Source organism: Talpa europaea (genome assembly GCF_964194135.1).
Source record: "Talpa europaea genome assembly, chromosome: 3".
NCBI classification, from domain to species: Eukaryota; Metazoa; Chordata; class Mammalia; order Eulipotyphla; family Talpidae; genus Talpa; species Talpa europaea.
Window position 1 is genome coordinate 11592633 of NC_140069.1, and position 144179 is coordinate 11736811.

The 144179-nt window shown below is 44.3% G+C and overlaps 1 protein-coding gene across 1 annotated transcript; it reads right to left on the reverse strand.

Annotated features, from left to right (window-relative positions):
• Positions 1–17089: 17089 nt before the first annotated feature.
• On the reverse strand, positions 17090–111981 carry FER1L6 (fer-1 like family member 6; the record flags this gene model as incomplete). The annotated part of the gene is made up of 41 exons (XM_084229753.1): positions 17090–17273; positions 18982–19082; positions 23253–23416; positions 24626–24867; positions 25345–25443; positions 25882–25970; positions 28056–28198; positions 30026–30186; positions 30919–31089; positions 34790–34917; positions 36401–36526; positions 37411–37542; positions 38489–38604; positions 40179–40218; positions 42572–42694; positions 43239–43465; positions 45645–45825; positions 47068–47229; positions 47458–47568; positions 55125–55274; positions 57951–58085; positions 61489–61613; positions 64314–64491; positions 68080–68232; positions 69676–69795; positions 73543–73633; positions 75589–75689; positions 77785–77905; positions 82706–82889; positions 84219–84327; positions 87805–88142; positions 91828–92020; positions 92949–93135; positions 93709–93865; positions 95088–95169; positions 98562–98624; positions 103573–103704; positions 103795–103849; positions 106469–106589; positions 109890–109975; positions 111827–111981. 41 exons carry the CDS (start codon positions 111979–111981, stop codon positions 17090–17092), a joined length of 5736 nt encoding a protein of 1911 aa, XP_084085879.1.
• Positions 111982–144179: the final 32198 nt, after the last annotated feature.

Consider the following 144179-nt stretch of genomic DNA (forward strand, 5'->3'; position numbering starts at 1 on the left):
GTTAAAAAATATTTACAAATCACATATATGATAAAATAAATATAGCCAGAATATATAGAGAACTCCTAAAATTCAACAACCAACCTGATTTAAAAATGGACAAAGGACTGAAGAGACATTTCTCCAAAGAAGATATGACCAATAGGCAGTGAAAAATGCTTAATATCATTAATCATTAGGGAAACGCAAATAAAAATGACAATGTACTACCTTACATTCACTAGGATGGCTATTATTTAAAAAAAGCCGGTATTGATGAGGACATGGAAGAATTGGAACCTTTGCACACAACAGCTGGTGGAATACAAAATGGGACAGTTGCTATGGAAAACAGCATGGCCATTCCTCAAAATATTAAAAATAGCATTGCCATATGATCCCACAGTTCTACTTCTGGGTTATATGCAGAAGAATTGAAAGTAGGGTCTCAAAGGTATTTGTACACTCATGTTTATAGCAGCGTGATTCACAGTCCTCAAGTTGGGAGACATCCAAGTGCTTATCTCATTTTTTTATCCCAGAATGGGCAAATAAAATGTGTACACATGCAATGGAATATTATTCAGTCTTTAAAAGGAGGGGAATTCTGACACATACTGCGACTTGGCTGACCCTTGAAGACATTATGCTAAGTTAAATAAATCTGTCATGAAAGGACTAGTCCTGTATGATTCTGTCCTGATGAGGCACTTAAAGTCAGAATAGACAGAAAGTAGGATTCGGTGCCCAGGGGCTGGAGGCGGGGGAATGGAGAGTCACGGTGTAATGGGTACAGAGCTTTAGCTTTGCAAAATGACAGCAACCCTGAAGCTGGAGGGTGGTGATGGCAATGCTAATGAACTTGATGCCATGGGCCCTCATACTTAAAAATGGCTTAAAATGATTTTTAAAAAATTCTATGTATATTTTTTTATTCTATGTATATATTTTACATAGTAAAATAAAAAAAATTTTTTTTGCTTGAAAAATGCGGTTCAAGAGAAGCTCAGGAAAGAAAAGAGAGCTTCTGCCTAAAGAGAGTAACTGCTAGATTTGGTCTTCCAAGGCAGAGGTGCTTTATGACATGACCTTCTCTGAGTCTGAGCTCCACCTTAAAGGAAGATAAGATGGCTTTAGAACGGGGCTAGTGGTACCTGGTTCTTTTTTATTTGTTTATTTTTTTAAAGATTTATTTATTTTATACAAGAACTGGGGTACAGGCCAGATGCGCAGGAGGGTGAGAGGATTCACCTGAGACAGAGTGGGGAGCAGAACAGGCAGACTGAAATACACTGCTGAGAGGAGCAGCGGGCGAGACAGGAGAGGTCTGCCGCGCCATGTGGGACCCTCGCTGGCAGGTTGGGATCGAACTGGTGCTGTAGAAGCTGTAGACAGCTTCACAGCGCAGTGCTCAACCACCTGCGCCACCAGGAGAGGCCCTGGTTCTTTTTAAAAATTATTTATTTTTTGTAGAATAATTGAGATATAGGCCAGAGGAGCATGGTATGGTGAGAGGCTTCACCAGAGACGAGTGGGGAGCAGAACAGGCAAATCTACTGAAATACACTGCTGAGGGGAGCAGTGGGCGAGACCGGAGAGATCTGCTGAGCCATGTGGGTAGCTCCCTGGCCCAATCAGACTCAGGCCATAGTGGTGATAGTGCTGGGACTTAACCCCTTGGCCACCAGGGAGACCCAGTTCTTTACTGGTCTGAGGTAAAGTGACTCAGGTACTAGAAGAGACGACTTCATTTCTGTAAGGTCAAGGAAAGCTTGTATATATGGTTTAGCCTCACAGAACTGTGAAAACCACTTTCCCCATCCCACATAACTGTGTTTTTGGAAAGACAGAGGTTCATTTTTTTTTTTCATGTGGAAAAGTCCAGCGATAATCCATGTAGGAATGTTTTGTGACTCCATTCTATTTCTGCCCCACTATTTTTGTGGCGCCTTCCATAGTTATGGTTGACTCAAGACCCAAGGTAATGGATGGAGAACAATGCACAGTCCAGGTGGGATGAAGGTGAAAGAGGAAAAGGCCTGAAGTGTCTTTCAGGGGAGTGAGCCCCTTGGGGGAGATTCTTGTAAGCCCAACCCACTGAGCTCTGCTCAGACAGCCTCACACAGCAGGAGACAGGCTGCCCCACTATGGCTGCGCTTCTGTTGCCGAGAAGGCAGGAGCAAATGGGAATTTGGTCCAGAGCTAGCAGTTTCCAGGACCATCAAGTGCCCTCTGCCTTGCCTGTTCCTTCATATACTTAATTTCCAACTCCAAGGCCTATGCCTGATTTATGCAAACTCAGTCAAATGGCTGTACTTAAGGGGGAGTTTCTGCACTTGGAAGGAGGTGGCTCTCCTACTCAGTGGCAAGATGAGAAATAATGTGACAAGACATGGGGTAGCAGGGAAGAGAGATGCCCATTATGTTGTCTGACATCCCCCCCAAACACGGTGGTTTGGAACTGAAGCTAAGTGGTTAGATTGCTTTCAGACCCACAAAAGAAAAAAAAAATAATCTAAGTTTTTCTCTGAGACTTGCTTTTGCAGCCACAGCAGAGTCTGGAGGCTCATTGACTCACCTTGAGCTCAGCTCCAACGCAGGCTGAAGATGGGAGACACAGCACAGAGGAGGGGCCGCCCAGGCGAGGGGCCTGTCAAGGGAAATTCAAAACTCCAGTTATCTTAAGAAAACAGTCTCTACACACTTCATGTATGAACTACCTGCAATGAGCCAATGGACTTTTAAGTCAAATCCACCTTTTTTGGCCCTTCGTCTATTCCTTAGCCGACAAAATTTAACTCCTTTATTCTCAATCTCAATGTGCAAATACATAAATAACCTCATTCTCTTTCTTAATCAGGGAGCTGAACTATCTCCAGTCTGTCTCCTTGCCAATCAGCTTGCAATAAGCTTTCTTCCTTTTCCCACAATCCTGGCGCCATGGTCAGTCCACCTCTACGTACTTTGGGTAGAAAGACCCTTGCCTCGTAACAGGTTCAAGAGGAAAAAGAGATTCAAACATGCCTCCAGAGTGTCGTGTAAAACACACTGGAAATGTTTCTGGGGGGCGGCAGTGGCATGTGAACCTTGAGGGCATGGATTACTTTTTTTAAAAATTGAGAAATTTTCCGGCTGGAAATTAATCATTAGGCAGCTTCTTGCTAAGGCAAAAGTGAGAGAGGCAAGAAGAAGGGGTCCTGGCCTAGATCTTAGATCTATTACAAATTAATTGGGTGATCATGGACTTCCAGGAAGCTGTTTTCTTGTCTGTAATATGAGACAATTGGGGGGATTAATGAGAAAATATATGTATCACTGTAATCTGTAGCAGCACTCAGCATACAGTTTGTTTGTTACTTAGTGATCATTAATTTGGATACTATGACATAGAAAAGACTAGACATTTTATAAAGCTTCCTCTACCTCTATCCCCGGTAGAGAACCACGAGCCTAAACACCCACAAGACTAAACACAGACAATCCTATGAGTATTATCTTCATTTTACATTATCAGAAAGTTAAGATTCAGAATTGCTGAGTAACTGGCTGGAGGTCACACAGTTAATAGGTGTCTAAGCCCCAGGTTTTTTTTTTAATGAATTATTTTATTTTATGTAATTCTTACATCATTTTTCATTTTTGCACAATGTATGCATTTTCATTTTGGTTATATTCCCCGTACAATTCCCACCCCCTTTTTCTGACCCTAATCCCTCTTCTCCTCCCCCTACCCCCCACTGTAGTGTGTCTCTGGTCTATAGTTGCTTGTTGATTTTGATTTTTACTTTATTGGAATTAGTCTTTTTCCTGGCCCCTTATTTAGGTTTTCTAGATTCCTGCTATGAGTGAGACCATCCGGTATTTTTCTATTTCTTTCTGGCTTATTTCGCTGAGCATGATCCCTTCCAGCGCCATCCATGTTGCTGCAAATTGCATGAGTTTATCTTTTTGATGGCCAAGTAATATTCCATGGTGTCTATGTACCACATCTTCTTGATCCAGTCATCTATTTTTGTAAGCCCCAGTTTTAATGCCTTTTTCTCTAAAGTCCACTTTGGAGTGAATCACTAGTACAGTGATTCAGAGAAAAATAGAGCAATCTTTTCTTAAATTGTCCTTTAAAAAGCAGGAAGAAGAGAGACACATGTTTTTCCTTGATGAGGAAGGAGCTCTTGTGTCAAGAGCTCCATTTGGAAACTCGGAGGCAGAGATGTGTCCTTTCCCCACCAGCTCAGAACTCACCTCAGCCACTGAGCTTGAGAGGATTTTAACGAGTCTGGGTGGCGTGGATCCTTCATTTATTCCTGAAACAATTGTCACTTGAGAAACTGAAGAACAGAAACATCTTGTTCCAGAGAGAAAAATATCTGTGAGTCTCCTTCTTTCATACACCACAATCATCTGAGCAGCGTTCAAAAAACTGCTGAAATGACTTCTAAATTGGACGGAATCACAATGCCAGGGCGGTCTGTTCAGGGGGGTAGATAGAATGTTTTCCTGTGCCAAAATAAATCAGTAAACTAAGTCCATGTCCTAATCCCTAGAACGTGTGACTATATTATTTCACATGGCACTAGGGTGTTTGCAGATGTGATTAAGTTAAGGACCTTGGAGAGATGGTGCTGGGTCATCTGGGTGAGTCCAGAGTAATCACACTAGTCCTTTAAAGCAGGAAATATTCCAGCTATAGATTATAGAAGAAGGGCTCACAGAAATGTAACAGTTAGCTTGAAGACAGAGGAAGGGGCCACAGAACAAGGAATTCGGGCACCTCTATGAGCTGTAAGAGGTCAGGAAGCAGATTCTCCCCTAGAACCTTTAGAAGGGAAGGCAGCTCCACTGACATCTTAATTTTAGCTCAATGAGATTGTGTTGAATTTCTGATATGGAAATGCAAGATGTACTGTTTTTTTTTTTTTAAGATTTATTTATTTATGCATACAAGAATGGGGGTACAGGCCAGAGGTGCAGGGGGTGAGAGGATTCACCAGAGACAGAGTGGGGAACAGAATAGGCAGATTGACTGAAATACACTGCTGAGGGGAGCAGCGGGCAAGACTGGAGCAGTCTGCTGTGCCATGTGGGTTGCTCCCTGGCTGGCTGGGGATCGAACTCATGCTGCAGTGGCTGTGGACAGCTTCATTGGCTGCATCTTAACCCCTTGCGCCACCAGGGAGGCCCAAGATGTACTGTTTTAATTCATATTTTTTTTGTTATTTGTTACAGCATCAAACAGAAAAAAATACACTTAGGAGTATCACTAGTTGAAAACTTTCTTAATCCATGCACCAGGACATTTCTAAAACATGGGTGTGAGACTTGCTCCTTACTTCTCTTTCAACTCCACCATTGTGTTTTTCTTCCTTCCACCTCAGGACCTTTGCATGTGCTCTCTTCTCTGTCAGGAGCTCTTCTTTCTCTCCCCTCTTTCTTTCTTATCCCTCACCTCCCTCAATCATTACTTCCCAGGTAGCCTTCCTGACAGTGGGATTTTGGTGCGGGCTCTCCATGAGATTTCTATTCCCAGTACTTCGCCCCTGTTCAATCCATTGACCTGTAACAATCTATATAGTGATTATTTGATTAATGTCCTCTCTTCATCAACTCTATTGTCCATCAGTGCAGTGACTTACTTTATTTGATTGTGCTTTTGTGACCCTGGGCTGATACAAAACCTGGAACATAGCTGGAGCACCACAATTATCTGTGCAAAGGATAAACACCAAATGGCCCCAACTTTGAAGACAATCTTGTAATACCCATTTCTATATCTTTTAAGGGAAAGAGTAAGAAGTTACTAAATATTTCAGTTGCTGGAGATACAGAATTGCCGTGGCTCATATTAATTTTGTTTTGCTTAATTTGGGGAAGGGATTCAAACATAAAAAATATAAACAAAACCACTCTGAAACAGACTTAAGCTGCAAGAAAAACTTACTGTCTGATGAAAAACCTTGATGAATAAATTTAAATTAATCTTATGTAAGAACACAAGTAGGGACTCATGACAACTTTTGGGGAAATAGATATATTCTTTTTAAAATTTTATTTTTAAATGGTAACATCTTTAGGAAAAAGGCTACTAAATTAGGCCTAGAATATTATTTTATTTGTTTTAATGCAGGATGGGCCATAAGTGATAACCTATGTATAGAACACCAGACAGAGCTGATTCCAAAATTATCTTTGTTTACCACTTCTTCTCACACATTCTTTATGATGCCATCTGATCCAAAAGTGTTTCAAATACCTCTGCTAAAGGCTTTTCAGCATTTGCACATCTTATGACATCAGAGCAGGACTTATACGGACTTCAATTTTTTGCTTTTTATTGTGGATTTGAACAACATGAGTTGTTTCTGTCAAGAGTTGACTTGTTATTTTATTGCCCAGAATCCAGCAGAAAGTATATTTCCTTCCAAATCTACAATGATGTTCTTTTCTTTTCCTTCACGCTGCATATGTTAGGTTTTTATTAAATCTCATCCACAAACTCATGTAACACCTGGTGCTCTTTTTTGGATGACCCATTGTTTGGAGAAGAAACAATATCTTTTTTTTTTAATTTTATTTTTATATTCCCCATACAGTTGCAACCCCCTTATTTTGATCCCAATCCCTCCTTTCCCCGCCCCCCACCCCCCATAGTGTGTCTCTGGTTCATAGTTGTTTGTTGATTTTGATTTTTTCTTTCTCATAGTTATTCTTTTTCCTGGTCCCTTATTTAGGTTTTCTAGATTCCTGCTATGAGTGTGACCATCCAATATTTTTCTTTTTCTTTCTGGCTTATTTAGCTAAGCATGATCCCTTCCAGCTCCATCCATGTTGCTGCAGATCACGTGTTTATCTTTTTTGATTGCTGAGTAATATTCCATGGTGTATATGTACCATATCCTCTTGATCCAGTCATCTATTTTGGGGCAATTGGGTTGTTTCCAAAGCTTAGCTATTGTAAATAGTGCTGTTATAAAATAGGGGTGCTGGTGCTCTTTGGAATTGATGTTTCTGTGTCCTTTGGGTAAATACCTAGGAGTGGAATTGCTGGATCATATGGGAGCTCTATCTTTAGTAGGTTGAGGAATCTCCACACAGCTCTCCATAGTGGTTGGACCAGTTTGCACTCCCACCAGCAGTGCAGGAGAGTTCCTTTTTCTCCACATCCTTGCCAACATTTGTTGTTGCTAGTTTTTTTTTAATATGTGCCATTCTCACTGGTGTGAGATGGTATCTCATGGTAGTTTTGACTTGCATTTCCTTGATTGCAAGTGATGTTGAACATTTTTTCATATGCCTGTTGGCCATTTGCATTTCCTCTTCAGAGAAGTTTCTTTTTAGTTCTTCTGCCCATTTTTTGACTGGATTATTTTCTTTGTTTTTGTTGAGTCTCATCAGCTCTTTGTAGATTTTTGTGATCAGTCCTTTATCATTAGTGTTGTGTGCAAAAATGTTCTCCCAGTTGGTGGGGTTTCTCTTTGTTTTTGTTGTTGTCTCTTTTGCTGTGCAGAAGCTCTTTAATTTGATGTAGTTCCAGCTGTTTATCTTGGCCTTCACTATCACTGCTTTGGGTGATGTGTCTGTAAAGATGTCTTTGAGGTGCATATCATATAGTGTTTCGCCTCTATTTCCTTCTGTATATTTTATATTTCTGTATATTTCCTTCTGTATATTTCAGGTCTTATGTCCAGTTCTTTAATCCATTTTGAGTTGGTTTTTGTGCATGGTGTGAGATAGTAGTCATGTTTCATTCTTTTGCATGTAGCGACCCAGTTTTCCCAGCACCATTTATTGAACAACTGTCTTTGCTCCAGTGCATATTCTTTGCTCCTTTGTCAAAGATTAGTTGACCATAAATCTGTGGGTTTATTTCTGGGTTTTCTATTTGATTCCATTGGTCTGTGTGTCTGTTCTGGTTCCAATACCATGCAGTCTTGATTATTATGGTTTTGTAGTATAGTTTGAAATTTGGGCGAGTGATGCCTCCATTCTCTTCTTTATTTTTTCAGGAGGGTTTTGACTATTTGGGGTCTTTTGTGGCTCCATATGAATTTCATCAATATTTTTTCTATTTCTTTGAAGAATGACATTGAAATTTTAATTGGAATAGCACTGAATCTGTAGATTGCTTTTGGTAGGATGGCCATTTTGATAATGTTAATTCTTCTGATCCATGAGCAGGGGATGTCTTTCCATTTCTTTGTGTCTACTTCTATTTCTTTTAACAGTGTTTTATAGTTTTCTTTGTATAGGTCCTTTACTTCTTTTGTTAGGTTTATTCCCAGGTATTTGATTTTTTTTTTGGAAGAAACAATATCTTGAGGAGCTGCTGGGCTGCAAAATCCAACAAGGGTAGCATTTGTTTTATTTCTACTGCATGCCCCCTGCCCAGCACATAGGAGACCCTCAATAAATATTTTTAAATGAACACATTTAAATGCTATATTTATTAGATATTTTACAATAAAAATAATACATGTTTATTTTAGAAGCTTTAGGAGAAAAACAAAAAGGAAAAGAGAAGATATTATTAAAATCAATCAAGATTAACATTGTTAGCATCTTCTTCCAGACATTATATGTATGTGTAGATATTTTTTTTACATCATGCTGTGCAGTTTCATAACATATACATGTATACATGTATACATACACATACATTATGTGTACATATATATATATATACATAAAACATATGTATATACACACATATATATATACACACACACACAGAGACACACATTTTTTAGTTGCAATGTAGTCCATGGATATATTCCCTGCCATCAAATACTTTATTGGTGGCTGTGTTATTATACTGCTGGAATGGGCTGCAGTTTATGTAAGTAATCCTATTATAAAACATCACCAATACTGTAAATACTCTATTTTTCAGTATTTCAGAAAGTAGAACTTTATGATTTCCAGAGAATAAGCACCTAGGACCAGAGTTCAGTGAACAGTGTTATTTTTAATTTTTTTTTATAAATTTTATTGTTACATTCCCCATACAATTGCAGCCCCCCCATTCTGACCCCAATCCCTCCCCTCCCGCCCCCGCCCCCCTAAAAGTGTCTCTGGTTCATAGTTTTTTGTTGATTTTGATTTTCACTTTCTTATATTTATTTTCCTGGTCCCTTATTTAAGTTTTCTAGATTCCTGCTATGAGTGAGACCATCCGGTATTTTTCTTTTTCTTTTTGGCTTATTTCGCTGAGCATGATCCCTTCCAGCGCCATCCATGTTGCTGCAAATTGCATGTGTTTATCTTTTTTGAATGCTGAGTAATATTCCATGGTATATATGTACCACATCTTCTTGATCCAGTCATCTATTTTTGGGCATTTGGGTTGTTTCCAAAGCTTAGCTATTGTAAACAGTGCTGCTATAAACATAGGGGTGCAGGTGTTCTTTGGAATTGATGTTTCTGTGGCCTTTGGGTAAATACCTAGGAGTGGAATTGCTGGATCATATGGAAGCTCTATGTTTAGTAGGTCCAGAAATCTCCACACAGCTTTCCACAGTGGTTGGACCAGTTTGCACTCCCACCAACAGTGCAGAAGAGTTCCTTTTTCTCCACACCCTCGCCAACATTTGTTGTTGCTAGTTTTTTTAATATGTGCCATTCTCACTGGTGTAAGATGGTATCTCATGGTAGTTTTGATTTGCATTTCCCTGATGACAAGTGATGTTGAACATTTTTTCATATGCCTGTTGGCCATTTGCATTTCCTCTTCAGAGAAGTTTCTTTTTAGCTCTTCTGCCCATTTTTTGACTGGATTATTTTCTTTGTTGTTGTTGAGTCTCATCAGCTCTTTGCAGATTTTTGTGATCAGTCCTTTATCATTAGTGTTGGGTGCAAAAATGTTCTCCCAGTTGGTGGGGTTTCTCTTTGTTTTTGTTATTGTCTCTTTTGCTGTGCAAAAGCTCTTTAATTTGATGTAGTCCCAGCTGTTTATCTTTGCCTTCACTATCACTGCTTTGGGTGATGTGTCTGTAAAGATGTCTTTGATGTGCAAATCACGTAGTGTTTTGCCTATATTTCCTTCTATATATTTTATGGTTTCAGGTCTTATGTCTAGTTCTTTAATCCATTTTGAGTTGATTTTTGTGTATGGTGTGAGGTAGTGGTCAAGCTTCATTCTTTTGCATGTAGCGACCCAGTTTACCCAGCACCATTTATTGAACAAACTTTCTTTGCTCCAATGCATAGTCTTTGCTCCTTTGTCAAAGATTAGTTGACCATAAATCTGTGGGTTTATTTCTGGATTTTCTATTCGATTCCATTGGTCTGTATGTCTGTTCTTGTTCCAATACCATGTAGTTTTGATGATTATGGCTTTGTAGTATAGTTTGAAGTCTGGGAGTGTGATGCCTCCATTCCCTTCTTTTTTTTTCAGGAGAGCTTTGGCTATTCGGGGTTTTTTGTGATTCCATATGAATTTCATCAATAATTGTTCTATTTCTTTGAAGAATGACATTGAAATTTTGATTGGAATAGCATTGAATCTGTATATTGCTTTTGGAAGGATGGCCATTTTAATAATGTTTATTCTTCCAATCCATGAGCAGGGGATGTCTCTCCATTTCTTTGTGTCTTCTTCTATTTCTTTTAACAGTGTTTTATAGTTTTCTTTGTATAGGTCCTTTACCTCTTTTGTTAGATTTATTCCCAAATATTTGATTTTTTTTGTTTCAATAACAAAAGGGATGGTTTTTTTGATTTCTTCTTCTTCAGATTTATTGTTTGTGTATAGGAAGGCTACTGTCTTTTGCGTGTTGATTTTGTATCCTGCCACTTTACTGAACTGATTGATGAGTTGAATTAGCTTTTCTGTGGAGTTTTTGGGGTTCTCTATGTATAATATCATATAGTCTGCAAATAGTGATAGTTTGACTTCTTCTTTTCCTATTTGGATTCCTTGGATGTCTTTATCTTGTCTTATTGCCCTGGCTAGGACTTCCAGTATTATATTGAAAAGCAGTGGTGAGAGTGGACATCCTTGTCTTGTTCCAGATCTTAATGGAATTGCTTTCAGCTTTTCACCATTGAGAATGATACTGGCTGTTGGCTTGTCATAGATGGCCTTTATGATGTTGAGGTATGTTCCTTGTATCCCAAGAATTTCAAGGGCTTTTATCATGAATGGGTGTTGCACTTTGTCGAAAGCTTTCTCAGCATCTATTGATATTATCATATGGTTTTTATATTTCTTTTTGTTGATGTGTTGGATAACGTTGATTGATTTTCGGATGTTAAACCATCCTTGTGCCCCTGGAATGAATCCTACTTGGTCGTGGTGAATTATCTTATGGATACATTGTTGGATTCTGATAGCTAAAATTTTATTGAGGATTTTTGCATCAGTGTTCATTAAGGAGATTGGCCTGTAGTTTTCCTTTTTTGTGTTGTCTTTGTTCGGTTTTGGTATTAGTGTAATGTTGGCATCATAAAACGTGTTTGGTATTGTCCCTTCCTTCTCAATTTTTTGGAAGAGTTTGTGAAGGATAGGCACTAATTCGTCTCTGAATGTTTGGTAGAATTCATTTGTAAATCCATCAGGTCCTGGGCTTTTGTTTTTGGGAAGGTTTTTGATTACCATTTCAATTTTGCTAATTGTAATTGGTCTGTTTAGGTGTTCTATTTCTTCTTTATCTAGCTTTGGGTGATTGTAGAGTTGTAGGAATTTGTCCATCTCCTCTAGATTGTTAAACTTGTTTCCATATAACTGTTCATAGTAGTTACTGATTATTCTTTTGATTTCTGCTGTGTCCGTTGTGATTTCTCCTCTTTCATTGATGATCCTGTTTATTTGTGCTTTCTCCCTTTTTTCCTTTGTGAGCCTGGCTAGGGGTTTGTCTATTTTATTGATTTTTTCAAAGAACCAGCTCTTGGTTTCATTGATCTTTTGGATTGTTTTTTTAGTTTCAATTTCATTTATTTCTGCTTTGGTTTTTATTATTTCTTTTCTTCTACTGGTTTTGGGGTTTTTTTGTTGTTCTTTTTCTAGATCTTTGAGCTTCGAGATTAGGTTGTTTCTTTGCGTTCTTTCTTGTTTCTTGATGTGAGCTTCTATTGCTATATATTTTCCTCTTATTACTGCTTTTGCTGCATCCCATACATTTAGGATATTGGTGTCCTCCTTGTCGTTCAATTCAAAAAATTTTTTAATTTCTTCTTTGATCTCCTCATTTTTCCAATGGTCTTCCAGTAGTGTGGTTTTTAATCTCCATGAGGTAGGAAAGTTCCTTGCCTTCTTTTTATGGTTTATTTCTAGTTTGATGCCTTCATGGTCAGAAAAGATGGTTGATATGATTTCAATCTTGGTGTATCTGTTGATGTTTGTCTTGTGCCCCAGTATGTGATCGATCCTGGAGAATGATCCGTGTGCGCTTGAGAAAATGTGTACTCCGTTTTTTTGGGGTTTAGTGTTCTATAGATGTCTGTTAAGCCCAATTGCTCTAGGTCCTTATTTAGAGCTTTGGTTTCTTTACTTATTTTTTGTCTTGTTGATCTATCCATTGTTGATAGTGGTGTGTTGAAGTCTCCCACTACATATGTGTTTTCTCTGATGTCTGTTTTCAGAGAGGACAACAGTTGTCTGATATATTTTGGTGCTCCTTCGTTTGGTGAGTATATGTTAATGAGTGTTATTTCTTCTTGAAGTATTGTCCCCTTGATCATAATGTAGTGACCATTGGGGTCTCTTTTTATCTTTTTGAGTTTGAAATCTGTTTTATCTGATATAAGTATAGCTGTTCCTGCTTTCTTTTTTGGTCCATTTGCTTGTAGGATTGTTTTCCATCCTTTAACTTTGAGCCTATTTTTATCTTTTGTAGCTAAATGTGTTTCCTGGAGACAGCAAAAGGTTGGGTTTTGTTTCTTAATCCAGGCTGCAACTCTGTGTCTTTTTATTGAAGAGTTTAGTCCATTTACATTTAGAGTTAATATTGATATGTTAACATCTGTATTTGCCATTGTGTTTGTCTTTCCTTTGATTTTATTTATTTATTCTTTTAATAACCTTTTTTTTTTTTGGCCTTCTTTCATTGTTATTCGTCCCTCTGAGGTTCTGGCTTTAGGACTCCTTGTAGTATTTTTTGGAGTGGGGGTTTAGTTGCAATGAAATTCCGGAGTTTCTGTTTGTCTGGGAAGGTCCATATTCTTTCTTCAAAGAGGAAGGAGAGCTTTGCGGGATAGAGTATTCTTGGTTGGCATCTGTTTTCTTGGAGTCTGTTGACTATGTCCCTCCACTCTCTCCTTGCCCGTAGTGTTTCTTCGGAGAAGTCTGATGTCAGCCTGATTGGTTTTCCTTTGAATGTTATCTGTTTCTTCCCTCTTGCCAGCTTCATTATTTTTTCCTTGTCCTGGATTCTTGGGAGCTTTACTATTATGTGTCTTGCTGTATTTTTCCTTTCATCGTGGAAGTTTGGTGTTCTTCTTGCTTCTTATATATCAATTTTCAGCTCCTTCTTCACATTTGGGAAGTTCTCTTCAATTATCTCTTTGAATATTTTCTCTGTTCCTACATCTCTCTCCTCTCCTTCTGGTATTCCTATAACTCTTATATTTCCTTTCCTCATGGAGTCAGATAGTTCCCGAAGTCTTTCCTCGTTCTTTTTCCTTCGTACTTCTCTTTCCTTTCCTGTTTTGGTTCTTTTTATTTCTGTGCCTTCAAGATTACTTATTCGTTCTTCCATTTCATCTATTCTGCTTTCATTGCTTTTCCCAGAATTCTTTAGTTCTTCCATTAATTCTTTGATCTCCTGCATTTCTTTTACTTCCCTCTTTAGGGACTCAATTTCTTTCTTCTGACCATTGTTTTCCCTCTCTAGGGACTCAATTGCATTCTTCTGATCGTTGATTATTTTTCCCTTATCATTGTTTTCCTTTATGACTTCTGTCAGTTTTTTAATCACGGCAATTTTAAATTCTCTTTCTGGAAGGCTCAGAAATTCTTCCAAGTTATTGTCGTTGCAATCTGGGGGCTGGTTTTCTTTTTGTGGTGTGCTTTTTCTCTGGAGAGTTGCTAGGTTGCGTGTGGTTCTTCTCCTCCCTACTGTCTGTTTTCTAATTTGCCGTATGCGTTGGGACACTGTGTTGTTGGGACTGGCCAGCATCTTGGGTGGGCTTCTCTGCTCCCCTCTGGTTCCTCCAGGAGTCATCTGTCAGTTTCAAGCAGTCTTTACTGGAGAAAGGTCCCTGTTCTAAAATGCCGATGTGGGGACACACTCCCCTGTGCGCCTGGTCTGCCCCGGCGGTGAGTTCCTGCTCCCCCTCTGGGCTTGGACTGCAGGCCAGAGGGGGTCTGGCGTGGGCGAACTTCCCCCGCTCACCTCTGGCTCCTGAGGAAGCCTTCTGCAGGTAGTCTTTACTGAAGAAATGTCCCTGTTCTAAAATGGTGATGTGGGACACACTCCCTGCGCGTCTGGTCTCAGGCACACTCTTCTGCGCGCCTGGTCTGCCCTGGCTGTGGGTGCTCGCTCTCCCTGTGGGCTCAGACTACTTGTTCGGAAGGGGCCCGGTGTGGGCTAACTCCCCAGCTGGCCACTAGCTCCTTCAGGAGCCTCTGCTGGCTTCAAGTCGCTAGGTGGCGCCAGAGATCTCTCCTAGAGCCCTTGGGGAGCTGATTTTCCACCCCGTGGGACAGGGAGCAGAGCGGGGATGGTAGGGTACACCTCAACGGCTTTGGGGTGCTGTGTCTGCCTTGTGCCCCACCGTCGTGGGGAACCCACGCCCCTAATTTCGTGCCCCGGGTCTCAGTTCCAAAGCCCTCAGTTCCAGGACGCGGGCTGTAGCCCAGATCAGTGGCGCGGGAATGGCGCCTTTTGAATCCCGCTTCCCTGCCTGGGCGCCTTGTTCCTGCTCACTCAGGGAGGGCCTCCGCCGTCTCCCCGCAAGCCTAGGTCGCAGGCGCGGGGACCTGGGCAGCTGCGATCCGATCTGGATCAGCGCGCCGCTTTCTGCGCAAGCTTACCGGGCGGCCGGGGCTGTGTGCTGGTGCTGGTCTCCTCCTGGGGGGTGGGGCTCTCTTTAATGGCGCCTGGAGCTCACCTCCGCGGCGGATCCTGCAGGGTTCTCCACAGCTCCCGTTCACGGGGTGTGGTGGCTGAAATAGTTCCTTTCCACTCACAGTCCCACTTGCTGCGTCCGTTTTTCTTGTTGGCCGTTTTGGTTTGTTGTTTCCCTCCTCTCTGCCGGTCGGAGAGTGCCGACTTTGTGGGCGGGGGAGGGGAGCAGGGTTCTGTGCTTCCCTCCCTTCTGGTCCTCTTTTATGGCAACTTTCTTCTTCGGGCAGTTTGCTGGAGTCGTCCGTTTATCTTCCGTGTTCCAGTTCTCACTGGGACCTGCCGCTTTTCCTCCCTATTAACTTTTTTTAATGGGAGATCTTACTCGCAGCGTCTCCTCGCTGCCATGTTGCTCCGCCCCTCGCCCGTTATTTTTAATTTTTTAAAAAGTTTTATTTATTTATGCATATAAGAGCTGGGGTACGGGCCAGAGATGTGGGGAGTGAGAGGATCCACCGGAGGCAGAGCAGGGAACAGAAAAGACAGGTTGACTGAAATACACTGCTGAGGGGAGCAGCAGGCGAGACAGGAGAGGTCTGCTGTGCCATGTGGGTTGCTCCCTGGCCGACGAGGGATCGAATTCGTGCTGCAGAGGCTGCGGACTGCTTCATAGTGTGGTGCTTAATTCCTTGCACCACCAGGGAGGCCCTCAGTGAACAATGTTAAATCTAAGATCATACAGAACATGTTCAGTCTTTCTTTGATGAATTAAGAACATTCTAGAAGGACTTGCCATGTAGAAGTAAACAGCCTTCATTTCAGAAGTGACATATGTACAAGGCTACCCAAAGAAAACAGTAGTGCTGGTACTTCTGTTGCCAAGAGGGGAACCACAATTCAGCCTCCCAATGCTACTGAGTAGTCTGATAATCGAAACAAGAAAGCTGCCATATTTATTTGTCCATGAGGTTAAAACATCTGCATTAGAACTGAAGTCAAATCTCCCAATTCCATTGTTCCTGTTGGAACTGAGAATACCAGACCTTAACATCCCTTGCCTGACTTAGGGTGGGTAGCAGGCCTGGACTATGTTATTTTGAAGAATGGTAGGTTACTTTCAACAAAGAGTGACTTCATTTGACACGTGCATAGGATGTTGTTTCTAAGACTGTTTGGAAACTTAGTTTGTGCTTGTGATTCATGATGGAAGCTACCACCTGTGGTGGCAACACTAAGTGCTCAGGAATGCTGGGGCAATCTTGGCCATGGTGCCATTGTCTGTGGGAACTCACATTGGTGGGTTCTACATATCTGGCTAAAGAGAATTTCTACTGGCCCATGGAGCTTTGCCTCCCCACACCCTATACAACAATTACATAGTTACATTTCATATTTACAAAGTTCTCAAGTAGAAATTGCCATTAGTATAAATCCAAATGGATTTCTCCAGAACTCATTAAGACTACAACTGAACATGTTCTGCAAGTGTTGACTTCAGTGGGAAAAGAGCAACATCTCTGCTAGCGATGGGAATTTCAACAATTCCCAAACAAAATAACAAAGTGTTTTAGATGATTAATATGAAATTTTTTCCAAGGCATTTTCACATCCCAAATATGTAAATTTGTTATCTAAACCGTAAGGATCAAACAAGGTTAAGCTAAGTGGGACAAGTTAACTATCTAGTAAATTGCTAAAATGTTTTCAGTTTACTTGCTGTAAAAATTTTATTTAAAAGAAAGTACTTTCTATATAATCTCAGACCCAGAATGAAATTCTTCAGAATAAAACCAGTCATGTAAAGAGAACACCGAAGTCAACCTGCCGTTCACAGTGAGTACGCTGAGACAAGTCCTTATCTCGTGCTGCCTGTGGGTGCAAACACCACTTAAGGCTTATTGGTTTGAAAGGTGGTGGCGGTGTTGGATAGGGAGGGAAGCTCCTTTTCCTTTTTCATGTCCTCCAAAAAGAGTTGATCTATCCAAAAAGAGACACTAGTTCTTGGGCCCTCAGGCATCCCCATTTGGCCTCCAGCACACACTCTTCGCTGTTTGCAGATGATGAGGTGGAGAAGACTAGGAAAAGGGGACCTCCTGGCCCTCCAGGATCCTCTAAGAGCTGCCAACGATCTTTCGGCTGAGGGCTCCTGGCAAGGTATAGATGAAGAGGACCAGGAAGACAGTGAGGATGAGTAGAATGAAAGCAATGATGATGTACTTCTTATAATTCTTCCAGATGAGGTGGTACAGGCACTTGAAGGGGCTCACGAACCAGGAGAAGGAGGTATTTGGGCGGCTGAGAGGGAAGCAAAAGAAGGTCAGGGAAGGGGCCTGGTTGACAACACACTGGATTCTCAAGACTGCAGGAAATATTTCTGATTCCTGTTTTCTGGGGATCCACTGAGAAAGAACTGAGAATAGGAGGAGACCCTCTAGCCTTAAAGCAGGAGCAATCTGCACTTTGGTCTGTAAAGACTCTTGCATTGTTGTAAAGGTTGTGTTCATTGGGGGGCAAGTGCTTAGTTACAACCCAAACACAGGTCTGGCTGCCCAGCCCTGACCCCCTCAGTACCGTTTCCCCAAGGTCTGCCCCGGCCCAGTCCATGACGACCCTTCCATGCCCAATTTCTCTCTCACTCCTCAACTCTCACTCTACTTAGCACTTTTCTGAATCCAATGCACGTGTCTTCTGTACCCTACTTTGTTAAGTCTGGGTGTTCTCCCTAGATAGATTAAAGCTCTTGGAAGACAGGGCTCATTTCTTTCTTTTTTTTTTTTTTTGAGGCATGTTTTATTTATTTATTTATTTATTTATTTGTTTGCTTGTTTGTTTATACATGCACTGGGTACAGTCAGAAGCATGGGAGGGTGAGAGAATTCACCAGAGCCAGAGCAGGGAGCAGAGCAGGCAGAAGGACCGAAGTACACTGCTGAGGGGAGCAGCGGGTGGCAGGAGAGGTCTGCGCGCCATGTGGGACCCTCCTCCAGTGGCCCGGGAGCAGCTGGGATTGAACCGGCGCTGCAGAGGCTGCGGGCAGCTTCGCAACCCAGCGCTCACCCGCTGCGCCACTGGGGAGGCCCAGGGCTCATTTCTTACATTTCTTCTGTGTCTTTGAATTTTTTTAGTAGGTTCACATTGTAGGAGCTCAATAAATAATTTCAATTAATGAGCAACTAGACGCCTTTTATGTTCCTAACACTGGGATAGATGAAATGTGGGTGCAGAGAGGGGACTGCTCACCTCCAGAGGCTTGAGGTTCAGGGAGGAAAAATAAAATATGGAAGAGTATTTTGTACACATACTTTATATCCACAGGTATTTAGTTTTTAATTTAATGTACCATGGATTAAATTGAATAATCTTTCTAGTAATTCTACTTCTGGCAGTTTAAAGTAATTAAAGGGAAAACAATTTTTTTTATCATGTTATATTAATGGACAAAAGGTAGAAGGACATTCAATATCCAATTATGGGATGGCAACCAAGGCACTTAATGGTCATTCTATCTACAAAATATTCCACAGCCATTAAAAAAATCCTAATTTTGACAACTATGGCAACAAAGCAAGACTTTTGCTGTGTGGGTCAGCTCCCTGGCTGGGGATTGAACTTGTGCAGTGCTACAGGAGCTGACAGCACTGAGACTTTAACCCCTGCACCAGCAGGAGGCCCAAGACTACCTTGTATTAATGATTAAATGACTTGAAAAGAATCATGTGAAATTCATATTCATGTGAAAAATGAGTAGGAAAAATAAATTTTTCTAGAAATGTTTATGGGGCAGTTTCACAGAATCGCAGACTCTACATTTGCAAAACATCCTATAATATTTTAGAATGCTTCCACTGTAGAAACAAAACCCACATAGGTGGACAGACTACCAGCTTGGCTCCTCCTTTCTGAGTTCTCCCAGTGGGACTCTAGAAAAACACCTTTGTCCTGGGGTCTGGGGCTGCAAAGGGCCTCCCCCATTTCTGGCACTCCCAGCCCTGGCTCCACTCACTTGGGCTTGGCCAGGGGTTCTGGCTCCTTCCGGGCTTTTCCAACGGGATTTCTTTCAGCTTCTTCTGCGGTAACGAGGTGAAATTCAGCTTCAACCTTACCCTGCACAAAGACGAGACTTGTGGTTTCCAGGCACAAAGACCTGCTGAGGTATTGTCAACTTCCAGAAGAAGTGTAATCAGGTGGGAGAACTCCAGGAAGTATTTTGACCATCCTGCTGTTTGACTTTGAGAAATTAATGTGGACTTTTCAGTCCAGGGAGAAATTATTTGTAACAATGAAAGCCCTGAAACGATGTTAGTGTTGAGTTTTGTGCAAGGAGAGGGCTCTGCGCATGTGTAGAGACACATCATCTACTCAGGCTCAGGCACCATTTGTCTTGGAATCACTTAATATCTGAAGAAACAATGTTCACTAAAAAAAATTAATAACAACTAGAAAGAGAACGAGTGACTGGAGTTATTTCTTCTCTGTCAGACTCTCGAGAGGGAATTGGTGAGTGTGGCCCATAGCTGCCAAATGGCTTTTTGTCACCTGTCATTTTTTGAGGTCCCTACTAACTGTTCCAGAATTCTATCCTTTTGTTCTAGTACCCCTCTCTTCTGTTCCCTTGATAGTCTCTTGGTTTGAAAAATGTGAGTCATGTACTTCTTCAGAGCACTGTGCCCAAGTTACTGGGTCATCAAGGAATATTATGGCTCAATATAGCTTAAGAGTTAAATGAACAGGATTTGGTGCAGACAGGTCTGCATCTGAAACCAGGCTCTGGCTGCATGATCTGGGATAAGTTATATGCCAGGACAGCCCCACTCTCCTGGCAATGTTAATAGCATGTATCTATAGGTTTTCTTTGAAAAATAAATGAAATAACACATATATGGTGCTCAGCCTAGTGCCTGGTAAACATCAAGTTCTTAAAAATGATAGTTGTTACCTTCAACACCATTTCATGGATGGAAACACATAATTTAATGGGAAATAATGAATACTCTGCCTATACAGAAAACCACCCAGAGGAGACCCACAGGAAAGAGATGCAAAGAAAGAAAGGCAGGGAATATGGAATTGATTTTCCCCAGGCACAGGAGTTACTAGCTCATATCGTACAGAGCCTTGGCCCTGCTCCACTGGCCTGCCTGAGTAATTGCAAAGCTTTTTCTGGTGTGACAGCCACAACTAGGGAAGATGCTTACTGACATTCTGATAAGCGCCCTCCTCATTCTGTATCTCTCTGCACAGAGGGTTCTGTGTCTTATTTCAATTATCATTGTTATTCAACCAAGCACCAAGTAGAGGTCTTAAGCTAATTAATAACAGTCTCCAAATATAATTTTAAATCAGAGTTAGAAAAAAATGGACAATTTGAAGACTGTTTATTAACCTTATGACATCTATGGGTGGAAGAGGATAAGTAAAGGTCTTGGCAAAGTATAGGCCTGTTGTAACACATACGTTATTTATGGACTGCAACCTCACTGAGCCCAGAGAGTGGATGTCAGGGGAGGCTGAGATGTGATTGGTCAGAGAACAATCATCTTCAGCAAAAATTATTGTAGATGTACTTGTAGACAATAAAAGCACAACTCTCACTGGTATGAGATGGGACAGTCTCATACATTAAAGGTGGGATTGTGGGCTTCCCTGGTGGCTCAAAGGGTTAAGCACTACACTATGAAGCAATCTGCAGCCTCTGCAGCATGAGTTTGATCCCTGGCCGGCCAGGGAGCTACCCACATGGTGAGGCAGACCTCTCCTGTCTTGCCCGCTGCTCCTTTCAGCAGTGTATTTCAGTCAGTCTGCCTGTTCTGTTCCCCACTCTGTCTATGGTGAATCCTCTCACTTCCCCACACCTCTGGCCTTCACCCCAGCTCTTGTATGCATAAATAAATAAATCTTTAAAAAAAAAAAGGTGGGATTGCATGTTGGAAAAATCCTTTAGAAAGAGAAGCACACACATATATGTATATACATCTACACATGTATACATGCATATGTACATGTATGTGGCATTGTATATGAATGTGGGCATTAGCTTACATAGTCATACTCTGGACTTAGGGATTCCCTTTGTGGGTAGGTAATTTAAGGAAATAAGTTCAAAACACAGAAAAAGCTTCATGCACAAAGCACAGCTGTCACTCTTTTGGATGTTGACATTGTCCTTTTTTTACATGTGATGCCCCAAACTCATCCAGTGTTTCATCTGCCCTACACCTGTAATCAGACATTTCTCCCAAAATAACTGGTTTCTTCCAGTAAGAATTGTTATTTAGAAACCAGGATCCAGTGCTAGGGGGCTTTTTTGTTACCGGATGATTTTACTTCTAGGTGCTTTCAGTGAACAGCGCTAGAAAGAAGTATTTTTAAATTCAACAGCCCGTAGTGGGACTAGGAAAAAATAAGCAAGGGGGAAAAAAACCTCATATATTAAGAGATAACTCACACCAATTCTTGATGTTAAATTTTGGTAGCTAATGGAGAAGATTATGAGAGAAAGCTCTTCTTCACATGAATGTCAACTAATAGATGGAGAAAGAATAACAACAGGTAGATGGATAAACGGAGATAACAGCAACAGATAAAAGGTTGACAAATGTACACTAAGTACATTTGATCGCTATGGATGGTGGGGGTGGGGGCCAAGAAGCAATAGGAAAGAAGTTTAGAAAAATCATTCTGCAACATCAAAGAAATGAGTAAATTAACCCAGATCGCGGCGTGGTGGAGGCTGGGTCCAGACAGGAGATTTCCCCAGAGCTAAGTGCCACACCCGCTGGCTACTTGCTAACCGTGCAGGGGAAAATGCACCTTTGCAGCAGGGAGGCCTTGTTGACAGGGAGACCATGAACAGTGAGGCAACTGAGGCACGCGCCTCCCAACATGATTTAACACGTGTCACTTATTAAATATTCCTGTTGAAAAATCCGAGCCTGAGGAAGCGGTTGCAGTGAGCTTCCTCTTCACAGGAAACACAGTGGGGAGAGAACGCAAGAAGCAACGTCATGAGAAACAACGGGGCAAGTCAGACACATTCTCCCAAAAGGTCAATGCCTTTTCATAGGGCAGCAGCTATAGGAAACTTGTCGCTGTTCACCTCTTCTCTTTGCCATGTATGGAAATCCTTCTCGATACTAGACAGGGCTTTTCACGTGACCATCCAGAGGTGGCTTGTGCAAAGACCGTGGAGCCATCTCTAAATGCAAGCACTGGGGACACAGCACTCTCTCTCCCCGTTTTGTGGGAAGGTAGGGGCTTAACTTCCGCGGGTGCCTGACTCCAAGTTGCAAATCAGCCTCCTGTCAACAGGATACCAGAAGCTCATTTTTACGCCAGATGACATCAATGAGCTAACGTAGCTGGTCACCCTAAGTTCGAGATGCATTGTGGGTGGACAAGGGGTCCAAGCTGCACTTTTGAGTCCTCTTGTTTGGGGCACAGTTGTTTATCTTGAGACCACCTGTGGGATGGGCCATATCTGCTCAGCTCCGTAACAGGTGGGATTCCAGATGAGGACCAGCCCTGGGCACCAGGGGCCTAGGGAAGAAAATGCAGCCCCGAGGGAGAGCAGCAGAGAAGTGGCCACCAACACAGTCTCAAGCCTCTTTTCTGAACTTCAGTGACCACCTAAGTCACCCCCAGCCCCTTACAGAGGAGTCAGAGGAGGCTGACAGGGCAGAAGAAGTTCTCCTCTACATATTTAGGAGAATTCCTACCAACATGTCTCTGTCTCAGTCTCTGTCTCTGTCTCTGTCTCTGTCTCTGTCTCTCTCTCTCTCTCTCTCTCTCTCTCTCTCTCTCACACACACACACACACACACACACACACACACAGAGAGACCAAGTCTACACAGGGAAAGGGATACTTGCTCTCCCTCTAGCGCCCCCTCCAGGGGGCTATATAAGGAAGCATCACTTTTTTAATCAAGTCTTATGTTTGAGGGTGAAGGGATGAAGAGGTTATCCTGAAATTGTGCATTCATCAGGACTTCATGCATCACTTCGAGAAATGTTAGAAAACAAATTAAAGCTGGGGCATAAGTTCAAGCCAAAAGGATAGAAAACCACCCTAAGAGAGATGGCAATTAATCAAATGTGCTGAAATATGGGAGGTGTAACACGTGTATACATTTTTCAAAACTCTCACTTCTCATTAGAACCTTCGCCATACAGGGCTCCATGTCGCCCCAAGTACTTGACTTGACGTTCACAGGGTGACTCAGAGAGCATGATGTCCCCTGCCTGACCCCACCATCTCCCACAGCTGTCACTTACTGTGAGTTCTTTGCTTTTAGCAAAAGGCCACCAGCCTCGCACACGCTTCTGCTGGAATATGGAAATCTTGTTCTCTTCTGTTGCATTTTCAAATTTGTTGATATCGCAGTCTTTGGCAGACTTGGCTGCTCTGGGGAAATGGTTGAGGTTCATTTCCAGGGTGCCTGTGACGAGATGCCAGTTACAGTTGCTGAAGGGCTTTTAAAATCAGTCACCCTCCATATTCACCCATTCATTCATTTGTTCATTTCCTCACTAGTCACTCCACTGGCACCACGTTGGATCACTAGTGTGTGCGAGGTATTGGTGCCCCCAAGCTCTATGATGTGGCAGTGAGCATGAGACAGACAGAGCTACCATGTCACTTTCAAGCCTCAGTTTCGGAGGTCACTGCACCTGGGCATCTTTGCTCCTTGAGTCTGAACCACTTGCCCATCCTGAGTCTTTCTGCCGGTGGGGTAGATCAGACTACGGGACTTCCTCCCCGGCCCCACCTTCCACTCTAAGTCCACTGACCTCCTCAGGCCAGGGACTATGTCTTAGTCTTTGTAGCTATTTAGTCTTGTAGCTACTGCATTAGCTCAGAGAAGTGGTGACTAACACAGTCTCGGCCTCTTTTCAGACAGCAAAGCTGAGTGGGGGTGTTTAACCATGTGTTTTCAATTAATGATTATTGAAATCTCGATAACATAACACCATTAGAGTATTAGAGCTCTCTCTTTACTAACAGAAGTCCCATTTGTTATTTTTGATCATTTAGAGCACACACATAAGCAAAAAAGAAAATTTTTCCTTTAGCTCCTAAAAGTTGGCCACTTTTCAAATTAGTTCTTAGCCTTATGTCAGTCTATTTCTCTTCATATGCAATATGTGTAGCTAAACAAATATTTTATGAAGTTTGTTTTCTCTACATAATGCATCAAATTTTTAGCTAATTATTCTAATATTCTTAATGACAGCAAGATCATCATTTATTGAGTGATTACTGTGTATGAGGCACTGTGCTTAGTTTTAAAATTTATTATTCCATTTACAGCTCCCAGCACCCTCTGAGGTATAAAATATTATGATCCTTATTTTACAACCGAGGAAAACTGAGGCTCAGAGGGGGCCTGTCATTGGCCCAAAATTTAACCACATCTTAGTGGTAGAGCAAAGATTAAATCTGTTTGAACATGTGTCTTCCGCCCTGTGGATGCATCATAGTTATTCAACCAATACCCTATTTATTAATGGGTATTTGGAATGCTTTCTAATTTTTGGCACCATAAATAGCCTTGAAATTTATATCTTTATCACAAAATCAGACCAAGTGCTCCAAAAACTGGGACAAAATCCCTCACAATACAAACTTGATGAAACCACTGACTTACCCAGAAAGTCATCTGAGGACAGCCTTTCAAAGTCCCAAACCTGGAGGACCAACACAGCTGGCGTCTTACACTCCATCTTCTCTAAGGAGAAGATGTTCTCCCGCTTGGTGATGACCATTTGCTTCTCAGCTGGGAGATACTGAAATGGAAACAGGAAGCGCCAGTTGAAGTTCCCCTCCCCCGTCAGTGAGTTGTAATGCACGTCTGTCTCCTGCTTGTCATCTTCCAAGCCCTTTATCCACCTGAATGAAGATGAAAAGGAGTTAAATACTCAGAGCACCTTATTCAGACTTCGGTTAATCAAGAGGGATTTCTGGTTCCAATGTGGTCACAGTAGACTAGCCAAAGGAAAGGTCTAAATTGAAGCTTTTGTATTAGTCTAGCCCTGTTCTTAACAAGTAATCTTTCATCAACAGTACCACATCTCTTTACGTGCTGTGGGGTAAAGATACTTTTGAATGTCACTCCAAAAGTGTAGATATTTAACTGAAAGAGAGGTCTGTATAATAAGATTTTCTCATAGAAATAGTTTTATCAGATAATAACTCTCAGCAGAGTAACTGAATAAGACACTTGACCAAGAGGGTGGCATTATCTGACAGAGTAAGATGGACTCTTCTTGTGGAAAGTGGGAATATTGTCGAGAAGGCATGGGTTTAGCTAGGGGTTAAAGAGATGAGGGGAAGAAAAGGGGGGATGGGGTTTGTTGATGACCTTACCCTTTAACGTAAATATCACTTGACTTTTGTCCTGTGAAGAAATTCTCATCCTCTAAAATGACATCTTCAGTGTTCCAGATGGTCACTCTCAATTCATACCTAAGATAAAGGAAGGCAACATTATTGACTTTGAAAGCAGAGTCAGCTCATGTCTGTGTGATCACTTTGAGCTTCCTCAACATTTCCAAGTTAAAAAATACTTTGGGTATTGGAACACTTTGGGTATTGGAACCAAGTTTCCCTGCTGGAACCTTAGAGTTACCAAATTCCTGTGGGTAGATACTCCTTCCATTGACCAATATTGTTCAGAATGTTGAAGCTCAGAAGCCTCTACTACAAAACAAGGGGCCACCAATTCAATGATTAGCACTACTGCCATCACCCCACACCCCCTCTGTAACTACCAGGTAGAATGTGAAGCATGATTATCCAGGGCCAATTGACTACTTAGTAGATCAGATGCTAGATCAAATGTCATGACCTTTTAGTCTGCTCCTATCATCTCTTCCCCTGAAGGTGCGGCTGCAGTTGACTTACCCTTTGGGTTTCCTTGGTGAAATGTCAACAGGAGGTCCAGGCTGAGGCATGTCTGTGGGGAACATGTCTACCCACATTTGCAAGCGGCCCTGATTAAGAGAAGACCACATTTCACTTTAGGGGAAGGGGCTGCACCCAGGTATGTGACCATTCATAGATTCAAAAGAGCCCCTAACGAAAAATGGGTATTAGGTACAGTTTGATAAATGTACATATTTGTTGACAAAGACAGAACTTAATTTTTATTACAAGTTTGTTAGAACATAAATTAAGAGCAGAGGATGGGTGAGCAAACTGTGTGTGGTCCAAGCATTAGCTCATTAACTCTTTCTGTATCCCTGCTGGGTGGGTGTCACCACTCCTATTAGGAAGATAAAAAAGTATCTTGCCCAAGCTTACATCATCAACATGGAGCAGATTCATGCCTTATCTGTTCACTCCAGGAACCCTGCTCTTTCTACAAACTTGGAAGGATCAGGGAGATGATAATTCGATCTGTCAGAAGGATCGTGCTTCATTGTTTCCAATGTACTTTAACATTCATCATCTCTAGCGGTGCTCGCTTCAGCCATATTTTGGTGTTATACGCAAAGAAACTAAAGCTTAGAGAAGTCACATAAACTTTCTGAAGTTCTGTGACTAATCAGTGGCAGAAGCAGCCTTCTCGTCTACCGCCTTGGGCTCCACACATCAGACTTTACCCTGTGTGAGGGGTTTAAGAGCCTGTGTGGGGAGAAGGTGGAATGGAGTCTAAGTTTGGCTCGGTTGGATACATTCTAAGCACCCCACCAGCTCAGGAAAGAAGGTGAGTGATCAGGGCAGGGGAGATGTTACGTGAAAGAAGCAGGCTTCTACTGGGGCAAGGAAGATATGCAAGATTTGGATGATGGATGAGATTTCACTAGAAAAGAAATTTGCCAGGGGAAGGGACAACATAAACACAATTGGCTTTGGGGAAGAGCAGGACCAATTCAATGGAAGATTACAGATGTGCTCTAAAGATGCATTAACAATCACTTTCAATCAAAAAGTCACAGGCACAGGCAAAATGAGATAACAGAAACCAGAAGATTTGGAACACCTAGTAGTAACTTTAAAAAACAACCATAAGCTTCTGTATCTGATAGGGTTTACCCTTTTGAGATATGCTCTCACCAGGTCTGCACCCCGACCCTGCTGGGGTAGCAAGGCAGGTGTCCTTGTCCCTTTATAACACAGCTCAAGTGCTTTGCCCACGTTACACATTGAGTGAGTTCAGGGTTGGGGCAGGATTCAGCTTGAAAATATGGACAGACTTGGGTTAGGGATCAAATGCTTGGGCTAAATCCCAGCTGTCCTACTTACAGGCTGAATAACTGTCAATGAGTTACTCAAACTCCCTGAAATTTACCTCATCTCAAAACTGGGGATCGAATTAAGTTCAGCATGAATCTGTACACAGCCTAAGAGGTAAGCCATACACCTATTTTTTTTCTAGGAAAATCTTGACATGAGACCCCTGTACCAGCTTAATTGTTAAAAGTGACTGTTCATTTTCAAAATGATTACAGTTCAGGTCAACAATTCTATGGTCATCCTAACTTGTTGAGATCATTTGTGCAAAGAGCCTAGTACATAGAAGGCTCTTTGGAAAGTTTATCTTCTCTTCCCTTTTAACTCCAAACACATATCTCTAGTTATTTTTCCAATATAGCTTCTTCTTACATGTTCCTCAGGACAAGTAACCACGTGTTGCTTCTTGGGGAAAAGCAGAGGACTACATAGTGACTGAGATTTAGGACAAGGTCTTAGGCATATCAGAGAGGTGCTGGAGTTTCTCAGGATTCTTCCAAAAGAGTCTGATAACTCAAGTCACAAAAGGAAAAAGCACTAAGTCCAACGCCAACTCAGGGCAGGATTCTCAGCTTTTATGTTGGCAACTCAATAATTCTCTGTTGCTCTAGGCAGTACAGGGTGTTTGTAGCATCTCTGACTTCTACCCACTAGATGCCAGCAGCACCCACCCACTTGTGACCATCAAAAATATGTCCAGATATTGCTGAAGGTCCTGGGAAGGGGATTGATATTGTCCCTGGTGGAGAATCACACTAGGATACACGAGATTAACTTTTAGGGGAAGGTCACAGTCCTTGGGGGATGAACACCCCAGTGGGGGCAGAACCAGCTTGCACTACCTGCTCCATTCCTGGTTTATTTTTGTGGTACAGTGGCCGAGTTTCTATGTGCTCAGGAACCAGCCTACATCCAACCTCTGTGATATCCTCCCAGGAGTGTAAAACTTTGAGGGCCAAGTGGTCATAAGACTCCACCACCTCATCTGCATGAGAGAAAAACAGAGACGTGTGAGATGTGTGTTCCTGTGAGGGGTCAGTGATGTGCTGTCATGTGCAATTTATACCTTTCCTTGAAGGTTCATTTACATGTATCGAGGCACAGGGAGAGAGAAAAGACAGCAAAAGAGGAGAAGGACAGAGAAGATGGAATGATGCTGAGTAAGGTGGTGAGAAGGGGAGAGAGATGGAAGTTTCAAGAGTGGCAAATGAGATGGGTTGACAAGAAGAAGCAGAGAGTAGCCAGGGTCATGGAGTATGGGACTCCTTCACCCCTTGAGCCAGGTTTTTCCAGGAGCTATGAATCATAAGCTAGGCTTCAAGGTACTGTGAGGGAGGTTTCCTGGAGATTTAAAGCTGTTTGATAACTGCAATGTGAGGGAATTTGAGGTATGTGCGTGACCTCAATCGTGTTGGTGAAACGGGCACACTCCATGTTCATGGGTGTCCTTTATTTTTTCTCATTATTGCTTGGGGTCTCCTTCCTACCCATACCTGCTCACAAGAAAGGTTCTGTGATCTGTCGTGTCAAGAAAGAAAGTAATTCACAATGGAGACACTGGCAGAAACACTACTAACAAAATAGTTGGAAAAAAACCAAATCTTTTTGACTAAGTTTACAAGGGCCAAGTTTGACATTAGAATATTGAACTTGGTTTAAGAAAAAGGCCCCAGAAGAAATCTTAAACAGCAATAATTATAATCACTAAAAGTTAATATGGACAAACAAGTCATCAATGCGCTAAATCTTGTCATAAAGCTGAATCAGTTAAGAACTGATCTTGATGCCATAATTTCAGATTTTTGATGGACAAAAAAGGTAATTGTTTAATCATAAAGTGTAGAATACTAACCAAGGAATTAAATTGGTTTGAGAGGGTATATTGTGAAAAAATATTTTTCACAACAGACATTGTTCAGTATACCATTAATACACCATCAAAGTGTCAATAACTGCATCCTTAGGGACAAAAAGACAAAAGGCCAGATAAAAATAAATCTTTGTGTGAAAGCAGAGGGATTGACACAGTAATGTCAAAACCTGCCCCAGGGCCTAATTGGGCTATGGGCATCAGAGGTACCACAAGAAGGCGACTTTTAAGATTCAAATGAACAGGGGTGACAGTGTGAAAATTATTCTGCATTATTAAACTGTAGGTGGTATTTTTTTCACCCTAAACTTAGTAGAGTTTCTCAGCTCTTCCTGGTATGTTTCATGAAGTTCTTAAGGAAAAATCTACTTCTTGAGGTTGAAATAGGAGAATGGTTGATGTAAAATTTGGGGGTAATTTGGGGATACATCTAATTACATGCTTTACATAGTGACCATTTTAATGCTGTCGCCTACCTTCTCATACAACAATTCTACTTCACTGATGTATACTGTAGAAATTGCAGAAATGTACAAAAATACATATAAGGAAGCTCCCAGGAGCATTAACTATCACTCAAAATAGGGCACGATGTAAATAAATGCTCAGCCATAAAAAGCAATGTTAACAATGATCATTTCAAAGAATAAAGGAGAACTATCATAATCTACTGGAATAGAAAAGTTGGGTATAAAAATGTATATGAGAAGTTATAATTCTGTGAAAGTGTGATATATTGAACACACACACAGACTGTAAGGAAAGAGACCAGCATGCATGTGTGTATCTCTGAATTTTGGGATTATGAGTGATTTCCAGCATCCTCTCCACTTTTCCACATGTTCCACAGTAAGCACTCATTATTGTTCCAGCCACCACTGCCCCCAGAAGCAGGATTTTCACTGGAAGAGCAATGTCCATAGGGTGAATTGTGGGAATTACCAGTGTCTTCTTCAGTGAAGACTGTTTTTCCAGAAAAGACTTGGTTTCCTATCTGTATTTTCCCAGGATAAAAGTAGGGTCCATCCAGCCTGTTGTCTTTGCAGAGCTTGGTCAGGATTTCAGTGGGTTTGGAAGTGTCTCTCCAGGCGTTGTAGCCTTCTCTGGAAGTTGGTGGAAAAACAAAGAGGGTGACACCTGACCCTCAGTGAGGTCCCCACTGAAATTTTAATTTGAATAATTTGAGTATCATTTTGTACTTCCTTTATTTCTAATTTTTCTTCAGTGAATAGTCTTTATATTCAGGAAAAATATTTCTAAAATTATACCATGGAAATCTAATGAATGTTTTTATACTTTTCTAGTTGATATTTATAAGCGGTTTCTATTTTCTTAAGATATCAGATACAACATACTTGAAAAAATAAAGTTGGTGGTACATGCTTTTAAATGAAGCAGAATTCAAGGTATTTGAAAAGAGTAAAAGTTGGGTCCACTCTCCCACCTCCCTGAACAGGAAGGAATTGAATGAGACTCTTCATGTAAAACAGTTGGTCTGTGATAAGCACTAGTTATAGTTAACTGGGATACTGGCACTTGTGTTACATCAGCTTTTACTTTTCTTCTAGCATCATTCCCCCTCAGGAAGTCTGCCACCCAAGCGAACACACACAATCCACATTCACATCCATACAGTTCAGCTTGCAACTACTGAAGGGCCACCGCCCGGAGTTCTAAGTCAGTGCTGCGTCCCAGCCCCAACTACCCCCAGCCAGTCCTGCTGATAGGAGCCTATTTGAGAGGTTAAGGCCGAGTCTTGGCCAGCCTTCCCGAGCAGGCGCCACGGAGGCCACAGTCTGAGGATACCATCAGCACCGCCAGGCGGAAGGACTCACATCTCATACTGGCTCTGCAAGCCGCAGGTGGCGCGGTGCTTGCTATAGAAACGGTTCTCCAGGTCGATCCTGGTCTCGCCGATGAGGTCGTCTGTCCCGATCAGGTCATGGTCGTAGATGAGGACAGAGAGCAGGGACTCCTTTGGGAATGTGGCCTGGATCTCAAATGACCTGCCGTACAAGGAGAGGCTTTTGGAGTTAACAGTTGGTGACACAGGTAACTTTTCCCTGCTTCACTTTGAGCTAGCCTATGGGTCATCTGAACTCACTAAACACTGTCATCCAGGCGATAGTTATTGGGTTTCATTTTTCACTGATGTCCAATCAAGTTCCAACTCATTTGTCAATTGCCAGCTGCCAGTAAGCACCTCTTCTCATGGGTCATGTCTTAGCGTCTTCAACTAGGGCGACAGCCTGCTGGCAGGAAATCCTTGAGTTCTGGTCTCAAACAGGACTGATTTCTATTTTGGATTTTGAATCAGCAACTTCCTGATTGTAAAATTTAAGCAAAGTTATTTCACCCCTCTCAGTATCCTTAGGTAAAAGTGGGGATTGTGATTTTAACTATATAAAGTTTACAATTTACTTCCAGGCACTCAACTCGTACCCCAAATTATCAAAACCTTTCCCTCCCAATGTTGATTCATCAGGGAATTTAAGCTGGGTATTTAAGTGAGAATTGAAGAAATCATAAAAACACCAAATTGCAAGACTGAAGGGCTGTCTCTACAAGATTCTGAGTCCTTTGAGAACAGAGACCTGCCTTTTTCATCTGTGTTGTTGGAACTTGCCTTTCCCTGCAGAGAGTAGACACTTAATAAATGTGTCCTTGAACTGTAAAGGATCTCAGGAATCACCACTTCCTGATGCCTTCATTTTATAGATAAGGTCATCAAAATCCAGAGAATACAAGGGACTTGCCCAGGATCATTAATCAGGCTGACCTGGGATAAATGACAGTTGCCTGACTCCTAGTTCCATGCTTTTCCACAATACCACAGCTATGCAAGGTGCCGAAAGGAACAGCAATGCTGTTGAATTTCTGTGACAATTCCATCCACGCTTTAGAGAAGATACTTCAGAATTAATTTTTGAATGAAACCTTCATTTTAGAAAAATGTCTCTCTGAAAACAAAATCAAGGACACACCAATGTTTCCCTAGCTGTTCCTGACTCTGGCTGTCCTGGGAGTAAGGGACTGAAAGGAGGTGGGGAGGGAGGGAGGTTAGAGGTCCCCTATTTCCCAGCATGTCCACGGGCCTGTCTGGGCTGCTCTCCTCCTGGTCAGATCCATTTAACCCTGAATCTCACTCTCTAGTGTGACAGGACTGTGATCCCAGGCCAGCTCAGAGCCAATTAAGCCTTTCCAGAGAGAATGTAATAGAGATGCTCAGCAGATTCAATGACAGTCACTGACAAGGCAAGACCAGGGATGGGCTGTGCAGGGAAGAAATGAGTGTCTCTGTCTCCAATATGAAGACATGGCATTACTTCCCTTTGACTCCAGTGTTTGGATTTCAAACTAATTGATATGCTGGAGATGTCTCACAAAATCACCACCAGCCACCGAGAAAGGACTTACTATTAAGTATGTAACCCTACTTGGCAAACATGACAGAGAATTCAGTTGCCTTGGTCCATTTCTCCAAGCTGTATTTTCATAGACTAACCTCTCCTGAATTTTCACTAGAGCTGTTATTAAAAGAACTACCCAAACTAGCCCCCACTGGTTGGACTTCCAGTCACCCAGGGCCAAAAGAGGCTTATAGCAACTTGTGTGCTAATGAGATGCTATTTCTAGAGCTAGTGGTGATTTGAGATAAGATAATGCATCAAGGGGTAGATAAAAACAGTCTTGTTGAAAGTTTCAATATCTTTAAGTTTCAGAGCCAAGATGTCCCACTGTTTCTTCATCCATTATTCTGTGTCTTCATTTAATGTTTATTACACATCTACTGTGTTCCAAGTACTCTGATTATTAAGAAAATGAGGAACGGCCAAAGTCTGTAGGCATGCACATGCACCTCCTTGGGATGTTGCAGAGTGACAGGGTCCCATTAAATCTAATTGATAACTGACCAGAAGTTTGTTCATTCACTCATTCACTCATTCACTCATTCAGTGGACACTTAAGGATCATCTGCTCTGTGCCAGGCCCTGTCCAAGGTGCTGAATATGTAGCCTTGAGTAGATCAGACCAAATCCCTGCTCAAATGGCACTTACATTCTAGTGGGGGAGATGAGAGACACATAAAGATCAATTAAACACATAAACATCAATTCATGCCAGCAGGCAAACCCCCTGGGCGTCCTCCTATAACATTCTCATTCCTGAGTTGGCAAAGTCAGATTCCCCTGAAGCCAGGTCATGCACAAGAGCCCTCTGTTCTCCCTGTAGGAACACTGCACGACTGAACCAGCAACTTCTGTCCCTGAGCAACAATGAAACACACATCCAACAAGGCATCCACATAGGCAGGGTGGGGAGGCCGCTGGCAGAACCTCTGTAGTGCCAGCAGCAGGAGGTAATATTCCATCCTTCTCTTTTGTTTATCACAGTCATAAAGGGAGGGTAATAAAACCATTCCAACTCATGGCAGTGTGGTAGGAGCAGCTTATAAAAAGTGACTGAAAAGGACCCAGCCAAAAGAAATGTTACCTACATAAATGGAAGATTGGGATAAAAATCATCTCAGAATTTGGCAAGCAAGGGTAAGTTTCCCTAACACTGTCATTTTAATCATTCTCATTCATCTGTCCATACATGATCATTTATTGCCTCATTTCCTTGGTAACAATAAAATGAAAAAGGCCAGCAATGGTCAAATATCAGAGGGCCCAAAGCAGCCACAAACCATGTACATGAATTTAAATGAGGCTGATGGAGATTTCATCTCATGCTCCAAGTTACTGAAGAAAAACAGAAATTAGAGATATGTAACATGTATCCCTTTCTAAAATTATAATCAGGGAGGAAAGGAAAGAAGCTAATACATTTTGAGTACCTACTATGTGCTAGTGTAGACAGTGTGATACACTACAAAAAATCTTCTAATGGTGTGTGAGAATCGAGTGTCACTATTTTTGCTCACAGCTAGGATCAGAGAGGTTGAGTTATCTGCATAAAGTCACACAGCTTGTAGGTGACAGAATGAAACTCGAGTCTACTCAACTCCAAAGTTGATGGCGGTCAGGTACACAGGCTCAAGCAGGGAACATACGTGTGTTAGACAAAAACACACTTCAAACACAAGGGTGTAAAAGAGCCTGTTAGAATATAAATGAGACTGATAGGTGGCTGAGAACCAGAAAATGCCTAGTTTACCGGCGCATACACAAATACAATGGGTTTTAAAACACTTAAAGGAAAACAAAACAGAACAGAGGGATGTAGTTCAAGTTTCTGACCCAGGGGGTCACCTCAAATGAACTGCATATGATATGAACTGCAAATGATATGATAGAAAGAACCTGTTGGAAGGGGCCAAAAGTCCCTTCTCCTTTACGTACAAACTGAGTGAACTTGAATAAGTTTCTAAACCTCTCTGGGCCCTGATTTTCCTTGTGAAAAGGCAATCCCTCTCTTCAAAGGCAGGAGGCGGAATCTGATGACCATTCAGGGCACTTGCTTCTTAGATTTAAGATCTAGGAAAATCATTACTAGAAAACCATGGGTGTGAAGACCCCCATGGACCACCAAATCCCTGAAGGGCCAAGGAAAGAGTTCAGACCTCTTTCCTGAGCATAGATGTGTTTGGTTGCTATCCTGAGCAGAAGTCAGCATTCAAATCCCTGCCACCATTCATTCAGGCACACATAAACACACAAAAATACATAGGTGCAAAGGCAGGTAGTCCAGATGGCCACTGACCTTCCAAACACTGGGTTCAGTTGTTTGGGGATGTATTTGTCCCGGTCTTTGATCTCTGTGTTGCCAAGTCTGACCACAATGTAGGGATCTGCTTTGCCATCCGGATCAGCTGGGCTAAGATTAAATGCCTGGGAAGGAGAAAGAGGATCCCTTTGGTCCAGTGGTTCTTGACACTGGCTGGCCACTGGGATGCCTGGGATATTTAAAAGAAAGTGATGCCTGAGTCCCATCCCCAGATATTCTGTTTGAACTGGCCCTGGGCTTGGGATTTTGAGAAGTTCCCTTGATGAGTCTAGTGTGCAGATAAGGTTAAGAACCACTGCATTAGCCTTTCCATTTGGCTGTTAAAAGAAAGTTATCAGTTTTGCCCAAGCTCAACCTTCTGGAGCTGTCTCGTCCATGGAAGGCAGGAAGAACATGCTGACGCAGGAGGCAGAAGGCAGAATGTGACGACTAAGTCTGTTTCAAACAAGTTGTGTGAACTTGAGCAAATCATGTCAGCCCTCTGAATTCCAGCTCTAAAATCCGGGGGTGGACCTGAAGGCCCCTCCCAGAACTAAAGGGCTTTGAATCTACGACCCTCCAGTCTTGTATTTTTTACTGGCCTATTGAGTGATGGTCTGTTTCTCAGAAGGAAGTCTGGGCCTTATGTCATCACAAAGACTTCTAAGGAGAAGCCAGGATGGAGCACTTAAGGGAAAACACTGGAAAGATGGTAAAACTCTGCAGGAATGAGAGCTGAGTAAGAAACCCCCATTTTTAGGACTATCTCACTGATAGAATGGCATGCACACATAGCTGTATTCAAGGATATTGAAGGATACTGCTTAATAACTAAAATTTATGAACAATCTATATGGCAATTACATAGGAAAAAACTCAATCCAAACAGTTCCTTCCCCATTTACTTTCATCACACCAACCAATTTTAATTCTCTACATGGCAGCCTTTTCTGAAATTCACCTGTTATTTTTCAGCCACATTCATCACATTTATCATATTTATCTTTGTTTCTTTTTATATCTTCTGAATCCCCACATCACCTCAAATACTACGTAATCTCCACAAGAGCAAGTGAATATTGTCTTGTTTACTATTTTAACTCCAGGACCTAGAACTGGGTCTTCTTAATATCTGTTGAATGAGTGAAGGGGATGGAGCGATACTATATGTTGATTCACGAGAACACTAGGTGGCTACTAAAAAGAATGAGGGCAAAAAGAAGAGGAAAGTCTATCATACTGCCTGGGAGAAATATCCATGGTTTATTACAAAGTTAGAAAAAATTGTAGCTCAATATGTCATGCAGGATTCCACAAAATAAATATCTAGGTTTAGTTGTAGACAAGTGTAAACAGATGTAGATGTGTTTGCATATATGTAAGAAAAGTGAGTTATTTCTGGGGATGGAATTGCAGAGGTAGGGAGATATTATGCAAACTTGTAAGTAATATTTTTCACATTTTTTGCTTTATTAAATGAAAGATTTCTCATTAACTTCTTTAGCTAATTAATTAAATCTTAGAGTGAGAAAAGTAAATCACACATAATCATCATTACTAGAAATATCCAAGAACTCATAGTAAAGAATAGTAAAGAGGATGGCTCACCGCGACAATGTACACCCTGATCAGGACTTTGATGGGGTGGTTCGGGGGAATCCCTTGCTGGATCCTCAGCGGCCCGCTGTCTTCAATGCTGGAATCCTCTGGGCTTTTATAGATGCAGAAGGAGCCCTGGAACCACAATGTGTGACCCACTGAAATAAGATGGCCATAGCCCCACCAACGGCCTGGGGGTGGGTGCTGGGAAGAGCAGCAGAGCCTGCAGGATGGGGCAGAGGGGACAGAGGACGCTCCTCTTGCCCTCTGGCTGTTTTGGCAGTTCATGGAAGCTCTTGAATCTCAGTTTCTTCATGGCACATCACTCAGTAACCCCCTCCTCCCAGTGCTTTTATGTGAGGACCCTGGGCAGTGTCAGATGGATGCTAAGTGCCTTTTTCAGGGGATACTGAGCTAGTAATTTCTCCCACTGTCAATTCGATCCTGACTGTAACACTCTTGCTTCCAGATTCTGTAACCAAGAGGGGGGTGGGAGGGGACAGTTCAAAATCATGAGTTAGTTAGTGTGTTAATGAGGATTTAAATGCATCTTGGCAAACTGCAATGCCCACGTCATTTCCAACACACAACACTGCACAGAAAGGATCCAGAATGTAGTGGGTTCATGGTCAGGGCCAGCTACTGCCTTGTGATCCTGAGGCAGAGTCTGCCAGGTGAAGGGTTTGCATTGTTTGACTGCTCTCGTTATCCAGCTGGTAGATTTGTAAACATATGGTAGGTCAGGTGTGAAAAGAGCAAAGTAAAATTCAGTGACCTTTTCAGGAATTGACTTGGCCTCCTTAGAGCCCACTAGACTGAGTTCCAACTCACTTCACTGGCCACAAAGCAAGTATCTTGTAAGACAGGGCTTTGGTCTTGGAGAATCCTAAAGAGGATCCCATTGAAAGACAGGATTTTCCTTACACAAATCCCACACCACAGCTCCATTAGCCGACTTGAGTTGTATTTGCTATTTATGAAGAGGGGATTCAAATCAAGGGGTTAACTTTGGAACTTACCTTAAACTTTCCTATGACACGATCCCCATCAAAGCCATGGTCATCTTCTGTAGACTTTCCTCTGAAGAGTTCAAAGGTTTTCACCCAGTCTTCAAAATTGTTGAATTCACTCTCGAGTTCACCATCATACATCTTTAGGGAGAAGGGTATGTGTGGAGGCATGTTAGGTATGCTTAGAGGAAGGAAGGAATGGATTAAATGACAAAGGCCAAGTTTCTCCAAAACCAACTTTGATCTGAGGCCACTATTAATTTATCTTTATCAAAAGAGGAATATGAGTACATTCCGAAAAATAAGTACCACTCTGAAACTTTTAAAACCTTTTTGATAAACCTTTACATTTCAAGAAGCCCAACTAAACCAACATTTTAAAGTACATATCATATAAATTTAAATACAACCAATCTTTTTGTAGCAAACTGATGTCATTTTAAGGAAGTTTCAATCAATGAATGCTCAAAAAACATTTAATTCTCAATATATATAAACTGGTGGAATATTTTTTTCTTATAATGCACAGGCACATGAGTTTTCCAAGTGGAAATTATAAATACACTTAGGAAATATAAAATCAAATTGAGTTTCAGGTTTGGAAATATAATTAAATTACTTCCTCAAGTTTCCTATCGAAATTACTTACCCAAATTGCTTATCTTGATACATAATTTCCACACTCTCAGTTTTCATATCCATAAATATGCCTTCAGCTAATAGCTTCTGGCTAATGTTAAGACTGGTGTGACAGAACCCACTTGAAAGTCTGCCATTCTGAGTGTGTGCATCTGCATGATGACATCAAGTTAAACCAAGAGGAACTCGGACACTGTAAATTACCTGGCTGGATCCCGGCTAAGCAATGGTTATGCCCCTTCTCAGTGTGAGCACATAGAAAATGGGAAACCAACAAGCTCTGTTGTATTGTCTTGCGTGCTAGTTAAAGTTTATTTCTAGGCATCACTCATTACGATGTGAATGAAGTGAGTTCAAACAACGGCTTTGCTAGGGTTGCTGGAGCAACCAACAGAGCCCCCTCTGGATTTCCCACCCACCCATGGCTGAGGTGGCAGCGTCCACGCACCTGCAGGACAGCCAGGTCTGGGATTTCATCTTCTTTCTCTTTCTTCTTGAGCAGTTTGTCTTTCCTCTTCTTTGGGCCATCATCTATGTTTATCGCGACATCATCTGATTTCTTCTCTGTGGGTATTTAGTGGAAATTGTTAGACGACTTATGGTTGTTGAGATCAGAAGAAACAAAGGCAAGCCTCTCTTCCCTTTGCGCTGGCATGTAATGCCCCTTCTTTAAAAAATAATTTACAGGGCCTCCCTGGTGGTGCAAGGGGTTAAGTTCTGCACTAAGGAGCAATCTGCAGCCTCTGCAGCACAAGTTCGATCCCCAGCCGGCCAGAGAGCAACCCACATGGCAAGGCAGACCTCTCCTGTCTCACCTGCTGCTCCCCTCAGCAGTATATTTCAGTCAGTCTGCCTGTTCTGTTCCTCACTCTGTCTCGGGTGAATCTTCTCACCCCCCACATCTCTGGCCTGTACCCCAGCTCTTGTATGCATAAATAAATAAATCTTTACAAAAAATAAAAAATAATTCACAGCCCTACAGTCTGACAGGAATAGAAAAACCAGAGTCAGGGCCAGTTCCTCAGACCACTCCCAATTAGCATATTTAATTCTAAGGCCAACGCCAGGACACAAGCAACAGGAGCTTCTTCATGACCACAGGAGAGGCCACTCACATGAGCCAATGGCAACATGAGCCAATCCCCTGGGAACCAAGCAATGCTCTTGCCTGTCCTGGAATGGATGAGAATTCATTAAAATAGGCACAGATCAGGCAAGTAAGTTACCCTATCACCCGCCTAGCAATAGTCAAACCAGGAAGGATCGACTCCAAAGCTTTTTGTTACATTCTTTTTCAGATCTGTTTGCGATTCATCTACTTCAACTAGTTCAACAACCCAAGGCTCAAACATGTTAAGGGTCTTACACAAAGTCTCCTACATAGTTAGCAAGATGATGCGATAATTTCTTAGGAACAGGCTCTGGAAAAAAACATCTGAGACCACCTCTTAGCTATTTTCTGTCTGTATAAACTTGGGCAAGTTACTCAACCTCTTTGGACCTCTGTTTCACCATCTGCAAAATGAAGCTGTTGCTGCTTATGTCCCATAGTTGGCCTGAGAATTAAATATGCTAATTGGGAGTGGTCTGAGGAACTGGCCCTGACTCTGGTTTCTTGGTTTCTAGCAATATCACTGATACAGCACCGACTGCTTGTTGCGGCTGCTGTTTTAGGCTAAGATCTACCCTTGTCTTGAATTGAGTCTGTGGTCATTTCAAGTCCCAGGTCTCCTTCATTTGCATTTCTGCTAAACCAGATCTATCCAACCCTTGTAAAGAGTTTTAGATCCTAAACCCAGGTCACCTTTATTAAGGTTTATTAAACTCTCTGGGGCTTGTCACCCCAGCTCGCTCCTATTTTTACTCTGCTATTTCCACATTAAGACTGTCAATGTAGGGGCATGAGCCAGGGGTCGATTACAGCATTGAACTGGATTCAGAAGACATGGGATTGGTCCCAGTGCAGCTCAAGTCAGCTCCCTGACCTTTTCAATGTGCTGTCATCTTCCCGAGCCTGTTCTCTTACTTGGAAAAAGAGGCAGTTGAGCTCTAACACACGTCCCATGGCTTCCATTTTATAATCTCCTCCCTCAAATGGCCCAGTTCTATGTTCACATGTCCCCAGAATGGCTCCTTACCTGTTTTGTCCTTTTTCTCCTTGGGATTGCTCTCCTTTTCCTTTTCAAAAAGAGGGAGGCAAGATTATTGACACTGACACACCTCATTTATGAATCAACCCTGACGGCTACCAGTTCTAATTTGATTATCTCAGCCCTCTGCATTCCCAGAGATGCCACTTAAAGAAACAACACACACAGTCCCCAGGTAGCTCCTGAATGAAGCCTTGATGTAACAATGTGGGTAAATTCAGGAAAACGCCCTGCCTTAGAGAAGAGGTGCCCACACATCCAAGTGCCCCGAGCTATGGACGTCCTTGTCCACGAGGCGCAGGCTCCTCTCGGCCCTGAGACAGTGGCTGTCTCACCATCCCCTGGGGAATCACCCCAGCCTGCACTATGTTCTACCTGTTGCCACGCTGGTCATTGGCCCAAGGATTGGGGAGGCTAGGAGAGAGAGGGGGGAGGCTGAGCACTGCAGCAAAAGGAGGGACCACCACTTGATTGGCTGGTTTATTTAATCATATATCAATATTCACGGAGAATCCTAGAGGAAGAAGCCATAGCCTTTCCAAACTAAAGAATCAGAAAATGTTTTCTCCAATAAATATGATGACAACATCTGATTACTGTTGCTTTCTTTCTGCACTTGGGAATGAGAAGTCGTAGCACATCTGACCACTGCGCTTTTGTTGAAATCCCCAGACCCATGCCCCACTCGTTTTCCAGCTTTTTTAATCTTGTCTTTTAAAAAATTTATTTCTTTTCTTACATTATTGTTCAATTTTTTTAGCAGTATTTGTTTTCGCCCCTCGGGTGTCATCCCTGTAGCTCTCCCTCCTCCACCTGTGATCCACCCCCACTGCCCCTTGTGCTCCTCCCGCCCGAGTCACCCCTTCCCTCCTCCTCCCTTGCTGACCACCTCAGAGCTAGAAGATGTGGCCAATACACACAATGGAATACTACTCAGCAATCAAAAAGGATAAACTCATGCTATTCTCAGCAACACAGATGTAGCTGGAAGGGATCAGGCTCAGTAAAACAAGTCAGAAGGAAAAGGAAAAACATAGGATGGTTTCCCTTATAGGAGGAATATAGGGGAACCACCAAAGGGTAAAAAAAAAAAAAAAGATAAAACTTGCAGGCAAATTCGCAGCAACGTGGATGGAGCTAGAATGGATTATGCTCAGTGAAATAAGCCAGAAGGAAAAAGAAAAATATCGGATGGTTTCATATACAGCAGGAATATAGGGGAACCAAATAAGACATCAGTGTAAAAAATAATAATAACAGGACAAAACACAACAAAGCAAAAACAGACAATTATACACCAGAGACATCCTGCAGGGGAGGAGGATGGAGAGGGATCAGAGGGAGGAACACAGGGGACTGAGGTGATGGTGCACAGGGGGAAGGAAATTCTATGGGGACTCAACCTAAGGGGGTGGAAGGAAACAAATATTGTCTAAAAATGTTTTTTAAATGATAAATGTTAAAATAAAAAAAAACTTGCAGGCAAACTCTGGATCTGAAGTACACAGCAGGGGAAGGGGAGAGAGAAGGATCCAAACAGGGGTGGGAAGAGCACAGGGCCCTGGTGATGGATCACGGGGGATGTGGTGGTGGGAGATTTACAGGGACTACACATGAGGGGAGAAATCAAATACTGTACAAAAATGAACAACCATGTAAGAAAATTAAAAGATGTAGTTAGAAAAATGACTCCAAGAGCTAAATAGGCACTTCTCCAATGAAGATATACATGTGCCAACAGGCACATGAGAAAAATAATCACGCATCATGAGGGACATGCAAATCAATGAGATGCCACCTGCCAGCAGTGAGAACAGCCCAACTCAATTCAAAAGTACCAGAAGTAACCAGTTCCGGTGAGGGTCTAGGGAAAAAGAGACCCTCTTTCCATCCTGTTCTTGTTCCACGCACATGAGGCTTGGTTCTGGCAACCTGCTGATTGTTCTCATTGCTGAGGCCACATACTCTGCCTTTACTTTGATAAGTTTCCCACATGAATCTTGCTGCAGACCTGGGTCATTGGGCCTGGGCATCTGCAGGTGCCCCTAGAGCCCCAACAGCTTGTGCCTGTCCTTTCAGAGATCATCTCTCCTGGCTAGAGCCACCTGGTATGACTATGGGGAAGATTCTCCAGAGGCCATGATAGACTAAGCATCCTTCCAGCTGCTACCACAAAGCCTAGGTCCTAGGGCCAGCTCCAGCTTGGGGTTTTGCATTTCCAGATCCTGGTCCTTCTAGGCTTTTGTCTTCTGCAGTTAAGAGAAACACACTTGAGACAAGCTTCTCTATAAAGGAATTTAAGAGAGAAGACTAGGGGACGGGGCAGAGGATGCTGTGTTTTCATCTATCCCCATGATTATCATCATCACGGGGGACTCTACCTTCTGTGCTTTCTTCAGGGAGGCGTAATATTTAGACCACCAGTCAATGACATTTTCTGCAGATTCATCTGCGATGGTCCTCTTCTTCCTTTTGGTAGACCTCCGGGACAATTTCCTGGAATCCTGGCAAGGGGTAAGGGAAGAATTGTTAGTTTGGCCTAATGCATCTACATTGTCCATGGACAACCAGTTTCCTGAGGAAGAGAACACACAGGTACTTTGGGGGAGCAGATGGAGGTATTGGTAGATTTCGTGATTGTGGCTCTCTGTAACACTTCAATAAATGGAAGTTTAATAATCTTTTCATCCATTCATTCATTTATTCAACAGGCATGTAATGAGCAGATATGAGATATCATGTTTGACACTGGGGTGTAAAGGGAATTTGGCATAATACCCATACTTGGTAAACTTAGAATTCAATAGAGGAGACAGACATATGATACAAAGTGGTAGTGCAGAAAGGGCATTAGCTTCAATTTTATATACACAGACAAGGCAGTGAATTGGGCATCAATATCCCCATTTTACAGGTGAGGACTTAGCAATGTGAAATCACTTGTCCATGGTCCATGGTCACATGGTTACTTTGTAGGAGGATTGATCTACAGCTTCCAAAACAAACTGCAATGAGCTTTGTAAGTACAGACAGGGGTTACATTCCAACCTTAGCTTTTCCATCTTTTGGTGGCTCCTGGGCTTCAGGCTTCTGTTTGGGGTCCGGGATAGCAGATGAGTCTGGGACGTCACCCAAGCTCTCTGGCTGAACCTGAGTGGAGTCGGGTGGAGTGGCAGGAGGTGGTTCAACATCCACATAGATGTGATCTGTGCAGAGCTCCTGGGAGGAGCTAGGGGCCCCAGAGGGCTCAGAGGCTGTGACTGAGTATGAAGTGGCTGAAATGAGAGCACCTTGGGTTAGGCAAATAGGATGACACCCAGAGTGGACCCCAGTGCTGGGGATCAGAAGTTCGGGATTCAACTATGACAAGGTCTAATATCTTCGAACATCACTTTCCTTATTTGTAAACTAACAGTAAACCTACCTACCTCAACGAGGGGTAAATGAGATCCTAATATAAAGTGCCTAATATAAGGTGCACAGCAGGTAATCAATAAATGATTGTGTTTATTACTGATCTCTCAGAGTAACACGGTGTTGTAAACCAGTATTACCTCAGTAAAAAATAATATAATTAAACAAATCTAGTTGAGTTCTGTTTGATTGGAAAAATAAAAATATAAAACTATAGAAGAAAACATAAAATCCTTTGACCAAGGGATGGGAAAGGTTTCCTCAAACAAGCTTCTAAAAGAAAAAAACATAAAGTTCAAAATTTAGATGATGTGAATATCAAAATTAAGAATTTCTACTCGAAGGTGGGGACTATAGAGAAAGCTAGGAGTTATCAGCCTAGGAAAAGACATGAGCAATGTCTATAATTTACAGATGCTAATATCTAGAACACACAAAAAGAAAATGAAAGGAAACACATAAAACATGGGTGAAAGATGTAAGTAGGTGCTGCAGGAGGCCTTGTTGCTCCAGCCAGATAGGATACTGACAAGCAGCTAAGAGAAAGGGCCTCACACCATGGGGCTGAAGATCTGGCATCCTTTGCTTTTTGTTCTTGGTCGTAGAAAAAAATTTATCAAAAAGTATATTAGGCAATAAATTATATGTATCAGCATATAATGTAAGTAAATAACATGAAAAATTGTCTGTTTAAAAATTAGTTGTTGGGGGCCTCCCCGGTAGCGCAGCGGTTGAGCGCTGGGTTGCGAAGCTGCCCGCGGCCTCTGCGGTGACGGTTCGATCCCCGGCTGGATCCCCGGCTGCTCCCCGGCCACCGGAGGAGGGTCCCACATGGCGCGCAGACCTCTCCTGCCGCCCGCTGCTCCCCTCAGCAGTGTACTTCTGTCCTTCTGCCTGCTCTGCTCCCCGCTCTGGCTCTGGTGAATTCTCTCACCCTCCCGCGCTTCTGACTGTACCCAGTGCATGTGTAAACAAAACAAACAAATAAACAAATAAATAAATAAAACATGCCTCTATTTAAAAAAAAAAAAAAAAAAAAAAAAAATTAGTTGTTGGGCAGTTTGGCCCACTTGACAATGGGAGACAAGTTATTGAACATGCCTGACAAGCATTACAATACAACTATTATTCTAAGTCCTTCTTTTGCCTTCCCTTGAAGTTTCTTGGGAAAGTTCTTAAATGAAGCTATTTGCGTTAAGGAGTTTCTAGGTAGAGGAAGTTCTGATAGCTGAGTAGCAGCCGGCCCCTGGTGTGAAGGCCATGAGAATAAGAAAAGTTCTTTCTTTGCTTAGGCTTTAGCTGATGGGGATGTTCCCACGGCTATCAATTGTCTTAGGTTATTGTTTAGCTAAAACAATGAATTTTAGTGTAAGACTTAGTTTTTTATTAACCTTAAAGGTTGCCTTCTTGCTGAGTAGTGGCCAAAAGCCCATAAAAAAAGAGATGCACTAATTGTTTCTGCTTTGTTTCTATGCACTTGATAATGTAATCTCAATGCTTGCAAAAAATATATAAATAAAGAACCTGCTGAGCCTCTCGGCAGAAGATACTAACACCTCACCAAGTGTGGGTGTCTTCTCATTCCCTTCCTCTCAGTCCCTAAGTTTCAGATCATTCGTTTTCGCCGAGGCCATCTCATCCTTTCAGGAACCCCTGACACGACATTTTGCCGGAGGCTGGTGCCCGGCAAGTAGGCAAATCACTGAAGGGGAAATCAAGATGGCAGCAAGCATGTGAGGAGATGGGCAGTGGTAACCAGAGAAATCCAAGCAAAAATACTACTCAATATCTAGCAGAGTGGTAAAAACCATACACCAAAGGAAAAAAAAAACATATGCCCCCAAACCCCAAAGAGTTGGGTAAAGCAAATGCTATTGAAGAGGCAGAAGATGGGACGCCAGATAGCAGGGGTAGGGTAGGTTGCTGTAGACTGGCATATACTGGTGTCAATAAGCACAGCTCTCTGGAGCGCCCTCTGGCAGAACTTAGTGAAATTACATAGTAGGCACCGTGACTCGTAGTCGACGAGGCGCTTCCTACCTTCTTCAACTTGGGTTCCATCCACCTGTGAGGTGATAGCAAGGGGCTTCCTGGATTTACACAAAAACTGCTTCAAGCAGTTGATAGTGTAGGTGCCCACCAGGGTGCTCCTCCCAAAAGCTCTCCAGTCCACCACGCAGATGCTCAGGGGCGGATGCAGAAGTTCATTCTCAGGCAGCTCCTGGGGGAGAAGAGCAAGAGTAAAGTGGGGCATCACCTGGGCTGGGCCTGACCGCTGGCAGCTTGCTCACCCCCAAAGCAAGTGGGACACCCATCTTCCTCTCATTCCTATCCTGCCAGTCTATCCTTCCAGGCCACCCATGCAACTTGCCAGAAATCTAGAGCATCAACTTCCAGAGTCAGGGAGTAATCATGCCAATATCCAGGATGGCACTAGCAAGTCAATCCAGGGACCCATCACAAAAAAGCACACACTCGCAAGTTCTCAATGGCGGTAGTCTTCACTCTTATTTTGTCATTTTTTACCAGCAGATCTTGCATCTCAAATGAATGTCCACCCAGGCACAAGATGTAAGACAGACGAAAGCTGAGCTTTTTAAAATGTAGCTGGGGCCTCTCTGGTGGCCTAGGGGTTAAGTCTCAGTGTTGTCACTTCTACTGCCGGAGTCTGATCCCCAGCCAGGGAGCTAACCCACATAGGGTGGTGCAGCGGACCTCTCCTGTCTTAACTGCTGCTCCCCTTAGCAGTGTGTTTTGGTAAACTGTACATGGATTCAGTGTGTACTGGTATATACTGGTGTATATACCCGAAGCCAAGTCTGGGTGAATCCATGAATGTGGAACCAGCAGATAGAAAATCTGCTTATAAGTGAACTCATGGAGTTCAAACCTGAGTTTAGGGCTCACCTGTATGCTGAAATATTGAAATAAACAAAAGCACAAGTGTCAAAAAAAGATGACTGGTGTAAAACATCATATTTCATGCAAACTACTGACATGTACAAATGTGCACAAATAAATTTTAAAAATATAACCATTAAAATACTTTTCCTCAAGGCCAGTGATTTTCACATTTTAGCATAAATGAGAATCAGGGCTGTTTAACCAGAAGTGACTAGACCTCACTCCTCTGCAGTTTCTGATTCAGTGGCACTGGGTGGGCCTGAAAATCTGCATTTTTAATATGTTCCCACTGATGCTAATGAACCTGCTGGCCACACTCTGGAATCACTGCCCACCTGCTATGGCTTACTGTCTCATCCGTACCAGATACCTTCAAAATGAACAAATGCAGCTTATCCCATTTGAACTTCTGACTTTTCACTAACTTAGACTGTTCTTCTTAGAGGTGGTGGACACCTGAACCCCCAGAATATCTCCCCAAAAATGGGTTCATGAAGGAGTGGGACCCCCTCTTGGGAAGTAAAAGGAAGGAGCAGGTGGAGAAGTGCAAGGCCCTCACCACTTCGAAAGCGTCTGCCTGGACGCTGAAGTTGGGGTTGTTCTTGTAGCTCTGGATCACACAGGACTTGACTCCGCGGCCCCCACATTCGATGAGAACCTGAGGACGATCCACTGACAGGAGCTGCACCTTCTTCATTTCTCGGACTCCCCAGAAGAGGACCTGAGGGGAAGACCAGCAGGACCCTCACTAAAGACCTCGGGAGGTGCTACACATGTGCCCTGGCCCAGGAGTGGCAGAGTCAGACACGCAGCCTGAGAAGCACAGTGCATTTACCGGGACAGGACCGTGCAAAGCCTGAGGGCTCCAAGCACCGCCCATTCCAACTCCCTCACACAGTGCACCACTGCCCTGCAGTCCAAGGGACACGAGACCCTCCCCTGACTGTACCTCCACTCGGTATTTACTCAGCACTGGCCGAATGTTGGCGGGAACTGGGTAGAGATGGGTGACATCTGGTGGGTCAGTGGGAGGGAGGCCCTGCAGCCCTGATGAAGGCACCTACGGCACAGAAGAGGCGTCAGTTAGAAGGTCAAGGAGAGGCGAGGGAGACAGCCCGTCCACAGGATCGCCTCATCCACAGATAGTCGCTGTTGTAACAGAAGTAATATTTCTATCCTAAAATGCAACCAAGACAGTGCATTTTTACCACACTTAACTACTAGTTGACAAATGCATTCATTTATAAAAATAACCAGCATAGAGTGAGCATTGTAACAAGCTGAAACAGGTTCTGGCTAAATTGCTCTCTAACCCAAAAACATAAAAGAAAAAGAAACTTATTTAACTTGCCCTCTGAAGTTTGCTTTCACAGACACACCTGGGCCTGGACCTTATCTACAAATGATTCAACCTGAAGTCACTAACCATGAACTGAGCCTCAGGCTGGCTGGAGGTAGGAGACACAACTGAGAAAGGAAGCTACTGAGAGCTGAGGGGTCCTCCAACAGAATTCAAAGCTCTGGTTTTCTGAAATAAAGTTTCCTCAAACTTCTCCATATTTAAACTGCCCTGTAATTAGCCAATAAACTTTATAGTCCTGTCCTGATTTCTTTGCCCCTAGTTCAGTCCTTAACCAATTTAACTTCTTTGTTCTCTATCCTGGTCCCCAAATCCTATATAATCTTATTCACTTTCTTAATTGGGGAGGCAAATTAGAGTTTATCTCCCATCTCCTTACCAACTGATTTACAACAAAACCCTTTCTTTTTTCAAAATTTGTATCATAGTAATTGGCTTCCTGTACATCAGGCATCAAACCCATTGCTCAGTAACAGAGCCACGAAGTTAAAAGGTGAATTCACTCTCAGTCAGCTTATAATATAGAAAAAAGACAAAAGGCCAAGTAGATACAACTCAAACATGATGCGCTGACACCAGACCACAGCAGTAGAATCAAGAATGTCTCCAATTAGATTCTGAACCTCTGAGACTTTTCAGTTCCCCACTATGAGTAACTATAAAGAGACGCATGGGCCTCCCCTGGTGGCGCAGCGGTTGAGCGCTGGGCTGCGAGGCTGCCCGCAGTCTCAGCAGCGCCGGTTCGATCACCGGCCACTGGCGAGGGTCCCACAAAAAAAAAAAAAAAAAGAGACTCATACTTAACCAAATAGAGAGTTCATCTTAACCAGTGAAAGAGAAAATGAAGTTCTGTAAGGCAGACCTCCAGGATAAAAAACTGACATTTTCTGTGTGTTTGATTTAAAGAAACTGCAGAACAGTCAGTGCACTTCATTGAAACCTCACACAAAGGACTTAGAAAGCCGACTTAGGGGAGGGTCCGTCTTGCCGGTAGGCCATCTCACACTGCTGTCAAGACCTGGTCGACACATACCTCTCTCCAGAAGCCCTCCCTGATTTGATCCTGGCTACTGTGGTCATTCTCCTGGCCTTCAGTCCCTGGAAGACAGTGTCCCTGTGGAGACTTAGTGTAGAAATTAGTGGATCAAGCCCAGAAACCAGGTGATAGTGTGACTTTGCATGAGTTACTTTTCTCTTTAGCCTCAGCTATTGGGCCAGATGACCCTCAAGGCCTCAGGACTCATACATCCTATTAAGCATTGCACTGGAGCAGGAGGTTCCCTCTCTGGGGATGTTTGACTTAAGAGGAAATTTTTGTTTGTCCACTTCATTCTCCCAGCCCCTCCAGCGGGGCTCTAGAGTCACTGGGTTCTCGATAAATACTTGTTAACTGACTGACATATTAGCTCCATGTGCTCAAAATAACCTAACTGTTCATCAGAATCTCAAAGCACAAGTATATCGCCATTTCTTTCTCACAGACATGTTCTCGTTGGCAATGGCAGGTGTGGTTAAACTGATGTTCAGAAAGCTCAGAAAAGAAGAGCAGACAGGGACTCCCCGGTAGCGCAAGGGGGTAAGCACCGCACTATGAAGCAATCCGCAGCCTCTGCAGCACGAGTTCGATCCCCGGCAGGCCAGGGAGCTACCCACATGGTGAAGCAGACCTCTCCTGACTCGTCCGCTGCTCCCCTCAGCAGTGTGTTTCAGTCAGTCTGCCTGTTCTGTTCCCCACTCTGTCTCTGGTGAGTCCTCTCACCCTCCTGTATCTCTGGCCTGTACCCCGGCTCTTGTGTGCATAAATATATCTTAAAAAAAAAAAAAGAAAAAGAAAAGCAGACACAGCAAATGGCACAGAGGTTAAGATGGAGAAGGTGCAAAAGGAACCCAACTAGATGAAGAGGCTGCGTTGCTCACCCTGTGCCACCTGGTGCTGAAGCCGGGGGGAGGGGTGATTTACCCTGCAGACATCACCTCACTGACAAACGTAGCTGCTCGCAGAGCTCCAAGAGTAAAGCCATAGAACAGCTGGGGTGGCAAGGAGGCTGCCTCTGGACGTGGTTGTTAAAAAGTACCAGATCTAGAAAACTTAAATAAGGGATCAGGAAAAAGAATAACTATAAGAAAGTGAAAATCAAAATCAACAAAAACTATGAACCAGAGACACTTTTTGGGGGGTGGGGGCCAGGAGGGGAGGGATTGGGGTCAGAATGGGGCATGTGCAGTTGTATGGGGGAATATAAAAATAAAATTTATTATTTAATAAAAAAAATAAATAAATTAAAAAAAAAAAGTACCAGATGTTTGCTCATCTAGGGGCTGCTGAAATGTCAGCCTGGGGAATGCCCTGAAGGACCTCTCTTCTTAAGTGTCTAAAAGATGCCAACAAGAGCTCAACCTGGACCTGAAGTTTCACCCAACATGGAAGAGATTGAATAACTTTGTTCCCAGCTAAGATTCTGCTTTTTTACAGTGAGAAGCAGACAAATTTAACACTCCAGTGGAGACAAAGGACATCCAGCTGTAGGGCCAGGACAAAGGAACTAGGGTGCAAAATATAAGGGGTCATGCAGACCTCTAGCCTCAACCCTGCCCTGCTGAAAAATCACAGATGCTCAGGGGCCTTCCTTTCCTTGTCTCCCCGGCCCATCGTCTACCTTTGTACTGTAGCTTTTGTTCCGTACAGTGGGTGGGCGCCAGTCCCGGGTTCCATCACTCCTTACTTGGTGAACCCAAGAAAGTTGTGTCGCTGAGTCTCAGTTCTGCATTTGTCAAGTGAAGGTAACGGCATCTGATTCATGAGTTGCGGTAGAATGGCTGAGACAGCTCCCCAGGCACCTGGCACACTTTCTGACACGCAGTGAGTCCCCTTAGATGTAAAGGTGAATTGGAAACTCACTGACACTTGCGAAGCTTAAAGTTCAGCATCAAAATCTTGCTCTCTGATGGATATCAGATGATCTAGGATTGTAAGAAGCACCCGCCCGACTACTTCAGAAGCAAATTTAAATCTCTCGAGAGATAGAAAATCAGCCGAGGCTCACATGCTCTCTGTATACTATGTGTTAATGTATTTGAAAATATTGTATAGCATCTCTACGTGTAAAATATATTGCTGGGTTCCGTGACCTGGAGACGAACCTTACATTCTCTTCCAGTCTCAGCCAATCCTGTGGACTCTGCCTTTGATATATACCCAGAATCCATTTCTCTTCTTTTCCATGCCCACTTTGATCCCAGTTTCCAGTTTTCCAACCTGGCTGATCTGAGGAGTCTCCCAAGTGGCTTCCCTCTGACCCTCGCAGCATGTACTCAACCCAGCATCCGCGTTTCCACATCCGTCAGCTGGTGTGCTCAGAGCCCGCCCTGGGCTTCTCATCTTTCAGGGAGTAAAAGTCAAAGTCCTGGCAAGGCTCCATGGGACCTTTCACTTCTGTTCTCACCTCCTACCCTCTCACTCCAGCCACACTGGTCTCCTTGCTGGGCCTTGGCCATGCCGGGCACAATGAGGCTTCAGGGCCAGGCACTGCTGTTCCCACTGCCTTGAATGCTCCTGCCCAGCTGTCTGTGTAGTCCGCCTCCCTCCCCCCTGCAGGTCTTGACTCGAATACCACTTTCTCCACGAGGTTTCCCTGAGCGCCCCTTCTCACAATGCACACACCCTTGCTTCTTATCTCACCTTTCCTTACCTTTTCTCTTCAGTGTTTATCACATTCCAGTCCTACTTTCACAGTGGTATCTATTATCTCCCTCTCACTAGAATATAAATCCCACGAGGAAGGAGTTTCATCTGCTGTAGTCACTGATGAATTCTCCACAAGGCTTGCTTGAATGTCTGAATGTGTAAGTGTCACAGTCCTTGACTTCAGAAAGGGAGAGCACAATGGGGGAACAAGCTTGCGTGAATGACTGACCTCCCCAAAGCCTGAATTTGATAGAAAAAGAGCCAAGGTGTTGTCGAATGGAGGAGGAAAAAAATTTGACTGAGGTGGGAGTGGGGAAAGCTTCCTGGAGGAGGCCTCTCCTTTTCTAAACTTTGATAATTGACCATTTCATCAAATGTGAGTGGATTAGGGAGACATTTCCAAATGGGATAAGAGCATTACTGAAGGCAGTCAGGCAGCATGACTGCAGCACATTTAAGTGGTGAGAGCAAGGAACTCAGAAAAATCTGGCATAAAGAGGCCACTGCGAGTGTCAGGAAACATGCCAACATTGAGGTGAAAAGCAGTCTGAGTACAAATTTTGGAAGTGCTTAAATGCCAAGCAATGGAAATTGGACATTCTCCTATGGATTGGATTTTCTTTTCATGAGAAATAAAGAGTTACACAAACAAAAATATAAATTTCCCAGGCAATCATGTTTGGAAAATACTGGAATTCAGAAAATAAGTTTCAGAAGTTGATTCCCGGACTTTTCAGAGATCTGCCAGGGTAATGGTGCTTCAGATCCCAAGAGGAGCATAAGACGAGTTTCTCAGACTTTGTTCACTGTGTTTGAAAGGAGTGATGTTAGAAAAAATAGGCCTCGAGAAATGTTCCTGAAGGAAAGATGCAGAAGCTGAAGATGAGGCTTTGAAGAGGAGAGAGCTACAGCTGACTGTGTTCTGGAAGGAAGGTGCAAGATAAATGAGAAAAGGGCAGGATGCTAGCTGACCATGAAAGAGGCCAATCCTGAGGAGAAATAGTCTATGGGGAAGATGGAAAACGTTGAGGAGCAATTAGAGGATGTGACCTGGCTACGGGCACAGACAGAATGCATGGCTGGCTTCTGAGCCTGAAGATTCAAGGCAAAGTGCGTGGGAAAGGCGGGGCTGTGAGTCAGGACAGGGATGGCATTGTGGGGGTGGGGCAGCTGGTGGCATAAGGGAGGGAAATGCAGGCAAGAGCCCAGGTACTAAATCCTTCTTCTGAGACGGGAGCTCTCTAGTCTTGGAGATGGTGAGGCCGGGGTTAACCAGCCCCGGATGAAAGCTGAGAGCAGCTGGTGACAAAGGCGGGCATTTTCCAGCTCTGTCTTCTCAGCCTGGACGAGATCCACATGCTAAGACAATCGTGCTGATGATCAAATGACTTATTGAACAAGTAATCAAATGAGAAAGAAGCTGTGATGAAACCCTGATGAATTGTAGCTCTTCGGCTGCTCACCTCTGACCATGCTCCCCATTAACTCAGCTGCCAGGAAGCAGCAAGGCCCCAGGAGCATGCCCAGCTCAGAGCAGAGGGAGGGAGGATGAGAGAGAGAGGTCCAGAACCCAGGGTGCCCTCAGAGGGCCAGGAGGGGGGTCAGTCAGGGCAGCTCCTCATTGACAAGTTGGGGGGTTCAGGCTCAGAGCCCTCAGGAAGCTTTGTGTAGGGAAAGGGGGGCTGACCCAATTCTGTTACCCTGAGCCTCAGCTTTGTGACATTGAAATGGGGGTGTCATGCTAGATCTAGTTTTCCCGAGTCAGCCACTCTCTATCACACTCCCCAGCTGTACCATGATCCGGTAAATCTTTTCATTAGCTGCACTTTTGTTTCAGAAAGGAAATTTCATGCTTCTAAATAAAACAAGCACCATTTGCCACAAATGGAAGGCAGCTTTAAAATGAAAACGGAATAATGGGATTGGAATATGTCCATGAAGCATGTCTTCAACCTTCTCTTCATTATATTTGGAGATACCTGGTGTTGCAAGAAGCAGGCTTTGGCAATGTTCCTGTAGGTAACATGGATTTTTTTCTAGAGGCACCGAACCTGAAGCCTGTGCTCTTTCTTTAAAAAGAAGGTTGCGGGCCTCCCCGGTGGCACAGCGGTTGAATGCTGGGTTGCAAAGCTGCCCCCAGCCTCTGCAGCGCCGGTTCGATCCCCAGCTGCTCCCGGCCACTGGGGGAGGGTCCCACATGGTGCGCAGACCTCTCCTGCCGCCCGCTGCTCCCCTCAGCAGTGTACTTCGTCATTCTGCCTGCTCTGCTCCCTGCTCTGGCTCTGGTGAATTCTCTCACCCTCCCACGCTTCTGACTGTACCCAGTGCTTGTATAAACAAATAAATAAATAAATCTTTAAAAAAATAAAATAAAAAAAATAAAAAGAAGGTTGCAAGTTGAGAGAGGTATTATAGAGAAAAGAGTATGAAATAAGGCTTTCTGCTAGAAGTGTCTAGAAAGATACAAAAAGGAAAACTCCACTTGTGATATTATACTTGAGTTGGACATCATAGGCTAAGTGAGATTAAGTCAGACAGAGAATGACAAATCTTACAGGACCTTACTGATATGTGGAGTATGTATATATACATATATGGGAAAAGCTGGTTAAAGGGCACAAACTTTCAGTTATCAGATGAATAATTTCTGGGGGTCTAATGCTCAGCATGCTGACTATGGCTAACATACTACACTGAATACCTAACAGTTGCTAGGAGAGTCATCTTAAAAGTACTCACCACACACACACAAGATGATAGCTCACCTTACTATAATCATTTTGCAGTAAGTACACATGTCCAGCCATTCTAGTCTATACCTATAATTTGTACAATATTATACATCAATAAAGCCAGTGAGGGGGGAGACAAAACTCCCCTCATAGCCATTCTATGTTGTGTGTCCTACTTGGTTTTGACCTAAAACCGCTGACTGACAGCCTGAATTCACCAGGCCTCCCACTGGTGAAAAGAACAAGCCAACTGGCTTTGAGGGTTACTTTCAATTCCAAGAGTCCTTGCTTCCTGTAACACACATCTATCTGGCAAGACTGGTTCCATGAATCTCACTTCATTTATCATCCTGGAATCCTAAAACCTAAGCTTCATAAGGCCAAGTTTTTTCTTGTCCTCTCCTCTTACCCTCTGGGTACCCATTATGGAGTTGGAGTTCACAGCTGAATTCCTGCTACCCCATCCCTCCAAGAGCTCCCCAGCTTCACATCCCTGACAGAGACCTTGCTCTTCTCTAAGGCAGCTACTCCATCCTTCAGAAGTTTTCCTTAAGCGGAGCAAAAGCCAAGTGACAATCAAGGTCTTGCTCACAGAGCTGTGGAAGCATTTTTGGCCAAACCCCCCAGAAGCCCCAGGCTTGAACTTGCAGCAGTGGGGCTCGGCTTGTGTGCCCTGAATTCCTCTGTCCCCTCCCAGGTTCCCAGAAGAAGACACCCCAGACACAGGATGTCAGGGAGGACTCAGGTGCAGCCGCATTGAAATGCACTCTGGTGAGTCTGCCGCTCGGCTGGGTACACAAGACAGCCACCAATGCAGGCGTCACTTCTGGTTCACTTACCTGCAGCAGTTCAAACACAGCTAGGAGGTCCCCTCCAGAGAGGTTTCCACAAAAGATGGGGTGATAGGACAGTTGGGGGGGCTCATAGTCCTCATCAGCTAGCTTCACAACTGGAGCAGCTACTGTGGCCCCCAGGTATTCTGGCTTCCCCTAAGGCAGAAACAAAATTTTGTTCATGGCTGTTACCTGCCAAGTTATGATCCTCCACAAGACTGTCAGCTTCTGTGTCTCCCTTTAGGTATGTCTCTCTGCTTCTGCCAGGCCCTTCTTGTCCCTTCCACTGGCATGGAGGCAAGAGATCCATCATGGCATTCAGGGAAAGTTCCAAGAGGACCATATCTCAGGACTTCCTGGCCCAAGGCTCTCCTAGGAGTTTCTTCTCTCCTCAGTATACTGAGCTCAGTGAACAAAGTTAAAATAATCACTGAAGGCGGACTTGAAGGCGAAAAGGAGAACTAAGGTGGCATCAAACATTCCAAAAGGTCTCCAGGGCCAGGCGCCATGGTGCTGGGGACATGAGCTCTAGTGCCAGGCAAGCCTAGATTCAAGTCCCCAAATCAGCTACTTTCTAGCCATAGGCCAGTCTACTCAACCTTTTCTGAGGCCCTGCTTATGGGGCCATGAGGATTGACATCATGATGTGTGCACTTTGCACAGTGCCTGGTATACAGTAAGTGCTCAATACATGGTATTATGCTGATGAGGGTGAGGATGAAGGTGATGGTGATGATGATTAAGGTCAATGTGATGGAGTAACGGAGAAGTCTGTCTTCCTTTTCTAGTTAGTAGAAGAGGATGTTAAGATACATATGTTATGCATGTATGTGGACAGTACATTTCTTAAAGAACTATTTGATGGCACCATCTCCTGTCTCTTCCCACGCTTGGCCCAGGAGCGTGGGTCCGCATTCCCCCATGAGCAACTTGGGGTTGTAACAATCACTCTGCTGTGCTATTTATCTCGGGAACTGCTGGAATGTAAGGTCCAGGAGGCTGCCTGGCTTACTCACTGCTGTGCTCCAGCATTTATTACATGTCTAGTGAGGGAAAACTGGTGGATGAATGACCTCCAGGTCCAAGGACAGTGGCCAAGTCCTCTTCTGCCTGCGGTTAGGCTTAACAGCTGCACTGCATCACTGCTTTGAACTTGTGAACCAGCACTTGCATTTCTGGCTGCAGAAGGGAGATTGTGGAGGTGGCAATAGTGACCTGTTCAGACACACTTATGAAAAAACACTTAAAGCTTCCTGCCAGTCTCCACTGGTGGGGTTAACTGTGCCTGAGATGGGAGTCATTAGGGCATCTGGGTAGGAAATGAGTGACCTGCCATAGAAATATTTTGTTCATGATCATAGCTGGGAATGGCTAATTAAAATGAGCCCTGGAAACAAAAGAGTAAACAAAGCCAAGCTAGCAATTTGCCAAATATAAACTTGTTTCTTACAGTGCCTACAGACCTTAATAAAAGCACAAGCCACTGGGAAATGAGAGAAAGTTCTGGACAGGATGCTAAAGTCTGGAGGAGCCAGAACCTGATAATCCCATCACCACCCCAGGTGCGGCCTGGGGTAGCTGCAGCCACGGATGTAAACAGACTCGTTTGTGCATCTGCAGGACTCTGTCCAGGAATAAAGTGCAAAACTTTCCTATTTTCTTTTTCTCCTACATTTTCTTTTTCCTGTATGTGACAATGAAAGCTTGCTTTCCCAGGAAGGGCTTGGCTTGGGCTGGAGCCTGGGAAGGCAAGTCCAGGATGGAGATCCTGAAGGGACTGGAAAGCAAAGGGCAGCAAAAAGAAGTCCACCTAGACCGGTGGTTTTGGAAGCGCTTTTGAAGACGCCTGCTTGTGGTTAGTGGTTGTCAAAGAAAAAATACTCAGGATTGCAAATATGTTGTTAGTACTTATTTTGTGGCCATCTCTACAGAAAATTTATATGACAGGTGCAAAAGAAGAACTCCCGTTCATTAATCTATACATCTAGCCCAACTTAGAGATGCAGCAACAGGATGCAGAGAAAGTGACTAGATGCAGAACGCATATGTCTAGAGGGATATGGGCCATGTCAGTCCCCCACTTGCAGGACAGAGTGCACACCAGCGACTAAGCTCAAGTTCTGGCTCTGTATCTAGTGAGCTGTGACCTTGAAGAAGGCATCTGACCTTTCTGGGTCTGGGTCCCGCTCTGGAGGACTCTCCAAGGTCCCTGCTCACCTTCTACATTTCTTCCATCCTAATTTCCTCCTGACCTTGGGTCAAGGTCAGAACTGCCAGGATGCTCTAAGGGGGTAAGAGGGCATTAAAGGCTTCTTGAACCAACTGTTGTCCTTAATGTACCTGTGTTTCTCCAATCTCCTGAGGAAGGAGACATCAAAGAAGAAATAAACCTTTGCATTTTAGACTTCTTAGTTTCAAAAAGACAATTTGTCTTAATAAAAACAAGATCTTTAAGTAAGCTTTTAAATCTACCCAGTTTCTCAGACATCCTTGGAAGGGGGGAAGACACTTGGTTAACAATAAGATATGGAACTGCTAAAGAGCTGGGTGCAAGTGGGGGGTGCTTTATAAAGCATCATCTTCCTTTATAAATGTGTGCTGGCTGAAGTTGTATGACCCAGATCCTATCTTTCTTGCAACCTAAAGGGAACTCTAAGTGAAAAATGCTTTAATAAAGCAAAGGATTGTTGCCAGTTTCCTGGTTTCTGGAAATCACTGTTTTCCCAGGTCAGGCTTGCCTCCAGGCACATCTGGACTCCTGAGTAGTCACAGGCTGGTCACATTATGTGTGTTAATGGATGCAGCATTTAAGCACTATCCAGGTATGCTCACCACAGCGTCGCTGTCGTATAGTTCCACTACCACCGAAGTCGGGGACTCGGCCAGCTCCTTCTGGTCTCCATGCAGGACCAAGTCATTGAACAGCAGCATCTGGTTCCAGGTGGGGGACAGGGTCTGGGAAATGACCTGGAAAGCGAGGCCAAAAGAAAAGCAATAGATCACTCGATACATACTGAGGACAAAGAGAACACATCTTTGTCATATTTGCTCACCCTTGAGACATTTAAGTGATGGCATAAGTGGATGTAGTAGGGTCTAAGAACTAGATGCCAGGGGATGCAAAGATTCCCTGTCCTGGGGCTGAACATCTACCATGATTAACAGGGATAATTTCGACTCTGTCCTCACAGTGTGATGATACACAGGCTGCCCTTTATTGAAGACAACAAAGCCCAAATAAAACTGTCAGTTTTACATCGAAAGCTGTTTCCTGCTACAGCATTAATTAATTTGCACTACGGTCATGAAAGAATGTTACTATTGCTCATCTTTATGTGAATCTTAAAAATATCATGCATTCCACAATTTCTTTCCTTTCTTGCTTTTTGACTTTATAGTCAAAAATCACACAGTGATTTTAAAAAATAGAACATTTCAGAGAAAATCTTAACTTTCTGGACTGGAAAAGAATGCCTTCAACCAACCTAAGAATAGAAAATATGGAGTTGCAACACAAAATTACTCTGGGTCAGTGACTGACATCAGAAAGACCTATGTGCTTTTTTCTTTCTTTTAAAAATAGAAATGCATTCTCCTTTATAGCATGCACCCAGAAGTGACACCAAAACTATTTATGACCCACATAGCATCTGTTCCATAGAAGTATTTTGATGGTTTCCTTGACACTTTGAGTTACAAATACCACTTGATAAGATGCTAGAAGCCAGCCTGCATTCATCATTTATTCATTCATTCAATATATTTTATGCAGGACCTATAATATGCTGGGTACAGCATGAGGCACTAACACTGCCTCCTGTGCCTGGCAGGTACTAAAGAACTACTTGCATGGATGAATGAGTGGGCATTGGCCTATTCTTGGAGTGGCTCCCATGACTGACAGCACCAGTGGCCACCTTCGAGAGGCTCATCCAAATGAAAAATATATTCTCCCACTTCTCTGTCAAGGTACCCATGGCTAGCCTCATTTCTTTAGAGCTTCCTTAAGAAGCTACAGCATTAACTGATGCCACTTTGATGGAGTAAGACAGCATGAATTGGGCCTCCCGGGTGGCGCAAGGGGTTAAGCACAGCACTGTGAAGCTTTCTGCAGCCTCTGCAGCCTCTGCAGCATGAGTTTGATCCCCAGCCAGGGAGCTACCCACATAGCTCAGCAGACCTCTCCTGACTCGCCCACCGCTCCCCTCAGCAGTGTATTTCAGTCAGTCTGCCTGTTCTGTTCCCCACTCTGTCTCTGGTGAATCTTCTCACCCCTGATACCTCTGGCCTGTACCCCAGTTCTTGTATGCATAAATAATAAATCTTTGAAAAAAAAAGACAGCATGAATCGAGCATGGCTTTAGCATCTGATACTCCTGGAGTCACCTGACCACGTTCAATTAGGATAATTTAATCCTCTGAATCATAATTTCCTGCATTTCAACAGAATTAACACTTACCTTGTAGACTTGTTATGACCATTGTCTGAGAGGAAGAAAATCGAGTACCTGGCACACAGTAGGGGCTCCATCAGCACTTGTCAACCACCCCCTCTCTACCATGCACACACTCTTTTCTAAAGGAATGTGCATTTTCTGAAGACCTACCATGTGCCAGACGTGGCACACTGAGGTACTCATGTCTAATAAGAGATACCATAGCTCTAGGACTTAGCATCAATTTGATTGTTTGAAATCTTAGGTTCAACAAAGATGTTTTCCTTTTTGAATGATTATCTGTTAAATAAATACCATCTGTTGCTTTGAGATGTGGGTAGCAATCAAATGAAGGTACTGCACAGAGCTGGAAATAGAAGGATCATCACAGCCACCCAGTGAGTGGGCAGAAACACTGGCCACCTCTGGGGTGGGCATCTCGAGCTGGAATTCCACAGCTGCCATGGCAGGTGGTGGCCCCTTGACTCTCAATGGGACCACTCAGTGACAAGATAACACACAGTCACATAGAAGCTGTGCATCTTGGCTTCTTTACTCTCTGGGGAGTATATACAAAGCCACCACCATTATTTTACAGATGAGGAAATTCAGGACGAAAAGGGCTTTGTTTAAGGTGATGCATCAATAGGAGTTGAACCCAGGCAAAGTGTCTACACTGCACACCGTGCTACCTCTGAAAACACAGGTGAGAGAAAGCAGTCTGGTGTCCTTTGCAGGCATGTTAATTAGCCAGGTGATTAATGATGACCTCCTTTTGAGGTCTCTCCCCTCCCCTTCAGGACTAACCCTCTCCCCTGCACCTCCCGAGGCCCAGCACAATGGGATCTATCACAGTCTGTCCAGAGGATGGCCTGTGTCCATGCCTGGGTCACACATGAAGCAGGAGCGGGGTTGGATGGTCCCTGGGCCCAGCAAGGGACCTGGTCTCAGGGCACTGGACGGATGTTAGTGAAAGTGACACGACGCTGGCTCATACTGGGATCTTGGTCTGCGTGTCATACCTCAAACCATCTCCCAGCTCAAGGGTCTCACTTTGGAGAGACATATCCACCCTCTTAGCACCAGCCATGTACTGGGAGCCATTCAGCGGTTACTTCATCCACTTTTTGCCTCTTTCCGACAGCCCTAATTTGGGGTGACAAGCTGAGATTTAGTGGACATGTGCAGCCAGAGCAATGAGCTAGGGTGTACCAGCAGGTCTCCGTGCTCCCTTTGTCTTAACTCCAGAGACGGGCAAATCCTTCACTGAGCGTCCCTCTCACAGAACAGCAAATCCCTGGAGAGCACAAGCTAAGGAGACCAGCAGCCGTGGGACGTGTGCTGGTCAGGAGCCCTTGCACCCCACAGGAAAGGGAGAAAGCACAGAGGAAGGAGGGGCAGACATGGCTCCTCGAACCTGTGCAACGTTCACTTGCAAACAGGACTTTCCTGAAAGAGGCACTGCACTGCAGAGGTGTTGAGAGCATGCAAAGTCCCCCGGCTGGTAAGTGGGGGCGACAGTGCAAAGTTAGGGCTTCCTGACCACAAAGCTGGAAGTTTTTCTACCCCACAACATCCCTCAGCAAACACTGGATCATAAGCCTCATGCAGGTTGTCTGGACGCTATTTTCTCCTCTGTCCACTGAACTTGAACTTGACTTGGTATCTGTACTCAGCAGTGCTCTAGGCTTGCCAGGTTCCAGAGTCCCTGCCCCGCCTCTTTCCTCCCGTTTGCCCTTCACCTAGGGCACCTCTTGCTTTGCCTCAGGAGACAGGTCCCACCTGAGCCAAGGCCTTCCCCATGGCCGTCCTGAGCACTCATGCTTTTGTGTCTGGACACCCAGAGAAACAGGCATTTGCAATGGGTTGTTTTACCCTCCCGGGCTGTGCTGTGGTCAGCCGCGGGAAGAGGGCAGGCCGGCTTCCTGGCTCACCTTTGTGGTCTGGCAGTGGGAAAGGAAAGTGACCTTGGCAAAGGGATCTGAAAGTCCACTGCTGTCGGCTGCGATCAGGCCCCGGGCTTGGTACATGTGAGCCCTCAGCTGAAAGACATGCCGATCTGCGGATACAGAATGAAAGGGACAGACTCAGTGGCTTCTCGGGAGCAGTGCAGGGCTGTGTTCAGACACAAAGGCGACCACGGCAGCCGGGACTGACGCGATTGGTGACGAGGGGCACCGTGTGCGGGGCAGGTGGCAGCAGGCGTGCCTCTCGCTGCTGCTTCTGCCCCATGGAGGGTTAATCCTTGCAGCAACCCTGTGAAAGACACATAATTATCTCTATTTTATTGGTGAGGGAAATAGCTCACAGAAAGGCTGAACTACTTCTCCAAACTCGAGAGCTGACAAATCTCGGAGACTGGATTTCATTTCAATCGATCCTAAAATCACCTTTTCTTTCTTAAATGCCATATTTTACTTCCTATTAATTCTAAGTTCACTGGCTTACGTGTGCGTGTGTGTGTGTGAGAGAGACAGAGAGACAGACAGACAACAGACAGACAGAAACACAGAGACACACAGAGAGGACAAGAAAGGGGCTGCTGCATTAAGTTCTTACTTGAATAAACTCAATAAAGTCTGAGTCACCCATTCTTCTATTCTGTCCGCCAATGTCAGGGAGAGGGCAGAAGGCAAGCCAAGTACCTTGGTCACAGTGACAGGGGCCAGGGATAAACGTCCTGCAAGAGTGGCAGCAGAGACGTGGCACTTGAAGGCACGAGTGAGCACACCGTTTGGCAGGACGGGATGGGAGGCAGAGAGAGAGGTGCAGGCTGGGACTGACCAGGGCGCCCTCTCGGGCCAGATCCCATGCCGGGGTGGGAGGGACAGCACAGCAGAGGGGACTACAGGACCTGGCCCCCTTAGATGAGCACAGTCACCCTCCTCTTCGTGCTCACACCTTGGCGGCCACCTCTTGTGCTGGGGCTCAGTTTCCGCTATGAGTGTCAGGGCCATATGCAACATCCCCGCTGGGAGCTGGGGTCACTTCTCACTCGTCTCTACATCCCCCACTAGTTTTCCCACCATGCTTTCCCAGGTGTAGGTGCAAACTAATTACTGGCTGAGTAGAAACTTTCTGAAGCATAAAATGAGCAAAGAAACAAAATTCCCCGGTAGGTATGGAAAGCAGCCAAGGCCATCAATGTCAGTGCATGCAGAGAAAGTTTAGGAGGTCACACCATAAACAACATACCACAGCGCAGCAGAAAGTTTTGGGGAAAAGTCTCCCCACCCCTCAGAATTGTTAGTAACTGCAACGTAGTAAATGTGTCCAGGTCTCTAGAGCTAGAAACTATAGAAAAAGGAAGATAATTTGATACGGGTGTTTTTCACCCAAAGATGCAAACTATCAGGTAGGATGGAAAGCACTAGAAATAAAGCAGGGTTGGAAGAGAGTTTGCTCCATCATTTGCTAGAGAGGTACTGTCTGGCAACCTATGAACATCTCTGACACAGCCTTGCTCCATCTGTTAAGTGAAGAAACTGCCAGGGTTGATGGGAGAAATAAATCAGAGCTTATGTCTAAGGTATAGGATGCAAAGCCTGGCACACAGAAAGTGTTATGCATTTTCCAAAAGACAAATTCGAGCTTTCCTATTCTTCTGCTGTGGTATTGGGTGAGATTGAGACGGACACCTGCATAAATACATCCAGAATCTTGCCTTTTCTAACACGTGAGCCACTTAGATATCACAGACAGTTGAACCAAGATCAGGGGAACGCAGGGAAGCTGGACGTAGACAGTTCTGCAAAGTTTCCAGCCCTGGTTCAATTCAAATCTCAACTTGATTTAGAGTGAAGGAAAAATTGCAATCTACTCTACCTGAATTCAGCAACAAGAGATCCTGCAAATTGAAACTATTTGGAAACAGAAAGCAAAACACATGAATATTAAAAAAATCATTACGATTTATAATAAAATTCAAAATTATGTGAAAATGTAACCATAATGGTAGTCACAGAAACTATTAACATGGAAGAGGAGTTTTCATAAAGTATGTTGAGTTTCTCAAAGCAGCCAAGTCAAAGAGCCAAGGAGAGAGCATGAGTGGCCACACCAATGCCAGTTTCCATTGCGTCATTATTGGGAAACGTGTTTAGTGTTTAGAGGTCAAAAGCCAAGTCCCAAAAGAAAATGAAATCTGCTTTAATTTCATGGGACATATCAGCACAAGAATTTACTGATGTTTTGTTCATAGACATGTTTTTTAGTTAAAATGCAAACTCCAGGGCCTCCCCTGGTGGCGCAGCGGTTGAGCGCTGGGTTGGGAAGCTGCCCGCAGCCTCTGCAGCGCTGGTTCGATCCCTGGCCACCGGAGAGGGTCCCACATGGCGCGCCCGCTGCTCCCCTCAGCAGTGTATTTTGTCAGTCTGCCTGTTCTGTTCCCCGCTCGGGCTCTGGTGAATTCTCTCACCCTCCCACGCTTCTGACTGTACCCAGTGCTTATATAAATAAATAAATCTTTAATAAATAAATAAATAAATAAAATGCAAACTCCAGCTGTGTAGTCTGTCCACAGAGAAAGTGAAATTGCATTCTATCCATTAACAGAAAAATATCATTTTGATTCCAGATGTGTTTAATGACTTCATTTTAGAAGGGACATTGGAAGAACATTTAGAACTTCTATTAACAGAAGGCAAATAAGTCAGTCCTAAAGTAATGTGCAAAGAAACCACACACACAGCCATCTCTGTGTCTTCCCAGAGCCCACCAGAGACAGCTAACGACCCTCTCTGCCCAACGGGCATCATACCTCGGTACAGCAGGTTGGATGGGGGCTGAATGGCACCAGCCACTTTGGAGGATATTTCTGCTTCATAGCCCGCTGGCAAGTTGTCCAGCATGGCGGCCGCATATCTGGTGGAGCCCAGCCACAGGTACACATCCACTTTCGCTTGTACAGACCAGCCAGATGTCCGCTTTCCAGGAAGCTGGGGAAAGGTTACAGAAGACGACCTCGTCATGGGGAGCTGATGATGGACCTTACTCTGAGAAAAGAAGTCCTTCGTGGGGACACACCTGGGAGGGGGACACTTCTGCCAAAATGAGGCCTATGACCAGTTGCCACGACATACAATTCCAGAGCAGAATCCAGGTTTAGATGTACCCAAAGCTTAAGCACGAAGCACTTCTGAGCTCTGCATCCTTTACATCTTACAAATATGGCTACTGCCCCATTTTATAGATGAAGAAACTCAGGCTCAGGTTACATACGTTCTCTGAGATCACTGAGTTTTTAAGTGATAATTAGGACTCTAACTCAAGAGAGATGATTTCAAATCCACACTTTGGACTCCTGCCTCTTCTCACACTGAATTGAAATTCCCTTCCCAGAGCGTCCAACCAGATTCTACCTCTCTGCTTAATTCAGAACTCAAATGCTTCTTCAGATTAGGCCTTTGCATTATGTGTCGTCGACCATGATCTTTCCTCTGGCTAATGACCTCGGTTCTTTAGTTCTGTCCTACAGCACGTTTCAAATTCCCCAGCTGCCTGGCTTTATCTGTGCATGCTCGGATTTGTATTTATGTGTATGTTGGTTCGAAGGAGGGTTCATGTGCGTATTGGTGTGTGTGGTGCAAGTGCGCACGTGTACGTGTATATATATGTGGGTGCAGTATTCTCAAAGAGTGAAGGACACAACTCAATGCACTGTGGCTCCAGGATAAGGGGACTCTGTCCCCTTTCAAGCAGCTCCAAGGCCCCAGATGCGGGCTGAGCTCAGCATTGCAGGCACTCTCCTTCCGAGAGTGACTGCTTCTCCAGATTTTGTTGACTCTTCTAAGTGCCTCTTTTGAGTGTTTCTTAGGATTTCCTAGCAGGAGTTTTCCCTGTCTTCTGCACCACTTCTTTCTCATAGCAAATCACAAATTGCATGAGAGGCTATTACTTGCTCTGGCAATTTCCAAGGCCCCCACGGAGAGGCCCTGAATCCAAACTGGGCATGGCTGTTTGCCTTTCTGTCTTGCTCTGTGGGTTCCTTAAATGGATTATGAGCAACTCAATTCAGCAATTGCTACAAGAGGGGCTAGTCCTTGATAAGGGAGTGGATCAGAAAGGCCTACAATCCCTGGGCCCACCTCTAGACAAAGAGGCCATGTGCATTCATTTATTTAAATGCAAGCAAATGTCAGGAGGAAACTGCTAAAGGAGCAGAGGAGGAGCAGCAGGTATCTATCCTTCTTTTAAGAGTGGACTAGGTAGCAGTGCTGTACTCAGTTGGGGGTGGGCCATTCGCTAAGGCAACCGGAAAAGGGAAGCAAAAGGCCAAAGATGCAGAGTCAGGAACTACTGTGGGGACATGAGTGTGCAAAGAGGGGGCCCACTATGTGTCAGGAATGGTTTTGATGAGAGCTTCCAGCAAAGGAGAACTCTCCACAGTGAGCAAGAGCTGCAGCAGGAAGACAGAGAGAGCTGAAAACTTCTGCTCATTATGTGGGCCAGTTTGGATTTTATTCTATAGGGGATAGGACACTGTTATTAATGCCGTGTGCAAAAAACAAGGTCATTTTGTTGTTGGAAAAGGCAACCATTTGGCAACTCATCAGTTTTTAAAGTTATAATAAAAGAAATAATCCTCAATTCATCACTTCTGTTATCACAGTAATAGCCAATCTGTACTGAACACTTGTTCAACAAAATGAATTTTATAGCGATCCTAAGGCTATTTTGCTGTAATACAAGCAATTACCTGCCATTTGAAGACACAGTAGGACATCAATTAACAAAGGAAGGGGGTTTTTGTCTGTGGGTTCACAGTGATGTCCCTAATGCCTAAGGGGGGGGGCACCAGGAAGCACTCAATAAATATCTGTTGAATTAATAATCCTTTACTTATTTTTCTAATAACAGTATTTCATGGTCGAGCACTTACATTTTCCCAGGCCCTGATCTAATGTTCCTTCCTATACCCAGAAGGTTCTACTACTTGCATACAATTAATGTCACAGGTTATCGATTATCATCATGATAATAGATACTTTAATTATGCATGTTTGAGAGATGAAGGAATGCAAATTCAGAAAGTTCAAGACAATTTTGCAATGTCACAGAGTGAGGCTGGGACAGAGCTGAGGCAGAAGCCTGCTCTGCCTGGCTCTGGGGCCCAGAGTCTCACCACACTCTCACACACTGACACGAGTATTAGCGCCTGTGAATTGCCTGGGCACTTGGTGAAAATGTAAATTCTGATTTGGGAGGCCTGGAGGAGGGGGTGGGCAGCTGTGTGTCTCCCAGGGTGCTGATCGAGTAGCAAGACTTAAGCTACACTGCCCCAAAACAGATCTGACAGCCTTTGCTTCTCAACAAAACCAAACCAAAAACATCATGTCTGTTGCTATAAAAACGATGTGTGTGTGAGTTCCTGGTTGATCCCAAAAGTTCAGTTAACACCTGTGCAACATCACTCAGGACACTGCTGCAGGCCTATGGTTTGTAGCTTACGTATCTTTTTAAAAATACACAAGTGGAAACTGCTTGCAAGAAGACACCGCGCCTCTCACTAAGTACCCGAGCTGGAACCCAGGCACGGTGCAGAGCACCTTCCCAGGGACCACTGCCAACAGCAGGTCCTTTCCTATTTCACACACCCCGGCATGCTGCTGCCTGCTCGTCCCAGCTCCCCTGGCTCTCTCAGGTCCCCTGACCAACCCAACAACTTCTTTCTTTCTGAAGTAGCGTGGCAAGGCATGAAGACAAGACAGAAAAGCAATTTAAAAATGCAAAGTGCATGGTACAGAGCAATGCCCAGCAGATGAACGTGCTAGGGCAAAGTCTGTGAATTCTCAGTTACACTTATCCCTCGCTTCGACATCTTTGTTCTAATTTTAAGTAACGCCAAGATACATCCAAATATTTATCAGGGAGTAACTTTACACTATTTTCCTGGTATTTTTAGCCCAGGGCCTTCTGAAATGATTTACTATTTTTAAGACAATTTTATTTGACCCCAGAATCTGTCTGATGGAGAAAATTGAAGAAAAAAATCCTAATATTTATGGTGAGTAACCTGCCTGGGGGAAATTTTCTCTTTTCAGTTACAAGTTTCATAGGAGTTGATTTAAAATGCATTTTATACACATAACAAAATACCAAACAGAACCACAAACACCCTCAGTGGGTGAGACGGGGGCACCCTATTCCAGAAACGTCTTCTAGATGTCAGGGTCCCATTTGTTTGGGTGCTAGCATGGATTGAGTGATTACTCTGGGTGTGCACTTATCCACTTACTCCTCAACACTATCTCCATTTGGTGGATGGAGGAGATACAAGGTCATACAGTCTGTAAATATTTGCTCCAGGATTTTGCAATAGGTTCAGTTGCATCCCACCAATATTTATATGTTCTAGTACCTTAGCATATGATCCTATTTGGAGGTAGGGTCACTGCAGATTTAGTTCACATGAGGTCAGACTGGAATAGGCTTCTTAGAAAAAGATCATCACGAGACAGACACAGGAGAACATCATGGAAAGCCTGCAGTGAAGTTGCCACAAGCCAAGAAGCTACCAGACTTACTTTGAGGAAATGAGTCTTGATCTTCCCACAGTGTTTGCCCATCTGCTCCCTGACAGGGGAGTAGAGCAGGTCTTTGGAGGCGATGCGGGCATACGCCACCTTCTTGTTGTTGCTGAGCATCCAGATGAAGACATCGGGGATGGTGTGCTGAGGCTGGAGGGAGGGCAGTGGATTTATAGGTTTGTGTTTAACAACTGCCTTTCCAGAGATCCTATCCTGAAATAGTCCCTCTCCTGAAAACAAATTCTGTGACTTAAACCATCTAGGTACTTAACTATGCAATCACATAAGTTAAATGGAACCTCTTTGAAAAGAAAAAGCCCCTTTGAAAAGAATTACAGTATATGTAAATCCCACAAGCCACATTACTTATTATACTTTGAGAACATGCAATTTGGACCCATAAATTTGGCATCTTTGTCATCAACTTTTCTCCATCTGTAAGGCAAACACCTTTCTACATTTTCCCATGAATTTTCTTTTGCAATCTTATAATGATGTAGCTTCAAGCACTGGATCTCATAAGGGCCAGGTAACATTTCCAGAACATTCAAATGCAAAAACAAAAGCAAAAATCCATGAATGTCTTTCCATTACCTTTTAAGGAAGGGAAAACAATTCTACAAGAGACTTTATACCTAAAATATGATTGCCAAGTTTTTTTAGTTCCATTTTAGTTAGTTGTTCAGGAGAAACATGGCTAAATTGCCCAGAAAATGAGACTTTAAAGTTGAGCTAATCAAGCCTGGAATTGCACAATTTCCTGCCAAGAGGCCCATTAGGTTTTGAGGGCTTCAAATGCACATTTCTGAGCCAATGTAACTACCAAAACAAAAGAGAGGTATATTGACATAAATTAGGCTTTAAAGTTCCTGGACTGGAAGCAGATGCCCTCTTTTCTGGTCCCATAACACTTTTGTATAACTGGAAGCCCCAAACAGCATCCCTTCACTCTTGAAATCAAAAGAGACATTGGTGTGGAGATTTTCCTGGCTGTGGGTTGGTCAGTCCCAGATCTAAAGCCCTGGTGTCTGGTTTGAAGATTCTGGGGCTGTAACTCTTTTAAAATTCCTGGGTTTACTAAAATGACAGCCTGTCCCCTGCTTATTGTGCCTCCAGGTAACGACTGGTTCACAGTAAGAAATACAACTTGAAAATAGAAGCACTAAGTCTAAACTTTTCCCTGAACCCTTCTCCTACAAAACTCAGTTATCCGACAGAAGCAAATAGCAGGGCTTTGCTTGATCAATCTAGCAATCACCAAAGACACTGTTTTGACCTTTCTGGTAATGATTTTTAAATCTTACAATGGAAGACTTCTCAAAAGGAGCCCTGCTTGAGTTCAAAGGAGCCTGTTGAGTTCATTAAGGAACATGTTTTTTATTTCTGCTGAATACTTATATTTGATTAAAAAAATAAGTAAAGCTATACCTGTTTAGCTTAATGTAAAAACCACCCCTGAACTAATTATATTCAGCTAAGCAGGGCTTGGGAGAAAACCTTGCTCCATCTCTCATCCTTATCAAACTTTCAAGCCTCAGTAGGAAGACATTCCGTCAAATCTTTCCAATGAGGCTTGCCTTTACAGTTGATTACCTCATCCACAAGAAAGCGGATTTTTTCCACAAACTTTTGGGTTTCATGGATTATTTCATCGAGAGACAACTTTTTCTTCTGCTGCTGAAGGATTCCCTTGGCCTCCTTGGTCATCACCTCCTAAAATGAGATAAGAGTCAGTATTGAACTTTCTAGAAATCTGGACATGTCAGTGCTGGAGCTTCCTGAAGATGTCTTTTAGTCTCATACTGAGCTGCTCATGAGGGTTATTTCAGGATCTGCCACTGTGCATGCTGCCCATACAAAAAAATTCATAGAAATACGTAGGCAGTGAATATTACTTCACCTTCATTTGACAGATGAGAGGCCCAGCAAAGTCAGGTGTATGTCAGGGTCCCATAGCTCTGTCAGCCCTGTCAGCTCTGTCAGAAAGCCCTGAATCTAGGCTTTCTGATACTTAACAACACCACAACTCTGATAACTGCAGCTAAAATGTACTGAACTCTTGCTCTGTGCCAGGCAATGTTCTAACTGCAGTGTTAATCTTCACGACTCATAATAACTGTACTGGGAGGAACCATTATCCATTTACAGCTGAGGAAGCAGAGGAAGCAGCTCTTGAAAGCAGAGTTGGTGCTTGACTTCCAGCTGAGTCCAGCACCCAAATCCTTAATCACTGCTCTTATAAATATTCCACCTCTTTGAGAGATTGACATCATTTGAGAAATGCTACCTAGGAGCACAGTGTGAGTTGCTGCAACACCCAAAAGTGTTTATTTTGATTCATTGGTTTAGCCCACATTTATGTGTTTTCTGTGATTTCTACATTTCTAGCTCTGCATGTGTTGGCCCTGCCTACTCTCTGCTTCATCTCAAAGAGCTTCACTCACTGTGGCCCGGGAACACTGGTCCTTGGAGGCCCCAAAGCAAGCCAACTTCTGTCCATCGCCAAGATAGTTGTGCTTGATGTTTCCTCTTACTCAAATATCTTCCTATACTCTACAAGGCTGATTTCTTTGCAGGCCTCATCTTAAGTGTTACCACTGTTCTACATTCCTCCAAATCACCATGGCCCTTTAAAAAATACCCTTTAGGGCCTCCTCGGTGGTGCAGTGGGTTGAGACCAGCACTGTGAATCTGTCCACAGCCTCTGCAGCACCGGTTCGATTCCCGGCTGGCCAGGGAGATCCCCACATAGCGCTGTAGACCTCTCCTGCCTCACCCGCTGCTCCCCTTAGCTGTGTGCTTCGGTCCTTCTCCCTGTTCTGCTCCCTACTCTGTCTCTGGTGAATCTTCCCACCTTCCTGCATCTCTGGCCTGTATCCCAGCTAGTGCATAAATAAATAAAATAAATCTTAAAAAAAAGAAAAAGTACCCTTTATATTCATAACTGTAATCACTTTTATTTATTTGTTGTCTTCCCCACTAAAGGCAAACTTCATTAGGACAGGAACCTCCTGTCTTGTTCATATCTTGTATTCTCAGTATCTGGCAGACTTCCTGGCACATAGCCAGTGTTAAATAAATGTGTGTGGAATGAATCAGCCTGTCAGTCAGTGAATTTCTCAAGGTCAAGCACTTGCAGCTTTGGGTTCCCAGCACGTAGCAGAGGTCCTAGCACACAGAAAGCCTCTGTCCATGAGTGGAAGAAATGAATACTTGCTTCTTCCAGGCACCATCCTAGAAGCTAAGGCCTAGCATGGGGTGGGTGTGGGTTCTTGCCTCCTTCCCCAGAGACTCTGACAGTTTGCAGAAGTGAAAGTAATATATACAAATAACTAAAATGTGAAGAACATCAAGGGACCAGAGGGGGCAAAGATAGGTTTTATGGGTGCTATGACATCGCCATGGGGCCTAAATGAACAGACATCATCAGCTGATCAGAGAAAGGATGGTCCAAGGAGAGGGGATGATTTACATATGAAGACACATCCTCAAAGGAGAGTTCAAAGTAACTTGAGCAGAGATATGTGGGGAGGGCGGTTGTGGGAGATAAGGCTGGGAGGTAAGGTTGGAGTCAGATGGCGAATAATCCTGCACATTATGCAAAATGAATTTTCACTTTATCCTGTGAACAACTGAGACTCAGGTGATTTTTGTAGCCATGATGATCTCATTGGGCTGAGGTTTTAGAAAGACCGTCTGGTTACAGTATGGAAGGTAGATTGGAGGAAACTACTTTAATCTTCCAGGCCAAGAATGCCAAGGCACTCAGTTTAGGTAATGATACTGGGGATGAAGAAGTAGAGTGAGTTCCAGAATCTTCAAGAGACAGAATCAACCAGGCCTGGGGTTGAACTGACCGTTGAGGGTGAGAACTAAGGACCCAAGGTTGATTCTCAGGTTTCTGGTTGCAATGACAAGTGTAATTGGTGGTGGTGATACAAGATGTGGGGCAAGTTTAGGTGAGAAGATGATGGATTGAGTGAGATATATTAGGCCTGGAGTGCTGTTACTCAAGCAGGCGACAGGGCCACAAGGATGCTGGAAATACAGATGAGGAGGGAGAGCTGGGCCAACCCAAAGATATTAAAATCATGGACTTGCTTGGGCCAAGGGTTGTTGGGGACTGAGAAGGCAACAGAGTTCTGGAGGAACAGGTCATGGAGGGATATTGCAGAGTCAAGGAAAGGCAGCCAGAGGTGCCGAAGAACTGGAGTAGGAGAAAAGTTTGTATATGGTAGGAATCTGGCTTCCCCAGGAGCACAGAGTCAGAGGTCACAAACATTCATTGTTCTGGAAAGAAGCATGGATCAGGAGTCAGGAGACTTGGATTTTAACTACCATTAACTCGCTGAGACCTTTAAAAAAAAAATCATTTAATTTCCCCGAGATTCACTCACATCTTTAAAATGTCCCTGGCAACTCAACACTGAGTGATTTTTCTTTGCAGAATTATGACCTGTACAAAATGTCCTTGGTGATGTTGTTGGAAGTGAACTTTCGAGGTGAGATGATGCAGTGTTGCCCAGAAAATGAACAAGGAGAAACCCACTAAAGTAGGAATGTAGGGATGCTGGCCTTCCAGCTTATTCTTGTAAATATTCCATGAACGCTAACTCGTTTCCAGCTCACCCAACTCAACTTTCGAGGTGAGTTGATCCAGGTGAAATGATCCAGGCATTTCTGTTTCCCTCATTCAGCAGGGCCTGAGCATCTGAAAGGGTCAGCATTGCTCAGGGCCCCAGGACACAGAGAAACCAAGCCGTGACCCTGTTCTCACACAGTGCTTTTCACGCTTAGCATCATTCTTTTTTTAAATTTTTTTTAGAGATTTATTTATGCATATAAGAACAGGGGTACAGGTCAGAGGTGCAGGGGGCTGAGAGGATTCACCAGAGACAGAGTGGGGAACAGAACAGGTGGATTGATTGAAATACACTGCTGAGGGGAGCATCGGTGAGACAGGAGAGATCTGCTGCGCCATGTGGGTAGCTCCCTGGCCAGGGATCTAAAGCATGCTGCAGTGGCTGCAGAAAGCTTCATAGTGCTGACACTTAACCTCTTGTGCCACCAGGGAGGCCCCTCCTAGCACCATTCTTAATGGGAGGAGACCGAGGAGAGGAAGAAGTCATTTCTTTTAATTCTCCATTTGTGAGGCAGAAGGTCAAGTGATATAGCCTTTGACAAAGTACAAATGCCCAGGAAATGAACAAGGAGAAACTCCAATGAAAGAGGAATGTAGGGATGCGGGCCTTCCAGGCTACTCTTGTAAATATTCAACAAACACTAACCCCTTTCCAACTCACCCCTGTATTCCTCTCTTACTCATCCCTCCACATCACACAAATGCATAACCTTGGAACCTTATCCTCATCTGGTCTATGACCTATGCCTCATCCATGAGGTTTATTTTTAAAGCACATACTTCAATTCTGTTCAAAGTATAAATAGACTTTCACATACCAGCTCCTGCCAACAGAGCGTAAGTCGTTTCTTATCTAAAGTAGTTTGGTTCGACATCTTGGGCTTTTTTTCTGCTGCAGCGATAAAGGCACTAGAAAAGAGGAATAATAATGTTAAAACCTCCTTAGTGGGCCTCCCCGGTGGCGCAGCGGTTGAGCGCTGGGTTGCGAAGCTGCCCGCAGCCTCTGCAGTGCCGGTTCGATCCCCGGCTGCTCCCCGGCCACCGGAGGAGGGTCCCGCATGGCGCGCAGACCTCTCCTGCCGCCCGCTGCTCCCCTCAGCAGTGTACTTCGGTCCTTCTGCCTGCTCTGCTCCCCGCTCTGGCTCTGGTGAATTCTCTCACCCTCCCGCGCTTCTGACTGTACCCAGTGCTTGTATAAATAAATAAATAAATCTTTAAAAAAAAAAAAACTTAAAAAAAAAACCTCCTTAGTAAAAATCCATTTCTATAATTCCCCAGATTTGCAAATATACTTTCTTCGATATAATGGGCAAGTTGATGAAGCCACAGAACCAAGCTATTTCATTTAGGATTAAGCAGCGATGCACTAACTTTTTCAAAAGATAAAATGAGAATTAGAAATGACACGGAGGCCCCACGTTAGTTTCAGGAGAGCTATTTTGCGTCTCCACTTGCTCGCATGCCTGTCTCCTGAGATTGATCCCCAAGCTCACGACAACACAGAGAAGATAAAGCAGTTTGCTTCATCTTCAAGTTTAACACACCCCAGAAGATTCCTGAAAGGTCATGTGTGAAGCAAATATTTTATGCTCTATGCTGGGAGGTGTCTTCGCATTTTAAGGTCTGAGAAGAAACATTTAGAGGGATGAGGTGTAATTGTGCCATGGGAAAATGGTACAGGTTATGAATGCAATTGAAAAAGTAGAAATGGTTTTGAAATGTGGGGAAATAATACATTTCCCTCATTATTAATAATTTAAGTGCAAATTAACATTGGTACCATTTTCACCTATTAAAACATTGATACTAGCCAAGGTTGACGAAGGTATGGAAAACCAGTTCTCTCTCTCTCTCCCCCCACCCCCTACCCCTTTTTCCTTTCCTCCCTCTAATGAAGTCAGCTGCTGCGCTGGGAGAGGGTGTGCAGAGAGGCCCCACTGCTCAGGAACTGAGGCTGACCTCCAAACCACAGGTAGTAAAGACCCGAGGTTCCCAATCCAGCATTTCTGGAAGGACTGAATCCTGCAATTAACCATGGAATGACCTTGGAAGTGGACCCTCCCCAGCTGAACCTGGGCACTGGGGTATCCCAGCCTCTCAGTGCCTTGTGGTGTGTGGACAGCGGTCTTTGAGCTGAGAAAGGCCCCTGTCTGCTATACCCGCACTGCTAACCCACAGAGACTAGGACAGTAGGTATTATGTAGAGACACTAGGTTTTAAGGGTATTTCTCACTCAGGGAGGTAACTGATGCACCCTGTTTTTAATCTTCTACTGTATTGTTCACTGTCTAGAGTAAGAGTCATTATAGTAACGCGTCACATTGATTAATGACGGGGACACGCACTGAGAGGCCGGACTTGGTGATTTCGCTGTTGTGTGCATGACCTAGAGTGTAATTACACAAACCAGGATGGCACAGCCCACGACATACCTAGAGTGTGCGGTGTGGCCTATAACTGCTACCTTCAGATAGGCAGTCTGTCTTTGACTGAAAAATCTTCAAGTGATTCATGATTGTAATTGGAACCTATTACTGTGTGATATGAGACGTGATTAAATGTAGCCATCCATTGCCACATAGTTTTCTAGTGTCTACCAAATGCAAACCAACATGCTATCATTTTTCAATTGCATTAGAAGTCTCTGCATTAAGTCTCTTCTTTTTCATCCTTTGTTTTGTGTTTCATTTTTGTTAAGCATCAGAAAGCAGGAGTGAGCCCACAAATGCCAGCTAGATTACTGGACAAAATAAAGTTGGATATAAAAGTATCAAATGCATGTAAAATTCACTGTTTTCTCCAGGTAATTAAATCCTGAATCCATGTCATCTCAGCTCCCCATAAGCTGCTGTCTCTCCCAGTACCTGCTCTGACTGATGAAACCATTGAGCATCGACTTCATTTTCTCTTCTGGTGCTTCCTCTGAAATCTTGATCGATTCCTTTATTTCTTCTATACCTTCTTCCTGAAAACCAACCACAGAGGTGGGAATGAGACAATACAGTAGAAATACTGATTGGAACATCCCAGAAATAATATTTGATATTTGGTTTTGAAAATAAAGGGGATTTTTCTCATTTTCTTTTGCCCAGACTGGGAATTGTTACTACATTCTAACATTGGGTCTTCCTTTTCCTAACTGGGAATGGTCCAGATTCTCCCACATTGCTCAGTTCATTGCTTCTGTCCCAGATCCATTCCCTAACTGCTTACCACTTATCTACGCTCTGTAGGGAAATATAATGCCATGGGAAATATACAGAGTAGAGTAAGTTAGACATAATCACCAAAAATTTTGAGAGCAATATTTGAGCTTCTTACTTATATAAAAATAAAGTCATATTGAATAACCTCTGAAATAGAACACTATCAATTCTTCTGCTTATAGGAGTTTTGACCCAGATCAGGGGTTTGGAGAGAGGAGGAACTGGTTGTGTGTGGCAATAGCTATGTTTGTATACTTAATAATTACACTTTAGATACTAGTATTCCATTGGGTGGCTTGGAAGAAAATGGCAGCCAGGAGCAATATACATGTTGCTATGGCTTTGCTAGAATTTATAAAAACAACACTCTCTGCTATATATCTGGGGACATATGTTTTTCTCTTTTCCCCATACAAGCAGACAACTTTTGGAGTGGTTAGAGATTTAGGTTTGGGGTCAGACAACTTATGTTAAAATGCAGGGTCTATCAGGTGATCTAATTCCCTTATGTCTAGTTTCCCCATCTCTGCCACTTTCTCCAGCATGTTGGACCAGCACAGTGCAGACTCAGATGAATAACAACAGCACTTACATTGTAATATAATAATGATGCATAAAATCATATAATCATAGTAGTACTACCTCTAGCACCCTAGGGAGGTGTGGACTTCTTCAAATAGCGCTTGGTGCTCAGTAAACCTGCAACCATGTTGGCCAGGACACACCAAGCACAGCGGGGATCCTAGCACTAGGAGAGGGGTTCCAAATGAGTGCTAAAGGCTACTGCAGCCTCTAGGAAATATTGTCACTTGTTTTGTCCTTTGTCTAAAGGAGAAACAAGACCTGACCAGGAACAATACACTGTTCCACATAGGTAGAGACAGGATGATAAAGCAAAAGGAGAGAGAAATTTGTTCTTTCCTTAGCCTAGCTTTTAATGGAATGAGAGGTAAAAGGCAAAAGCCCACTGGTGAGAGCCGGTGGGAGTAAAAGCAGAGGCTGTGTCCTCTGAGATGTGTGGGTAGAAAGTAGAGAAATAAAATTACAAAGGGAAGGTGCAAGGCACCAAGGAGACTGAGTTCCCAGGTTTCTGTCCTCCTGGTGGCTGGGTGGAGCAATGCAGCGTTTATTGCATAGGATGCCATTTTAGATGCTTAAACATGCAATTCCTCAAATAATAATTATTTAGTCCCTCTTGGGTGCCAGGCATTATGTGAAATGCCATAGAATGCTGAGTAATGCAAAATAAACAGACTTGTGATGATGACTAAGAGCTTCAAAGGCAAAGAAGAGGAAGTTATGGGAGAGCCATGAGGTTGACTGGGGGATGCAGGGGATGTGTGGACAGAAAAGAGAGCTGAGGAAATGGTATGGAGGTGGCTACAAGGCATAAAATAACTCAATTTTCTTTGAGAAACGGTGAGGGCACCAGTGTGAGTGGAACAAAGGAGGAAGAGTGTCTGAGAGAGGACTGAAGAGGCGGCCTGGCCTGGTCTTGTAGGAGCTGTCCTCTGTGTTCAGGATTTGGGATTTTACATTATTAGCTGAAGGCAGGATCTTTTAATTTTGTGAGAAAGTTGTCAACTCCTGCTCTTTGGAGTTTAGGAAACAGCCTATGCCTATGCTTATATCAGAAGCACAGCAGGGATTTGAATAGGAATAGCTCAGTTTAAAGTCCAGGGATTTTGCAAAATGTAATTCTCATTCCCCTGGATTCACAGGGTAGAAGCTGTGTGTCCTCTAAATGCATCAGCCTAGATTTATTTAAACCAACATCATAACTATACTGGGTGGGTGAAAGCATTTCCCTTTTGCCTCCAGTGTTCAAATCCATCACCCGTCAGAAACACCTACCAGGAGGTCTGCCATTTTCTCCAGCATGTTGGACCAGTACAGCCTGAATGTCTGGTCTCCCCAAGAACTGATGAAGTAGACACAGGGCTTCTTGGCCTCAAATGGCAAATAATTATAATTTCTGTGAAAACATGTTAGGTTGGAAGTTAGCTGGCGTTTACTGTTTCTCAGGCAATTCTAGACACATGTTCATGTTTTGTGTGTTCTAGGTGGGATCAGTGAAAGATGTGACAAGACAATCAAACAATTAACTGTCCTAATTGATGACCCTTGAAAATAAGCAATGAATAGTTACGTGGCTACAACAGAGAGGTATTAACAGTCACCACCATTAGATCGAGGGCAAAGTTTAGAAATGATCACCAGGGGGCAGGATTTATCAGGCGAGACTTGTTCAAGGAAGAAAGTCTCTTTCCAATTGAGAGAGAAGAGAAGGAGGAAACTTAATGGCTTTGCTTTAATGTCTCTATGGTAGGCACTGCATAAGAATCAACTGAGATAACCGATGTGAATGCATTTTGCAAACTGAAATTGTGAGAAAAATGCCATAAGGTAATAATATTATTAATGAAGATGAAGACAGGTGCCTCAAACTATAGTATTTCATGGCTTGTCTTTTCATACACTCCCCATTCATCCATCCATGCATCTACTTACCCTCCATCAATCTATCACCCATCTGTCTATCCATCCATCCACCCACTCATCCTCCATTAATCTTTCCTTCTTCTGCCACCTACTCATCCATCCATCCATTCATCCATCCATCCATCCATCCATCCATCCATCCATCCTCCATCTATCCATTTATCCACCCTTCCAAAATTTTTGTTGCCAAACATTGGTGCTAGACTCTTCAGTCTAAGAAGGGACAAGAGAAAAGGCAAAGTTGTTAGAAGGATAGACATGGAGGCAGCAAATGTGTTTGAAGGCAGTTGCTGATGAGAACAAGACAAAGAGTAGGGTGAAACTGAAAACAGAAAAGAAAGACTATAATAATTTGTAGATTTGTGTTCTCAAGGAAACCAAGGAATTCCACGGAGAGGGGGTGGGGTGGGTGCAAAGGCAGGTAAGATGACAGCAGTTGAAGTCCCTCCCTGAAGTTCTTTTCTTGACTAGGTTTTCCCAGCCTGTGTAATTGTCCCAGATACTTGAGACTGTGTGGAGGAAGGCTAAGTCAAATTTCTTGGAAGGGGCATGGTACAGCAGGTGATCCTGAGAAATGTGGACAGTGTTTGGAGTCACACACCTATAGGGGTGGAGAGAGGGAGTGAGAGAAAACTTTGTTTCCATTTCAGAAAACTCAAGAGAAAGTCAGCCTGAACAAGTAGATGGCTGTTGGTTTCAGCTCTCCAACCCAGATTTCTTCTGCAGACCATAAAATGAGCAAAGGTGCCCCCAGGGTCTGTTCTGAAGAAAATAAACCAGCAGGTGTCCATTCGGAAGTGAAGCTAAATCAGTTCTTGGCAGAGACAGAGCTTCTTATTATATCAGGAGAACAAAAAAAAAAAAAAAAAGAAGAAGAAGAAAATACAGTATAAAATAAAATAGGCTGTAGAAGGAACTGCTCTTTCTTTTGTCTCTTTTAAAATTATTGCACTGAAAATCCTACAACTAAATAAATCTCCACTCAAAATCGCACTTTGTTGCAGGATTTTTTTTTTTTTTTGGCTCAGCTTATTTTGTGCTAAAGATGTTTAGGGCCATCGTCTCTTTCTTAGGGTCCTCCTAGTCCTACCAGGTCTGTGTGGACCCAAGTGCTGTGGTTCATCAGGCAAACTGCAGTGCAGATGGAAGACAGCAGGTGGAGGGCATGGTGTGGATGGGGGAAGAGCAGACTGCAGTGGGAATGGATGCCCTGACGCACAGCCAGCTTTTTGACTCAGGTCAAGGATAGGAGTGGAATCAAAAGATGCCACTGGGTATCTTTTCTAACCTCATTGCTGAGTTCTAGCCCCGTGCATAAGTGGTATGTGAATGCATGTGCTTCGGACAGCCCAGACAACACAAGTTGGTATTTTAATGGCAACACACAAATGAATTTTGTGTGTGCATGGATGCATGTACATGTGTGTGCATGCATTTACATATGTGTGTGCACATGTGTACAGGGGTGGTCTCTTACAGACAAGGAATCTTCCAATGCAGCTGCTGTCACCCTAGCATGCTGCTTTGAGGACAGAGACTTACTATAGTGACTGGGAAATATAGGACACCCCCCAAACACCAGCGAGACTTGTTCTGATCACCTCAAGCCAATGGCCAGGGTCCAACCAAGGATCCTTGAGGACTCTCATCTCCTCCCCAATTCTTTCCATGAAACATCCCCTGACATTGTCCCCAGTGGCCAACAACAGTCTGGTCCCTAGGTGGGGGATGTTGTCACTCCCTGATCAGAATGCAAGGAAGCAGAGCAGCTCTGAGTAGCCTCAGGAAAGTCTCCCAGAGCTGCAGACCCCTTCACAGCATCCACTCCCTGATGTCCTTGGTTTTGAGATGGACAGAGGAGCCAGTAAAGGAACTGGGAAGTCTGGTGTGTATAAAGGAGGGCAGAAAGCCAAGTGTGGCTGCCAAGGAACCAAAAAAATAAGACCCCAAAGAAGATGGTCCATAGGAGGGAGAAGGTGACTCATGAAAGGATAGGACTTAGAAAACAGCACGCTAAATGATGAACAGACATGCCATTATTCACGTATTCCATTCTGTTTTGTCCCAAACACTCTTTCGCCACTGCTTAAGCCCCTCTGTCCTTTGGGATGTCGCTTCCTCTGTGACCCTTCCCTATACTTTACCTCCTCTCTCCACCTCTTTTGTCCCCATTATACCCTGTGCCCAACCCAGTAATTCCTTAGCTCTTTCAAAAACATTTATTAGCATCTACTGTGTTGCCTGCACAGGAGTGAGAAGCTACAAAGGTTACCGAGACCTGGTCCTTGTCCTCAGAGTGTTCACGGTCTAATAGGGGAGACAGACAAGCATTTTAATGCACTGCAATTAGTGTCTGATGGGGGTAAATACAGAAGTCCAAGTCAACCTGGGGTTCAGGGAGGAGAACTTGGGCTTGGGCTGATGGATGATGGGAGCTAGCAGGTGTGAGGTGGGGATCTCCAGGCAGAGAGAAGTACATGTTAAGAAGACTTAGGCGCAGCTAACAGTGGCATGTAATGGGGGAACTGCTGAAGCACTGTGTGAGGAAAGGTGGCTTTGGGGGAGTGACTAGAGATGATGGTAGAGAAGTAGGTGGGGTTTGAATCAACCAACTATGGCCACTGAAATTAATTCTGGAAGTCACAATCAGGGTGGGTGGCAGGTTCAGATAAATAGTTTGGTGAATTTCTTGAAGACTATCCAAGGCAGGGCCTCCCTGGTGGCACAAGGGGTTAAGAACCGCACTATGAAGCAGTTCACAGCCTCTACAGCATGAGTTCGATCCCCGGCCGGCCAGGGAGCTACCCACATGGTGCAGCAGACCTCTCCTGGCTCGCCCGCTGCTCCCCTCAGCAGTGTACTTCGGTTGATCTGTCTGTTCTGTTCCCCACTCAGTCTCTGGTGAGTCCTCTCACCCCCCACATCTCTGGCCTGTGCCCCAGCTCTTGTATGCATAAATAAATAAATCTTAAAAAAAGAAAGAATATCTAAGGCATGTAAAAGGCTTTTAAAATGATCTAGGCTGAAAAGACCAGTGGCCAGATTTCAAGACATGGCAGTTGATGTGAGACCTACTTAAGGAGTAGAACGGACCAGACTTCAGTGCTGATTGGATGCGGGAAGAAAGGGAAAAGAGAACAATTGAAAATTTTCTGATCTGTGGCTTGGAGGACTCAGAAAAAAGCACACAAGAAGAGAAAAAGAGGAGAAAATTTGTCCATGAAGAAGATGAGCCTGGTGAGTAATTTGAGGGACCCCCAAGTGGAAGTGTTTAGAAGAGCTGCCGAGGAAAGTGTGCTGTCTGGGAAAATAGATTTGGGAGTTTGTTATTTTCACACTGACTGGGAAGCCACGGTCCTTGTCCAGAGACAGTGGCTAGATGGAAAAGAGCAGAGATTGAAGAGCACTGTGGACGTGGTTCCAATTTCCTCACAAACACAACGAGGAGAGTGATGTGCCCTTATGGGATTCCAGTAAGATCCTAATGTTTTCCTCCTAGCACAAGGGTCAGAGCACAGAAGCCCCTCCCTTCACGTGACTGTCCTTTCTCGTAAAGCTACTGAACATTTACATGGGGTATCAATCACGGAGGCGTCCCAACTGTTTTCTGAAACAGTCTTTCCTGGTAGCTGGCAATCTTTTGTAATAGTTCTTCAGTTTGACAGTAGCAAAAATAAAGACAAGAAATGATTTTGCCAATAATCCCACCAAACTGATTTTATGTAACAGCACAGGACTCAGATGAATGTATTATCTGTTTGTAGGATTGGGAATGAAGTTTTAAATTCTGGCCTTCCTACCTTAATATGCCTCAAAATTATAGAATAGTGCAGCAGACCTCTCCTGTCTCACCTGCTGCTCCCCTCAGCAGTGTGCTTCAGTGAATCCACCCGTTTTGCTCCCCACTCTGTTTCTGGTGAATCCGCTCACCTGCTGTACCTCTGGCCTACACCCCAATTTTTCTGTGCAAAAAAAAAAATCACAACCCCCCCCCCACAAAGTTATAAAATAGATGGCACTCCAGATGCAATAACAGGCATCATCTTCGCTCTGCCCTTACACTGGCTGTGTCCCTGGCTGTGTCCCTTGCAGAGCTGTCGACCCGTGGCTTAGTATCCAGCAGAGAGCGGTCACCACGCAGCCCTGCTTGCACTTGCTCCCATAACAGATTTTTAAAACGTCTCCAGTTGAAGGAAAAATAATCAAAGCACCCCAGAAATTGGTCAGACTCCCATTTCAGAAACCCCGGCTGTTCTCCCCTGCTGTCTCCTACCTGTTTCCTTCTGTCACAAGTGGCTTCTCTGGGTGAGTGGTGGAGACCACAGGGAGGCGGGCGTCGTGAGCTGCATCCCCTTCTTTCTCATGCAGCAGCGGGACAGTGTCTCCTTCAACCAAGTCAGCTGACTTCTTCCTAACCCCATGATGGGTCCCTCCATCAATCAAGTTCCCAAAATTACCTGCAGAAGCGGCAAGGGGAGAGGATCCAGGTGTGAACAGAGCCAGGCTGCCTGTGTAAGGAATCTAAGCCCATGACTTGCCAGGGCTGGGAAGTAAGACTTTAGCGTGAAGGTGGGAAGAGTGAGGGTCAGACCCAAAAAGGAAGCTGGATGTGACAGCGAGCTGTCATCCATCTGCGGGCTTTCGGAAAAACGACTTCCGTTACAGTGAACTGGATTCTACCTCCTTTTCCTTCTGCCCCAGAGGATAGCTTCCCATTCCTCTCTGATGGAATATTTTTTTCTTGGGATGGTTTCTCCAGCTATACAATGGCCTGCAAAGACTTTTGGGAGTTGAAATAACAACATCTACTACAAGCACAGCATTTGAGGTGCCTTTTACTAATTAAACCCTGTAGTAGCTCAAGGAAGAGTTACCATGATTCCCATTTTATAGAGGAAGAAACTAAGACCCAGAGAAATTACATGAGCCCAGCCAATGGAACCAGGTTACTACCTGAGGCTGTTTGAATCTATACTAAACTCTTCATGATCTGTTTTTTTTATTTATTTATGCATACAAGAGCTGGGGTAAAGGCCAGAGGTGTGGGGGGTGAGAGGATCCACTGGACACAGAGTAGGGAACAGAACAGGCAGACTGACTGAAATACACTGCTGAGGGGAGCAGCAGGCAAGACAGGAGAGCCAGGAAACTGCCTCACCGTGTGAGTTTCTCCCTGGCCAGCCAGGGATCGAACTCATGCTGCAGAAGCTGTGGATTGCTTCATAGTGTGGTGCTTAACCCCTTGCGCCACCAGGGAGGCCCTCTTCATGATCTTTTTAAAGTATGAAAATAGGGCCTCCCCGGTGGCGCAGCGGTTGAGCGCTGGGTTGCGAAACTGCGCGCGGCCTCTGCGGCGCCGGTTCGATCCCCGGCTGCTCCCCGGCCACCGGAGGAGGGTCCCACATGGCGTGCAGACCTCTCCTGCCGCCCGCTGCTCCCCTCAGCAGTGTACTTCGGTCCTTCTGCCTGCTCTGCTCCCCGCTCTGGCTCTGGTGAATTCTCTCACCCTCCCGCGCTTCTGACTGTACCCAGTGCATGTATAAACAAAACAAACAAACAAACCAGCAAACAAATAAATAAAGCATGCCTCTATTAAAAAAAAAAAAAAAAAGTATGAAAATAAATCTCTTACATGTTGACACTAGAGTAGACAAGGAATTACTCATTTCTTTCTGAGGTTTGAGCCCCCATCGGCATGCTATCATCCGCATGTAAGGCACTAATTCATTTCACCAAGGAATGCTCATGGCATCCACATAGCGGGCCGCAGGCTTGTCTGCACTTACCAATGGAAACTTCAAAACTGATGGGCTTATCCCCAATCCTCCGGTCAATCATGGTAGCTTCAAAAAATGCTCCAAAGAGTAAAAATTCCTCATATTTTTCTGGTGCAATCTATGGAAAGATAAAGGGTATTAGACAAGCCTGGCTCCGTTTCATCCCCAGGATGCAGACTTAGCGAAGCTAGCTGGCCCAGGGTCATTTGCAGCACATGTGCCTCCCTGTCGGCCTGATATGGCAACGGGTACCACATTTCCCCTGTAACCACACAGGCAGGAGCCAGGAAACTGGAAATTACAAATCCCAATTCAACTCTTTATTTAGAATGTTGTAGTCCCAACTTTTTGAGCTTCTGCCTTACAATAAAATCTTTTATTTTAAAGGAAAAGCTTAATGTGTGCCTTTCTGAGATACTATTGTGAAACACCAGCTTAGAATCTCCCTCTAATGATGGGGTATTTGAAAACCAAAGATGAGATACAGTCACAGGATAGACACTGGACCATAGTTTTGTGGATTATGCAGGTGGTCATGAACCTCATATGTCTTCCTCTTAATGACCATGAGAGGTCAGAATTTGGACCATTCTCACTGTACATACCAGGAGACCGAGGGCACTAAACTTGAGGTTAAGCTAAGGAGCTTTCCCAAGTATCCTGACCACTCTAACCTGTGTTAACCCAGAACCTTGGGGCTAACTCAAAGTCACACTTGACTCCCTGAAATTTCTACCAGATGAAAGGGGGTGGAAGGCTGGGCATTTGCAGCACCATTGGCCATCAGGTGCATCCAGAGGGGACCACATGCACTGCGCTGCGGTGGCTGCTGGGGGAAGGGACAGTCCCAGAGGACCACAAAGTAAAATGCTTTCAGAGTGAAAGACAGCTTAGAGGTTCTCTGCTCCAATCTCTACCTTTACCCTGAATAAACCAAAGCTCAGAGAGACTAAGGGGCTTCCCAAGGTCACAGCTGGCCAAGATGTGAGGTGTGGTAACCACAGAGGCTGCTTTCTGAAAGAGCCCACTCTCTGGAAGATGGGGCGGTGACAGGTCACAGACAGGCACCATCCCAAGGTAATACACAGCTCTTCGCAAAGACTCCCATTAACACAGTTGAAGGTTCTGGGAGCAGATGCAGCTGGGACATGGTAACACAGCATCACAATTCCGCCCAGAAAAGCTGAATGAGCTGGATCCACAAAGTCAGGGTTTCCTGGTTTTGCAGCTGGGTTTATTAAACTCCAAGTAAAAGCAGTAAGGTTCAGCTCAGGAACTAGAGCGGTGCGGCCACAGAGGGTAAGCCCCCTCATTCAATCACGTGGTGAGCCCTGTCCCTCTGAGAACCAAAGGGATCCCACATCATTAAGTGAAAGGTGACCCCTTCCTTCATGGAGGAGCCCCTGTGCTGGCGGCATCAGCAGGAAATGTCAGGCAGGGTGGGGGCCAGCGTGGCGACACAGTCACAGGTCACACCCTCCCACCTGGTGTCGCTCCACTATCTGCTGTCAACCAGCCACTTCTCTCACCTTCCTCCGTCCAAGTTTACTCTCTGGGAGGAAGTTATGAGCTACCCCAAGGCTTGGAGGGCCCCCATTAGCCTGGGAGAGGGAAGGGAGACTCCATAACCAGACAAACCCTTCTTCCTGGCTGGTTGACTTTGGACCCTCATGTCTGCTTTTTGGGTGTCACTTTGTTTGTCTGGGAGATAAACATCATGATAGGGCCAACAGGGGAGAGAAGGGAGGTCATGAACGTGGAGCATCTAGGATAAAACCTGCACAGAAAAATGCCACAAATGGTGGATGGCAAGAATGTCAGCCGGTGAGAATTCAGGGCGCTGTCCTACCCATCCTCAGGTTACACTCCAATGCCTCTCCCTTGTGGAAGTACAGAGTCCAGAGTCCAGATCACCACAGGGACAAATACAGGGGACATCAGTGTGGTAGCTACCAGGTTACTGACAATTTCTGATCAAGTTCAGAGTCAAGTCTGCAAATTCAGACATATTCTGAAGAAACAGTGACAAAACAGAAGCCCACGAGGCACTGTTGGTTCTAACCACAGCAAACCCTCAGTGCACCTTTCCAGAGATTAACCCCCTTATCTACATTCAGATGGGAGAGCTGGGGAGGGCTGTAAAATATCCAGTGTAAGATGCAAACTACAGGCGGAGAGCTGTGCTGGGAGCAAGTCACAGGAGCATCAGTAAGAACATTAGCAAGGGCCTCCCTGGTGGCACAGTGGTTAAGTCTCAGGGCTATCAAGCCACTGCAGCATGAGTTCAATCCCCGGCCAGGGAGCTGACCCACATGGCACAGCAGACCTCTCCTGTCTCACCTGCTGCTCCCCTCAGCAGGGTATTTCAGTAGATCTACCTGTTCTGCTCCTCACTCTTTCTCTGGTGAATCCTCTCTCCTCTGGACTATAACCCAGTTCTTGTATGCATAAATAAATGAAAATAAGTCTTCAAAAAAAGAGAGAGAGAGAAAGAACAACAGCAAACGCATTGCCTGCTTACTCTGCGTGTGCCAAGAACCCGGTGGGTCCTTGTGCAAGCATTCCCTCACAGCCCCAGAAGGTGCCTCTGACAGAGGACTATTACTCTCTCATCTTGTTGATGAGGACACTAAAATCTAGAACGAGGTTAACATCAGATCCAGGATTAGAGCCAACCTGCAAGATATCCAACCTTGTGTTCCAACCTCTCCCCCAAACTTTTAAGATGCCTTGAATGCCGGCTTTACAAATAAGTGGCCCTGCCAAGGTGAAGGTGTCTGCGGGCTACAGTCCTGCAGCCTGTGTAGTCTCCCCTAGGCTTGGGCGACTCTGGGAAACCACTCACCCCCTCCCTTCTGCACCCAAAATGATGGTCTGGTTGACCTGAAAAAACACAGCCTCAGAGCTAGCTGTGCAAGCTGAGCCCTGATCACTGCTACTAACAAGACGGTATCTTCTTTCACTTGCTTACCTACAAGGTGCTATTGCCAGAGTTAATAATAAGAGGAACTATCCATGGCTTGTGTTCATTCTGGAGTTCCAGGCCTTTTTCCTATAATGCAAAGCCAGCACGGGAAAATGCTCACGTTTTCAGTGGCGTCCTAAGCAAGGCTAAGCACAGCCTTGAGCTGTGACTTCCACACGGGCCTGGGGCAGGGATACAGGCTTCTCAGTTTCTCGTACCCCAGACTGCCATTCACTCTTGCGCCCCTTCACCCTTCTTTGCACAGTCCCCACATGCTGAGCGTACTCTGAACTCACAAAGCTAAATAAAATTAGGTCAAGAAATAGTTCAGTCCCTCCCCCTGCTACCTACTCCACCAGCTCTTTTATTTGTTCTTATTTATCTTTTTCTTTGGTTTCCAAGGGAATCCTATTTGGGGGTAGATCTGAAGGAGTTTATTCCATGCAGAGGCTGTGATGTGCATGAGGTGAGGCAGGGGAGCAGCCTGGCGGTCAGGCCTGGGTCAGCTCACATTTTGCAGTGAAGTGAGACCTCCTGGGCAGGAAGACACTTCCGGAAGCCTGAGGCCGGTGTCTCCCTCTGGGCTCACCTTACAGGTGCAGGGGGCGGGGGAGGAGAGGTCAGACCTACCTCCGGGGGTACATCGAAAGGTTCCACCTCAACCTCTGTTGAGTTGCTTTTGTCTGAAGACTGCTGGGATTTTCCATCATCGGCCTTTTCAGCCTTGTCTTTACTCGAACCTTTGGAAGATTTGGAAGACAGCTTGAGATCCTTGAGCGCCTTGGAAAATTTAGACTCCTGTGCTCCTCCAGAGAGGATTTCCACCGCAATTTCTACCAAGATCCTGCCCCGGAATGAAACACCTTCTCCGAAGCCTTCATTCAGTTCCTGATAGTCTTCCATTAGGCTTTGGTTCCTGGGTGAGCCGTATAGGTTAATCCAGGCAGGGCCGAAGGTAGGTAGAAAGCCTAGAAAGACCCCAAGCTTGAGTTAGTTGCCTTATGTTTTCAAGTTTTAAGATCATTATTGTTATTGTTAGCGTCATGAAAGCTGTGTGCCTTCCTTCAGAAATGTAAAACACAAGAGATAGTTCAGTCCCTCCCCCCACTGCCAGCTATCCCACCACCAAAAGACAGCCCAGTAGCCATTTTGCTCGGTTCCTTTCTGCCAGGTGTATACACTTTCTCACACTTGTACTAACACCACAACCACTGCTGTGCACCCTTTCCTGCTCCTTCATTCATCAAATGTTTATTGGATCATAATGTGCACCTGGCACCATGCTGGGTACTAAATATTGAGCCCAGTGGAGAGTAAAGCCGGCACAAATATGAAACAAACAAATGTTTACATTGTAAATACTCTGAAAGCAACATACCTTGTGTCAAGAACAAATAAAAAGCTGGTGTGGCAGGGAGATGAGCTCCGCAGAGAGAGAAGAAAGAGGAGAGTGACTTTGGGGCAAAGGGAAGAGCATCGTCCAGCTGGAAAGGAGTCTGGAGAGAGACGGGATTGAAAGAGAAAGCCGGTGTGTTGGTGTAGGGTAAGGAAAAGGTCAGGCTTTTCTGCCCTCCCGCCATCAGGATAGATGATGGATCCTTGCGGTCCTGACTGCATGGCTGATGGCGGGCACCTGGAGGAGGGTGTGGGCATATGTAGATGGGATTCACCTGGGCTAAGACTGGGCTTTTAAGGGCGGCATCACGGGGACGCCAGCAGCAGCAGAACCCGAGAGAGAAGCAGAGAAGAAGCAGAAGCAGAGAAGGCCAGAGAGCCCAGATAGAGTGAAGACTTGCTGGGGGCTGGGAGGCCTGCCAGCCTTCTGGCCCCCCAGCACCCCTGCCTGCTGTGTACCGGGTTAATCCCAATAAAAAGACCTGCAAAGAGCTCCTAAGGACTCTGATTCCTCCTTTACCCGGTTTGCATGAGATCAGAAAACCTGCTCAGTGTTCTTTCCTGCCCTTTACAGTTGGCGTCCCAAGAGCAACTGTGTAAGGAGAGTTTGGAGAGGTGTGAGGGTGTTGAGGGCCTCGATAATCAAGATTTCGGTTTTTATCCCAGAAATTGTGAGAATATTTCACAGGATTTAAGCAAAGATGTGACATTATCAAGTGTATGTCTTGATATACACTTGATTTGTGAATGGTTGCAGGAATAAATGTGGACAAACTGGCATAGAACCTATGTCATCATCAAAATTGAAGCTCTGGGAGTTTGGATGAGGGTGAAGGCAGTGGGGATTGACAGCAGTAAACATTCTGAGATATAAATTAAACACAGAATTGAAAAGACCGGCTGATCTTAATTTACCAAGTGATTTTCTTAACACGGAGCTTCTGGAACAAACCCAGCAGCTGCTGAGAAGCTCTTTGGCAACATAACCTTCCATTTTGACAGGCAGGGCAGCTTGGCTGGAGTTTGCCTACATTCAAATCTCAAATCTCAGCTCTGCCACTTTCCAGCTATGTGACCTTATGCGTGACCTTGGGCAAGTTTTTTTTTAACTTTCCTTATGCCTCAGTTTCCACATCTGTAAAATGGAGAGGCTATTGGTACCTATCTCACCCATCAGGACTCAGAGATAATATCCATTCAGTGCTTCCATGGGCCTTAGGAAGTGCCCAAGAACATTAGCTACCACTCTTAATAAACAACATATGTATCCCAATTTTTTTAACAACCCCCCACTGTTGACAAGCAGATGCTTCCGTTTTGTTTTAATTAGCAATAGTTCTATGCTGAAATGTTTCCTCACTCCTGCCCTGTGGACTAGCTTCTATCTCTCCTTTGAGTAAAATTTTAAGAAGGAGAAATACTGTTTTTAAATGAGTAGGAAAATTTTATGGCCCTTGATGTCTACTTTTTAACCACTGTTTCACCTGAATATCTTCAAGATGGTTCTGGAAAGCTGTGGGTAAAACATCTTCACATCCAGCTAGGAAATCCCATAGCTGGGCGGAATGTGCTCCCTGCATAAAGCAACCCTATGGCAAACCCTGTCACAAAATGAAGAGGTGGACACCAGAGACTTACTGAGGTCTTTCTGGTGTATCACTCTGTGAAGGGCACAGAAATGTGTAAGTCTTGTTCTCGCAAGTCAAGCTTTCAGTATATATGTGTATATGCGCACACATCAATTAACAATTTATAGTGCAGAGAAAGACTGCCTTGGGACTTAAAGAAAGAGGATTTGTTGGGACATTTAGAGAATTAGCTCCTGCTTACTTAGGTTTTTCAAATAAAAAGCCTTATACTAGGGGAAGATCTTTTGAGGGATAGGTGGCTTTACTGGAGCTCTCCAATCCCCCCCAAACTCTCTGAGTACACAGTCAGCAAAGCCTTTCTGCAGCATTCAAGCTCTTTTGCTCCCATCAGTGAATTGGGGACACAAATGTTTTTGGACCATTTAAACATGTAGAAACCATTCTTAGCTTGCGGGCCATACAGAACTGTGTGGCAAGCTGAATATTGCCCACAGACCAGTTTGCCAACCTCTGATTAATCTAAGCTCTTCATATTTCAATTAAGAAATCTGAAACCCTAAGAGGGAGTGACCACCTCCAAGGCACGCCACCATGTTCATGGAGGCCTGGGAGGACTGAGTGTCTTGGCTCCCAGATTCAGTTCTGTCCTCTGCCCTGAATGGCAGGAGCATAGAAACTTCTAGCATGTTGCTGGCTTCACCCTCTTATTTTAAAGATGAGGACTATGGAGACAACCTAAGTTCTCAGCCACAGAGGAGTGGATAAAGAAGATGTGTGTAGGGTAAGGTAAAAGGTATCCGGCTTTTCTGCCCTCCCGCCATTAGGATAGATGATGGAACCCTGCAGTCCTGAATGCATGCCTGATGGTGGGCACCTGGAGTAGGGTGTGGGCATAGGTAGATGGGATTCAACTGGGCTTTTAAGGGCTGCGTCACGGGGACGCCAGCAGAAGCCTAGAGAGAAGCAGAGCCATGAGAAGAGCAGAGAGAATGTGAGAGAAGGTCAGAGAGCCCAGAGTGAAGACTTGCTGGGGGCTCTGGGAGGCCTGCCAGCCTCCCAGCCCCCCCCCCCAGTGCCCCTGCCTGCCATGTACCTGGTAATCCCAATAAAAACCTGCAAAACCACTGAGGACTCTGACTCCTCCTTTACCCGGTCTGCTGGATCCTAGAAAATCTGCCCTGTGTCCATTCCTGCCACTACAATGTGTTAGATTTACACAATGGAATACTACTCAGTCATAAAAAAGGATTAAACCTTGCCATTTGTGACATGGATGGAACTGGAGAGGGTTATGCTAAGAGAAATAAGCCAGAGAGAGAAAGAGAAATTCCAGATGATTTCACTCAAATGTGAAATAAAAGCAAAGGAACAAATAAAAACAAATCCTTTCAATTTGACTGTAGAACTGTGGTTACCAAAAGGGGAAGGCTGGGGCAGCAGCAAAGAGGAGAGAGAGCCCCATGGACTATGTGGAGGATCATGAATGCTTTGGTGCTGGACATAATAATAACATATATTTGTAGAGGTGTGAGCTTATACCCCTAAGAATCATGTTCAAAATCAATGTGACTCAGTAAACACAATTAAAAATAAATGAATCAATAAAGAGGAGGACTCTAAATCAGTCGTTTCAAGACCCAGTTTCCAAGTCAGGCACACAAGGCTTTACCTCTATCCCCATCCTGTTCATTGGAGATTTTCTTCAGGTCGATGAAGTGGGTTGCCAGGGTTATATCATTCACACTGCCTTCATCCCACACCTGGATTTTCACCCTCCGGCACAAGGGTGGGAACATCTCTTTGAAGATGACCTGTTCATGCCACACAGGATCAGCACAGTTCTTCTGCACTGTGGTTCGCCCCTGGAAACAGAGCCAGGAGGGTGTGAGCTCTTGAAGAAAATGATGGGCTAAAGAAAACTCTGAATCAACTGGAAACAGAAAGTGAATTGCCAAGAAAAAATGAACGTGCTCCCACCTGACACCCATGAAAATGAGTTTCACCCAGCAGCACCTTACTGCTAACACCCTTCTCTGCAGCAGACACCCTGCCGGGCACCTGGGACAAAGAAAGTCTTGGGTCTCACCCCCAGGAGGGTCTCATCACTACACAGAGGTTGGGTTGAAAACAGCCCCCATTATCAAGGATAGGAACTATTATTCCATGTGCCCCAGGAGGGTAGCAGGTAAAGTTAACCCTGAGTTCAGCATTTGCAAAAGTTGACTCTTATGCTAATCACTTCCGCTGTGTCCTTCACATAAAGCAGAGGTGATGTCCTGGGCATCCAGGTGATTCGAGTCAAAACGTTTACCCTGCCATGGAGAGAGGTCGGGCAGAGACACGTGTTGGCTGAAGCTTCGATTTAGCTCTGACTGCGACACCCAGTCACAGGCCCAGGTGCCACCAATGGCTTTTGGGCAGGGAACAGAGATGCCCTGGGGAACAAAGGACAGGGGCTACCTGGGGAGGCCGTGGGGCAGGCTGGGAGAGCTCTGGTAGTAATTCTACAGGGACTGGGGGCAGGTGGCAGCTCAGAGAAGCAGCCAGAGGTGAGGAAGAGGGCCTATCTGCCTGGGCCCAAAACCCTGACCCACCCACGACCCCCTTCCATGACCGCCAGTGAGCTCCAGGGTACCCTACCTCACCCACCTCACTCCCCCTTTGCTCTTTGGGACAAGCTTTCTCTCTCAAGTTACTTTCTCATTATGATTTCAATTTAGTATAATTTGAAATGGTAACGGTCAGGGTTCTGAGCCAGAGCTGCCAGGATTGGTGACCACAGCTTCTCACCATCTGCCCCGCAAAGGACACCTTCACGAAGGGATCCACCAGGTCCTTACTGTCCCCCACAAACGCTTTGGTGACGTTGGCCATGAGGCTGGAGTTCATTTTGGGCAATCCCTCCGCTCTGTAGAGTCTGATGTAGAACCTGGCCCAGGGCCTCTCTGAGGGAAACCCTTGAGGGATCAAGAGGTTCCTTTGAAGGGGAGAAAAATAAAAAATATATATAAAAACTCTCTCACTTGAAAGGAATAGAGAGAACTGTGAGAAGCAGTTTAGAAGCAGAGAGAAGGATCCTGACATATGAGAAAAATCTGAAGCGATTAGGAGTCAACGCTAAATGGCTTTTCTTCCTCGTGTAAACGAAAGCAAAGGGTGTGAACACGTTCAGGTCCTGAGATGACAGAATAAATACTGTATCTGCTCTATACTTAAAAGAGTGCATTTATGTCTTCCCACTTCATAAACCACTGGTTGAATTTATAATTCTTCCAAAGAAAATCAGCTCAGCTCCGATGAGCCAGCTAGGCCCAGGAACAGCTCACTCTGCTATGCCTTCCACAGGAAAACAGGCTGTCCTCGGCCTAGACACCCCTCCCAGCGGAGAGCCCTGCCTTTGACAGGACACAGCTTGGTGTCTCTGATGGAGAGAACCCCAGGCGGAAAGGCCAGGGACACGGCTGTTCTCAAGCACCCACAAGAAAGGGGAGGAGAAAGACATTGAGGTCGGAACACATTTCTCTCAAGCGGCCCCGGTGGACTGTCTCACTTTTCTATTTGCTCCTCAGCATCGGAGATTTTCTGACTGGCCTTTAAGACGTCGCCTTTGCCAGTCACGCTGATGTCACACTTCAGGTACCCCTTGGTGCCAGTCCTGATGTCGTCAGGGTCTGTGAGCAGGGCCCATTTGTCACAGAACTGATGACCTGAAAAAGTATCTCGCTGGCCCAGATGTCCCGCACAGCTGGCCCAGCAGCTCCCCAGCTCTCTCCCTCACCCAAGCTCCCACAGTCCACTCCTGGTGGGGGGACAAACTCGAGATTACACCCAAGTCCACCTGCCTGCCTTTCCTCCTTTGGCTTCCCACCCACTTCTCCATCTTTTGCTCCAACCTGACACAGGTATGTGGGAAACTTTCAACCTAGTGAGATGACCTAGACCAGATCCCAGCTTTGACCATGTGGCAGGACGTCCATGGAGCATAGAAGCCACATGATTTCAGAGGCCATAATTGTGGCTCATGGATCTTTTGCTTTGGCCCACACTGAGTCCCAACTTCAAAATCTCTTACCTAATCTAAACTCCTGGGCTATCTTTAAAAAAAAAGTTTAGATCTGACCACACAGAGTTCACATTTCCACATGACAATAGGTGGGAAGGCATCCACAGCTTCGATCAGCCCTTTAGTGGATCCAACCCAGCCCACTGCACTCAGTTACTTCCACTGCCCGACACACACCACCAGAGGCCCGGTCATGTGAGAGGGAATTGCCGTTAAAGACAAGGGCCCTTTCATGAGAAGATCGATGTTTATTACGGGCTCTATTACTTACTAGCTCTTGACCTTGGACAAATTACTTAGCTTCTTTGAGTTTCACTTTCCTTGAAATCAGGGATGATGATACTTATTGTAGCAAAGCCAAGGTGGTAATAATTACTGTAACAAAGCCATAAATGGCATGCCAGGTCGTTATTCTGTGCTGTGCTGGGTTCTGTACTAAGCACTTAGTGACATTTGTTAACTTATCCAACAACCCTGTGGATACATGTGCCGAAACGGAGACAGAGATGTCAAGTTATTTGCCCAAGGTTGCAAAGCCAGGAAAGCGCAGAGAGGCACTGGAAGCCAGCCTGGGTCAAGAGTCCATGTTCCTAACTTCTGTACTCCACCGCCTTTCCTGCTTTTATCTCACAGCACAAATTACACAGAATTTGTGAGATTAAAGATCAATACTCATAAGAATGAACTATAAGATAATTGTATCATTAGATTGTAAGTTTTGAGAAAAAGAGTCATTTCTTGCTCAATTTAATAATTGGCACTCACGGTTATTGAATGAATGGTGAAACAGGCAAACAAATGAATGAGTTGATCTCCAGGTATGGTAAACCAGAAGGAAGTGGGGGACAGGGAGCAATGCTTCTTACCAGGTTGGTTGTACACAGTCCCCAGGTCTACTTTGAAGGAGCCAATAGGTAAGCTGCTTCCTAGGATTTTGTGGTGAAAGACCTGAGGAAAGATGGAGGTAGCAACCTGAGATTTGCCTTTGATGGTAAGTCTGTGAAATGGATTCACGACACCTCAAAGAGGATTCTAGGCCTTGTCTGATCATCGTTCTTGTCACTGGAGCACAATGACACTTGGTCATCAAACCTCTGTACTGTAAAGGGTGAAGAGAGTACCACTTCCTCCTGCAAGATTTTCAGCAAACCTCAATTAAAGGACACCTAACAAATCTCACTGTCTGAAAGGTTGTTTTTTTCTTTTTAACCATAATGAACTCCAGTGCTGCCCACCTTCAACACCCATCCTGCCTGCCAGAACTCTACTCATCCTTTAATGTCTAGAGCAAATGCCTCCTCCAAGAAGCCATCCCTGATCTTCCACATCCTCCACAGGTAAAAGTGTTTTCTTTGTCTCTTAAACTCCCATAATGCTTGCTCACAGCATTCTCAGAGAACTCATCATGTGTTGTCCTGAGACGTTTCAGACATGTACAACAGTCAGAACAAGGTCAGTATTCATCAATATTTTGTCTGACCAGCAGAGGACCTGGCTAGGTTATAACAGCACATTTTAAGGCCAATACTATCAAGATGAAGAAGTTCTGAAGAAGGTGGTAGAGCTGGTGCTAGGTCCAGAAGCCACAATTTATAAGAAACTGCTAAAGAGCCAGGAACAGTTCAACACTTCCTCAGAATGAGAACAGGAGGTGTGGAGAAAGGAAAATGGAAAATGCTTTCAAATCTTGGAGCTACTGACATCTAGAAGAGGGAGTAGTTTTCCCGTGTGGGTCCCAAGTTACAGGAAGGGAGATTTTAGCTCATTATGAGGACAAAATTTCTATAACAGAACTTCCCAGAATGGGATGGACTTTCCTAGAAGTCCTGACCTACTCATCCCTGACCGTAATCAAGCAGCCCACAAACCCATATCACAGAGATGAGAAGAGGGATTCCTTCACCAGCTGGAAGTTCGAGTAGGTGGCCTCTGAGCTTCCTGCTAACTGACATTCTGAGTTCCTTGAATCAAGAACAATTTCCTACTTTCTCCTACCACCTCACGGCCTTGTTCATACTAGGTATTCAGTAAACATTCAGTGAATTAACAAATGATTGACCCGCTGAATGATGGATGAGATTTTTATAGCTTCTAAATAGCGACTTTGGGCAGAGGCAATAAAAAACAATAAATTCAACTGAGTTCAAGAAATGACAGCCCTTTTCATCTCTTTTCACTTTCTCCTGTGTCCAAAATGCAAGCGAGTGACAGCACTGAGGGGAAGTAAGGACAGCTTGGCTTGAATAGAGGAGTTATATAAGGCCACAAACACAAAGCTCATGCCATGTCCCCCACCCCCTCCCATGCTGCAGTGGTTAATGCAGCTTCCCAGAGGCCTGAGCAGGAACACAAGCCGGAAGCCATCTAGCTTCTTACATCAAAATCACCTCGGTCCCTGTGGGCTAGATGGGAGGCAAGAGCCCCAAATGGTTCTTGAACTAACACAGGAGGCCTCCTCACATCATCCACCTGGTGTGAGTTCCAAGGAGTCCTGGTATGGGAATGCTGGGGTACCTCATACAGATGCCAGGGTCCCTCTCAAGGCAAGATGGTCTTTGGCCCCACAGGGCTGCAATAGGCTAGCTGCCCTGATATTACCTGCTCACAACACTCCCCACCCACACTTCCTCTCTCTGTTGAATTTATTCTGGGCATGCTCATTTTCAGTCCAGGGACAAGCAGAAAACTCATATTAGATACTCCCTCTCAGGGAAGTGTTCCCCTAAACTCCATAGCCTAAGTATCATCTGCCAAGTTAGAGGGACAGAGACCTGCCATACAAGCTTTGATGCTTTCTCTAAAATCCACTTGCCCCACAGACAGTCACCGCCTTTATCTATGGTACAGCATAAAGATGCAGCTACAAGCTGTTTATCTAAAATCTTGACAGTCCTTTAGGAGCGTAATATGAAGCCAAACAGGCTGCCTGAGTTAAGCAACTAACAACATCCTGGGCACTGTCCCAGGTTCCCAAAATATCTTCTGCACCACTTGTCATCCAACCTGAGATTCAAACATGAAGAATGTTTGGCTCTTGAGGACTTTTCATTCTTCAAGAGTCACATTCTTCAAGTGCCCCTAGGAAAGATAATATCATAACTCCATGATGACCTAATATTAGTAGGGCTTGTTATATATAATATGTACATATATTTATATAATATACATATCCCTAATATATATATACATATATATTATAGAGATGGAGATGCAGATATGAACATTTAAAATAGAAATTGAGTGGGTGGTAAGGTGGTAAGGGCAGGCAATGGTCCTCAAGATACATTGCGCTATCTTCACATTTTAATTTTGATAAGAGTTGATGTCAATTTCCTCTTCTCCACATCATGCACTGGGGCATAAAGTAGGAATTCCGTCCTTTCAGAAGAACTATTTGGAAGACAGCACTCCACCTTCAACCCCCAACTCCTGCCACTTTCAGGCATATACACCCTCTTTACTCCTTCCCGGAAAAGCAGTGACTTCTCAGACTGCCGAGGTGGATGCTGTGTGCATCCTCAGGCCTCTGTCCCTTTACTAAGTAGTATGAAGTAGATCATGACTCCATGTGACCTGCCCTCCTCTCTGTTGGATGAGCAAGGCTTCACCATGGCACTTTCTGTCTCATTCCTTTACTCTTTGGGGTAGATCAACCTGGATAAGGCATCTGGCGAGACCAGGAAGTTCTCTCTGTCTCTACTCTTCACACTTGACCTGTCGAGCCAGAAATTCTGGCAGGACTGAGGAAGGGTCCATGCTATAGAACCAGCTCCTCATGGTCAGGTCTTGAGGTCTACACTCAGAGGCAACTGTGAAGAAGCCAAATGACAACCATTTATTGCAAACCACATTCTCTGCTCTAGCATTACTGCTCTATTTGATTCCTTCCTGATTCTCCCTCCTGCTTCTCTCCTTCTTACCAACTAGGAGGGAGAAATTGTGTGATTAATTACCATTAGTGTGGATATCACCCCAAGAGAAACACTAACACTTGCTTCATAAAAAGAAAGAAAGCAACTGAAAATGGCAATCCATTAAGATGTCACTGGAAGCATATGTTTCAATTCCCACAATAGCAATCTACATGATCAATTGTGATGGCTTAATAGTAGCTTACCAAGAAGCCAAGAAGTGGCTTCCAAGAAGCACATTTTCCTAAGAAAGTTCTTCCTCCCAAACTCCTCTGCATTGACTATTTCAAGTTCTATCCTGTTGGTTTCAAACACATCAACCCACACTCATCCTCCTCAGCCCTAAATAGGCTGGGGTATCCTAGAGAGTTCCCAATGTCTCAAACCCCTCCCAACTCCCCCCATTCCTACCAACAATGACATACTTACTGAGATTTTGATGATCTTGTCAAAAAGATGCACTTGGGGTCCAATGAAGTCAAAGACAAAGTACTGTAAAATATAAGTTCATTCTGTTTCCAAAGTTTCCAGACTTGCATATAAGAACTCTGTTCCTAGAGCATATTTAGGTCTGTATTGCAGAATAGATTTAATTGTTCTACCAATAACTCCATAGTCATTAATGGCAGGAATATATCAGTTGATCGGTCACCCCCTATAGGGGATCATTGAAATTGTTTTCATTTTTTTAATATTAAAAAATAATGTTACCAGTGACATCTTTGCAAAGGATATATGTGAGTTTCCTTTAAAATGGACATGAGAAGTGGGATTGTTGGGTTGTGGCTTATGTGCATGTAGATTTTTAGTAGGCAGTATGAAATTTTCTTTTAGAAATGTTTTGCAACCATCCCAGGCATGGTAGGTTCATCACTGGTTCAGCTTGAAAGAGAATCTTGGAGCCCTTGGCATCATCCCCACAGATTAGGGGAAACAAGCCAGCTGGGAGACAGCTACTCTATGCACCCTTTCCTCTCTTAGCCGACCTCAGATGCTCTCCACTGCACTCCGCCACAAGGACCTCCGCCACCCCCCTCTGTCCTCTGTGATGCTGCCCTTATATGCTCAGTCTCTGGGCTCAGGTGTGCCCACTTAAGCATGCCCACACCATCCTCCAGGTGCCGCCATCAGGCATGCGTACAAGACTACATGCATCGAGCATAGATGCTAATGGTGGCAAGGCAGAAAAAACCTAATAACTTCCATTTACCCTACAAGGGGCTAAGTCATTCTATATTCCTACCGGCAGTATGTGAAGAATCATTTCTCCACACCCTTGGAAACCCTTGATGTCACCAATTCCTTTATTTTATTTTTTGCCTATTATAATAGAATGATGGGTGAAAATTATATCTCATTGTGGTTTTTGATTTGGGGTGAACTTGAAAGTCAGTGAAATCTGATTTTCTAGAAATTGTCAATTTCATACATCTATATGAAATTCCTAAGACTGACCAGGAAGAGAATGAAAAGAAATTATGGATAAGGGAGACTTTTAATTTTTATAATGTGACTGAATTTTAGAATTGAAGAAATGCTCTAGGTTGATCTCCATATTCACCAGGTAAGAAGACTGAAGGTAAAAGAACTGAAAAGAACTGGATCAGAGCTGAGTCCAGGGAAGTCGTTCCTACTGCTCAAGACCAGCTGAACCTGACTGAGCTCCTCCCGCAGGTGAGGTCCTTTGCTCCCAAGACTGGAGTGGAGGTTCGTTGTAGACTATATGTTCGGGGGGCTGGTGGAGGGCTGTGCAGGTGGAACTAAGAAGTCATTTGATGGGTTATTTCTTTGTTTGGGGGCTGCAGGGTAGAGAAATAAGACAGGGACTTATTGATGAACACGACACAGCAGGAAAGGGAGCAGGGTGGCTAACGGCCTGCATTTAAAGGGCAAAACAGAAAATGCAAAATGTGGAAACTAAAGATGTCTTCATAAAATATAATGAGACCTTCAAAATGGTGGTCCTTAGGTGTGGATGAAAGGTTATATTATATCCAGTGTCTTCTGCTGAAGAAAATGGATGGAGCTGGAGGGGATTATGCTAAGTAAAACCAGTCAGAAGAAGAAAGACAAATACCAGATGGTGTCACACTTGTGTGTGAAATACAGAGAAACCAAACAAAGGGTCAGATAAATTCAACCAGGAACTAACCCTAGAAATCTGACTATAGATATTTTTCTTTTTCCTTTTGACTTATTTCATGGAACACAATCCTCTTCAGCATATAGAAATAAAATTTAAAAAAAAATTTAAAAATCTGACTAAGAACTGGGGTTACCAGAGGAGGAGGGGGAGGGGTGGGAATAAAGAGGGGGTGAGCACAATGGGCTGTGGTGGTGGGCTTGGGTGCAATGGTGATGAGTGCAGCATGGTAACAACACCTTAGAGAGATCCCATATGGCCTAAACACAAACAACTGTGTCAGCCAATGTTGCCTCAATTGAAAAAATAAAGAGATTGAGAAAGAGCAAGGGAGAGAGAAAATGAAGGAACGTATGTAAATCATTGCAGGAATTTTTCTTAGATATATTCAAATTTTAAAGCATTTTGGTGTTCAGAATTTATTTTACATGGAAAACTTGCTTATATAAAATTCTTCCTTCTCTGATAAGGCTGAATATATGAGATGCTGTGTATTCCTTTGGATCAATAAATTTGTTCCAAAGTCTATTGTCCTCTGATGAGTTTCACTTATTTCAGACTCAACTGCCTCACATAGGACCCCTAGACCTCGGAACCTGTTAGGGGGAAAGGATGTCCTGAGCAAACTCCACACAGGCTTTGTGGATGCCACCCCCACTCCATCAAGACACTGGGAACTACAAGTCCCATGATCCCCAAAGGGGAGTGGCGAGGACCTAAGGGTAGAGTTAAGCAGCCATTTTCTCTGTTTGTAAATAAAACCAGCCATGTTAGTGGGGTCTGGGACGCTTGGCTCGTGCTCTTGGCCAGGCAGGTTTGGTCTCCATGGGTCATTTGAGATTCTAGGTTGGCAGAACGGGTAGGACGCATTTAGAAATTTATCTCCCACTTTTCTCCCTGAGTTGTACATTTCCTCATTTCCCCTTCCCTTGTAAATAAACCTTTGTTAATGTTTAGTGTGTGCCTGCAGTTTAAGTCCCCTTTAAGCGCACGGGTGAGGACAGTCAGGCAACCCATTTTACATCGGGGGTTGCCCTGTAACAAACCCACACAGAGGTCCCTACTAGGAAATATTCCCCAGCCCCTACTAACTGGCATCAATACCCAATGACTTTGGGCTTAAAAATTAGGGTCTAAAGCTGTACCAAGCATTTTTACTTCATCTGTAACAAATTTTTCCACTTCAACTTCTATGTTTCCACTTAATTTCCTACTGATTGCTCTTGGGTCCAATTTAATGTCATTTAGATCCAGGACTTGTATGCGTAAAGCAAATGCTAATTATGATAATTAACAAGTCTTTAGAGTTTGTGGTTTTAAAGCCTTTTAGTACACATTATTTTATCTACACCAAAAGATGTTATGAACGCTGCGGGTGGAAGAGACGGAAGAACACTGCCACTTTCACTGCTGGCAAAGAGCTCAGAGGCAGGAGTGGGAAAGAGGAACGGAGTTAACAGCTCAAGTAGGACTTGGATACTTTCTGTTGATTTCGTTATCCTTGCTCTCTCCCTCCCTTTTCAATTACCAATCCTATTAGGGAAATAATTAGGTTTACTAAATTTTTGATAATTCATAGTGTCCAAATGTCTATGGAGAAACAAGTTTTCTTGTTTACTGTTAGTTGAAGTAAAAATTGTTGCTTTGTTGAAGGGCCATTTGGTACTATCCAAATTTTAAATGCATGCAATCTTTGCCCCAGTTACACCCTGTGTGAATATTATTATAATACTTATAGCCAAAGGCTGAAAAAAAATTAATGTCCATCAATGAGAGATTGACTGGTTTAGTAAATTATGGCATGTCAATGGAATAGAAAGCTCTACAGCAGTGAGGGGAAAATGAGATTGATCTGTGTGTCCTGGTTTTACAGTATATATGGTGAGAATGCTTGGGAGAAGGGGCTAAGGGGTTCAATCAAAGATCAGAGGAACAAATATTTGTCCTGCTACATTATGTTATACTCTTTGTATATGCTATCATTTTTTTAACAGAGCAATCTTTTTTTTTTTTTTTTTTTTTTGGTGGGACCCTCGCCGGTGGCCGGGGATCGAACTGGCGCTGCAGAGGCTGCGGGCAGCCTTGCAACCCAGTGCTCAACCATTGCGCCACCAGGGAAGGCCCACAGAGCAATCTTTTCATTTTAAAAAAGGAAAATTTGGGCCTCCCTGGTGGCGCAAGGGGTTAAGTACCACACTGTGAAGCAATCCGCAGCTTCTGCAGCACCTGTTTGATCCCGGCTGGCCAGGGAGCAACCCACATGGTGCAGCAGACCTCTCCTGACTCACCCGCTGCTCCCCTCAGCAGTGTATTTCAGTCAGTCTGCCTGTTCTGCTCCCCACTCTGTCTCTGGGGAATCCTATCACCCCCCCCACCCCCGCATCTCTGGCCTGTTCCCCAGCTCTTGTATGCATGAATAAATAAATCTTAAAAAAAAAAGAAAGAAAAAGAAAATTTTATGTGTTTACTATTTAGAGGTTTCATTTCTCTTGGATATTTTCCTTTACAATTTTTAAAGTGCTTTGAAAAATATGACTTCTACTTGCCAACTCAGCATGCCTGTTTTAAAATTAATAATCAATTTGCAATGTCTCTGTTATGTAAAAGAAGATCTATCTTTTCACTAACCAGTAAGCAACACTTTTCTTGAATATAAACCCAGAGCTCATAATGGATGAAGATGAGTTTATAAGAAATAAGAAATGGTTATGCTCTGTGAAATAAGTGAGAAGGAAAAAGAAAAATATCGATGGTTTCACTTATAGGAGGAAAATAGGGGAACCAAATAAGGGACCAGGGAAAAAAATATATTAACAATAAAAAACACAATAAAACAGACAACTAAAAATAAACAGACAACTATAAATCAGAGACATTCTGCAGGGGTGGGGGAGGGATCAAAATGAGGGCGGGAAGATCACAGGGACTGTGGTGATGGTGCACAGGTGAATTGGTGGTGGGAATTCTATGGGGACCACACCTGAGAAAAGAAAGCAAACATTGTACAAAAATGAACAATGATGTAAAAAATATATAAATAAATTATTAAAAAAAATAAGAAATGGGTCTATTGAAAGGATAACAATGAATTTTGAACCAGGAGGAATTCCTTGCCTCTCCTTTCCAGCATCTCTGTATTGAACTGCCGGGCTGTTTGTAAGAAGCCTCAGAGAGTTTAGCATGGGCTTGGAGGCGTGATGGGAAGCTGTCACAAGTTTCTATTTGGCTCAAGAATACCCTGGAGCGGCTGTGAAGAGAGTCTCAGTGGAGATGATGTTAGTCACCGCCAGGACTTACTTCATTAAAAAATGGGCTGTTGGTTCCTTCCTTCGCTGAGCTTTGCTTCTTCTCATCCCCAATCTCAATGGTCACGATGGGGTCAATGTTTTCACCCACCAGGTGACGAGCCTCAATGATGGTGATGGCGATCTGCAAGACAAGTGCATGAGTCGCTGCGGCCTGGCTCTCCACTCGCAGGGAAGGGCAGCGGGAGGCTGGGTAGAGGAGTCAGTCGCTTACCTGATAATTTTGGGATCTGACTTCCCCATCATGAACCTTTTTCAACAGTTTAGCTCTATTAATAGAAAATTAAATACATTTGTTTCATCAAGTAGGAGCATACATTCCATCCATAAGCCACTAAGATTTCCCCAGGTATTCCTAAGTGCTTTTGTTTATATTACACCACATGTTCTCTCTCTATCTCTGGGACAGGTAGGTATAAACGGACATGTGACTGAACCTCTCTATGGCTCAGCTTCTCTGTCCTAAAAATGGAGCTTCAATTCCACTTACCACTTGAGATGACTGTTGCAATTAAAGATGTGATATATATAAAAGCTTAATTATATGCCTGATAAGTATCAGCTCTTGATGTGACTATGACTGTTAGTTTTATTTTTTGTTTTACAGAACAAGAAACTGAGATGACTCAGGAAGTCAAGGACAAAGCTGGGTCTATATAAGGACATCCCCCTCCTGCCAGATCCTATCTACAGGGTCACTTTGCCTTTTCTGGTAGATATAACAATTCTGAGTTTCATGATGACTTTTGAAAAACTGATAAAGGATCAAATTGGAAGGCACGACCAAGATTCCACCTCACTGAGATTTCACATCGCTGGGGATTTCATTTATCTGGACTGTCATAAGTAATTGAAAACAGATGTGCAACACCTGGGCACTTAGAGATGAGATGCTAGGAGAAAGAGATAAAGAATCCCTGTTGTCCATGGGAGCAGCACTGGTTGGGAAAGGAATTGAACTTGAGTTCCTGTAGAATTTTATTCTCTTACCTTCTAACAATGCCATCCTGCCGTTGACTGCATTCCCTTTCTCCTGGTTATAATTGAGTCCAGTAGAGAAAAGAATAAACTAATAAAAACTTCAACACTTTGGACTGATCTGAATTAGAATAGTTATGCTCTCCAATTTTGTGATATTAGCCTTAATTTTGTCTAAAAGTGGAAGTTATTATTCCTACCACCTAGGGTTGCTCTGAGGATTAAAAGAGGTAATGCATGTAGGAAAAGATAGATTTCAAAAAGCATCTGTTCAGCAATATAATGCTAAATGTGCATTGATCACTTATTATACAAAAATGCTATGCAATTCTCAGAGTGAAAAACAAAGAAGAAAAAGCAACCATCTTGGTTCTTGCAGAGCTAGCAATCTATCTGAGGAAGGGAAGACCAACACAAAGAAAGAACTAGCAAGTATAAAATGTAGAGAAAAAAATGTGATATAAGGTCAGAGAAGAGAGACATTCTCCAGATTGGGATAAGCAATGAAGACTGCACTGTAGCAGTTATATCTTAATTCTATTTTAGTTGGTGGGTAGAATTCCAGTTGATGGAAAATGCACAGACTGGGAGAAAGAAAAAAGCTTCTACTCTTTACTTCTTTTACTTCTGCCTTCCTCCATTTAGTGCTATTATCCTGGCTAAATAAATGGCAAGGGATCCTTGAAAGGCTATTAAAAAAATAATTGAAATCCCTCTTCAAGGTCATGGCGGGAGTGCTTGTCAGGGTGCAGTGTAGAGGGAAGAGGAAATAAAATGAGAACTTGCATACAAGTTTCATGTCTTCTCTTAACTGTCCACCTCTGGGCTATCACCTTCCCTAATTTCCAGCTGTCTCCCACCCTTCTCTGCCTCTTTCACACATGCGTTGCCATCACAACCCAGCAACAGCAATTCAGAATCTGCCACACAGGGAAGAACTCCTTTGCTTTACCGACAGTAACCACTCTGAGTGCAAAAAGAAGGGTTGGGCAGTGAGGAATTAGCGTAAGAAACTGACAAATACAGTAGACTGAAAGTTTTGATAGCCCCAATTATCGGCTTCCAGACACCCATGCTCTTTGGCCTATAAATTGTAGTCTCCGCTCTGTGGATTGATCTTGTGACTTGCATTGGTCAACAGAATTCAGCACAGATGACTGTCAACTTCAAGTCTACACCTCAAGAAACCTTGCTTACTTCTGCTCTTTCTCTTGGAATACTGTCATCACCTCCATAGGAACTAGCCTGTTGGAGGATCTGATATCACATGGAGAATAGCTCAGTGGTAGCAGCTGAAACAATCCTAGACCAGCCTCCCACCAACCAATCCTCTCATTAAAATGAACAGAAATGAATAGAGTGCTGAATGATCAGAGACAGGTGAACGGGTACCCGTACTATCTGAAGCCAGTAAAGCTATCCAAATGACCCGCAAACTCATGAGCACTATAAATACTTATGATATTAAGCCACTGGGTTTGGAGATTATTTGTTACCCACCAATAGTTAATCGATAGAGCAAACTGCATGCAGAAGCCCAGTTTGTTCTGACTTTTTGTTGGATAATATAAGAAACACCTTCTCATGTGCAACAAACACAAAGTTAAGACATCTAGGACCTCGATGAGCTAAGGAGCAGGTGAGGGACAGCTCCTGCACCTGTCTCCTCTTGCTGCTGCCATTCCTGAACTAGAGGGTCATGAAGACCTTAACCAGCAGCTGGTAGTGCCAGGACCTGGGCTGCTGCAGGCTGACAAGAACCAAGAGGCCAGAACTGCTACAGAGAAAGCTCAGGACACAGAACTCTGTCTTCCTGCCCTCGATCTTTCACTGGATGTTCTTCTCTGTTCTCCCAGACCCTGCAGGGTTCCAGACACATGGTGTGCTAACAGCCAGAACCAACACTGTACCTTCTCTTTGGACCAGCTGTGGAGACAGGAGTGACAGAAGCATCACCATAAACCAAATCTCCTTCAGATCCTTCCTGGGGAGAAAGCCCCTCTTGTGGTACTTCAACTTCACCTTGACGATCTACAGAAGCAAACAAAGGAATAAAATCTCTGTTAACCATGAGATGTGGTTGGGATTTGAGCCCTTTCTGTACCTAGCACTTTGCCAGTCACATAATGACAGTCCCCACAAGCCTAAAATGAAAACATTCAAACAAATCTTTGGCAGAAAAGCCAGATACAACACTTTGATGGTGGAATAGCCAGACACACAACTTAATTTTTCTAAAAAATTTTGTATCTTCCATCTGTTCTTCAAACAAGAGTAGATTGAAACGCAAGGTGTGGTTGGAAGAGCATTGCACCAGGACAGTAATGACAAGCTTCCCTGTCATTGCTGGACCACGTAGGGCCCGTAATCTGTTCCCTCTGCATTGCTAATAAGGTGCCAGGTAAGGCTGTTCTGTGGTCTGGGGGCCAATTTTGAGAAGCAAGCTATGCTGTAGGTTAAATACTGTTTCACAGAGACACAGGGTCCTAGATCTTAGAACCTCTAAATGTGATCTTATTTGGAAAAATGACCTTTGCTAATGTGATTACATTGAGGGTTTTGAAATGATGAGGTCATCCTTAATTATGCACATCACATGGTAATCACACGTACTCCAGAAAAGGGAGGTGGGGATATGAGAAGAAAGCAATGTGACCCCAAGGCCAACCTTGGACAGAAGCTGCCACAACCAAGAACTGTCTCATGCAGCCATCAGGAGGTGGGAGAGGCAGAAACAGGTTCTCCCAAGGGAGCAGGTCCAGCCCACATCTTGCCTTTGACCCAGTGATACTAATTGTGGACTTTTGCCTCCATTACTGTAAGGAAACTAATGGGGCATCTTTAAGCCCATCCAGTGGTCATGTGGCACAGCAGTCATAGCAAACTAATATACAAGTAAAGTTTAGAAAATATAAATGAGCGTGTAGTAAACAGATTCTTCAGGCTTTTCCCCCACCTCTCCCCCCCACCCAAGGGATTCTGTTCATTTATCCGGGATGCTGCTGGGATGTCCCCATAGATGACAGATGGCCCATTCTGAACTGGATGATTTGAAGACTTTTTACCAAGGTGTAAGTATAGGAAAACCACAAAAACATGTACAGCTATCTGAGGCTCACAGCAGTCAGTTACTCCTTGAAGCTTCCAAAAAATAAGGAGAGAGAGTCAGGCCCAGTCAGCTTGCTTATGAAGGGCAGTGACCATCCTTCAGCTGAAGGACACATCCTACAGGGGCCTGACCTCACCCCTCTCAGACCTCCTGCTGGGTCACCCCATTGGCTAAGGGATCTGGGTCACGTATCCACAGAGATCAGTCCCCTGGGAACAGTGGAGAGATGTGAGGGCCAAGCGAAGAGTCCCACACAGGGATGTCCTTCCAGATGCTCCAAAGTCCACTGGTCAATGCCTAGAACCCAGCACAGGAGTCAACACTAGCAAACATTCCATGGATAAATACTGAGCAGAGAATGAATGGATTCTCATGGGAGGTACCCAATAGTTGTTCGTTGGGTGACTAATTAATGGGTGGGTTAAGGTAGTTGGAACTTCAAGAAATTAAGGATAGCTACTTTGACCCCAAAAACATGATGTAAAAGTCAGAGGTTTGAGAATTTCTAATATTTTATCCAGAAAAGTCCCAGCTTCCCAGGTTAGGTCAAGAAGGAAAGTCCAAAGTGTACTAAGTCCTGTGGACTTTGTTTTGTCAGTCTTCCACAGGGCTGGCCCCTGGCCAGCTGGATGGATGCTATTTACTTTCTAGGAGAGGCCTGACTCCTTTCTGCCCTGTTTGCTTTGTGGGCTGAAGCCTCTTAATTAGAATGAGACATGGCAGCTCTTCTGAGATGCCAGTAGTTGCTGCCCTAAATCTCCGTCAGTAAAGGCTCCCTGGAGGCCACCAGGGAATCGGAGAACCCCTGGTCCTGGTGTGAGAATGACCAGCTTCTTTGTTTATTAGCTGACTTTGGATGAATCACTCATCGTCTCTGAACCTTGGTTATACAGCAGGCCCAGAGAAATCCACATTTCAGACACAAGGATCATGTATGCAAGTCAAAAGCAGCAGGAACGTATTATATGTGTTAGATAAAGACATAATTTTTTTTTAAATAGCACTTTTGTAAAAATCCTTGAGGAAAGGTGCTGAATCTTACCTAACCTTACTCTTTCACCAGGACCTACCACAGGGTCATAATATCTGTGCACTAGGAAAGACCTCAGAGCCTTTCTGCTCACGACCTGAATAGACAGCACAAGTTAAAAGAACAAACAGTACTTCTATTAAGCTTAAAGGCTTGCCTCCACTTAAAATGTAATGCCTCTCCTATCCCAACAATGACTCTTAGTCATCACTAACACTTCAGTATGAACAAATAATCCGGTAAAATTATTTTTTCCCGAAGGACAAGGAATGGGCTTAGGTAGGCCATAAGGTGAGAGCACAGTTGCGGTGGACAGGAGTAACAAGAGGGGTAAAGATAAAGACATTTTGGTTCAGGAATGTTCCAGAAAGATAAATTTGAGCTCAGGGTTGTCAGGGCCACCCAGCAGAAGTCTCCAGAGGACCATCCCAGACCTGCCCATTGGAAACAGTCAATCCTACTTTATCAAATAAATGTGACTGTCAACCCTCTGTTGGGGCTGCCACCACCAGCTCAGCTCACACTATAACTGGGATCTTTGTCCTTCTGGAGAAGGAGTGCCTCATTCTAAAGGTGGAAAGCCAGAGAGCCTGCATTTCCATCTCAAAAGCCCTGCTTTTTGGATTCTGTGCCTCCCACGCTTTGGGGTCTAGGAATGCTCAAAATTTTTTGAACTAATGGTAATTGCTTCTACGCTATGCCATTTGGGCTTCTGAAAGGTCTCGGAGGAACACTCTACCTTTGGATGGGGTGGAGGGAGCATGTACCTGCACAGCCCCACCCCCTCAGCAGCTGCTGTCCTCATTCCTATTTTCAAAATCTCACTTCATCCTGCCCCTGGCCTCATAGGACAGCCCGGCCACCCACGTCATGCTGATTTGACAAAGGGGGAAAGCAACTTGGAGCCACTGAGTGACTTATGGGTCACAGAGCAAATGAGAATAGAAATGGGAGGTGGAACGTAACCACTGTCCCCCGCTAGAGGGTCCCCTCCCATTGCCCAGCCAGTCCACCCCACCCCTGCTTGGCCCAGAGGCTAGAGAAGCACTGTGATTGGCGGGGTCTGGAGACCCAGCAAGCAACACACTCACCTCACTCCCACGAAGAGTGAGCTCCACAGTCAGCCACGGAGAAGCCACTTTGTGAGGACCCTGGAAAACGCTCAGCACCGCCCAACCACCCCAAGTCTCACCTCGGGCAGCCTTGTTGGTTAGGATCAATCCTTTTTCTCCTTTATTCTTCTTCCTCTTCTTCAGTTTCAGTCCAAACACCCCTTTTCTGAAAAGAAGATTAAAAATTAAATAACACACTAATAGTAACTTCGAGTCATTCAGACATGCTAGGAGAAAATACACACACACACACACACACACACACATGAACACACACTGAGTTGTCCTGGAAGCCTAACAGCCTCCTCATCCACCAGGGTGGCTGTCTAAAGTCAAATGTCACAATGGCCCCACAAGCTCTACTTCTGCAGAAAGCATGAAAATGCCACCTGAACAGAAACCATGATGTCCTCCCAGAGCTACACTTAAATGAGGCCTAGTGCAAACATTACCCAGCACACTAGTGGGTATTTCTCCATCTCTCCTCACTTACCTGTGCCAGGCACTCAAAACTATGGCATCGTTTCATCAGGTCAGCAACCTTTTCATACCCCCTTCCCAGTGCAGATCCGGGGCCCAGAGAAGGCAGGTGATGTTTCTAAGATCACCCTGGACCCAGCCCTCTCTGACTTCAGAGCCAGGCTCCAGCCAGTGAGCATCCTGAACCTGCCAGGGCCCCTGAGCTGAGCGAACACCTTCTCCAGGGCAGGACTCCCCATTTCTGAGGTCAAGTGGCCCTGGGATGTTTTTGAGGTCAAGCCACAAGTGCACAACTCCGCTAATACATGGCCCATAGGGCCCAGAAAGTCAGCTACTATTATTGTTTCATTAGCCATGAGTGGAAGGCCCCAGGAAAGGGCTCCAGTCTGCTCTAAGACAACAGGAACATTCTAGATGCTTCGGCCCCTCCTGAAAGAATCCAGAATTACAGGACACAGAACAGCCCACTCAAAAAGACTCAGTCACTTCCATCTGCAAATAGGATGTTGCTGCTAATAAATGTCAGCACCTGCCAGAATCAATGTTTCTGTGTCCTTTGGGTAGATCCCTAGGAGTGGAATTGCTGGGTTGTGTGGTAGCTCCATTTTTAGTAGACTGAGGAACCTCCAGACAGCTTTCCATAGTGGTTGGACCAGTTTGCACTCCCACCAGCAATGTAGGAGAGTTCCTTTTTCACCACATCCTCGCCAACATTTGTTGTTGCTTGTTTTTTTTTTTTTTTTTTTTTGAGGGAGAGAGATCAGAGGGAGGGAGGAGCACAGGGGACTGAGGTGATGGTGCACAGGTGCATTGGTGAAGGAAACTCTATGGGGACTACCCCTGAGGGGTGGGGGGAAGCAAATATTGTTTAAAAATGAACAATGATGTAAAAAACACAAAAAAAAATATTAAATTCAATTAAATTTAAAAAAAAGAAGCAATACAAGATTCAGCTTGGGAACTGGCCCAAACCGACTTATTTCCTCTAGAATTTGGGGGGTTGGAGGGGCACTTATTAGCTCTAGATTTAGTTCAGATTCCCCTTGTTCATTCACACGGGTCTCTAAGGACATCCCACTCACAGCATGATGTGAAAACACACTTGTAAAGCGACAAGCATGCTTCCAAATAGCCACTGTTGATGACCAGGAGTGAGCTACAGTATTTCCTTTCAGTGAGTTTCACATTGTTCAGACATAAGCTGACACTTTGTGCCAAGATTCCATTTTTATACACACACTATTTCTTAGGAACCCCACAACGCACCAGGAAGCAATGCTTTTATTACCGAATTTTAGAGGGGGCTCCGACTTCCAGCCGTACATCAGGCCTAGGGTCCAGGACTGAGTCTGACGTGCCAGGTCTCCAGGGCATCTGCCTGCATGCCCACCCCACACCAGCTTGCCACGGGTTCCGAACCCGAACCCTCCTCCTGCTTCCCCAAAGGAGCTGGGCACTCCGGCTTAAGATCTATTCAGCCTCCTCGCTAGGCGACCCCAAGATAAGTCAAGAGAGACGCAGAAACCCCCATACTAACCTAGTCTCCTCGGGGTTAAAGCTGCCGTGACTCCGGTATCTGTATCCAAACAACAAGGGCATTAGACAGCGCACGTGTGGCCGCGATCCCGCACCTGCCCCCGGCGACGCCCAAGTCCACCTCCACGCAGAGCCTGCCAGCGAGGCCAGACACATGCCTGGCCCAGGTGTAACAGGGTGGTCCCCAGGAAAGGGGGAGGTTTCAGGTTCCTGCCCCACTCAAGGGAGGGTGGAGCTGAGCAGGGAGAGAAGAAGCTGCAGAGGAGACTAAGGAAGGAAGGAGCAGGATGGAGCCAGGAGGAGCCCTGGAGGAGGCACATGGGGCCTAGAGACACGTGAAGAAACTGCGCTTGTCTTTTGGTCGTGGACTGGGTGACACAGATGTGGGTGAGACCCGTGGGGAGGTGACAATGGCAGCTTTTATCTTGATTCTGATTTTGCTCTTTTCCTTCCGGGCTTGTCTGATTGTTTCTGACCCTTTGCTGTGGGTCCCCACTGGAAGGTGCTTTAGATTCGTGGCAGGCTTTGGGGCCTTGCTCTGGGCCAACCCCATTTGGATGGACTTTTACCCACGAGGGGACGGGTAACTTTGGGTGCTTGATTTAGAAACTAGACTCAGCCTTTCCTGTATTGTTTCCTAGTTGTATTAAAGTTCTTTCCCATTAAAGTCTCATATGTTTTGTGTTGATGTGGCAGACGGCAGAACCCATTTAGAATAGGCAGGTTTGCCGGGTTTGGGCTGCTCCTCTCTCTACCCTGTAACACAGGGAGGGGCTCCGGGGGCTGGGCCGTCTACCCCGCCTCCTAGCTGTGTCCCAGAGGCGCGCCCCAGGACTTGCCTGAGCTGCAGGTCTGCTTAGGGAGGTGGCAACAGCATTAAGTCTGTTTTTCTCTCCGGCATGGTAGGGACATGGCCTCGAAGCCCTTGCGCTGAACTCCCAGCGCTACAAACAGCTACTTTAAAGTCACCTCCTTGGGTCCAGTGGAGACAGGATTGGGAAAAAGGGTTTCCAAGTGGTTTTCCGGGTTTGTCACCAGATTCCCTTACTGAAATCACATCGTTTCTTCTGTGAGTGGAGAATAGAAGCAGCCCAGGCCCGGGGGCCAAACGATTAGTTAATTGTGTCAATGGGTGTGACCAGCAGGCTCTTCCTCCCCCGTAGGGGTCGGGAGGCAGGTTGACTGTGCACCTCCTCCTCCAAGCCCACAGTCAGAACCCCTAGGGGGGCAAAAAGACTTTGAAAATAAGTATGAAAATAAAGACTTTGACCAATGCAGTAATTTGTTTATATAAAAACTCTTAAACTGCTATATTTTTAGATGAAAAAAAACCTCATAAAGTTTAAAAAATAAATTGTATTGAATAAAATTCCTTTATCAAAAGAATGAATTTGCATATAATCAGATCTATCTTTGAAATAAAACAAAACCCAGTTTACCACCATTTTGGTGTTGTAAAGAGCCTTGGCTAGATTCCTAACTGCTTGCTGGGAAATACTATGTACTCACCCTACATGTAAGATTGGGATATAGTCATTAAAGGCAAACTGTTAGGGGGAAAAGGATGTCCTAAAGCTAATTCCACACAGGCTTTGTGGACTCCACCCCCACCCCAGGCCAAAGCCAAAGACACTGGGAACTCCAAATCCCATCACCACCAAAGGGAAGGTGGCTGGGACCTGAGGGTGGGGTTAAGCAGCCAGGTTGGTATAAAGCCAGACGCGTGGGCTTTGGAGGGGTCCCCCATTTTGGCTTCCCGCCAGCTCGCAGCATCCGGCCAGCTCAGAGAGTGCTTTTTGGGTTTCCAGGTCATCGGATCGGGTAGGACGCATGAAAGACTTTATTTCCCTATTTTCTCCCTGAGTTGTACATTTTCCTTATTTCCTTTTCCCTTGTAAATAAACCTTTTATGAACCTTTTGTGTGTGCCTGTAGTGGAGTATTCATAAGTCCCTTGTAAGCGCGCAGGTGAGGACCCATAGCCAGGCAACCCGTTCAATATCGGGGCTGCCTTATAATAAAACTACCAAGCACAGAAACAGCAGGAATGTGGGTTGGATAGAAGATGAGGAGCACATAAATCCAGGTGACATGCTGCCTAGTGGGACTTGGAAACCTAATCCTTCCTCACGATCTTCCTGTCACAACTTGCTCCATTTTGGTTGACATGGGGACACTTTCAAAAACTGTCCCCTACACTATGGCCAGATCCCATACCAGAGAGTCTGATGCCACTGATCAGCCATGGGGCCAGGTGCAGTGGTTTGTAAAGTTCCAGGTGACTCTCAAGTGCTGCTGGGTTGCCAGTCCCCAGGGCTGAGCAAACATGGCCAGTGAGTTGTCCTCTCCAAGAGAATTTTTTATTATTATATGTTCAGAGGAAAGTTAAAAGTTCGCATTTAGCTAGAAGTAACAAAGAAATTTAGGAAATCCAGATTCTTTGGGGAATATATTTGGGAAGGCTGGGCTTGGTGCTCTACCCCCTTCCGCTTCTAGTCGACCTTCATTCCAGCAGTTAGCTCACAGAGTCGTTTGCCCTCTCCACCACATGCTTAGGATCAGCCCAAATTTGGAGGAACAGAGTCCTTTAGTGTAAAAGAGAAGGATTAGTTCCCTATGGGTCCAAAGTGCCCCAGACAGCAGGCTGAATGGATTGGTCATTGAGTCCCGATCTCATGGGAACCAGTTTGCTCTGACTCATGTGATTTGGAAGCTCCCACCTCAGAGTCATAAATTAACACTTCTCTGGAAGCTCCTCTTCTTGTATATTCCAGTCCCATTAGCCATCATGAGATTCAAATGTCACCGACTCTACAGCCATTGAGAATATTGAGATTTCACCTGAAAGAATCAGCTGAGTCTAGAAAGTGCTAAATGCTCCAGGGATGCTAATGAATCCATCTCCTGTGGTTTCTCTGACTCAAGGATGACTCAGGAATAATTCAGAGCCACTTCATGTAGAGCCAGCCTGGGTTAAGCCAACCTCTGACAGCCCTTGAAAGATCTTTGCCAAGTGTTCAAGGGCAGGTGCTGGCAGGGTGCTGTGGTAGGACAGTCCCAAGATGTGGAGGCTTTTTCCTCTCAGGCTTCTCACCCCCCCCTGCAACACACCAACAGTGCCTATTACTCATGACCCTAGCCCCATCCCCTACCCTGCTCCTGCTCCTCTGTGCTTAAGGCCAGTCACACATTCCTCTAGGCTCTACTAGATTGATTCAATTGCAAGGAAAACTGAAAAACAAATATTGGCAGATGATGCTAGTGACTTAGTATAGTTAGGGCTGTGGGGTTCTCCTCCCTCCAAACTTTCTCTTGCCTGAGACCCTGAGAAAAATCTTCATTTTTCTTTTTCCATCCTTTTTATAGGCAGGCTAATCAGAGACCTGGTTTCTGTTCTCCTAAAGACAAAAAAAAACAACCTTTAACTCAAAAATAGACACATACAGGGCCTCCCCTGGTGGCGCAGCGCTTGAGTGCTGGGCTGCGAAGCTGCCCGCAGCCTCTGCAGTGCCGGTTCATTCCCCAGCTGTGGGCGAGGGTCCCACTTGGCACAACAGACCTCTCCTGCCGTGCCCGCTGCTCCCCTCAGCAGTGTATTTCATTGGTCTGCCTGTTCTGTTCCCTGCTCTGGCTCTGGTGAATTCTCTCACCCTCCCACGCTTCTGACTGTACTCAGTGCTTGTATAAATAAATAAATAAATCTTAAAAAAAAAAAAAAGACACGTGCAGCATGGTGACATTCACAACAATCACCTCTCTCCCCCTATGTCCCAACATACATGTGTCTTCAAATTGCCACCGTCTTTAGGATTTATGCTTATCTTTACTCCCTAGACCTTCCTATTCTTATATACGCCTTTATTATTATTTGGCAGACTATGTCCACTGTTGACATTCCTCTTTGGCTGAGGTTGGGGCCCAAAGCTTTGGGTCTAACTTCCCACTGACCATTTGTTTGTGCTCTACTTTTTGCTCCCACAGCAGTAGAAGTAAATCTCCAAGGCAGTGTTCCTGCTCTCTGCAACCGGGAGGGTGGGTCCATCTGATTCACAGTCAAGTATTTGGACTAAGGTCAAACAACTTCCTCCAGTCTGGCTTTAACCACAATTAAGGTAGTGCATTGATCCCTATTTGATCTCTCACAGGGTTTTAAACATACAGGGAGGGTGGTGGGGGAGGGAGAGAAAGTCTTAATTACAACCTCAGGGACACCAGTCCGCTGACACACATAATGGGTTTTGCTACAAATGAGTATCATTACATTCCATATAAGCAAAAAAGAGGACCTGTGACATTTATTCTGAATCTCATTTTTGGTGTCATGCACCTTGAAGACAGGACGATAGGCACTACATTAATTTAAATGACCACCTTTGCTGCTGGATTCTCAAAACCTTTAATAGGCTGAAGTTCATTGTCATTCTCCAAAGGGTGATAACTGTATTCTGATTTTTCCAAATGAGTTTCACCACCATTATCATAAAAAAAATCTATTAATACTAAAAGAACACCATTTGAGATACCCAGAGAAAGAGAACCCTAGCAACTTTTAATGTTCTTTACTGTTCTGAAATTTTATGAAGTTATCAGTAATCAAGTAAAGTCCATTAAGGAAATGGAGAACCTAGGAATTTCCTCTCCTGCATCCACTTGCACCTAACTGGTTTTCTACTTCCTTTCTCTCTCCTTTCTGCAAACTATTCCCATTCTGGAGCAATTTGTAAACTAGAAGTACAGAACTTCCTTCATATGACAAAGAACAGCTACCAAAACCCAACCTCATATCCATAGTAAACATTGAAAGACTTTCCTCTAAAATTAAAATATAAATGTGATGAGGCTGTTACCATCACCCCTTCTATTCACCAGTGTACTTGAGGATCTCACCAACCCAACAAAGTTTGACTAGTTGAATTAGTGCATCAGTTTAGCAAGGTATCTAGAAACAGGTTGAATGTGCAAAAAATCAATTGCAACTCTTTTTACCATAAAACAAAGAATTATAAACTAACTTTATAAATAAACATTTTTATAACACTATCAAAAAGTTAAAAACTTTGGAATCAACAAAGAAATGAGCATTGGAAATTACAAAACAAGATATTGAAAGATGTCAAAACTTCCTGAACTTGAAGATTACTTACTATATTCACTTTGTGAAAAATTTCAAGTCATAGATTTACAATTTACATGTATTTTTCTGTATACATGCCAGGTTGCAACAAAACAATTTTTAAAGTGCATAGATTTTGGGATCAATAGTCCTGGCTTTGAGTATCAGCTCAACCTTTCATTAATTATGTAACCTTAAGCAAATCCTTAACCTTTTTATGTCTCATTCCTTTATCTACAAACTGGAAGAAAAATTATGCCTCTGCGACAGGGTTGTTGTAAAGATAAAATGAGATTAAAAATGCAATATTCTATTTACAACCTCCACATTTTAATTAAATTAAAAAGCAGGATCAAAAATCCATGAATGTTCCTTAGGACACCACAAGGCAGGCTCAGAAACAGGTCACTCCTTTGAATTTTGCAAGCACTTTGTCCTTTTGTCTATTGTGGCATTTATCACAGTTACTTAAAAAAAAAGATTATTCATTAGATCATTTATTAGTTACTGAGCTTTTTAAGGCAGCAACCGTGGCTAGTTTATAGATGTACCCTCAGTATCGAGCACAGTGCCTGACACTAGCAGGGTTCAATGACTGTTGGACACATGGACAAACTGATGAACACTCAGAGCACACAAGCAGAAGTACCACAAGAATCCACTAGAAGTTCTTTGACTCCCTTAAAAAATGCATCATATCAGACAGATGGGAGTTAAAGCTCCAAGACAGAGCACAGGGCAGAGAACAATCTAAAATGTCAGTTGCTAAGTCTTGCCCTGACATTCACCTTATAGTGGTAGAAAAAGAGGAAATTGTTCTCTCTGGGACCTGATAAACCATTAGTACTCTGCTTAATGGTGCATCAGCCCTGGCTGTCACCCAGCCTTGGTCTCCTTCCAGTTCTTAAAATTACTCCTTTTTAAATGCATCCTCCTGTTTCTCTCTCTTTATCATATCTGGATAGCTTTTCTTGCTTGGTTATTTCTCTATCACCTCATCCTTAGGTGGTGATTCAACAAAATCATATGGAGCCTACTTGTGCTCCAAGCACCATGCTAGGCTCTGGTATACAAAGATAACTCTAACAGGGTCTTTAGTCTGTGAGGCACCCCCAGTGGGTTTGGGAATGCAGATGCCTGTGGTGTTTTAGCATAATATGAGCAGCATGATCATGGGTAGGTACCAAGTGCTATCATGGGTAGGAGAGATGAATGACTTACAGAGCCCTGGAAAAGTCTAGGAAGGATCCAGAAGTGACACTAATTTAGTGTTGAATGAGGAATAAGATCCTTAGGGGAGGGAGAGGGATGGGGGACAGGTGAGAACAAGAGAGAACATAAAGGACTATGGTGGAGGGCCGTGGTGCTTTGGTTGTGGGAGAGCTACGGTGACCACACCTGAAGGGAGAAATCCTACACTGTCAACACACTAACAAGGATGTAAAACAACAGCACTTTATTAAAAAATAAACAAAACTCCAAAACAGAGAAAAAATGAGTGGAAGTATGAATATGTACTGAATACCTACTATATGTCAGATTCTTTTATATATGACAATTCATTGAATGAGCACAAGAATTCTGAGAGGAGACAATGTTAGCCTCAGCTTAAAGAGGAGAAACTGACTTAAAGAGATTAGTCTAGGCTATGGACTGAATACATACCCCCCAACCCAAATCTCTATGTTGAAGCCCTGGTCTCCAGTGTGATGGTACTTGGAGGTGGAAAGTAATTGGGTTTGAATGAGGTCATGGAGGTGAAGCCCCCATGATGAGATTGATGCCTGTAAGCTAGAGTTCTCTCTCTGTCTCAGCCATGTGAGAAGGCAATTGTCTATAAGCCAGAAAGCAGGCTCTCATCAGACACTGGCTCTGTCAGCAACTTGATTTAGGAATTCCCAGCTCTCAGAACTATGAAAAATAGATATTTATTGTTTAAACTGTCCAATCCATTGTATTTTTGTTATAGCATCCCAAATTGATGAAGACAGGCCACTTGCCCAAGTCATGGTAAACAATATATACAGGCAGGATTCAGACCAGGCAAGCCAGACAAAGGGAATGGTTTACACAGAGACCCTCCCTCTGAACTCCTGAGGAGGAGATGGAGGGTGAGGACTAGGAGGACAGGACATCAGTGAGATCCCCTCTCTTTAGCTGGCTCTCAGCCAACCTTTGTTTTAGTTCCTTTGACGGGTCCTAAACTCTTTCTACCTCAGACTAGAGTCTCATGCTTGCTTTCAATAATATCCAGTTCTTTAAAAAATACTGTCTTTCAGGGCCTCCCTGGTGGCGCAAGGGGTTAAGCACCACACTATGAAGCAGTCCACAGCCTCTGCAGCACAAGTTCAATCCCCGACCAGGGAGCTACCCACATGGCACAGCAGACCTCTCCTGTTTTACCCGCTGCTCCCCTCAGCAGTGTATTTCAGTCAGTCTGCCTGTTCTGTTCCCAACTCTGTCTCTGGTGAATCCTCTCACCCCCCCACACCTCTGGCATGTACCCCAGCTCTTGTTTGCATAAATAAATAAATCTTGAAAAAAAATACTAAGTCTTTCTATTAACCATTTACAAACCAGCACTTCAAGCCTTTCTCTCTACATTTACAAGACTTTCCAAAAGAGTCTTTCTAAGAATGACCCTATTCCAACAAACTGTTGTTTTGGGCCTTAATACACGACCCCTGCCCAAGTAGCCACTGTACTACATTCCTCAGGGCCATGATGTTGGGTTGCATGATGTTAACAAGTATTTCTGTTCCCTCATGGATGCTGATAACATCAGTACCTGATAACCACCCTCAGGTCATTTTAAGTTGATAACATAGAAAAAGAGCAATGACTCCAGAAATACTATCAATGCTCTTGTGATTGACTCCTGTTAGACTGGCCAGCCCCTCCTGGACCTGAGAATGAAGAAACTCTCCCCACATCCCTCCCATCCTCAAATTCCTGTCTTTCCTGTATAACTCTCCTTCACTCGCCCGTCTGGGAGGCAGCCTTTTCTGAGTCCTAACTCTGCTGCCCTGCTGTGGCGCTACTTGCCAATACTTCTTTGTGGCAACAATGTGGTGATTGAGTCTGGCTTTCTCAGTGTGAACAATACCATCAGGTTAGGTCAATAGCACCATCAAGAGATACAAAATCAGATCTGAGAAAAGAGCTCTGGTACCTTAGGTGCCTTGGGACCTGACTCCAGTGAGTGCTTTCTTCTACATCTGTCTGATATGTCTGAGATGCCAAAACAGGACAGCAAGACATGCTACACTGGAAAAGTTCATGTGCTCTGTTTCTTCTTCTGGAAGGTCATAGTAACTCTGAGCTGAAAGGACTCCTAAATGTCATCCATCCCTTGATCTGGTATTTGAATTCCCTTACTCCCACCCCCATGAACTTCAATCTGCTATTTTCCTTCTTGAATATCTCTGGGAATGAGGAACTCACCACCTTCCTAACCACCTGACTATTTTAATCTCTAATCCATAGAGATTGTTTGGATGTTTTTTACTGAACCGAAAGAAAGCTCTAATGCTTCCCAATCCTCCTGAAGTTATCCTGGCAGAGGATAAAGTGGAGGGAGTTCCTCCAGCAAAAGGCTGACAGAGGGAAGTGGTGCAACAGGAAGCGTTGGAGCAGCAGAAGCGGGTCACAAGCCAGGAGGGGCTCAGTGAAACCTTGAGGTTGGCAGTGTTCCAGTGGTGCTCAGCTCTGTTCTGGAAGGTCTCTGCCACACCGCACCACACTGGGGCAGGAGGACCACATGGGCCTGAATTCAGCCATCTGTTCTCCTTCCTACAGGCTTGGAGCCAAAAGTGGACACAGTATTAAAAATGCCCCTCCTGCATGCTGGGAGCTGAGAATGGAGGGAAGGAGAGGAGAGCAGTGAGGCCAGAGAGTAGGCCGGAGGCAGAAACTCAAGCCGCAGGCAAGAGATTTAGATTTCTTCCTATTAGGGGGAAAAGGCTGTCCTAAAGCTAATTCCATACAGGCTTTGTGGACTCCCCCCCACCTCAGGCCAAAGCCAAAGACACTGGGAACTCCAAACCCCATCACCACCGGAAGGAAGGCGGCTGGGACCTGAGGGTGGGGTTAAGCAGCCAGATTGGTATAAAGCCAGACACATGGGCTTTGGGGATCCCCCATTTTGGCTCTCTGCCAGCTCGCAGCGTCCGGCCAGCTCAGAGAGTGACTTTGGGTTTCCAGGTCAGCGGATCGGGTATTTTCTCCCTGAGTTGTACATTTCCTTATTTCCTTTTCCCTTGTAAATAAACCTTTTACTAACCTTTTGTGTGTGCCTGTAGTGGAGTATTCATAAGTCCCTTATAAGCGCGCGGGTGAGGACCCTCAGCCAGGCACCCCGTTCAATATCGGGGCTGCCCTATAACACTCCTAACAGCATTGGAGACTGTTATGTGCCCACAGGTTCAGAGGTGGGAGGAAGTGAAGGCCAAGCGGGAGGTGAGGTGGTCCATTCTGCTCCCTCCTCTGCCCTCCCCTTCTCCCTGAGAGAACCCATTTTTATCTGTTTTATATTTTTAGGAATTTGAGTGATATATGAATAAATGTTTTAAGTTTGAAAACTAATAATCAAAACCAAGCTACTCATTCAACAAATAGTTTCCAAAAAACTGAGACCCAGGGGAAAAATAGTAACCAAATCAAGGTCATATACCTGTTTGTTGAATTCCTGGGAATTCAGGACATCCAGTTATCCTGTTTGATTTCCAGGAATCCTAAAACCTCAGAAAGCATGGACCCCACACCACTTTCTCTCCAAACCTAGGCCAGGCCAACTCTGACAACAGATTCACTTGCAACCCCATTCTGTCAAATACAGACCCTGGTTGAGTGCTGGGTTGCCAAGCTGCCTGCAGCCTCTGCATGCCGGTTCGATCCCCGGCTGCTCCCCGGCCACTGGAGGAGGGTCCCACATGACGCGCAGACCTCTCCTGCCGCCCACTGCTCCCCTCAGCAGTGTGCTTCGGTCCTTCTGCCTGCTCTGCTCCTGGCTCTGGTGAATTCTCTCACCCTCCCGCGCTTCTGACTGTGCCCAGTGCTTGTATGAATAAATAAGTAAATCTTAAAAAAAAAAAAAAAAAAAGACCCTTTCCTTCAACAGAACTCCTATACATTCCATAAATTGCTCCAAAGGGTTAATGATGATAGCCAAATCACTTTTTTCTGTGTGCTTGAAAAGAAAGTTCACATCTGTCAAAAGTGAGAGCAGTTCACTATGGTAAATAAAAGACTATGGGATTTCAAGTACGACTTGCAAAGAATCTTATCTCCTTTCCGTGTTTGAATTCCTTAATGCCTTCTGCATCCCAGAGGAGGGAAACATTTACTTCACTCAAGTTGATTAGTTCCAAGAGTAAGAACCTTAATGAGTACAGTTGAAAGAAGCTTCCTCATCATTCAAAACTTCAGTATAATGAGGCAACTCAATGCAATTACTCACAAGTAGCTTCCAATCATCCAGACCCCAGAAAAACTCTCAGAGAAAAAAAACAAATCCCTCCCAGAAATTATAGCTTCATCCTCCCCTAATGTCCTGCCTATAAAGAAAGGGACCTGAAGACTCATGTGCCCTTATTTGCAAAAAGTCTTTGCAGATATAACTAATTTAATGCAAAAAGTCTTTGCAGATATAACTAATTTAATGATCTCAAGATGAGATAGATCATTCTGGATTACCAAGGGGACCCTAAATCCAATGCCTAGCATCCTTACAAGAAACAGAAAGACACATGGGAAGACCAGCCAGGGCGAACCCCACATGGCAGAGCAGACCTCTCCTGCCTCGCCCGCTGCTCCCCTCAGCAGTGTCTTCTGTCCGGCTGCCTGTTCTGCTCCCCACTCTGGCTCTGGTGATATCTCTCACCCTCCCGCGCTTCTGACCTGTACCCCAGTTCTTGTATAAAATAAATAAATCTTCAAAAAAAATAGTACTATGAAGCCAGTTTGACCAACATTAATTTATATGACCAGGAATTACAATCCTATGTCATGTTTCTGGCCACAAAAAAAAAAAAAATCACTGAACTTCTAAATAAATTCCCCAAGCCCCTCTAATAGTAAACGATTATTTGTATTCATTCCTTCATTCATCTTCAGGCCACAGTTTGGGTTGTGGGTGGCCAGGCATTGCTGGCCCCTCAGCATGCGAGGAGGAACCCACTCTGGACAGGACACCTTCCAACTCTTTCCCACCCCTAAGTCACTCAGACTGGAACAATCTAGATGCACCATAACTTTGGGGTGAGGGAGGAAACCAGAGTACCTGGGAAAAAACCCACATAAACAGTGGCCCAAGTTGATTTTTTCATCACTTATCACAGTTTGTTCTTTTTTGTTTATATGATTATTTTCATTAGTGCTCACCTGCATCTTTGGACCCAAGGGAGCAGGGACTCTGTCCAATTGACTCATTATTGTCCCCCTGGCACCCTGCATACAGCCGACACCTGTAACACTGTCACTGGTTCATTCCACAAATCTCTGAGATGGTAAGACATGTACAAAGTAAGAATGAATGAAACCACCACCTGCTGGGGTTTAGAGCCAAAGAGACAAGTTCCAGTTGACTCTAAAAATCACCTAGTCACAAATTGTTGTTTCCTCTTTCTTGTGCTCACCCCTTAGCCATTTTAGCTACTTCTCAAAAAAAAAAAAAAAAACTGGCACTTCTCCAAAAAAGAAGGAAAGGTACATTGGTAAAAGTCAAAGTAGTCGATAACATAACTGGTCAACAACTCTGGAAAATGAACTCCAATCTAGAATGAAGTTAGGGAGTTGCCTTGGCAATTCAATTAGCTTTAGAGTGATTTTAGAAATGCAAAAGAGAGACTATTGCAAAACAAGAAGGCTATGAAACTACCCCCAGACTTACCCCCTCTGGGAGAATAATACCCTCCCCCTGAAGCTGCTCCTTTGCTCCTAGAAAACAAGGGCTGATCATATACAACCGAAATCACCCACCTCTCTCCCCCAGTTCTGCCTCCTGCCAGGGGGAATACTTTCAGTGTCTACAATCATTATCCCACATACAGTCTTAGTCATGGAATGTTTCCTTGGAGACTCACAGCAGCTGTTACCAAAATTCAACAAACATTGACTGCATGCTTATTAGATGCCCAGCACAGGGGAGGCCTACAGGGAATCTGGGGCAACGTGCTGTGTCCAGGTCCACATGGCTTTCTACAACTAACATGCTTGGAAAGGCCTCAGCCACCCCATAATAATAATTTTATCTTCTCTTTCTAGAATGCTTCATAAATTGCAAAGAGCTTTTATGTGTGGCTCTGTGTTACAGCAGCTGTGTGAGGGGGACAGACAGGTCACCTGCACCCATATGATAGGTGAACTACTTAGGTTCCAGAAACCTGGAATGACTTACCCAGGTTACACGGCTAACCAGGGGTACAACTTGAAAGTGCCCCTTGGGTATTTTGGCTGCAGGAAGCATGACTGACCCACAGCTCTGTGCACTGAGCCTCTCAATCCATCACTGTCACTGAGGCCTTGCTCTCGACAGTCTGTTTCCAGCTAATGAGTAAGCACCGCAAGTGAACAAACCCAGGCTCCTTCCTGTGAGACATGGACTCCTCTAGCAGATGTCTCAGGTCACAAGATTCTCAACTGGGAGAAAATGTTTTTCAAAGATCTTTCCTCCCTAGTTCCCCCTCCCTCCTGCACTCCATCCCAAGAGCCAGAGTATCTCATGGTCTGACGATTCTCCCTTGACTTCTTCTCTTTCCTTTTACCCTTCCTGAGTGTTTCCCCAATAAATCTTGGGCACACAAGATCATGGCCATCTTGGAATCTGCCTTTGGGTTCCCCCTGGAATCCACAAGTTGTTATCCATAAGCAGACCTCCCACCAAGCGCTCTATGGCTTTGTTCAAGAGCCTCAAATGATGGTCTCATCCCTTGCTGTGCTCAAATGAATGTGCAATATTGTTGCAAGAAGCAGACTGAAAAAGCAAGTGTCTATCTTCTGAGGAAGAACAGGAAATTGCTTGTCCTTTACATCAAAACTTTGTTTCTATTTTTAGAAAATAGATTGATTTTGAATATTTCAAGTCAGTGTTATCTTCAAGAGACAGGTAAATTAAAAAAGCTTTTAAGCACCTCCCTCATGGCTCAAGGGACTGCACTATGAAGCAATCTACAGCCTCTGCAGCATGAGTTCAATCCCTGGCCTGCTAGGGAGCAACCCACATGGCGCAGCAGACCTCTCCTGTATTGCTGGCTGCTCCCCTCAGCAGTGTATTTCAGTCTGCCTGTTCCGTTCCCCACTCTGTCTCTGGTGAGTCCTCTCACCCCCCGCATCTCTGGCCTGAACCCCAGCTCTTGTATGCATAAATAAATCTTTTAAAAAAAACTTTTAAATCTAAGCCATGGATTCTAAATTGGCTATAGGTTTTAATGCTGGACCTATTATCTCGGACAATACTCAGTTATTAAGATGAAAATGGGTCCACTCTGCATCAACAGTCAGAGACTAGACCTCAAATCCCCCTCATGATTCAATTCCTGAGTGAAAAGGGAATAAAGCCAGTGAAACAAATTGCTCTGTAGCTTTTCTGTAAATTTCCTGGAGGTGACCAAACTCCACGAGTTTGAAGTTTAGTAGGAAAACGCATTTCTGTGTACCGGGAGGTGTTCCTGTGTGTAAGCACTGAGGAGAAAGTCATCTGAAAGAACAGAGGAGGGGGGGGTCATGTCAGGCACCAAGAATGAGTCTCGGTGGGTTCCATCTTCTTGAGCTCCACAATTTCTCTTTCTCTCTTCTTGGGAAGTTCAGTAAAGAAAACAAGGTTTCCTTGATCAGAAGGAAGAGGGGAACTAATGGCTTCTCAGCATCTACTACGTAATAAGCAAACACTGGAGCAGGCATTTACAAACCACACGCCAGCTAGCTTTCATGATCATGGAAATATGCAGGACTGGCATTCCCTTTCTTTTTGGATGAAGAAATGGAGGCCTAGGGCAGTGAGTTCCTGGCACAAGATCATATTGCTGCAGGTCACTTTTCTTAACATCCCGTAGGATATGTTTGATTCTGTCACCTATAATCTCTTGGATTTTTTCCCCTTATGTCTCTGTACATTGCAAGTTTTCAACAAGACCTATACATCAGTTTGAAATCATAAAAAATATATTTTTCTCAAATAAGAAAGAAGTTAATCAAGTTTGTGATTACTACGTGTTTGTTGAAAAGCATGTACATCAACTTGGTATTATTAACCAGTTATCAGGGCAAGTTGACACAAAAGAGCCAGAAAGGACTAAGTCCCTTTCCTAAAGTGACTAGCATTCAGCTAGGCTGGCTGTTGATGGGTTCAATCCATAGATGCAGAAACCACAAATACAGAAGGCCGACCAGGGCGCTGAGCATCCTCTGGAGTTTGGCATCTGTGGAGGGTCCTGAAACCAGTCCCCCTCACACACCCAAAGACAGCTGTAATTAGGTTTGGGGGAGTCAAAAGTGATACACAGATTTTCTACTGTCAGGGGTTAGTCCCCCTCATGTCTGCATTGTTCAAGGGTCAACTGTACATCTGTTCTGGCATCTGGCTTTTCTTCTTGAATGGAATAGTATTAAAATGTATTTATTAATTGGATAATCTGTTCCTTGGATCAATGAATTAGGATGGAGTGAACACTATCAAATGGTTTTTGACAGTTAAGAATCTTGCATCAGGGTCATCATTTTAACCAGCACAGGTAAGAGATGGGGCAAATCTGATCTGGGTTACAGTAAATGTAAGTCCTTATTAAATGTTAGTGACTCCCTGAAGAATTGGTTCAGAAGGCTTTGTAGCTGTTGTAGATTATCTGTATATCAATGAGCATGGAATAAGAGAACAGCGGTGTTGTCTTTACTCACTCAACTCCTGAATATCCCCTGGAAGTTGTCTTTTTAAAGCTTGAACCCTCCATATCTGCTTCATTAATAATCACCCTTTTCTCTTACCAACCGGGAGACCAGAAAATGCCAGCTGGCTGAGATGTTACAGCCTCCTTCCTTTGCCTTAGAAAATTCACTACTGTTTATGAAACAGGTCAGAAAGCAATCATCTTTTAGCTAAAAATATCACTGCACTCTCTCAACTGAGAGGGCCATGTCTAAGGAACTCAGTAGATAATACCAACGGGCCTGAAACATCTATAATGATGAAGAAAGGCACATACACGGAACAGGAATCAGCTGCTCTTCATTTCCACCCCTTGTCACTGAAATTGCCCCCTAAGGAGTGTGGTTCTGTGCTGTAAGTAACCGGGAGGGCTGAGAGCATGTGTTTGCTTCTTTCCACACCCTCGGTGGGCATGGCACAGAGGGGTTCCCTCTGGTGAAACAAAATGCAAACCATTTAAAAACTCCTGACCCTAAACGTTGCTGCTTTTGAGAAATATTTTTTTCATTGGTTTTTGTTTGTTTTTGCATCAGCCAGTAAGGGGAGTTGCCAGCCTCATTACTTTCTCCATTTTTCTCTTTTTGGACTCCTTACTGAGCATCTTCCTCTGCACAGATGTGAGGGAGAAGAAATTAAAATCCATGCAAAGCAAACAGATAATTTTGTCATTGGCTTGCTGCTCCCACCATATTATTCATGAAGCCAGAGGTAAAACCACTAGGTGACATCCTTTGACTTGTGGTTTTAATTACCGTGAGCTTCCTGGCTTCCATCACCAGGGATCCATGCCAGGGGTGTGTTGGCAGGTGTTACAGCCTGCACTTGGCTGAGCCCACAGCCTGCTCATCATCACAGGGGACAGTGACTTTCCCATGACCCATTTCGGGAGCATCAGTGATCAATAAGTCTCGCCCAGACTCTGCTGTCTTTGGTCAAATCTCAGGGACCTGTTTGCCATTGTCAAAATTGGGCCTTTCTGTTTTTTCTAACATTCTAATTATACGAAGTTAGAGATATACTTCAAGCCCTCCCTTAAAAATGTACCTGAGGCCTCCCGGGGGGTGCAGCAGTTGAGTGCTGGGCTACGAAGATGCCCACAGCCTCTGCAGCGCCAGTTCGATCCCCGGCCGGCCGGCGAGGGTCCCACATGGTGCGCAGACCTCTCCTGTCGCACTCACTGCTCCCCTCAGCAGTGTATTTCGTCAGTCTGCCTGTTCTGCTCCCCGCTCTGGCTCTGGTGGATTCTCTCACCCTCCCACGCTTCTGACTGTATCCAGTGCTTGCATAAATAAATAAAAATAATAAATCTTTAAAAAAAATAAACAGACCACATTAAAAAAAAATGTACCTGGAAACTCTTTCTATATGAGAAAGTAAAAAGTACTCAAAAGTGAACAGACCCCTCAAAGGACCCAGTCATCCACCCAAAGGGGCTCCCTCTGGCAAAAGTGGGACAACGTATCAAAATAAATTACAGCAGAGATGGGTTATCACATATTAGATAAGTAGTCCATCAACACACACTGACACTAAGGAGTGTTTGGGAGAGGAAAGAGAGGGGAAACCTCTTTTTGCACAGAGGTAACAGTAGAAAAAATATTTTAAATCACCACTTTACAATCCCTGCAGTGATCACGAAGTTGCTAAGGATCATCAATGGAGGCTACCGTGAAAGTCGATGGGGAGGATCTGCTGGACACCACTCAAAAGACTGCACTTGTCAACAAGGAGTCAGCTGAGACCAAGGCCTTGTCCAGGGATTCACCTAGGACCCATCCTCCGAGTGCTTTTCCGGAAAAGAAATTCAGCCCACACTGAACCATGAGGAAGTAAGCAAACAAGTATAAATTGAGGAAAAAGTAAAGTAGTAACACATGCCTTAAAAGAATTAAAATTTCTTAAAAGAAATTAACCTCAAAAAAAATAAGGTGGGGATAACATTATTGCTGAACTGAGTTCTAGCTGTTGCTTGAGATGGTACCGTTTAGATAACTATCAATGGGAAGATGTTTGCTTTGACAAAGTAGAATTAGAAGATAGTTTTTTAAAGAACAGCTTCCTTTGTGATCCAATATTGTTTCATGTCATGTTCCTATATCCCCAAAAGCCATTCCTATATCCCCAAAAGCCATCGTTCATATACCAGAGGCATGTCTTATGTCTATAACTGGAAACAACTCACTATCTGCCCCCACATACCCCATTGTGCCCACTTAATGTGTTAAGTCCTTGGTCTGTTGAAATGTTAAGAAGCTCCAAAGAGAAACAAAGACAGTAATATTTGATAGCACATGATGACATCACTTGAAAAAAAAATTCATGGATGGAAGGAAACTTCCCTGGTTCTGCTTAATGTCAACCTTGAAAAAAGATATTTTCTTAGAACTCCCCAAACAGGCTTTCCCTGGGTGGGCACTGCAATGGGTTTGAGTTGGTAGGGGGATTTGGCAAGGGTTCTTAACCCAGATCCTTTGTACTAATTGCCTGGTCTTTGCAACCCAAAGGGATTTATTTTTTCATGACAGGTGTGTACACAGTAAGGGTATATCAGTGGAATCAGAGAGGTCCAGACACACTAATCCCAGATCAGACTAACTGTAAACACCACTCCTCCACCCCAAGGACAGGAAGCAGAGAAAGAGGAGTTGATCCTGGTCAATGATTCCCTACAAGCCTTTTCTTAGGAAGTGATTGAGGCTGGGGTTAAACATACCCACACACCTTGCGAAGTTCCGGGCCAGGTGTGGTGGGGCGGGGCTTTGGTATATAAGACTCCAGTTTTCAAGAGGGCAGTCCCCAGAACCTTCACTAATGCCCAGACCACAACTGCTATAAACAAATCATAACCATACAGCATAATAAAAGGAAGTGAAAAATGCCATCATTGTCTCCAGAGTCTCGGTGGAAGTGATCAGCAGGACAAGAACAGCGGAACCACACTGGGGAGGGGGGTGAGTGTCACTCATGCTCAGCCACCAGCTGAGCAGGACCCACGCTGCCCTCCACTAGCCCCAAGGAAGAGGTTTAACCCAGGCCTCCTCACCAAGGCAGATCTAACAGGACGTCCATTCTAGGCCACTGGAAGCCCTACTCCATCTCCTTAGAAACACTCTCCTGGTACATACCACTCTTTACATTTGTAGGGTAAAGAAAATGTCAGGCTTTTCTGCCCTTCCGCCATCAGGATAGATGATGGATCCTTGTCCTGAATGCATGCCTGATGGCGGGCACCTGGAATAGGGTGTGGGCAGAGGTAGATGGGATTCAGCTGAGCTAAGACTGTGCTTTTAAGGGCGGCGTCATGGGGACGCCAGCAGCAGCAGTAGAAGCCGAAGCAGAAGCCGAAAGAGAAGCCAAGAAGCAGCAGAACGAACGCCAGAGAGCCCAGATAGAGTGAAGACTTGCTGGGGGCTGGGAGGCTGGCAGGCCTCCCAGCCCCCCAGCCAGCACCCCTGCCTGCCATATGCCTGGTGAACCCCAAATAAAAAACCTGCAAAACCACTGAGGACTCTGACTCCTCCTTTACCCGGTCTGCATGGGATCAGAAAACCTGCTCAGTGGTCCATTCCTGACTTTAAAAGATTGCTGTTCTCAACGGTGAACTAGTTTAAGTGAATGACACCTGTTCTAAGAATGACCTGGCAAGTCGTCTTGTCCTACTGATCTCTTATCAACAGCTACAAGGAGATACATATAAACCAATCTACTTCCTTCTTATCACTCTTACATCCCAGTTGCAACCATTGGATTTTAAACTACAGAAGCCCCGACTCAATTAAGTAGAACAATGTGTTAAAGGATAGGAGACAGTTTTCAGATAGTTTCAGGAGGCCCAGTGAACCAGTTAAAGACAAAGCCAGGAGCAAACACCCACCTCAGCACAGACAACCCCCTGGTAGCCCCCACCTCTGGAGACAGGGGCTTCAGCTTATCCAACACACTGGAAACCAGAGGGGTCTTCTAGTATACCTGAAATGCTCTCTCTGAAGAAACAGACCTATTTGCTCTCCTCCTCAGCAGAAGGGTTTGGGCTGCTTATTTGTGTCACATGCTTTCAATTCAAAATCTTAAATGCAAGTGTCTGATTGGTAAAGCCTGGGTCACAGGCCTGCACTTAGCTGCAAAGGAAGCTGGGAAAGCAAATGTGTGGCATTTACTTTAGCAAGGATTTACAAATAGGAGAGGAAGTTTTAAAGTGCAGAGCTGTCAAAAAGAAAACAAAGATCTATTCTCACAGCAATAAACAACTTCAATCAATCACCACCAGGTTGCTGTGATGTTAGTTAATCGAACCATCATTCCTTGCTCCAAAAAAATTGAAAAATGCTGGAATATTCACCTGGCTACTTTTGTATGAAAGGCAGGTATTTATTTATTAAGAATGTATAAGGAAGATGAAATGAGATAACTTTTTCCAGATTTCATTTAAAGATAACTTACAAATCAATTAAACATTCAAGGCATTTATAGAGAAATTAACATTCCTGTCTAACCCTTATCGTTTGTAGAATTTTTATAGTCATCCATTATTCATTATGCACACATTGCATCCATTTCCAGAGAGAATAAAAGGCAGTGAAAGGAAATCATCAGACAATAACTTAAAAAACCCTGTGATATATAGATGTAGGTTCAAGATAGCAGTCAATGAAGCTTCATAAAGAACAAATCCTGTCAAACTAATCTAATTCAGTTCTCCAACCAAGACAAGTGTAGAACATCGAGAAGAGGCAATAAATGCGATCTATCCTTATTTGGTGAGGGTTTGGGATTCTGCCTTGAATAATGTGGACATCAATAAAATAAGATAACGGCAGTCAGCCCACAGAGCCATTAGCCAGAAGCACAACTTCTGAGAAAAACATTAAAAGACGTTTCTACTGAGACTTATGGTGCCGCTACAAAAGCAGGTATGAACGTTTTCAAAATACAGAATATTTATTCTATTCAAGGTCAAAAATCCAATTTAACAAAAAAGTGGCTTGCCCTTAGATATTTAAATGAAGTAAGTATAGTTTTGTAGGGTAAGTCAATGATATCAGGCTTTTCTGCCCTCCCGCCATTAGGACTGATGACAGATCCCCACGGTCCTGAATGCATGCCGATGGCGGGCACCTGGAGTTGGGTGTGGGCATAGGTAGATGGGATTCACCTGGGCTGAGACTGGGCTAATAAGGGCGGTGTCACGGGGACGCCAGCAGAGATAACGAATGGAGGAGCAGAAAGAAGAACCACGAGAGGAACAGAGAACAAGGCCACCAGAGAAGGCCGGAGAGCCCAGACAGAGTGAAGACTTGCTGGGGGCTGGGAGGCCTGCCAGCCTCCCGGCCCCCCAGCACCCCTGCCTGCCGTGTACCTGGTAAATCCCAATAAAAGCCTGAAAAGCCACTGAGGGCTCCAGGACTTCTCCTTTACCCCATCTGCTGGAATCATAGAACCTGCTCCGTGTCCTCCTGCCCTTACAGTTTCTATCAACAAATCCTTACCATTTGATTTTCAAAAAAGTTAGTACAGCTACTGTTGCTGAACACCAGTAGAACCAGAGAACTAGAGAGTGGGAAGAAAACTCTTTTTACTAAGCCTCAGACCTCACCCAACCACCCAGCCTCTGGTGATTAGGGTCACTACTGTGCTGGCTCGCCCAACCATTTCAGCCTAATAATGAGTTTCTCATTTACCCCAAAGTGAGATCTGCTATTGGTGCCTCCCGAGCTGCCTGGCGCACTTCCATGATATAAATTTATCATTAACAATAGTGATAGGGCATACAATTAAAAAAAAAAAAACACTTCACTTCTTGAGAGTTGGATTTTAGATATCCTGTTGAATTTTAAATAAAGTCAAAAGTTTACCTTGTATTAACAAACAGGGAGACAAAACTCACCCAAGAGAGTGAGTAAGAGACAGAGTAACAGAACAGGCAGACTGACTGAAATACACTGCTGAGGGGAGCAGCGGGCGGACAGGAGAGGTCTGCTGCGCCATGTGGGTGGCTCCCTGGCCGGGGATTGAACTTGTCTGCAGAGGCTGCTGATAGCTTCACAGTGCTGTGCTTAACCCACAGCCTGTTTAGTTCTGGCCCTGACTGTCAGTGATCGGGGGGCTGAGGTAGAGGGACATGGAACTAAGTATGGAGGGAAATACGGGGCCAGCACTACCTCACCCCGTCCTTGTCCAGTGTCCTTCATCAGAACCTTGGACACAGACCATGTGACTTCTTTTCTCAGTTCTCCTGGAGCTGGTTCTCAGCTGACATGATTCTAGATGCACATAGAGAAGACATGTGTGTGCGATGCCGCCTCTGGGCACTAGGACTTCATTCTCTCATGGAAGCCTGAGAAACGCAGGGAGTGCCCTGAGGAATTAAATGTTCTGATTTACTGCATGTTTTCACTCGCTTCCTTTTTTATTTACGTTTCCTCAACTGTAAAGTGGAAATGACAATAGTTGGGAAAAATAAATGAAGTAATGCATGGGCATTGCTAGAAAGAGGGTCTGGCCCATGTTCAATGTTCCTAAGGTACTGAGCTGCGGCCGTGAGTACCATCAGCACCAGCATCACCATCATGCCCACCCCTGCTACCATCATCAGTATGAGGTCTGGGTTACTGATTTTTTTAAGAATAAAAATAGGAGGTGCCTCCCTGGTGGCGCAAGGGGTTAAGCACAGCACTGTGAAGCTATCAGCAGCCTCTGCAGCACAAGTTCAATCCCCGGCCAGGGAGCTACCCACCTGGCACAGCAGACCTCTCCTGTCTTGCCCGCTGCTCCCCTCAGCAGTATATTTCAGTAGATCCGCCTGTTCTGCTCCCCACTCTGTCTCTGGTGAATCCTCTCACCCCCTGCACCTCTGGCCTACACCCCAGCTCTCTTATGCATAAATAAATAAATCTTTGGGGGGAAAAAGAATAAAAATAGTAAATTAGATTACTTGTAGTCATAGTTCATCTTTTCTGAGCACTCAGGAGGGCCTTCAGAATGCTGCCACACCAGCATGGTGTAAGTTGAGCCATACGAAATTGCAGACATTCAATTATCAGTGACCTATTCAAAAAACAAGTTTGTACTTCGTTCTTAATGGTTCATCTGAATAAATTTGAAAAGCAGAGCTATCTGTTACGGACTGAATGCTTGTGCTCCCCAAAATTCATATGCTGAAATCCAAACTTCCACCTTAATGGTATTAAGAAGTGGAACTATGGAGAAGTAATACGTGCCCTTAAAAAGGAGGTCCCAAAGAACTCTCACACCCTTTCTATATTCCATGTGAGACAACAACCCAGAAGAGTGTCTGATCTTTTGCCTGTTTTCTTCAAGCTGACCTGCCCTCCCGTGACTCTGACTCAGAGAAGCTCAGCTTATCTCTCCAGCCATAAACATTACCTCCTGTCACCGGGAACGAGGATCCCCTGGCCGCAGCCAACAGCTGGCCTGGACAGCCGAGTCCCATAGCTTCCTACCCCACAGTGATGTCATGTGAGTCACCAGCCATGGACACAGGTGGCAGCTGCTGGGAGCAAAGGCCACCGAGGCTGCAAGGGCATGTGAAGGAGCAGAGGGGGGTTGGCTTCTCCCAGGTCGGCCATCAAAAGCCTCCAGGAAGAAATCCAGTAGCCGAGCTGCTAGGAGGTGAATAAACTGACTGGGCTGTTTCATTCATCCCATGCTTGCCTCATCCTGCTCCTGACCCAGCCCCGCTTGCCAGCAATGGAGAAACAGGGCCCAACTGACTGGTCCCAGCTTGGCAAATCTACACGGGCTGCAAGGGGCTTATCGCCCCCTCCGCCTGAAGCCACCGACCTGCTGGAGACCTCCCTGGCAGTGTCCTCGCCAGCTATGCAGCTGGCTCTTCGGAGAATCTGGGGTAACTGTTCCCAGACCTGGAGAGTGACTGTCTGGTGGCAGCTGTGGGCACTGGCTGTCCCTGCAGGAAGTTTTGCCAGCAGAGATTCTGCTCAACTGCTCGGAGGTGGAGTCCAGGTTCTACATGGCCTTTATCTCGTGCCTCTTGCTTTACCTAAAGCTGCAAAGCAAGTGCCCTCTGCAAGAAGGCCTAGCTAGACCATGAAAGGACAGAAAAGTCCAAAGGATAAGAAGAGGCAGGTGGTCCCAAGATGGGAAACAGCCTTTCAAGACCAACCTCCCTTCTTTAGCTTTGTGCTCTGCGCAGGCTGGACCCCAGTGGCCCACACACTCTTCCAGCCTCCAGTGTTTGCCTGACTGAGACTTTCAGGACCCCTCCCTGGCCACTCCTCTAAGCCCCAGCTCTCTCCAGGGAGAAGTGTTTCCTCCACCTGTCCCTGCTTCGCTCCACAAACCAAGAAGCAGAGTCATCAGGCGGTCAGACCCGGAGCACGCCCCTCTGAAATGCAACTTCTGTTGCTCACTGTGTGCCTCCTGGGCGGGGAGCCCCTGGATGCCCAGGCCAGGGGTACACCCTCTCTCGGCCATCGTGCAGGCTCTCTGAGAGAGACTCTCATGGGTGAGGGTCCAGGCTATTTTTAAGGACTCCAAACCCCACTGTTTCTGAATCTGCGGCCAACATTCAGCAACCCTTTACCAGCCAGCATGTGCTCCCCAGCTCTCCACTAATCACTCTGCTGCACAGTTCCTTGACTGTGCCATGGGTTTTAAGTCTCATCCCTCCAACCAAACCTCAGGCTTCCACAACATACACTTTGTCCTTTAATAGCTCCTTGATATAAATATGAATTGAAATTTAAAAACCTTTGGCTTCGGCCTTCTCATTTTTAGGAATTTACCCCAAGGGTGTGATTGCACGACTTTGCATATGAGCAAAGTTGAATGCACAGGGACATTTATTATGACATTAGCCAAAAATAGGAAATAAATATCCATTGACCGGGGTGGGGAGCTAATGAAAATAAGGAATTTTGTGCAAACTATGGAATACCAGGTAGTCATTAATGATGGCAGCGGGAGAACGCATTTGTGGAATGGGAAAAGGGCCACGTATGAGGCCCACACACAACTCGATTAATTCAAGGAGAAAATACAGGGAAAGGATTCAGTGCTCACAGCCTCCTGGAATGCTGTGACGTAGGAAACTAGAGAGACCACAGCCCAGTTTTAATGTTAAACTCTGGTTTTCTTTCTTTCTTTTTTTTTTTTTTGAAGATTTATTTATTCATTTACACAAGAACCAGGGGACAGGCCAGATGCATGGGAGGGTGAGAGGATTCACCAGAGACAGAGTGGGGAACAGAACAGGCAGACCGAGGAAATAATACTGCTGAGGGGAGCAGCGGGTGCGACAGGAGAGGTCTGCCTCGCCATGTGGGACCCTCGCCGGCCGGCCAGGATCGAACCCGCGCTGCAGAGGCTGCGGACAGCTTCACAGTGCGGCGCTCAACCGCTTGTGCCACAGGGGAGGCCCTAGACTCTGGTTTTCAATTGCCCACCTGATAATGAAATTTCAGTGAATGTAGACAACATTCAGAGAAAGCAGGTCACAGAACAGGATGTATGATGTGATGCAGTTAGCACTTAAAATGTATTTATTCATAGAAATACACCTGAAGGGAGTTTTCATCAAAAAGATGAGCCATTATCTCTGGAAGGAGGTGGGATTTGGGATTACTTTTACTTTTTGGCTTTAATTTATCTTTATGTCTTTTCCTGTATTGTTTACATTTTTATAAAGACTGTGTATTATTTTCCCATTCAGCAAAAACTGTAAAGTCCTTTTAGTTTTGGGGAGAAAGTAGCATCTGAGACAAGACTCTCATAAAATACTAGATAAATCAAAACTGATTCATTTCCTTCTGGAACTATGCAAGACCTATAGAAATATCACAAAGAAATGAAGATCTGAAGGAACTGACTGAATGTTACATTGCACAGAAATACCCTAGCATGTTCCCTGAGTAAATACCAAGGAACTGACACTGAGCTCTTGACTTGGTGTCTGTCCCAACATCAGTGAAGTCCTTTATCATTTGAAAGGCTTTCACATTCAATGCCTCATTTGACCTTCAAAACTGAATTCCCTAAATATCTTTCTGGTCAAATCAGGCAACATTTCCAGCCTGGGCTTGGCACAGTTGTTTGTTATATGGATAAAAGATGGATGGATGGATGATGGATGATGGATGGATAGATGGGTAAATGGATGGATGGATGGAGGAATGAACTAATTCCCCTCTTTTACAGAAATCAGAGAGACAGAGATAGAGCAGCAACCTAAGGTGATATAGTTAGTGAGTGATAAAATCAGTGGTTGGAGTTATTATTTACTGTATATGATTTCCTAATCAGCTCCTTTTCTCTAAAATGCCCCCCAAACCAGTTTTCCTCTGGAATAAATACTTCAATATCACTAACAGACATATATTTGATGACCAGGGGTGACAGTCAAAATATCAGAGATAGGGGTATTGACCTTATCTGTCAAAGAGCCACCTGCAGTATTCTGGAGCCTCCTGCAATACCAGGCATTAATTAGTCCATTAATTACTGAATGTCAGTAGATCTTGGGAGTCAGAAGGGCACCCCGAAAGGAGCTACTCAGGGACTGGTCTGGAGTTATTTCATTATTTCAACACTAATGCAGCCACACAAGTGCCTAATGGCTGGACATAAACCTATTAAGAACCCTCCACAGCACTCAAAGTCTTGCTCTCTCTCCACTCCTAGCAGAGTCCTCCAGGCACTATTTAAAATGCCACTTAAATCCTTCATCCTAGTGAATTCAATCTGCATAAATGAAATTGAATGCCATTATCCTCTTCTGAAAATTATGCTGAGCCTGAAAGTGGCAGGGGATCAGGGCAGGCAAATGGAAGGAAAGCAATGCAATGAGAGAAAGAATGTACAAAAATCTCAACTATATATTTAGGGCGGCAGCACAGACCAGTTCCCATCATGAACCCAGCATTTTCTGAACACACGCATTACATTCAAGTGCATCTTTGTTTTTGGCACCTGGTAAAATTCTGGAAGGCAGTAAGATTCAATCTGCTCATTGTCCAAGGAAGGAGAAGAAGGAGCATCATAAATAGCTGTTGTACACGTGGAAAATTCAAAGAGAACAACAGCACTAGAGGTATTCAGAAGAGGGAGTTTATTTCCACCACAGGAAACTAGGAAGGCTGTCTGATAAAGGTGGCCTTGACCTGGGACTTCTTTAGAAACTGTGTTTGCACTTGGCGAGGAAGGGAAATGTGCAGTCAGAAATCAGCACAGCCCAGCCTTGAATCAATTATTGTCCAAGGCATTTACTGGCAAATTATCTTTGATTATACTTTGTAAACTGGTCATGCTTTCTTACCTCCCGTTTCTTCTGTCTGAGATACTCTCCCTCGTACTCATTTCCATTTTCACATTCAAGAATGTTATTTCCTATTTGTTCTTCACCTCTCAGTTCAGAAGCACTTTTTCCAGAAGCTTTCCGTGATCCTCCAGAATGGGTAACATTTTCTCTTGACCTGGGTTCCCACAGCACCCTGATTACACCTCATCCTAACACTGACAACACCCAGGTCATCAGCATCTATTTTGTCAATGAGCAACACTACTTGCCTGTTAGTGCTCTGAGAGAAGGATCTTTTCTGACCCACCCTGTGGAGCCAGTGCCCAGGAAGATGCTCTACTCATAGCAGAAACATATCATCAATGATTGAATTTTTCAAAATGATTCAGTAGTTCAGTCCCGTGCCAGAACCCCAAACATGTCCCTAAGCAGAGCTGATGATACACCCAACTCATTCTACCAAACCACTTTGCAGATTCAAAAAATACAAACATGTGCAGACCTCTTTCAACCAGCCCCAGACAAGAAGAAAAGCCAAGGCCAGCTCTGAAGCACCCTAGTGGCTCCCCAAGAACATCACGGGGGTGTGATTCCACCCAGCAGGGTTCCCTCGGCAAGGCCAGGAGTGAAGCCAGGAAGCATCGTTCTTGCAAAAGATCTGGAAAGACCCCACCAGTCTTTGACAAACTGAAAGAAGAGACTTTGAAGCAGAAGTGATAACCAGAGGGAAAAAAAGAAGCCACAGGCTTAAATTGATTTTAAAAGTTAGTACAATTAACTAAGGAAAGGCCCTGGCTTTTGAAAAACAAAAACATTTACTATTAACCCTTCATAGTTCAAGGAAAATTTTTTAAATGTTAAAAATGTCAACAATGCTTATCTCCTGTGATATTATATTTCGAGGTTTTAAAAATCCTCAAAACTTTTGTAGTTACCAAATTTTCTACAATGAATATTACTTATTTTCTCATCAGAAATAGGAAAGCATATCTCTTAAGCACATGATCAGGTCCAACTGTCCCTCCAGGTCCATGACTTTTGCCTAATCAACCCTAAATCTCAGTTAACCCTTGAAGATTTCTGAAGGGAGACCTTCACCCCCAGTTCCCAGCCTGTAGGGTCTAACCACACCCAGAAGCCTGCCTGGTAAGAGAAGGAAATGAGTTACTTGGCTTTGGGCGTCTTGTCCATTCTTCCTCTTCTTAGAGTCTTCTCCTGGTTGGGAACCAGCAAAATCCTGGTGTCTGGCCTTATCCAGATCCCGGGCACTGGTTTCTGAGCTCCAGAGTAATCTGGTGGGTGAGGCTGTATGGGGGTGGGGGTGTGGCTGAATCAACACTCAGTGGTGTGTGTGGCTGTTCTCAAGCATCATGTTACCTGGTGGAGCCAAAGGTGCAAAAGCAAACTGCCCCACAAGGAATTGTGCATCAGCCTGGCAGGCTCCCTAGCAGTGGGTGTGGCTCTGCCCCTTCCACAGGAGGAGGAAGGGCTAAGTGCCTGCAGGCCTCTAATTCATACTCTTCTAAGAATTATTTAATAAGACCAACTAATCTCCAGGAAAACACACTAATAAGATCATTTATTTCTCCTAGAAAGATTGTCTAACAGAAATTTCTGTGAAGAGGCTAATGTTTTATTATTGACGTTGACCAATTTGGTGCTCACTAAACCATGTGCCTATGGAGCAGTTAAAATGTGACTGGAGCAACTCAAAGAATTTTTTATTAATAAACTTAAACAGCTACTGTGGCAAGTGGCAACTGTTTTGGAGACTGAAGTTTGAATCCCAAAATGTTAGACCTAGAAAGAACCTAATAGATCATCTGTATCTATGACCCTCAACTTTTGCAATTCTAAGACCCGCTCTTGATATCAACCATGTAGTCAGGGTTTGTTAAGTCAGAATATAATAGAGACTAAAGTTAGCAAAAACACAGTAACATTTTAATTAAGAAAATCATGATAACCAAAACATTAAATTCTAATAGTGGATTTTGATTTAGTAAATTTATTGATATCTTTATTCAGGTTCTACTGGTTTACAATAGGTTTCAGGTGTACAACTTCTCACACCAACAACTGTGTGTCCCGACACATGCTCTCCTCCAATGTCTAGTTACCATGCCCACCACTAACAACATTCCCTCTGTCTGCTCTACCTCTTCCTTTCCTTTCCCTCTGGTAACTGCCATTCTGTCTATTTTGACTGCACTACACTGTCCCCCAAATCACACCCGCCCTGTTCCTCTAGATCACTGGGGTCTGCAGGAAAATGTAACAGTTGATTCTAAAGCTCTAACTGTAAATAGACTTTCAGCTTTACAAGCTTTTCCTTCAAAAATCATCTGATATTATTTTAAACTTGATCACAGTAACTACCACCTTGGGCTGACCCAAGAGTCTAACATTTAATAATTACAACATACTTGATAATTTGCTTTACCTCTGTCAGTCTGTTTCCTCCTCTGCCAAGTGGGGTTGAAAATTCCCTGCAGAGCCACATTGAGAAATTAAAAATATTTCCATCAGTATCTTAGAAGAGTGTGTGGTCAACAAAAAAGTCAAAGTTCTCTCTAAGATAGCAGATTTTATAATTAATCATGCCCGTGCACATGTGTGTACCCCATCTAAGACTATATACCTGGTGTATAGTCTCTCAACCACTCCACACCCCCATAGATGCAAAGCTCCATGGACACAGTGCAGGTATGTGTGGAGGGTACAGATGTCAACTTTGGCATCACACCAGGGGGTGAAGGCTGTAGACTGACTTCAGTACTTACTGGGCTTTTTATTTTTTAAAGATTTATTTTATTTATTTATGCATACAAGAGCTAGGGTACAGGCCAGAGATACAGGGGGTGAGAGGACTCACCAGAGACAGAGTGGGGAGCAGAACAGGCAGATTGAAGTACACTGCTGAGGGGAGCAGCAGGCGAGACAGGAGAGGTCTGCCGTGCCATGTGGGTTGATCCCTGGCCAGCCGGGGATCGAACTCGTGCTGCAGGAGTTGCTATTGCTTCACAGTGTGGTGCTTAACCCCTTGCACCACCAGGGAGGGCCACTTACTAGGCTTTTTAAAGAAACACTGACAAGATGATTGATGTTCTTAAGTCCTGATTTCCTCATCTGTTAAATGGGTTTAATTCACTGACTTGTAGCTTAATTGTGGGAATCAACTGACCCCTTAGGTGATGAGCACGCCTTAAAGACTGGCGGCTATGTGCATAGAAATGTGTTATCCCAGCTCACACCCAAGTGAGGCAGCCTGTAATATTGACATTCGAGGTTGCTGCTAAACAAAAACCTAGGGATTGGTTTTCAACCAACTCCCCTATTTGCTCATGATGTGCCAGCAGCTTCCTGCCGCCAATAGGATTGCAGAGTGAGCCCGCCATAAAGCCAGGGTGTGCCCCAATGACTGACATCACAGCACGCAAGCCAGCTGCTGTCTGGGAGAGAGCAAATTTGCCCTGTAATTCTCTGGAGCAAAGCCAAAAAACCTATTTGTAAGAATGCATGGAAATTCAAAACAGCAGACACAGATGAGCACAGAGGAAGGTGAGCACAGCAAAGCCAGGATTCCTGAGGCGAGGATTTGAAATCCCCAGTGACTAGCAGGGCCAAGTGCTCCGGGGCAGGACATTTCACGGCCTCAGACCTCAGGCTCCTTTTTTCTCAAAGGAAGGGCCTACCAACGCCAGGCAGTCTCCAAGGATCGCTGTGTCCCCCGTTTCAGCATCCTGGAACAAGCTCAGTAACCAACAGAAAGATGGGCACAGACACAGAGCCAGAAAGACCTGGGTTCAAATCCTTATTTAACTTTTATTTTATTTTTATTTATATATTTTTTACATCATTGTTCATTTTTAAACAATGTTTGCTTCCCTCCCTGCCCTCAGGTGTAGTCCCCATAGAATTTCCTTCCCCAATGCACCCATGCACCATCACCTCAGTCCCCTGTGCTCCTCCCTGCCTCCCTCTGATCCCTCTCCCTCCTCCTCCCCTGCAGGATGTCTCTGGTTTATAGTTATCTGTTTGTTTTTGTTGTGTTTTGTTGTGTTTTATACTGTTTTTGTTTTTCCCCCCGATGTCTTATTTGCTTCCCCTATATTCCTCCTATAAGTGAAACCATCCGATATTTTTCTTTTTCCTTCTGGCTTATTTCACTGAGCATAATTCCTTCTAGCTCCATCCACATTGTTGCAAATGGCATGAGTTTATCTTTTTGATTGCTGAATAGTATTCCACTGTGTATATACACCTATTTAACTTTGATCAAGTTTCTTAATCCCTCTAAGCCTTGTTTGTTTGTTTGTTTTTTCCCACCTGGGTACCATGAATATAATAACATAGCTTGTTGGAGGATTTGAGAGAGTAAATATCAAGTACTACATTGTACCCAGGTTACTCTAAATGTTTAGTAAGTGATAACCGCTGTTTGTTAGAATCATGAGCATCATCCTCATTGTCATCACTATTCTTAACATTATGGCCTTTTGTAAAGTGAAGACCCAAAATAATTTATTGTATAACTACCAAGTAGAATCCAATAGGAATATCAGCTCTTTGCTAGTTATTTGTCAGAAATTAGTCAATTTTATTCTCCATGTATAATTCCTATTGCTTAGCTTTGCTTTTATTGTTACTTTTAAAAACAGTTCACTAAAAAAATAAATAAATAAAAAAGAGCCCAGACATCACTGACATTGTATCAGAGCAACTATTGATAGAATTTGGGAAAGGCACTCACACGTGAGTAAGATGAAAAACGAGTCTCAGCAAACATGAAAATTTCTGACAAGCAAATGAAATAAAGAGCAACAACAACAACAACAAAAACCATACCAAGAATACAACCCAGAAGAAGTAGATTCATTTTCTTTTGATTCCTTCCTTATGCAAAGAGGAAGGTGCCCCAGAGAAAGGAGACCTAAGACCCAGAGCAGAGGAAATTGTCCAGGAGAGGAGATGAGTTTGGCATGAAGGTGGGTATAGTTTTGTTCATTTTCATTTTGCTGCCTCCAATTTTATAAGACTCTTTTGTTGTTCTCATCAAAAGTAAACCAAAAAAACCCTTGGCTAAAGTAGGAATTTATCACTCTTGAAGTTCAAAGAAATTAAAGCAGAAAATATACTCCTCCCCCAATTTGTTACATACTAAGTCCACTCACAGCACATCACAATCCTGAGACATGGGTGGGAGGGTTGCAGGCAGCACACATGGGCTTCAACTCTTGGTTTCATCTGTGGTTTTTATTTTATAACAGAAAATGAACCTCTTTATTTTTTCATTAAGGTAACATTACGTAAGTTTCAGGAGTGCAGTGCTGGGAATCAAAGCCGTATATACTACACGAAGTTCTCCACCAGAAGTGCAAATCTATCCTTCACCACACAAGGGATGCATCTCTTGAATAGTGTAATTGTTGAGTTGACTGCAGAGGAGACTTTCTTCACCCCTGGGGATCACTAGAACAAAGGACTCAACTGACCTATAAATAAATTCCTTCTCTCTAAATTGGGGACACCATCATTTCAGAGTCCTCTGTCAGGAAGATGTTCGGTGTGTCTACAGAGTGGGGTGTGACCCCCAGTCCATAAGATAACCTCCTTGCCTGTAAAGTTGGAGGATCAGCAGTTCTGCCCCCAGAGATCTGGTAGGTGTTAATTAGGCACCCACTTCACATTGTAACAGGGTTGCCCCAGGAAAAGGGGAGGTTCCAGGTTCCCTGCCCGACCCAAGGGAGGGTGGAGCTGAGGTGGGAGAACAAGAAGCTGCAGAGGAGACTGAAGAAGGAAGGAGCAGGATGGAGCCAGAAGGAGACCTGGAGGAGGCACATGGAGCCGAGAGACATGTGAAGAATCTGCGCTTGCTTCTTGGTCCTGGACTGGTTGAAACAGACGTGGGTGAGACACCCATGGGGAGGTGACAACGGCAGCTTTTATCTTAATTTTGATTTTGCTCTTTTCCTCCCAGACTTGTCTGACTGTTTCTGACCCTTTTCTCTGGGACCCCGCCAGAAGGTGCTTTAGACTTGTGACAGGCTT